This window comes from Ochotona princeps, chromosome 11, assembly GCF_030435755.1.
Source record: "Ochotona princeps isolate mOchPri1 chromosome 11, mOchPri1.hap1, whole genome shotgun sequence".
NCBI classification, from domain to species: domain Eukaryota; kingdom Metazoa; phylum Chordata; class Mammalia; order Lagomorpha; family Ochotonidae; genus Ochotona; species Ochotona princeps.
The window spans coordinates 289,021-433,199 of record NC_080842.1 but is presented as its reverse complement, the minus strand read 5'-3'; the positions used below and the strand labels follow the sequence as shown (position 1 = coordinate 433,199).

The window sequence follows — 144,179 nt, the reverse complement described above, 5'->3', positions numbered from 1 at the left end:
CAGGCCAGGAGAACCCCGATGTAGACTACCTAGCACGCTTATCCCGAGAAGGCAAAGAACAAGTGGGCAGCTTACTCCAGATGTGGCTGAGGAACAAACTGAGAAACTCAGGAAAGTAGATTCTCAAAACATTATGCCCAATGATTCCAATGTACATCCGAAGGGGGGAACCAAATGCCCTGCTACACTGGTGTACTCTCTGAGAGGTGTTGACTCAGAAAAGAAACAGATTTCTAGAGAAAACAAATGACCAGGGGCATGTCTGTTCTGCAAAGAAAGGAGGGATCACAAAGCTCCCGCACACACACACACACACACACGGGTAAAATTACACTGTCAGGACTTACCTCCAGTTTGTCTTGGTTAGCTGCTTGGTTGGAGTCTTGCTCGGAAAATAGGTTTGGACCTACACATTATTAAAAAGAAAGAAAGAGAAAAAGGAAACCATGAACATCGTGGGTCTTAGCATTTTGTTCTTGGGACGTTTCTGGATCGCAAGGGACACTGTGATATCTCCCACATCCAGGTGGGTGCATAAGCCAGCTTGACACCTGCCTCCTTATCCATGGCCACAAGAATACCCTGAGGCCGCTGGAACTCCTGCTATGCCAAATGCTCTAAAGCCAAATGAAGTTGAGGTCTCTGCAGCTGGCACTTAGCAACCCACCTGCTGCAGCAGCACTGAGAAGCTGTCGAGAGAGTAGCACCTCTCTTCTTCCTGCCATTCTGCTCCTGCTCCCTGATTCTTCCTTCAATGAATACTGGCCAACACGAGACCCCACTGGGCAATACGTGTTCCTGGACTCTATGATCGGGAACTGCTCAGCGTCCGAGGACATCCATTCACACATCCCTCCTGGGAATACAACTCTTTGACCCTTCCTTTGCTTTCTCGGCTACTCACTCACACTGCAGCTCACTTGGTGCTCGCACCAAAGTGCTAGTTCTCTGACCTCTCAGCGTCCTCACTTGCTCAATCCTCTCCCGATTCACCAGACTCCACAATCTGTCAGTTCAGCCACTTGCCAACAGCCTTGTCCTAGAAGTCATGTTCATTTTGTACTTGACTGACACCGTGCTAAGCCTACATCAATCTGGGGCTCACACATCCCTTTACCTACACCTGAGCCACTTGGACAGCCAGAAGAGATGGAAAACTAAGAGCCCTCAAACTCCCCGCCCTGGGAAAACACACTCACTCACTCACTCACTCACTCACTCACTCACAACAGCCCACAACGATGACAACTGGAACCTGAACATTTCAACCTGATCATCTCCTTCAACATACTGCCAGCTTCGTAGTGCCTGGCCTTCCATCTGTTGACATGGAAGCAAGGTTCCTCCTCAACAACTGACAACATCCATCCTCCTGAAACGCACCTACACTCGCTGTGTGGCCACTGAATGATGAAGAGTGAGAGATGGCACATTTTGAATGCACAACGTGTCAGATGCTTCATATCCATTAAGCACAGACTTCACCAACATACTAATGGCCACCATGGGGAGCACTGGCTGCTGCTCTGTTTTCTAATCCCGCTTCCTGCTTCCAAACCAGGAAAACCAGCAGAGGCGGGCCCAAGGCCAGAGGACCCTGCAAACACACGGCAAACTCGGAACACACTCCTGGTTCCCACCATCACAACGGCCTCGATTTGGCTGTGGTTTGTGTGGAGTCGGGCAGAGGATGCAAGCTCTCTTGGCACTTCTTTTCTCTGTGTGACTCTGCTACCTCTCCCATAAACAGCAACTACTCTCTAAAACACAAACACACACAAGAATCCAGAAACCCAACACGCAGCCCACACACCCCTGCCGCCTCTTCCCTGTAGCCCTGCTTTTCAGGTAAAGAAAAATAAGCCTTACTGAATCCCCGGTTTCCTAAACAAATATGCCATGGCTTGTCCAACGATACAGTGTGTGAATGTGCCCACTGCGATGCCATCACCTCTTATGCCATGCCATCGCAGCCATGGGCACACTGATCCAAGGGTCCAAGATCACCTCTGACCCTCATGCTCACTCTCATAATGCTTGTCCGTTAAATCATACAACCGACAACAACACAACAGAAACCCAATATGGTCACCGGATCTCCGCATGCTTCCCATGCCAATACACAGCCTTTCCCGAGGGAATCTCTTATCAATGTCTTCCTTGTCTTTCAAAACTTCTTCCTCTTGTCCACTCACCACGGATACCCACATACCTAGATTGACCAACTTCAGACAGTGCCATGAGGCTGTTGAAGGAAATGAGTGACGGGGAAACAGTAGTTTGGCTCGGGACATCTTAGCCAAATGCAAGTAGGACTGGCTGAAAGGTGGGCAAACACTTGGCTGCATCCAAAAGTGTATCTGAAAAAATCCCCCAGCCCCTTCCACAAAACGCATTTTCCTTGGCCTTCCATTTCCAAAGCACGGGCAGAAATGACATCAGACAAGACAGTTCACGGGCCTTGGCCCAGCATTTGTCACATGACCGTTCATTCTCCAGTCACCTGGTTCTTTGTGAATGGTAGGTGAGAAGAGTCAAGCAATCAATTTCCCCCAGCGCCACCCACCCAACCCACAGCTTTCTCTTTGTTTGTTGCTTATCTCAAGTTACCCACAAAAGCCAAAAGAGTCAGGAATAATGAGGCCAAACAGGATCGAAGCAGCCTTACACTCACTAGGTAGTAAATAGACTAGGACTGCACAGCAGCTGCTCACGAAAGACCATTTCACCAAGTCCTTTTGTGGACAAGGGAAATCAGGATCATCTTCAGTAGCAGCCAGCATAACTGGTTTCTATCAACTAATAGAGAGTGAAATAATGCCCGTGTTAGTGTAAGAGGGAAAAAGGAAGCAAGTGGTTTTCTCAAGTATTACAATCTGTATGCAACTGCCCCTCATTCAGGTGATTCACGTTAAGGCTGTCTATGGCTGGCTGGCTCCCTTCCCAATCTGAAAAGTCACGCTTCATTCCCATGGCATTAGAGCCAAAATCTTTGGCTCTTGCTTACCCTCTTGTGACTAGATGAGCCATGGTCAAGTGAGCATCTCCTTCACGTACAAAACTAGTGTTTCAACTTCGCAGCTTTCAAGGAAGAGGGGAAAAGAAGCCCTGACAAACCAAATCACATACCTCCTACACGCGGTGGTAGTGGCCCTATGTTAGGAGCACCCATAGGCAAAACTGTGGAAGCACGGGTGGCTGGCCACGTTCCTGCAGGGGGGCGAGCGTGAGGAGGCCCTACCCTCCGGAATGGATTCGCAGGACAGGTTGGCCCTTGGGGTGGATGAGCCGAAGTTGTTGCTGCTTGGCCAGCACCTGGTTCTTTCCCCTCGCAGGGAACTGCTGAGGCACTTATGGTGCTGCTCTGTAACAAAATCACATAAATCTGACATCACTAACAAGAAAGAAATGCAAAATTCATACACAAATAGTTAGGGACAGAATGCAAAGAAATCCATGATGTACAGAGAAAGTGCTCCAGAGAAACATCAGATGGGTTTTAGCGATCGCAACTGTGTGGTGAAAGAACACAAAGCAGGTTTCGTCAACACAGCAATATTCTGGCTAAGGAGAATGCACAGACACAGGCCAGGAGAACCCCGATGTAGACTACCTAGCACGCTTATCCCGAGAAGGCAAAGAACAAGTGGGCAGCTTACTCCAGATGTGGCTGAGGAACAAACTGAGAAACTCAGGAAAGTAGATTCTCAAAACATTATGCCCAATGATTCCAATGTACATCCGAAGGGGGGAACCAAATGCCCTGCTACACTGGTGTACTCTCTGAGAGGTGTTGACTCAGAAAAGAAACAGATTTCTAGAGAAAACAAATGACCAGGGGCATGTCTGTTCTGCAAAAAAAGGAGGGATCACAAAGCTCCCGCACACACACACACACACACGGGTAAAATTACACTGTCAGGACTTACCTCCAGTTTGTCTTGGTTAGCTGCTTGGTTGGAGTCTTGCTCGGAAAATAGGTTTGGACCTACACATTATTAACAAGAAAGAAAGAGAAAAAGGAAACCATGAACATCGTGGGTCTTAGCATTTTGTTCTTGGGACGTTTCTGAATCGCAAGGGACACTGTGATATCTCCCACATCCAGGTGGGTGCATAAGCCAGCTTGACACCTGCCTCCTTATCCATGGACACAAGAATACCCTGAGGCCGCTGGAACTCCTGCTATGCCAAATGCTCTAAAGCCAAATGAAGTTGAGGTCTCTGCAGCTGGCACTTAGCAACCCACCTGCTGCAGCAGCACTGAGAAGCTGTCGAGAGAGTAGCACCTCTCTTCTTCCTGCCATTCTGCTCCTGCTCCCTGATTCTTCCTTCAATGAATACTGGCCAACACGAGACCCCACTGGGCAATACGTGTTCCTGGACTCTATGATCGGGAACTGCTCAGCGTCCGAGGACATCCATTCACACATCCCTCCTGGGAATACAACTCTTTGACCCTTCCTTTGCTTTCTCGGCTACTCACTCACACTGCAGCTCACTTGGTGCTCGCACCAAAGTGCTAGTTCTCCGACCTCTCAGCGTCCTCACTTGCTCAATCCTCTCCCGATTCACCAGACTCCACAATCTGTCAGTTCAGCCACTTGCCAACAGCCTTGTCCTAGAAGTCATGTTCATTTTGTACTTGACTGACACCGTGCTAAGCCTACATCAATCTGGGGCTCACACATCCCTTTACCTACACCTGAGCCACTTGGACAGCCAGAAGAGATGGAAAACTAAGAGCCCTCAAACTCCCCGCCCTGGGAAAACACACTCACTCACTCACTCACTCACTCACTCACTCACAACAGCCCACAACGATGACAACTGGAACCTGAACATTTCAACCTGATCATCTCCTTCAACATACTGCCAGCTTCGTAGTGCCTGGCCTTCCATCTGTTGACATGGAAGCAAGGTTCCTCCTCAACAACTGACAACATCCATCCTCCTGAAACGCACCTACACTCGCTGTGTGGCCACTGAATGATGAAGAGTGAGAGATGGCACATTTTGAATGCACAACGTGTCAGATGCTTCATATCCATTAAGCACAGACTTCACCAACATACTAATGGCCACCATGGGGAGCACTGGCTGCTGCTCTCTTTTCTAATCCCGCTTCCTGCTTCCAAACCAGAAAAACCAGCATAGGCGGGCCCAAGGCCAGAGGACCCTGCAAACACACGGCAAACTCGGAACACACTTCTGGTTCCCACCATCACAACGACCTCGATTTGGCTGTGGTTTGTGTGGAGTCGGGCAGAGGATGCAAGCTCTCTTGGCACTTCTTTTCTCTGTGTGACTCTGCTACCTCTCCCCTAAACAGCAACTACTCTCTAAAACACAAACAAACACAAGAATCCAGAAACCCAACACGCAGCCCACACACCCCTGCCGCCTCTTCCCTGTAGCCCTGCTTTTCAGGTAAAGAAAAATAAGCCTTACCGAATCCCCGATTTCCTAAACAAATATGCCATGGCTTGTCCAACGATACAGTGTGTGAACGTGCCCACTGCGATGCCATCACCTCTTATGCCATGCCATCACAGCCATGGGCACACTGATCCAAGGGTCCAAGATCACCTCTGACCCTCATGCTCACTCTCATAATGCTTGTCCGTTAAATCATACAACCGACAACAACACAACAGAAACCCAATATGGTCACCGGATCTCCACATGCTTCCCATGCCAATACACAGCCTTTCCTGAGGGAATCTCTTATCAATGTCTTCCTTGTCTTTCAAAACTTCTTCCTCTTGTCCACTCACCACGGATACCCACATACCTAGATTGACCAACTTCAGACAGTGCCATGAGGCTGTTGAAGGAAATGAGTGACGGGGAAACAGTAGTTTGGCTCGGGACATCTTAGCCAAATGCAAGTAGGACTGGCTGAAAGGTGGGCAAACACTTGGCTGCATCCAAAAGTGTATCTGAAAAAATCCCCCAGCCCCTTCCACAAAACGCATTTTCCTTGGCCTTCCTTTTCCAAAGCACGGGCAGAAATGACATCAGACAAGACAGTTCACGGGCCTTGGCCCAGCATTTGTCACACGACCGTTCATTCTCCAGTCACCTGGTTCTTTGTGAATGGTAGGTGAGAAGAGTCAAGCAATCAATTTCCCCCAGCGCCACCCACCCAGCCCACAGCTTTCTCTTTGTTTGTTGCTTATCTCAAGTTACCCACAAAAGCCAAAAGAGTCAGGAATAATGAGGCCAAACAGGATCGAAGCAGCCTTACACTCACTAGGTAGTAAATAGACTAGGACTGTACAGCAGCTGCTCACAAAAGACCATTTCACCAAGTCCTTTTGTGGACAAGAGAAATCAGGATCATCTTCAGTAGCAGCCAGCATAATTGGTTTCTATCAACCAATAGAGAGTGAAATAATGCCCGTGTTAGTGTAAGAGGGAAAAAGGAAGCAAGTGGTTTTCTCAAGTATTACAATCTGTATGCAACTGCCCCTCATTCAGGTGATTCACGTTAAGGCTGTCTATGGCTGGCTGGCTCCCTTTCCAATCTGAAAAGTCACGCTTCATTCCCATGGCATTAGAGCCAAAATCTTTGGCTCTTGCTTACCCTCTTGTGACTAGATGAGCCATGGTCAAGTGAGCATCTCCTTCACGTACAAAACTAGTGTTTCAACTTCGCAGCTTTCAAGGAAGAGGGGGAAAAAAAGCCCTGACAAACCAAATCACATACCTCCTACACGCAGTGGTAGTGGCCCTATGTCAGGAGCACCCATAGGCAAAACTGTGGAAGCACGGGTGGCTGGCCACGTTCCTGCAGGGGGGTGAGCGTGAGGAGGCCTTACCCTCCGGAATGGATTCGCAGGACCAGTTGGCCCTTGGGGTGGATGAGCCGAAGTTGTTGCTGCTTGGCCAGCACCTGGTTCTTTCCCCTCGCAGGGAACTGCTGAGGCACTTATGGTGCTGCTCTGTAACAAAATCACATAAATCTGACATCACTAACAAGAAAGAAATGCAAAATTCATACACAAATAGTTAGGGACAGAATGCAAAGAAATCCATGATGTACAGAGAAAGTGCTCCAGAGAAACATCAGATGGGTTTTAGCGATCGCAACTGTGTGGTGAAAGAACACAAAGCAGGTTTCGTCAACACAGCAATATTCTGGCTAAGGAGAATGCACAGACACAGGCCAGGAGAACCCCGATGTAGACTACCTAGCACGCTTATCCCGAGAAGGCAAAGAACAAGTGGGCAGCTTACTCCAGATGTGGCTGAGGAACAAACTGAGAAACTCAGGAAAGTAGATTCTCAAAACATTACGCCCAATGATTCCAATGTACATCCGAAGGGGGGAACCAAATGCCCTGCTACACTGGTGTACTCTCTGAGAGGTGTTGACTCAGAAAAGAAACAGATTTCTAGAGAAAACAAATGACCAGGGGCATGTCTGTTCTGCAAAAAAAGGAGGGATCACAAAGCTCCCGCACACACACACACACACACACACGGGTAAAATTACACTGTCAGGACTTACCTCCAGTTTGTCTTGGTTAGCTGCTTGGTTGGAGTCTTGCTCGGAAAATAGGTTTGGACCTACACATTATTAAAAAGAAAGAGAAAAAGGAAACCATGAACATCGTGGGTCTTAGCATTTTGTTCTTGGGACGTTTCTGCATCGCAAGGGACACTGTGATATCTCCCACATCCAGGTGGGTGCATAAGCCAGCTTGACACCTGCCTCCTTATCCATGGACACAAGAATACCCTGAGGCCGCTGGAACTCCTGCTATGCCAAATGCTCTAAAGCCAAATGAAGTTGAGGTCTCTGCAGCTGGCACTTAGCAACCCACCTGCTGCAGCAGCACTGAGAAGCTGTCGAGAGAGTAGCACCTCTCTTCTTCCTGCCATTCTGCTCCTGCTCCCTGATTCTTCCTTCAATGAATACTGGCCAACACGAGACCCCACTGGGCAATACGCGTTCCTGGACTCTATGATCGGGAACTGCTCAGCGTCCGAGGACATCCATTCACACATCCCTCCTGGGAATACAACTCTTTGACCCTTCCCTTGCTTTCTCGGCTACTCACTCACACTGCAGCTCACTTGGTGCTCGCACCAAAGTGCTAGTTCTCCGACCTCTCAGCGTCCTCACTTGCTCAATCCTCTCCCGATTCACCAGACTCCACAATCCGTCAGGTCAGCCACTTGCCAACAGCCTTGTCCTAGAAGTCATGTTCATTTTGTACTTGACTGACACCGTGCTAAGCCTACATCAATCTGGGGCTCACACATCACTTTACCTACACCTGGGCCATTTGGACAGCCAGAAGAGATGGAAAACTAAGAGCCCTCAAACTCCCCGCCCTGGGAAAACACACTCACTCACTCACTCACAACAGCCCACAACGATGACAACTGGAACCTGAACATTTCAACCTGATCATCTCCTTCAACATACTGCCAGCTTCGTAGTGCCTGGCCTTCCATCTGTTGACATGGAAGCAAGGTTCCTCCTCAACAACTGACAACATCCATCCTCCTGAAACGCACCTACACTCGCTGTGTGGCCACTGAATGATGAAGAGTGAGAGATGGCACATTTTGAATGCACAACGTGTCAGATGCTTCATATCCATTAAGCACAGACTTCACCAACATACTAATGGCCACCATGGGGAGCACTGGCTGCTGCTCTGTTTTCTAATCCCGCTTCCTGCTTCCAAACCAGGAAAACCAGCAGAGGCGGGCCCAAGGCCAGAGGACCCTGCAAACACACGGCAAACTCGGAACACACTCCTGGTTCCCACCATCACAACGGCCTCGATTTGGCTGTGGTTTGTGTGGAGTCGGGCAGAGGATGCAAGCTCTCTTGGCACTTCTTTTCTCTGTGTGACTCTGCTACCTCTCCCCTAAACAGCAGCTACTCTCTAAAACACAAACAAACACAAGAATCCAGAAACCCAACACGCAGCCCACACACCCCTGCCGCCTCTTCCCTGTAGCCCTGCTTTTCAGGTAAAGAAAAATAAGCCTTACCGAATCCCCGATTTCCTAAACAAATATGCCATGGCTTGTCCAACGATACAGTGTGTGAATGTGCCCACTGCGATGCCATCACCTCTTATGCCATGCCATCGCAGCCATGGGCACACTGATCCAAGGGTCCAAGATCACCTCTGACCCTCATGCTCACTCTCATAATGCTTGTCCGTTAAATCATACAACCGACAACAACACAACAGAAACCCAATATGGTCACCGGATCTCCGCATGCTTCCCATGCCAATACACAGCCTTTCCCGAGGGAATCTCTTATCAATGTCTTCCTTGTCTTTCAAAACTTCTTCCTCTTGTCCACTCACCACGGATACCCACATACCTAGATTGACCAACTTCAGACAGTGCCATGAGGCTGTTGAAGGAAATGAGTGACGGGGAAACAGTAGTTTGGCTCGGGACATCTTAGCCAAATGCAAGTAGGACTGGCTGAAAGGTGGGCAAACACTTGGCTGCATCCAAAAGTGTATCTGAAAAAATCCCCCAGCCCCTTCCACAAAACGCATTTTCCTTGGCCTTCCATTTCCAAAGCACGGGCAGAAATGACATCAGACAAGACAGTTCACGGGCCTTGGCCCAGCATTTGTCACACGACCGTTCATTCTCCAGTCACCTGGTTCTTTGTGAATGGTAGGTGAGAAGAGTCAAGCAATCAATTTCCCCCAGCGCCACCCACCCAACCCACAGCTTTCTCTTTGTTTGTTGCTTATCTCAAGTTACCCACAAAAGCCAAAAGAGTCAGGAATAATGAGGCCAAACAGGATCGAAGCAGCCTTACACTCACTAGGTAGTAAATAGACTAGGACTGCACAGCAGCTGCTCACGAAAGACCATTTCACCAAGTCCTTTTGTGGACAAGGGAAATCAGGATCATCTTCAGTAGCAGCCAGCATAACTGGTTTCTATCAACTAATAGAGAGTGAAATAATGCCCGTGTTAGTGTAAGAGGGAAAAAGGAAGCAAGTGGTTTTCTCAAGTATTACAATCTGTATGCAACTGCCCCTCATTCAGGTGATTCACGTTAAGGCTGTCTATGGCTGGCTGGCTCCCTTCCCAATCTGAAAAGTCACGCTTCATTCCCATGGCATTAGAGCCAAAATCTTTGGCTCTTGCTTACCCTCTTGTGACTAGATGAGCCATGGTCAAGTGAGCATCTCCTTCACGTACAAAACTAGTGTTTCAACTTCGCAGCTTTCAAGGAAGAGGGGAAAAGAAGCCCTGACAAACCAAATCACATACCTCCTACACGCGGTGGTAGTGGCCCTATGTTAGGAGCACCCATAGGCAAAACTGTGGAAGCACGGGTGGCTGGCCACGTTCCTGCAGGGGGGCGAGCGTGAGGAGGCCCTACCCTCCGGAATGGATTCGCAGGACAGGTTGGCCCTTGGGGTGGATGAGCCGAAGTTGTTGCTGCTTGGCCAGCACCTGGTTCTTTCCCCTCGCAGGGAACTGCTGAGGCACTTATGGTGCTGCTCTGTAACAAAATCACATAAATCTGACATCACTAACAAGAAAGAAATGCAAAATTCATACACAAATAGTTAGGGACAGAATGCAAAGAAATCCATGATGTACAGAGAAAGTGCTCCAGAGAAACATCAGATGGGTTTTAGCGATCGCAACTGTGTGGTGAAAGAACACAAAGCAGGTTTCGTCAACACAGCAATATTCTGGCTAAGGAGAATGCACAGACACAGGCCAGGAGAACCCCGATGTAGACTACCTAGCACGCTTATCCCGAGAAGGCAAAGAACAAGTGGGCAGCTTACTCCAGATGTGGCTGAGGAACAAACTGAGAAACTCAGGAAAGTAGATTCTCAAAACATTATGCCCAATGATTCCAATGTACATCCGAAGGGGGGAACCAAATGCCCTGCTACACTGGTGTACTCTCTGAGAGGTGTTGACTCAGAAAAGAAACAGATTTCTAGAGAAAACAAATGACCAGGGGCATGTCTGTTCTGCAAAGAAAGGAGGGATCACAAAGCTCCCGCACACACACACACACACACGGGTAAAATTACACTGTCAGGACTTACCTCCAGTTTGTCTTGGTTAGCTGCTTGGTTGGAGTCTTGCTCGGAAAATAGGTTTGGACCTACACATTATTAACAAGAAAGAAAGAGAAAAAGGAAACCATGAACATCGTGGGTCTTAGCATTTTGTTCTTGGGACGTTTCTGGATCGCAAGGGACACTGTGATATCTCCCACATCCAGGTGGGTGCATAAGCCAGCTTGACACCTGCCTCCTTATCCATGGCCACAAGAATACCCTGAGGCTGCTGGAACTCCTGCTATGCCAAATGCTCTAAAGCCAAATGAAGTTGAGGTCTCTGCAGCTGGCACTTAGCAACCCACCTGCTGCAGCAGCACTGAGAAGCTGTCGAGAGAGTAGCACCTCTCTTCTTCCTGCCATTCTGCTCCTGCTCCCTGATTCTTCCTTCAATGAATACTGGCCAACACGAGACCCCACTGGGCAATACGTGTTCCTGGACTCTATGATCGGGAACTGCTCAGCGTCCGAGGACATCCATTCACACATCCCTCCTGGGAATACAACTCTTTGACCCTTCCTTTGCTTTCTCGGCTACTCACTCACACTGCAGCTCACTTGGTGCTCGCACCAAAGTGCTAGTTCTCCGACCTCTCAGCGTCCTCACTTGCTCAATCCTCTCCCGATTCACCAGACTCCACAATCTGTCAGTTCAGCCACTTGCCAACAGCCTTGTCCTAGAAGTCATGTTCATTTTGTACTTGACTGACACCGTGCTAAGCCTACATCAATCTGGGGCTCACACATCCCTTTACCTACACCTGAGCCACTTGGACAGCCAGAAGAGATGGAAAACTAAGAGCCCTCAAACTCCCCACCCTGGGAAAACACACTCACTCACTCACTCACTCACTCACTCACTCACAACAGCCCACAACGATGACAACTGGAACCTGAACATTTCAACCTGATCATCTCCTTCAACATACTGCCAGCTTCGTAGTGCCTGGCCTTCCATCTGTTGACATGGAAGCAAGGTTCCTCCTCAACAACTGACAACATCCATCCTCCTGAAACGCACCTACACTCGCTGTGTGGCCACTGAATGATGAAGAGTGAGAGATGGCACATTTTGAATGCACAATGTGTCAGATGCTTCATATCCATTAAGCACAGACTTCACCAACATACTAATGGCCACCATGGGGAGCACTGGCTGCTGCTCTCTTTTCTAATCCCGCTTCCTGCTTCCAAACCAGAAAAACCAGCATAGGCGGGCCCAAGGCCAGAGGACCCTGCAAACACACGGCAAACTCGGAACACACTTCTGGTTCCCACCATCACAACGGCCTCGATTTGGCTGTGGTTTGTGTGGAGTCGGGCAGAGGATGCAAGCTCTCTTGGCACTTCTTTTCTCTGTGTGACTCTGCTACCTCTCCCATAAACAGCAACTACTCTCTAAAACACAAACACACACAAGAATCCAGAAACCCAACACGCAGCCCACACACCCCTGCCGCCTCTTCCCTGTAGCCCTGCTTTTCAGGTAAAGAAAAATAAGCCTTACCGAATCCCCGATTTCCTAAACAAATATGCCATGGCTTGTCCAACGATACAGTGTGTGAACGTGCCCACTGCGATGCCATCACCTCTTATGCCATGCCATCACAGCCATGGGCACACTGATCCAAGGGTCCAAGATCACCTCTGACCCTCATGCTCACTCTCATAATGCTTGTCCGTTAAATCATACAACCGACAACAACACAACAGAAACCCAATATGGTCACCGGATCTCCACATGCTTCCCATGCCAATACACAGCCTTTCCTGAGGGAATCTCTTATCAATGTCTTCCTTGTCTTTCAAAACTTCTTCCTCTTGTCCACTCACCACGGATACCCACATACCTAGATTGACCAACTTCAGACAGTGCCATGAGGCTGTTGAAGGAAATGAGTGATGGGGAAACAGTAGTTTGGCTCGGGACATCTTAGCCAAATGCAAGTAGGACTGGCTGAAAGGTGGGCAAACACTTGGCTGCATCCAAAAGTGTATCTGAAAAAATCCCCCAGCCCCTTCCACAAAACGCATTTTCCTTGGCCTTCCTTTTCCAAAGCACGGGCAGAAATGACATCAGACAAGACAGTTCACGGGCCTTGGCCCAGCATTTGTCACACGACTGTTCATTCTCCAGTCACCTGGTTCTTTGTGAATGGTAGGTGAGAAGAGTCAAGCAATCAATTTCCCCCAGCGCCACCCACCCAGCCCACAGCTTTCTCTTTGTTTGTTGCTTATCTCAAGTTACCCACAAAAGCCAAAAGAGTCAGGAATAATGAGGCCAAACAGGATCGAAGCAGCCTTACACTCACTAGGTAGTAAATAGACTAGGACTGTACAGCAGCTGCTCACGAAAGACCATTTCACCAAGTCCTTTTGTGGACAAGAGAAATCAGGATCATCTTCAGTAGCAGCCAGCATAATTGGTTTCTATCAACCAATAGAGAGTGAAATAATGCCCGTGTTAGTGTAAGAGGGAAAAAGGAAGCAAGTGGTTTTCTCAAGTATTACAATCTGTATGCAACTGCCCCTCATTCAGGTGATTCACGTTAAGGCTGTCTATGGCTGGCTGGCTCCCTTTCCAATCTGAAAAGTCACGCTTCATTCCCATGGCATTAGAGCCAAAATCTTTGGCTCTTGCTTACCCTCTTGTGACTAGATGAGCCATGGTCAAGTGAGCATCTCCTTCACGTACAAAACTAGTGTTTCAACTTCGCAGCTTTCAAGGAAGAGGGGGAAAAAAAGCCCTGACAAACCAAATCACATACCTCCTACACGCAGTGGTAGTGGCCCTATGTCAGGAGCACCCATAGGCAAAACTGTGGAAGCACGGGTGGCTGGCCACGTTCCTGCAGGGGGGTGAGCGTGAGGAGGCCCTACCCTCCGGAATGGATTCGCAGGACCAGTTGGCCCTTGGGGTGGATGAGCCGAAGTTGTTGCTGCTTGGCCAGCACCTGGTTCTTTCCCCTCGCAGGGAACTGCTGAGGCACTTATGGTGCTGCTCTGTAACAAAATCACATAAATCTGACATCACTAACAAGAAAGAAATGCAAAATTCATACACAAATAGTTAGGGACAGAATGCAAAGAAATCCATGATGTACAGAGAAAGTGCTCCAGAGAAACATCAGATGGGTTTTAGCGATCGCAACTGTGTGGTGAAAGAACACAAAGCAGGTTTCGTCAACACAGCAATATTCTGGCTAAGGAGAATGCACAGACACAGGCCAGGAGAACCCCGATGTAGACTACCTAGCACGCTTATCCCGAGAAGGCAAAGAACAAGTGGGCAGCTTACTCCAGATGTGGCTGAGGAACAAACTGAGAAACTCAGGAAAGTAGATTCTCAAAACATTACGCCCAATGATTCCAATGTACATCCGAAGGGGGGAACCAAATGCCCTGCTACACTGGTGTACTCTCTGAGAGGTGTTGACTCAGAAAAGAAACAGATTTCTAGAGAAAACAAATGACCAGGGGCATGTCTGTTCTGCAAAAAAAGGAGGGATCACAAAGCTCCCGCACACACACACACACACACGCGGGTAAAATTACACTGTCAGGACTTACCTCCAGTTTGTCTTGGTTAGCTGCTTGGTTGGAGTCTTGCTTGGAAAATAGGTTTGGACCTACACATTATTAAAAAGAAAGAAAGAGAAAAAGGAAACCATGAACATCGTGGGTCTTAGCATTTTGTTCTTGGGACGTTTCTGCATCGCAAGGGACACTGTGATATCTCCCACATCCAGGTGGGTGCATAAGCCAGCTTGACACCTGCCTCCTTATCCATGGACACAAGAATACCCTGAGGCCGCTGGAACTCCTGCTATGCCAAATGCTCTAAAGCCAAATGAAGTTGAGGTCTCTGCAGCTGGCACTTAGCAACCCACCTGCTGCAGCAGCACTGAGAAGCTGTCGAGAGAGTAGCACCTCTCTTCTTCCTGCCATTCTGCTCCTGCTCCCTGATTCTTCCTTCAATGAATACTGGCCAACACGAGACCCCACTGGGCAATACGTGTTCCTGGACTCTATGATCGGGAACTGCTCAGCGTCCGAGGACATCCATTCACACATCCCTCCTGGGAATACAACTCTTTGACCCTTCCCTTGCTTTCTCGGCTACTCACTCACACTGCAGCTCACTTGGTGCTCGCACCAAAGTGCTAGTTCTCCGACCTCTCAGCGTCCTCACTTGCTCAATCCTCTCCCGATTCACCAGACTCCACAATCCGTCAGGTCAGCCACTTGCCAACAGCCTTGTCCTAGAAGTCATGTTCATTTTGTACTTGACTGACACCGTGCTAAGCCTACATCAATCTGGGGCTCACACATCACTTTACCTACACCTGGGCCATTTGGACAGCCAGAAGAGATGGAAAACTAAGAGCCCTCAAACTCCCCGCCCTGGGAAAACACACTCACTCACTCACTCACAACAGCCCACAACGATGACAACTGGAACCTGAACATTTCAACCTGATCATCTCCTTCAACATACTGCCAGCTTCGTAGTGCCTGGCCTTCCATCTGTTGACATGGAAGCAAGGTTCCTCCTCAACAACTGACAACATCCATCCTCCTGAAACGCACCTACACTCGCTATGTGGCCACTGAATGGTGAAGAGTGAGAGATGGCACATTTTGAATGCACAACGTGTCAGATGCTTCATATCCATTAAGTACAGACTTCACCAACATACTAATGGCCACCATGGGGAGCACTGGCTGCTGCTCTCTTTTCTAATCCCGCTTCCTGCTTCCAAACCAGGAAAACCAGCAGAGGCGGGCCCAAGGCCAGAGGACCCTGCAAACACACGGCAAACTCGGAACACACTCCTGGTTCCCACCATCACAACGGCCTCGATTTGGCTGTGGTTTGTGTGGAGTCGGGCAGAGGATGCAAGCTCTCTTGGCACTTCTTTTCTCTGTGTGACTCTGCTACCTCTCCCCTAAACAGCAGCTACTCTCTAAAACACAAACAAACACAAGAATCCAGAAACCCAACACGCAGCCCACACACCCCTGCCGCCTCTTCCCTGTAGCCCTGCTTTTCAGGTAAAGAAAAATAAGCCTTACCGAATCCCCGATTTCCTAAACAAACATGCCATGGCTTGTCCAACGATACAGTGTGTGAACGTGCCCACTGCGATGCCATCACCTCTTATGCCATGCCATCACAGCCATGGGCACACTGATCCAAGGGTCCAAGATCACCTCTGACCCTCATGCTCACTCTCATAATGCTTGTCCGTTAAATCATACAACCGACAACAACACAACAGAAACCCAATATGGTCACCGGATCTCCGCATGCTTCCCATGCCAATACACAGCCTTTCCCGAGGGAATCTCTTATCAATGTCTTCCTTGTCTTTCAAAACTTCTTCCTCTTGTCCACTCACCACGGATACCCACATACCTAGATTGACCAACTTCAGACAGTGCCATGAGGCTGTTGAAGGAAATGAGTGATGGGGAAACAGTAGTTTGGCTCGGGACATCTTAGCCAAATGCAAGTAGGACTGGCTGAAAGGTGGGCAAACACTTGGCTGCATCCAAAAGTGTATCTGAAAAAATCCCCCAGCCCCTTCCACAAAACGCATTTTCCTTGGCCTTCCTTTTCCAAAGCACGGGCAGAAATGACATCAGACAAGACAGTTCACGGGCCTTGGCCCAGCATTTGTCACACGACCGTTCATTCTCCAGTCACCTGGTTCTTTGTGAATGGTAGGTGAGAAGAGTCAAGCAATCAATTTCTCCCAGCGCCACCCACCCAGCCCACAGCTTTCTCTTTGTTTGTTGCTTATCTCAAGTTACCCACAAAAGCCAAAAGAGTCAGGAATAATGAGGCCAAACAGGATCGAAGCAGCCTTACACTCACTAGGTAGTAAATAGACTAGGACTGTACAGCAGCTGCTCACGAAAGACCATTTCACCAAGTCCTTTTGTGGACAAGGGAAATCAGGATCATCTTCAGTAGCAGCCAGCATAATTGGTTTCTATCAACCAATAGAGAGTGAAATAATGCCTGTGTTAGTGTAAGAGGGAAAAAGGAAGCAAGTGGTTTTCTCAAGTATTACAATCTGTATGCAACTGCCCCTCATTCAGGTGATTCACGTTAAGGCTGTCTATGGCTGGCTGGCTCCCTTTCCAATCTGAAAAGTCACGCTTCATTCCCATGGCATTAGAGCCAAAATCTTTGGCTCTTGCTTACCCTCTTGTGACTAGATGAGTCATGGTCAAGTGAGCATCTCCTTCACGTACAAAACTAGTGTTTCAACTTCGCAGCTTTCAAGGAAGAGGGGAAAAGAAGCCCTGACAAACCAAATCACATACCTCCTACATGCGGTGGTTGTGGCCCTATGTCAGGAGCACCCATAGGCAAAACTGTGGAAGCACGGGTGGCTGGCCACGTTCCTGCAGGGGGGTGAGCGTGAGGAGGCCCTACCCTCCGGAATGGATTCGCAGGACAGGTTGGCCCTTGGGGTGGATGAGCCGAAGTTGTTGCTGCTTGGCCAGCACCTGGTTCTTTCCCCTCGCAGGGAAGTGCTGATGCACTTATGGTGCTGCTCTGTAACAAAATCACATAAATCTGACATCACTAACAAGAAAGAAATGCAAAATTCATACACAAATAGTTAGGGACAGAATGCAAAGAAATCCATGATGTACAGAGAAAGTGCTCCAGAGAAACATCAGATGGGTTTTAGCGATCGCAACTGTGTGGTGAAAGAACACAAAGCAGGTTTCGTCAACACAGCAATATTCTGGCTAAGGAGAATGCACAGACACAGGCCAGGAGAACCCCGATGTAGACTACCTAGCACGCTTATCCCGAGAAGGCAAAGAACAAGTGGGCAGCTTACTCCAGATGTGGCTGAGGAACAAACTGAGAAACTCAGGAAAGTAGATTCTCAAAACATTATGCCCAATGATTCCAATGTACATCCGAAGGGGGGAACCAAATGCCCTGCTACACTGGTGTACTCTCTGAGAGGTGTTGACTCAGAAAAGAAACAGATTTCTAGAGAAAACAAATGACCAGGGGCATGTCTGTTCTGCAAAGAAAGGAGGGATCACAAAGCTCCCGCACACACACACACACACACACGGGTAAAATTACACTGTCAGGACTTACCTCCAGTTTGTCTTGGTTAGCTGCTTGGTTGGAGTCTTGCTCGGAAAATAGGTTTGGACCTACACATTATTAAAAAGAAAGAGAAAAAGGAAACCATGAACATCGTGGGTCTTAGCATTTTGTTCTTGGGACGTTTCTGGATCGCAAGGGACACTGTGATATCTCCCACATCCAGGTGGGTGCATAAGCCAGCTTGACACCTGCCTCCTTATCCATGGCCACAAGAATACCCTGAGGCCGCTGGAACTCCTGCTATGCCAAATGCTCTAAAGCCAAATGAAGTTGAGGTCTCTGCAGCTGGCACTTAGCAACCCACCTGCTGCAGCAGCACTGAGAAGCTGTCGAGAGAGTAGCACCTCTCTTCTTCCTGCCATTCTGCTCCTGCTCCCTGATTCTTCCTTCAATGAATACTGGCCAACACGAGACCCCACTGGGCAATACGTGTTCCTGGACTCTATGATCGGGAACTGCTCAGCGTCCGAGGACATCCATTCACACATCCCTCCTGGGAATACAACTCTTTGACCCTTCCTTTGCTTTCTCGGCTACTCACTCACACTGCAGCTCACTTGGTGCTCGCACCAAAGTGCTAGTTCTCTGACCTCTCAGCGTCCTCACTTGCTCAATCCTCTCCCGATTCACCAGACTCCACAATCCGTCAGTTCGGCCACTTGCCAACAGCCTTGTCCTAGAAGTCATGTTCATTTTGTACTTGACTGACACCGTGCTAAGCCTACATCAATCTGGGGCTCACACATCCCTTTACCTACACCTGAGCCACTTGGACAGTCAGAAGAGATGGAAAACTAAGAGCCCTCAAACTCCCCACCCTGGGAAAACACACTCACTCACTCACTCACTCACTCACTCACTCACTCACAACAGCCCACAACGATGACAACTGGAACCTGAACATTTCAACCTGATCATCTCCTTCAACATACTGCCAGCTTCGTAGTGCCTGGCCTTCCATCTGTTGACATGGAAGCAAGGTTCCTCCTCAACAACTGACAACATCCATCCTCCTGAAACGCACCTACACTCGCTGTGTGGCCACTGAATGATGAAGAGTGAGAGATGGCACATTTTGAATGCACAACATGTCAGATGCTTCATATCCATTAAGCACAGACTTCACCAACATACTAATGGCCACCATGGGGAGCACTGGCTGCTGCTCTGTTTTCTAATCCCGCTTCCTGCTTCCAAACCAGGAAAACCAGCAGAGGCGGGCCCAAGGCCAGAGGACCCTGCAAACACACGGCAAACTCGGAACACACTCCTGGTTCCCACCATCACAACGGCCTCGATTTGGCTGTGGTTTGTGTGGAGTCGGGCAGAGGATGCAAGCTCTCTTGGCACTTCTTTTCTCTGTGTGACTCTGCTACCTCTCCCCTAAACAGCAGCTACTCTCTAAAACACAAACAAACACAAGAATCCAGAAACCCAACACGCAGCCCACACACCCCTGCCGCCTCTTCCCTGTAGCCCTGCTTTTCAGGTAAAGAAAAATAAGCCTTACCGAATCCCCGATTTCCTAAACAAATATGCCATGGCTTGTCCAACGATACAGTGTGAGAATGTGCCCACTGCGATGCCATCACCTCTTATGCCATGCCATCGCAGCCATGGGCACACTGATCCAAGGGTCCAAGATCACCTCTGACCCTCATGCTCACTCTCATAATGCTTGTCCGTTAAATCATACAACCGACAACAACACAACAGAAACCCAATATGGTCACCGGATCTCCGCATGCTTCCCATGCCAATACACAGCCTTTCCCGAGGGAATCTCTTATCAATGTCTTCCTTGTCTTTCAAAACTTCTTCCTCTTGTCCACTCACCACGGATACCCACATACCTAGATTGACCAACTTCAGACAGTGCCATGAGGCTGTTGAAGGAAATGAGTGACGGGGAAACAGTAGTTTGGCTCGGGACATCTTAGCCAAATGCAAGTAGGACTGGCTGAAAGGTGGGCAAACACTTGGCTGCATCCAAAAGTGTATCTGAAAAAATCCCCCAGCCCCTTCCACAAAACGCATTTTCCTTGGCCTTCCATTTCCAAAGCACGGGCAGAAATGACATCAGACAAGACAGTTCACGGGCCTTGGCCCAGCATTTGTCACATGACCGTTCATTCTCCAGTCACCTGGTTCTTTGTGAATGGTAGGTGAGAAGAGTCAAGCAATCAATTTCCCCCAGCGCCACCCACCCAACCCACAGCTTTCTCTTTGTTTGTTGCTTATCTCAAGTTACCCACAAAAGCCAAAAGAGTCAGGAATAATGAGGCCAAACAGGATCGAAGCAGCCTTACACTCACTAGGTAGTAAATAGACTAGGACTGCACAGCAGCTGCTCACGAAAGACCATTTCACCAAGTCCTTTTGTGGACAAGGGAAATCAGGATCATCTTCAGTAGCAGCCAGCATAACTGGTTTCTATCAACTAATAGAGAGTGAAATAATGCCCGTGTTAGTGTAAGAGGGAAAAAGGAAGCAAGTGGTTTTCTCAAGTATTACAATCTGTATGCAACTGCCCCTCATTCAGGTGATTCACGTTAAGGCTGTCTATGGCTGGCTGGCTCCCTCCCCAATCTGAAAAGTCACGCTTCATTCCCATGGCATTAGAGCCAAAATCTTTGGCTCTTGCTTACCCTCTTGTGACTAGATGAGCCATGGTCAAGTGAGCATCTCCTTCACGTACAAAACTAGTGTTTCAACTTCGCAGCTTTCAAGGAAGAGGGGAAAAGAAGCCCTGACAAACCAAATCACATACCTCCTACACGCGGTGGTAGTGGCCCTATGTCAGGAGCACCCATAGGCAAAACTGTGGAAGCACGGGTGGCTGGCCACGTTCCTGCAGGGGGGCGAGCGTGAGGAGGCCCTACCCTCCGGAATGGATTCGCAGGACAGGTTGGCCCTTGGGGTGGATGAGCCGAAGTTGTTGCTGCTTGGCCAGCACCTGGTTCTTTCCCCTCGCAGGGAACTGCTGATGCACTTATGGTGCTGCTCTGTAACAAAATCACATAAATCTGACATCACTAACAAGAAAGAAATGCAAAATTCATACACAAATAGTTAGGGACAGAATGCAAAGAAATCCATGATGTACAGAGAAAGTGCTCCAGAGAAACATCAGATGGGTTTTAGCGATCGCAACTGTGTGGTGAAAGAACACAAAGCAGGTTTCGTCAACACAGCAATATTCTGGCTAAGGAGAATGCACAGACACAGGCCAGGAGAACACCGATGTAGACTACCTAGCACGCTTATCCCGAGAAGGCAAAGAACAAGTGGGCAGCTTACTCCAGATGTGGCTGAGGAACAAACTGAGAAACTCAGGAAAGTAGATTCTCAAAACATTATGCCCAATGATTCCAATGTACATCCGAAGGGGGGAACCAAATGCCCTGCTACACTGGTGTACTCTCTGAGAGGTGTTGACTCAGAAAAGAAACAGATTTCTAGAGAAAACAAATGACCAGGGGCATGTCTGTTCTGCAAAGAAAGGAGGGATCACAAAGCTCCCGCACACACACACACACACACGGGTAAAATTACACTGTCAGGACTTACCTCCAGTTTGTCTTGGTTAGCTGCTTGGTTGGAGTCTTGCTCGGAAAATAGGTTTGGACCTACACATTATTAACAAGAAAGAAAGAGAAAAAGGAAACCATGAACATCGTGGGTCTTAGCATTTTGTTCTTGGGACGTTTCTGGATCGCAAGGGACACTGTGATATCTCCCACATCCAGGTGGGTGCATAAGCCAGCTTGACACCTGCCTCCTTATCCATGGCCACAAGAATACCCTGAGGCCGCTGGAACTCCTGCTATGCCAAATGCTCTAAAGCCAAATGAAGTTGAGGTCTCTGCAGCTGGCACTTAGCAACCCACCTGCTGCAGCAGCACTGAGAAGCTGTCGAGAGAGTAGCACCTCTCTTCTTCCTGCCATTCTGCTCCTGCTCCCTGATTCTTCCTTCAATGAATACTGGCCAACACGAGACCCCACTGGGCAATACGTGTTCCTGGACTCTATGATCGGGAACTGCTCAGCGTCCGAGGACATCCATTCACACATCCCTCCTGGGAATACAACTCTTTGACCCTTCCTTTGCTTTCTCGGCTACTCACTCACACTGCAGCTCACTTGGTGCTCGCACCAAAGTGCTAGTTCTCTGACCTCTCAGCGTCCTCACTTGCTCAATCCTCTCCCGATTCACCAGACTCCACAATCTGTCAGTTCAGCCACTTGCCAACAGCCTTGTCCTAGAAGTCATGTTCATTTTGTACTTGACTGACACCGTGCTAAGCCTACATCAATCTGGGGCTCACACATCCCTTTACCTACACCTGAGCCACTTGGACAGCCAGAAGAGATGGAAAACTAAGAGCCCTCAAACTCCCCACCCTGGGAAAACACACTCACTCACTCACTCACTCACTCACTCACTCACAACAGCCCACAACGATGACAACTGGAACCTGAACATTTCAACCTGATCATCTCCTTCAACATACTGCCAGCTTCGTAGTGCCTGGCCTTCCATCTGTTGACATGGAAGCAAGGTTCCTCCTCAACAACTGACAACATCCATCCTCCTGAAACGCACCTACACTCGCTGTGTGGCCACTGAATGATGAAGAGTGAGAGATGGCACATTTTGAATGCACAACGTGTCAGATGCTTCATATCCATTAAGCACAGACTTCACCAACATACTACTGGCCACCATGGGGAGCACTGGCTGCTGCTCTCTTTTCTAATCCCGCTTCCTGCTTCCAAACCAGGAAAACCAGCAGAGGCGGGCCCAAGGCCAGAGGACCCTGCAAACACATGGCAAACTCGGAACACACTCCTGGTTCCCACCATCACAACGGCCTCGATTTGGCTGTGGTTTGTGTGGAGTCGGGCAGAGGATGCAAGCTCTCTTGGCACTTCTTTTCTCTGTGTGACTCTGCTACCTCTCCCCTAAACAGCAGCTACTCTCTAAAACACAAACAAACACAAGAATCCAGAAACCCAACACGCAGCCCACACACCCCTGCCGCCTCTTCCCTGTAGCCCTGCTTTTCAGGTAAAGAAAAATAAGCCTTACCGAATCCCCGATTTCCTAAACAAATATGCCATGGCTTGTCCAACGATACAGTGTGTGAACGTGCCCACTGCGATGCCATCACCTCTTATGCCATGCCATCACAGCCATGGGCACACTGATCCAAGGGTCCAAGATCACCTCTGACCCTCATGCTCACTCTCATAATGCTTGTCCGTTAAATCATACAACCGACAACAACACAACAGAAACCCAATATGGTCACCGGATCTCCGCATGCTTCCCATGCCAATACACAGCCTTTCCCGAGGGAATCTCTTATCAATGTCTTCCTTGTCTTTCAAAAGTTCTTCCTCTTGTCCACTCACCACGGATACCCACATACCTAGATTGACCAACTTCAGACAGTGCCATGAGGCTGTTGAAGGAAATGAGTGATGGGGAAACAGTAGTTTGGCTCGGGACATCTTAGCCAAATGCAAGTAGGACTGGCTGAAAGGTGGGCAAACACTTGGCTGCATCCAAAAGTGTATCTGAAAAAATCCCCCAGCCCCTTCCACAAAACGCATTTTCCTTGGCCTTCCTTTTCCAAAGCACGGGCAGAAATGACATCAGACAAGACAGTTCACGGGCCTTGGCCCAGCATTTGTCACACGACCGTTCATTCTCCAGTCACCTGGTTCTTTGTGAATGGTAGGTGAGAAGAGTCAAGCAATCAATTTCCCCCAGCGCCACCCACCCAACCCACAGCTTTCTCTTTGTTTGTTGCTTATCTCAAGTTACCCACAAAAGCCAAAAGAGTCAGGAATAATGAGGCCAAACAGGATCGAAGCAGCCTTACACTCACTAGGTAGTAAATAGACTAGGACTGTACAGCAGCTGCTCACGAAAGACCATTTCACCAAGTCCTTTTGTGGACAAGGGAAATCAGGATCATCTTCAGTAGCAGCCAGCATAATTGGTTTCTATCAACCAATAGAGAGTGAAATAATGCCCGTGTTAGTGTAAGAGGGAAAAAGGAAGCAAGTGGTTTTCTCAAGTCTTACAATCTGTATGCAACTGCCCCTCATTCAGGTGATTCACGTTAAGGCTGTCTATGGCTGGCTGGCTCCCTTCCCAATCTGAAAAGTCACGCTTCATTCCCATGGCATTAGAGCCAAAATCTTTGGCTCTTGCTTACCCTCTTGTGACTAGATGAGCCATGGTCAAGTGAGCATCTCCTTCACGTACAAAACTCGTGTTTCAACTTCGCAGCTTTCAAGGAAGAGGGGGAAAAGAAGCCCTGACAAACCAAATCACATACCTCCTACACGTGGTGGTTGTGGCCCTATGTCAGGAGCACCCATAGGCAAAACTGTGGAAGCACGGGTGGCTGGCCACGTTCCTGCAGGGGGGTGAGCGTGAGGAGGCCCTACCCTCCGGAATGGATTCGCAGGACCAGTTGGCCCTTGGGATGGATGAGCCGAAGTTGTTGCTGCTTGGCCAGCACCTGGTTCTTTCCCCTCGCAGGGAACTGCTGATGCACTTATGGTGCTGCTCTGTAACAAAATCACATAAATCTGACATCACTAACAAGAAAAAAATGCAAAATTCATACACAAATAGTTAGGGACAGAATGCAAAGAAATCCATGATATACAGAGAAAGTGCTCCAGAGAAACATCAGATGGGTTTTAGCGATCGCAACTGTGTGGTGAAAGAACAGAAAGCAGGTTTCGTCAACACAGCAATATTCTGGCTAAGGAGAATGCACAGACACAGGCCAGGAGAACCCCGATGTAGACTACCTAGCATGCTTATCCCGAGAAGGCAAAGAACAAGTGGGCAGCTTACTCCAGATGTGGCTGAGGAACAAACTGAGAAACTCAGGAAAGTAGATTCTCAAAACATTACACCCAATGATTCCAATGTACATCCGAAGGGGGGAACCAAATGCCCTGCTACACTGGTGTACTCCCTGAGAGGTGTTGACTCAGAAAAGAAACAGATTTCTAGAGAAAACAAATGACCAGGGGCATGTCTGTTCTGCAAAAAAAGGAGGGATCACAAAGCTCCCGCACACACACACACACACACACACGGGTAAAATTACACTGTCAGGACTTACCTCCAGTTTGTCTTGGTTAGCTGCTTGGTTGGAGTCTTGCTTGGAAAATAGGTTTGGACCTACACATTATTAAAAAGAAAGAAAGAGAAAAAGGAAACCATGAACATCGTGGGTCTTAGCATTTTGTTCTTGGGACCTTTCTGGATTGCAAGGGACACTGTGATATCTCCCACATCCAGGTCGGTGCATAAGCCAGCTTGACACCTGCCTCCTTATCCATGGCCACAAGAATACCCTGAGGCCGCTGGAACTCCTGCTATGCCAAATGCTCTAAAGCCAAATGAAGTTGAGGTCTCTGCAGCTGGCACTTAGCAACCCACCTGCTGCAGCAGCACTGAGAAACTGTCGAGAGAGTAGCACCTCTCTTCTTCCTGCCATTCTGCTCCTGCTCCCTGATTCTTCCTTCAATGAATACTGGCCAACACGAGACCCCACTGGGCAATACGTGTTCCTGGACTCTATGATCGGGAACTGCTCAGCGTCCGAGGACATCCATTCACACATCCCTCCTGGGAATACAACTCTTTGACCCTTCCCTTGCTTTCTCGGCTACTCACTCACACTGCAGCTCACTTGGTGCTCGCACCAAAGTGCTAGTTCTCCGACCTCTCAGTGTCCTCACTTGCTCAATCCTCTCCCGATTCACCAGACTCCACAATCCGTCAGGTCAGCCAGTTGCCAACAGCCTTGTCCTAGAAGTCATGTTCATTTTGTACTTGACTGACACCGTGCTAAGCCTACATCAATCTGGGGCTCACACATCACTTTACCTACACCTGAGCCACTTGGACAGCCAGAAGAGATGGAAAACTAAGAGCCCTCAAACTCCCCGCCCTGGGAAAACACACTCACTCACTCACTCACTCACTCACTCACAACAGCCCACAACGATGACAACTGGAACCTGAACATTTCAACCTGATCATCTCCTTCAACATACTGCCAGCTTCGTAGTGCCTGGCCTTCCATCTGTTGACATGGAAGCAAGGTTCCTCCTCAACAACTGACAACATCCATCCTCCTGAAACGCACCTACACTCGCTATGTGGCCACTGAATGGTGAAGAGTGAGAGATGGCACATTTTGAATGCACAACGTGTCAGATGCTTCATATCCATTAAGTACAGACTTCACCAACATACTAATGGCCACCATGGGGAGCACTGGCTGCTGCTCTCTTTTCTAATCCCGCTTCCTGCTTCCAAACCAGGAAAACCAGCAGAGGCGGGCCCAAGGCCAGAGGACCCTGCAAACACACGGCAAACTCGGAACACACTCCTGGTTCCCACCATCACAACGACCTCGATTTGGCTGTGGTTTGTGTGGAGTCGGGCAGAGGATGCAAGCTCTCTTGGCACTTCTTTTCTCTGTGTGACTCTGCTACCTCTCCCCTAAACAGCAACTACTCTCTAAAACACAAACAAACACAAGAATCCAGAAACCCAACACGCAGCCCACACACCCCTGCCGCCTCTTCCCTGTAGCCCTGCTTTTCAGGTAAAGAAAAATAAGCCTTACCGAATCCCCGATTTCCTAAACAAACATGCCATGGCTTGTCCAACGATACAGTGTGTGAACGTGCCCACTGCGATGCCATCACCTCTTATGCCATGCCATCACAGCCATGGGCACACTGATCCAAGGGTCCAAGATCACCTCTGACCCTCATGCTCACTCTCATAATGCTTGTCCGTTAAATCATACAACCGACAACAACACAACAGAAACCCAATATGGTCACCGGATCTCCGCATGCTTCCCATGCCAATACACAGCCTTTCCCGAGGGAATCTCTTATCAATGTCTTCCTTGTCTTTCAAAAGTTCTTCCTCTTGTCCACTCACCACGGATACCCACATACCTAGATTGACCAACTTCAGACAGTGCCATGAGGCTGTTGAAGGAAATGAGTGATGGGGAAACAGTAGTTTGGCTCGGGACATCTTAGCCAAATGCAAGTAGGACTGGCTGAAAGGTGGGCAAACACTTGGCTGCATCCAAAAGTGTATCTGAAAAAATCCCCCAGCCCCTTCCACAAAACGCATTTTCCTTGGCCTTCCTTTTCCAAAGCACGGGCAGAAATGACATCAGACAAGACAGTTCACGGGCCTTGGCCCAGCATTTGTCACACGACCGTTCATTCTCCAGTCACCTGGTTCTTTGTGAATGGTAGGTGAGAAGAGTCAAGCAATCAATTTCCCCCAGCGCCACCCACCCAACCCACAGCTTTCTCTTTGTTTGTTGCTTATCTCAAGTTACCCACAAAAGCCAAAAGAGTCAGGAATAATGAGGCCAAACAGGATCGAAGCAGCCTTACACTCACTAGGTAGTAAATAGACTAGGACTGTACAGCAGCTGCTCACGAAAGACCATTTCACCAAGTCCTTTTGTGGACAAGGGAAATCAGGATCATCTTCAGTAGCAGCCAGCATAATTGGTTTCTATCAACCAATAGAGAGTGAAATAATGCCCGTGTTAGTGTAAGAGGGAAAAAGGAAGCAAGTGGTTTTCTCAAGTCTTACAATCTGTATGCAACTGCCCCTCATTCAGGTGATTCACGTTAAGGCTGTCTATGGCTGGCTGGCTCCCTTCCCAATCTGAAAAGTCACGCTTCATTCCCATGGCATTAGAGCCAAAATCTTTGGCTCTTGCTTACCCTCTTGTGACTAGATGAGCCATGGTCAAGTGAGCATCTCCTTCACGTACAAAACTCGTGTTTCAACTTCGCAGCTTTCAAGGAAGAGGGGGAAAAGAAGCCCTGACAAACCAAATCACATACCTCCTACACGTGGTGGTTGTGGCCCTATGTCAGGAGCACCCATAGGCAAAACTGTGGAAGCACGGGTGGCTGGCCACGTTCCTGCAGGGGGGTGAGCGTGAGGAGGCCCTACCCTCCGGAATGGATTCGCAGGACCAGTTGGCCCTTGGGATGGATGAGCCGAAGTTGTTGCTGCTTGGCCAGCACCTGGTTCTTTCCCCTCGCAGGGAACTGCTGATGCACTTATGGTGCTGCTCTGTAACAAAATCACATAAATCTGACATCACTAACAAGAAAAAAATGCAAAATTCATACACAAATAGTTAGGGACAGAATGCAAAGAAATCCATGATATACAGAGAAAGTGCTCCAGAGAAACATCAGATGGGTTTTAGCGATCGCAACTGTGTGGTGAAAGAACAGAAAGCAGGTTTCGTCAACACAGCAATATTCTGGCTAAGGAGAATGCACAGACACAGGCCAGGAGAACCCCGATGTAGACTACCTAGCATGCTTATCCCGAGAAGGCAAAGAACAAGTGGGCAGCTTACTCCAGATGTGGCTGAGGAACAAACTGAGAAACTCAGGAAAGTAGATTCTCAAAACATTATGCCCAATGATTCCAATGTACATCCGAAGGGGGGAACCAAATGCCCTGCTACACTGGTGTACTCCCTGAGAGGTGTTGACTCAGAAAAGAAACAGATTTCTAGAGAAAACAAATGACCAGGGGCATGTCTGTTCTGCAAAGAAAGGAGGGATCACAAAGCTCCCGCACACACACACACACACACACACACACGGGTAAAATTACACTGTCAGGACTTACCTCCAGTTTGTCTTGGTTAGCTGCTTGGTTGGAGTCTTGCTTGGAAAATAGGTTTGGACCTACACATTATTAAAAAGAAAGAAAGAGAAAAAGGAAACCATGAACATCGTGGGTCTTAGCATTTTGTTCTTGGGACCTTTCTGGATTGCAAGGGACACTGTGATATCTCCCACATCCAGGTCGGTGCATAAGCCAGCTTGACACCTGCCTCCTTATCCATGGCCACAAGAATACCCTGAGGCCGCTGGAACTCCTGCTATGCCAAATGCTCTAAAGCCAAATGAAGTTGAGGTCTCTGCAGCTGGCACTTAGCAACCCACCTGCTGCAGCAGCACTGAGAAGCTGTCGAGAGAGTAGCACCTCTCTTCTTCCTGCCATTCTGCTCCTGCTCCCTGATTCTTCCTTCAATGAATACTGGCCAACACGAGACCCCACTGGGCAATACGTGTTCCTGGACTCTATGATCGGGAACTGCTCAGCGTCCGAGGACATCCATTCACACATCCCTCCTGGGAATACAACTCTTTGACCCTTCCCTTGCTTTCTCGGCTACTCACTCACACTGCAGCTCACTTGGTGCTCGCACCAAAGTGCTAGTTCTCCGACCTCTCAGTGTCCTCACTTGCTCAATCCTCTCCCGATTCACCAGACTCCACAATCCGTCAGGTCAGCCAGTTGCCAACAGCCTTGTCCTAGAAGTCATGTTCATTTTGTACTTGACTGACACCGTGCTAAGCCTACATCAATCTGGGGCTCACACATCACTTTACCTACACCTGAGCCACTTGGACAGCCAGAAGAGATGGAAAACTAAGAGCCCTCAAACTCCCCGCCCTGGGAAAACACACTCACTCACTCACTCACTCACTCACTCACAACAGCCCACAACGATGACAACTGGAACCTGAACATTTCAACCTGATCATCTCCTTCAACATACTGCCAGCTTCGTAGTGCCTGGCCTTCCATCTGTTGACATGGAAGCAAGGTTCCTCCTCAACAACTGACAACATCCATCCTCCTGAAACGCACCTACACTCGCTATGTGGCCACTGAATGGTGAAGAGTGAGAGATGGCACATTTTGAATGCACAACGTGTCAGATGCTTCATATCCATTAAGTACAGACTTCACCAACATACTAATGGCCACCATGGGGAGCACTGGCTGCTGCTCTCTTTTCTAATCCCGCTTCCTGCTTCCAAACCAGGAAAACCAGCAGAGGCGGGCCCAAGGCCAGAGGACCCTGCAAACACACGGCAAACTCGGAACACACTCCTGGTTCCCACCATCACAACGACCTCGATTTGGCTGTGGTTTGTGTGGAGTCGGGCAGAGGATGCAAGCTCTCTTGGCACTTCTTTTCTCTGTGTGACTCTGCTACCTCTCCCCTAAACAGCAACTACTCTCTAAAACACAAACAAACACAAGAATCCAGAAACCCAACACGCAGCCCACACACCCCTGCCGCCTCTTCCCTGTAGCCCTGCTTTTCAGGTAAAGAAAAATAAGCCTTACCGAATCCCCGATTTCCTAAACAAACATGCCATGGCTTGTCCAACGATACAGTGTGTGAACGTGCCCACTGCGATGCCATCACCTCTTATGCCATGCCATCACAGCCATGGGCACACTGATCCAAGGGTCCAAGATCACCTCTGACCCTCATGCTCACTCTCATAATGCTTGTCCGTTAAATCATACAACCGACAACAACACAACAGAAACCCAATATGGTCACCGGATCTCCGCATGCTTCCCATGCCAATACACAGCCTTTCCCGAGGGAATCTCTTATCAATGTCTTCCTTGTCTTTCAAAACTTCTTCCTCTTGTCCACTCACCACGGATACCCACATACCTAGATTGACCAACTTCAGACAGTGCCATGAGGCTGTTGAAGGAAATGAGTGATGGGGAAACAGTAGTTTGGCTCGGGACATCTTAGCCAAATGCAAGTAGGACTGGCTGAAAGGTGGGCAAACACTTGGCTGCATCCAAAAGTGTATCTGAAAAAATCCCCCAGCCCCTTCCACAAAACGCATTTTCCTTGGCCTTCCTTTTCCAAAGCACGGGCAGAAATGACATCAGACAAGACAGTTCACGGGCCTTGGCCCAGCATTTGTCACACGACCGTTCATTCTCCAGTCACCTGGTTCTTTGTGAATGGTAGGTGAGAAGAGTCAAGCAATCAATTTCCCCCAGCGCCACCCACCCAACCCACAGCTTTCTCTTTGTTTGTTGCTTATCTCAAGTTACCCACAAAAGCCAAAAGAGTCAGGAATAATGAGGCCAAACAGGATCGAAGCAGCCTTACACTCACTAGGTAGTAAATAGACTAGGACTGTACAGCAGCTGCTCACGAAAGACCATTTCACCAAGTCCTTTTGTGGACAAGGGAAATCAGGATCATCTTCAGTAGCAGCCAGCATAATTGGTTTCTATCAACCAATAGAGAGTGAAATAATGCCCGTGTTAGTGTAAGAGGGAAAAAGGAAGCAAGTGGTTTTCTCAAGTCTTACAATCTGTATGCAACTGCCCCTCATTCAGGTGATTCACGTTAAGGCTGTCTATGGCTGGCTGGCTCCCTTCCCAATCTGAAAAGTCACGCTTCATTCCCATGGCATTAGAGCCAAAATCTTTGGCTCTTGCTTACCCTCTTGTGACTAGATGAGCCATGGTCAAGTGAGCATCTCCTTCACGTACAAAACTCGTGTTTCAACTTCGCAGCTTTCAAGGAAGAGGGGGAAAAGAAGCCCTGACAAACCAAATCACATACCTCCTACACGTGGTGGTTGTGGCCCTATGTCAGGAGCACCCATAGGCAAAACTGTGGAAGCACGGGTGGCTGGCCACGTTCCTGCAGGGGGGTGAGCGTGAGGAGGCCCTACCCTCCGGAATGGATTCGCAGGACCAGTTGGCCCTTGGGATGGATGAGCCGAAGTTGTTGCTGCTTGGCCAGCACCTGGTTCTTTCCCCTCGCAGGGAACTGCTGATGCACTTATGGTGCTGCTCTGTAACAAAATCACATAAATCTGACATCACTAACAAGAAAAAAATGCAAAATTCATACACAAATAGTTAGGGACAGAATGCAAAGAAATCCATGATATACAGAGAAAGTGCTCCAGAGAAACATCAGATGGGTTTTAGCGATCGCAACTGTGTGGTGAAAGAACAGAAAGCAGGTTTCGTCAACACAGCAATATTCTGGCTAAGGAGAATGCACAGACACAGGCCAGGAGAACCCCGATGTAGACTACCTAGCATGCTTATCCCGAGAAGGCAAAGAACAAGTGGGCAGCTTACTCCAGATGTGGCTGAGGAACAAACTGAGAAACTCAGGAAAGTAGATTCTCAAAACATTACACCCAATGATTCCAATGTACATCCGAAGGGGGGAACCAAATGCCCTGCTACACTGGTGTACTCCCTGAGAGGTGTTGACTCAGAAAAGAAACAGATTTCTAGAGAAAACAAATGACCAGGGGCATGTCTGTTCTGCAAAGAAAGGAGGGATCACAAAGCTCCCGCACACACACACACACACACACGGGTAAAATTACACTGTCAGGACTTACCTCCAGTTTGTCTTGGTTAGCTGCTTGGTTGGAGTCTTGCTTGGAAAATAGGTTTGGACCTACACATTATTAAAAAGAAAGAAAGAGAAAAAGGAAACCATGAACATCGTGGGTCTTAGCATTTTGTTCTTGGGACGTTTCTGGATCGCAAGGGACACTGTGATATCTCCCACATCCAGGTCGGTGCATAAGCCAGCTTGACACCTGCCTCCTTATCCATGGCCACAAGAATACCCTGAGGCCGCTGGAACTCCTGCTATGCCAAATGCTCTAAAGCCAAATGAAGTTGAGGTCTCTGCAGCTGGCACTTAGCAACCCACCTGCTGCAGCAGCACTGAGAAGCTGTCGAGAGAGTAGCACCTCTCTTCTTCCTGCCATTCTGCTCCTGCTCCCTGATTCTTCCTTCAATGAATACTGGCCAACACGAGACCCCACTGGGCAATACGTGTTCCTGGACTCTATGATCGGGAACTGCTCAGCGTCCGAGGACATCCATTCACACATCCCTCCTGGGAATACAACTCTTTGACCCTTCCCTTGCTTTCTCGGCTACTCACTCACACTGCAGCTCACTTGGTGCTCGCACCAAAGTGCTAGTTCTCCGACCTCTCAGTGTCCTCACTTGCTCAATCCTCTCCCGATTCACCAGACTCCACAATCCGTCAGGTCAGCCAGTTGCCAACAGCCTTGTCCTAGAAGTCATGTTCATTTTGTACTTGACTGACACCGTGCTAAGCCTACATCAATCTGGGGCTCACACATCACTTTACCTACACCTGAGCCACTTGGACAGCCAGAAGAGATGGAAAACTAAGAGCCCTCAAACTCCCCGCCCTGGGAAAACACACTCACTCACTCACTCACTCACTCACTCACAACAGCCCACAACGATGACAACTGGAACCTGAACATTTCAACCTGATCATCTCCTTCAACATACTGCCAGCTTCGTAGTGCCTGGCCTTCCATCTGTTGACATGGAAGCAAGGTTCCTCCTCAACAACTGACAACATCCATCCTCCTGAAACGCACCTACACTCGCTATGTGGCCACTGAATGATGAAGAGTGAGAGATGGCACATTTTGAATGCACAACGTGTCAGATGCTTCATATCCATTAAGTACAGACTTCACCAACATACTAATGGCCACCATGGGGAGCACTGGCTGCTGCTCTCTTTTCTAATCCCGCTTCCTGCTTCCAAACCAGGAAAACCAGCAGAGGCGGGCCCAAGGCCAGAGGACCCTGCAAACACACGGCAAACTCGGAACACACTCCTGGTTCCCACCATCACAACAGCCTCGATTTGGCTGTGGTTTGTGTGGAGTCGGGCAGAGGATGCAAGTTCTCTTGGCACTTCTTTTCTCTGTGTGACTCTGCTACCTCTCCCATAAACAGCAACTACTCTCTAAAACACAAACACACACAAGAATCCAGAAACCCAACACGCAGCCCACACACCCCTGCCGCCTCTTCCCTGTAGCCCTGCTTTTCAGGTAAAGAAAAATAAGCCTTACCGAATCCCCGATTTCCTAAACAAATATGCCATGGCTTGTCCAACGATACAGTGTGTGAACGTGCCCACTGCGATGCCATCACCTCTTATGCCATGCCATCGCAGCCATGGGCACACTGATCCAAGGGTCCAAGATCACCTCTGACCCTCATGCTCACTCTCATAATGCTTGTCCGTTAAATCATACAACCGACAACAACACAACAGAAACCCAATATGGTCACCGGATCTCCGCATGCTTCCCATGCCAATACACAGCCTTTCCCAAGGGAATCTCTTATCAATGTCTTCCTTGTCTTTCAAAACTTCTTCCTCTTGTCCACTCACCACGGATACCCACATACCTAGATTGACCAACTTCAGACAGTGCCATGAGGCTGTTGAAGGAAATGAGTGATGGGGAAACAGTAGTTTGGCTCGGGACATCTTAGCCAAATGCAAGTAGGACTGGCTGAAAGGTGGGCAAACACTTGGCTGCATCCAAAAGTGTATCTGAAAAAACCCCCCAGCCCCTTCCACAAAACGCATTTTCCTTGGCCTTCCTTTTCCAAAGCACGGGCAGAAATGACATCAGACAAGACAGTTCACGGGCCGTGGCCCAGCATTTGTCACACGACCGTTCATTCTCCAGTCACCTGGTTCTTTGTGAATGGTAGGTGAGAAGAGTCAAGCAATCAATTTCCCCCAGCGCCACCCACCCAACCCACAGCTTTCTCTTTGTTTGTTGCTTATCTCAAGTTACCCACAAAAGCCAAAAGAGTCAGGAATAATGAGGCCAAACAGGATCGAAGCAGCCTTACACTCACTAGGTAGTAAATAGACTAGGACTGCACAGCAGCTGCTCACGAAAGACCATTTCACCAAGTCCTTTTGTGGACAAGGGAAATCAGGATCATCTTCAGTAGCAGCCAGCATAATTGGTTTCTATCAACCAATAGAGAGTGAAATAATGCCCGTGTTAGTGTAAGAGGGAAAAAGGAAGCAAGTGGTTTTCTCAAGTATTACAATCTGTATGCAACTGCCCCTCATTCAGGTGATTCACGTTAAGGCTGTCTATGGCTGGCTGGCTCCCTTCCCAATCTGAAAAGTCACGCTTCATTCCCATGGCATTAGAGCCAAAATCTTTGGCTCTTGCTTACCCTCTTGTGACTAGATGAGCCATGGTCAAGTGAGCATCTCCTTCACGTACAAAACTCGTGTTTCAACTTCGCAGCTTTCAAGGAAGAGGGGGAAAAGAAGCCCTGACAAACCAAATCACATACCTCCTACACGTGGTGGTTGTGGCCCTATGTCAGGAGCACCCATAGGCAAAACTGTGGAAGCACGGGTGGCTGGCCACGTTCCTGCAGGGGGGTGAGCGTGAGGAGGCCCTACCCTCCGGAATGGATTCGCAGGACCAGTTGGCCCTTGGGATGGATGAGCCGAAGTTGTTGCTGCTTGGCCAGCACCTGGTTCTTTCCCCTCGCAGGGAACTGCTGATGCACTTATGGTGCTGCTCTGTAACAAAATCACATAAATCTGACATCACTAACAAGAAAAAAATGCAAAATTCATACACAAATAGTTAGGGACAGAATGCAAAGAAATCCATGATATACAGAGAAAGTGCTCCAGAGAAACATCAGATGGGTTTTAGCGATCGCAACTGTGTGGTGAAAGAACAGAAAGCAGGTTTCGTCAACACAGCAATATTCTGGCTAAGGAGAATGCACAGACACAGGCCAGGAGAACCCCGATGTAGACTACCTAGCATGCTTATCCCGAGAAGGCAAAGAACAAGTGGGCAGCTTACTCCAGATGTGGCTGAGGAACAAACTGAGAAACTCAGGAAAGTAGATTCTCAAAACATTATGCCCAATGATTCCAATGTACATCCGAAGGGGGGAACCAAATGCCCTGCTACACTGGTGTACTCTCTGAGAGGTGTTGACTCAGAAAAGAAACAGATTTCTAGAGAAAACAAATGACCAGGGGCATGTCTGTTCTGCAAAGAAAGGAGGGATCACAAAGCTCCCGCACACACACACACACACACACACACACACACACGGGTAAAATTACACTGTCAGGACTTACCTCCAGTTTGTCTTGGTTAGCTGCTTGGTTGGAGTCTTGCTTGGAAAATAGGTTTGGACCTACACATTATTAAAAAGAAAGAAAGAGAAAAAGGAAACCATGAACATCGTGGGTCTTAGCATTTTGTTCTTGGGACGTTTCTGGATTGCAAGGGACACTGTGATATCTCCCACATCCAGGTGGGTGCATAAGCCAGCTTGACACCTGCCTCCTTATCCATGGCCACAAGAATACCCTGAGGCCGCTGGAACTCCTGCTATGCCAAATGCTCTAAAGCCAAATGAAGTTGAGGTCTCTGCAGCTGGCACTTAGCAACCCACCTGCTGCAGCAGCACTGAGAAGCTGTCGAGAGAGTAGCACCTCTCTTCTTCCTGCCATTCTGCTCCTGCTCCCTGATTCTTCCTTCAATGAATACTGGCCAACACGAGACCCCACTGGGCAATACGTGTTCCTGGACTCTATGATCGGGAACTGCTCAGCGTCCGAGGACATCCATTCACACATTCCTCCTGGGAATACAACTCTTTGACCCTTCCCTTGCTTTCTCGGCTACTCACTCACACTGCAGCTCACTTGGTGCTCGCACCAAAGTGCTAGTTCTCTGACCTCTCAGTGTCCTCACTTGCTCAATCCTCTCCCGATTCACCAGACTCCACAATCCGTCAGGTCAGCCAGTTGCCAACAGCCTTGTCCTAGAAGTCATGTTCATTTTGTACTTGACTGACACCGTGCTAAGCCTACATCAATCTGGGGCTCACACATCACTTTACCTACACCTGAGCCACTTGGACAGCCAGAAGAGATGGAAAACTAAGAGCCCTCAAACTCCCCGCCCTGGGAAAACACACTCACTCACTCACTCACTCACTCACTCACAACAGCCCACATCAATGACAACTGGAACCTGAACATTTCAACCTGATCATCTCCTTCAACATACTGCCAGCTTCGTAGTGCCTGGCCTTCCATCTGTTGACATGGAAGCAAGGTTCCTCCTCAACAACTGACAACATCCATCCTCCTGAAACGCACCTACACTCGCTATGTGGCCACTGAATGGTGAAGAGTGAGAGATGGCACATTTTGAATGCACAACGTGTCAGATGCTTCATATCCATTAAGTACAGACTTCACCAACATACTAATGGCCACCATGGGGAGCACTGGCTGCTGCTCTCTTTTCTAATCCCGCTTCCTGCTTCCAAACCAGGAAAACCAGCAGAGGCGGGCCCAAGGCCAGAGGACCCTGCAAACACACGGCAAACTCGGAACACACTCCTGGTTCCCACCATCACAACGACCTCGATTTGGCTGTGGTTTGTGTGGAGTCGGGCAGAGGATGCAAGCTCTCTTGGCACTTCTTTTCTCTGTGTGACTCTGCTACCTCTCCCCTAAACAGCAACTACTCTCTAAAACACAAACAAACACAAGAATCCAGAAACCCAACACGCAGCCCACACACCCCTGCCGCCTCTTCCCTGTAGCCCTGCTTTTCAGGTAAAGAAAAATAAGCCTTACCGAATCCCCGATTTCCTAAACAAACATGCCATGGCTTGTCCAACGATACAGTGTGTGAACGTGCCCACTGCGATGCCATCACCTCTTATGCCATGCCATCACAGCCATGGGCACACTGATCCAAGGGTCCAAGATCACCTCTGACCCTCATGCTCACTCTCATAATGCTTGTCCGTTAAATCATACAACCGACAACAACACAACAGAAACCCAATATGGTCACCGGATCTCCGCATGCTTCCCATGCCAATACACAGCCTTTCCCAAGGGAATCTCTTATCAATGTCTTCCTTGTCTTTCAAAACTTCTTCCTCTTGTCCACTCACCACGGATACCCACATACCTAGATTGACCAACTTCAGACAGTGCCATGAGGCTGTTGAAGGAAATGAGTGATGGGGAAACAGTAGTTTGGCTCGGGACATCTTAGCCAAATGCAAGTAGGACTGGCTGAAAGGTGGGCAAACACTTGGCTGCATCCAAAAGTGTATCTGAAAAAATCCCCCAGCCCCTTCCACAAAACGCATTTTCCTTGGCCTTCCTTTTCCAAAGCACGGGCAGAAATGACATCAGACAAGACAGTTCACGGGCCTTGGCCCAGCATTTGTCACACGACCGTTCATTCTCCAGTCACCTGGTTCTTTGTGAATGGTAGGTGAGAAGAGTCAAGCAATCAATTTCCCCCAGCGCCACCCACCCAACCCACAGCTTTCTCTTTGTTTGTTGCTTATCTCAAGTTACCCACAAAAGCCAAAAGAGTCAGGAATAATGAGGCCAAACAGGATCGAAGCAGCCTTACACTCACTAGGTAGTAAATAGACTAGGACTGTACAGCAGCTGCTCACGAAAGACCATTTCACCAAGTCCTTTTGTGGACAAGGGAAATCAGGATCATCTTCAGTAGCAGCCAGCATAATTGGTTTCTATCAACCAATAGAGAGTGAAATAATGCCCGTGTGAGTGTAAGAGGGAAAAAGGAAGCAAGTGGTTTTCTCAAGTATTACAATCTGTATGCAACTGCCCCTCATTCAGGTGATTCACGTTAAGGCTGTCTATGGCTGGCTGGCTCCCTTCCCAATCTGAAAAGTCACGCTTCATTCCCATGGCATTAGAGCCAAAATCTTTGGCTCTTGCTTACCCTCTTGTGACTAGATGAGCCATGGTCAAGTGAGCATCTCCTTCACGTACAAAACTAGTGTTTCAACTTCGCAGCTTTCAAGGAAGAGGGGGAAAAAAAGCCCTGACAAACCAAATCACATACCTCCTACACGCAGTGGTAGTGGCCCTATGTCAGGAGCACCCATAGGCAAAACTGTGGAAGCACGGGTGGCTGGCCACGTTCCTGCAGGGGGGTGAGCGTGAGGAGGCCCTACCCTCCGGAATGGATTCGCAGGACCAGTTGGCCCTTGGGATGGATGAGCCGAAGTTGTTGCTGCTTGGCCAGCACCTGGTTCTTTCCCCTCGCAGGGAACTGCTGATGCACTTATGGTGCTGCTCTGTAACAAAATCACATAAATCTGACATCACTAACAAGAAAAAAATGCAAAATTCATACACAAATAGTTAGGGACAGAATGCAAAGAAATCCATGATGTACAGAGAAAGTGCTCCAGAGAAACATCAGATGGGTTTTAGCGATCGCAACTGTGTGGTGAAAGAACAGAAAGCAGGTTTCGTCAACACAGCAATATTCTGGCTAAGGAGAATGCACAGACACAGGCCAGGAGAACCCCGATGTAGACTACCTAGCATGCTTATCCCGAGAAGGCAAAGAACAAGTGGGCAGCTTACTCCAGATGTGGCTGAGGAACAAACTGAGAAACTCAGGAAAGTAGATTCTCAAAACATTACACCCAATGATTCCAATGTACATCCGAAGGGGGGAACCAAATGCCCTGCTACACTGGTGTACTCTCTGAGAGGTGTTGACTCAGAAAAGAAACAGATTTCTAGAGAAAACAAATGACCAGGGGCATGTCTGTTCTGCAAAAAAAGGAGGGATCACAAAGCTCCCGCACACACACACACACACACACACACGGGTAAAATTACACACTGTCAGGACTTACCTCCAGTTTGTCTTGGTTAGCTGCTTGGTTGGAGTCTTGCTTGGAAAATAGGTTTGGACCTACACATTATTAAAAAGAAAGAAAGAGAAAAAGGAAACCATGAACATCGTGGGTCTTAGCATTTTGTTCTTGGGACGTTTCTGGATTGCAAGGGACACTGTGATATCTCCCACATCCAGGTCGGTGCATAAGCCAGCTTGACACCTGCCTCCTTATCCATGGCCACAAGAATACCCTGAGGCTGCTGGAACTCCTGCTATGCCAAATGCTCTAAAGCCAAATGAAGTTGAGGTCTCTGCAGCTGGCACTTAGCAACCCACCTGCTGCAGCAGCACTGAGAAGCTGTCGAGAGAGTAGCACCTCTCTTCTTCCTGCCATTCTGATCCTGCTCCCTGATTCTTCCTTCAATGAATACTGGCCAACACGAGACCCCACTGGGCAATACGTGTTCCTGGACTCTATGAGTGGGAACTGCTCAGCGTCCGAGGACATCCATTCACACATTCCTCCTGGGAATACAACTCTTTGACCCTTCCCTTGCTTTCTCGGCTACTCACTCACACTGCAGCTCACTTGGTGCTTGCACCAAAGTGCTAGTTCTCCGACCTCTCAGTGTCCTCACTTGCTCAATCCTCTCCCGATTCACCAGACTCCACAATCCGTCAGTTCAGACAGTTGCCAACAGCCTTGTCCTAGAAGTCATGTTCATTTTGTACTTGACTGACACCGTGCTAAGCCTACATCAATCTGGGGCTCACACATCACTTTACCTACACCTGGGCCACTTGGACAGCCAGAAGAGATGGAAAACTAAGAGCCCTCAAACTCCCCACCCTGAGAAAACACACTCACTCACTCACTCACAACAGCCCACAACGATGACAACTGGAACCTGAACATTTCAACCTGATCATCTCCTTCAACATACTGCCAGCTTCGTAGTGCCTGGCCTTCCATCTGTTGACATGGAAGCAAGGTTCCTCCTCAACAACTGACAACATCCATCCTCCTGAAACGCACCTACACTCGCTGTGTGGCCACTGAATGATGAAGAGTGAGAGATGGCACATTTTGAATGCACAACGTGTCAGATGCTTCATATCCATTAAGTACAGACTTCACCAACATACTAATGGCCACCATGGGGAGCACTGGCTGCTGCTCTCTTTTCTAATCCCGCTTCCTGCTTCCAAACCAGGAAAACCAGCAGAGGCGGGCCCAAGGCCAGAGGACCCTGCAAACACACGGCAAACTCGGAACACACTCCTGGTTCCCACCATCACAATGGCCTCGATTTGGCTGTGGTTTGTGTGGAGTCGGGCAGAGGATGCAAGTTCTCTTGGCACTTCTTTTCTCTGTGTGACTCTGCTACCTCTCCCCTAAACAGCAACTACTCTCTAAAACACAAACACACACAAGAATCCAGAAACCCAACACGCAGCCCACACACCCCTGCCGCCTCTTCCCTGTAGCCCTGCTTTTCAGGTAAAGAAAAATAAACCTTACCGAATCACCGATTTCCTAAACAAATATGCCAATGCTTGTCCAACGATACAGATAGTGAAGACGCCCTAGACATGGCAGCATCACTTGTTTTGAAATTTCGTGTTTCATGTGGTGCAACTAACACCGCCTCCCTGTTCAAGAACCTTGGAAATTAGTGGAAATTGGCTCAAGTCCCCAAGCCCTGGACATTCCTGTGGAAAACACCAGATTCTCCTTGCTCCTGGCTTCATCCTTCCACACACCATGGCATCGCAGCCATGAGCGGACTGACCTACGGGATCTAAGATCAATTCTGTCTCTCATGCTCTCTCTAATACTGCCTTTCAGTTAAATCCAAAACCAACAACACATAATACAAAAGAAATATTGCCACTGGATATAACCATGCATCACTCACCAAGATGTTCATTGACTTTTTTATGTTCTACCTGCTGTTGATACCCTGTGAATAAGTACAACCATAGATTGCCTAACTTCAGACAGTGGTAATATGTTTGTTGGAAGAATTGTGTGACATGAAAGCAGTAGGTTTTTTCAGGAAATCTTATTTTAATGCAGTTAGGACTGGGTCAATCATTAGTGGACACTGGGTATATTGTGATTTTTATATTTTAAGTACTGTTATTAATTTAATCAGTTCAACTATTTTCAATTTATCACTTGAGAAAATCCTTCAACCATAAGACTGTATTGCATTTGGAGTGTTTTTTTTCTCCTTATTTTTATCTTCGAATTTGTCTGGTTGTCCAGTAAAGCCTGGTCCTTTCCTTTTTATATGCACCTCTTTGCTAAACTAAGAGATGCTTCTTTCTCCTAACTTCATAGTGGATATGGCTGTTGCTGCTAATTTTAGGGAGAAACAATTTTTTTCTGTTATCTTACCTAGCTTTGTACAAAAGTTATAAATCTTTTCTTCAAAGGTAAAGTAAGAATTAATTACATATGATCACTTTACACCTCATGTCACATCTTTGTTTATGCTTGGTATATAAAAATGAATAAAATACTTTCTTTTTTCATGATACTATCCCTGCTGGTAGTTTGATTAAATAATAAGGTACCTTTGTTGCATATGCATGTGTATATTCATCTGTGAAAATGTATTTAACTCTGAATTACATAAATACATTTGGATAATCAATATATATTCAACACTTACATTCGATGTCTACTCTCACAGGTTGCAAGCAATAAGTGCAAGTTACCGATTAATTCTGTGTCTAACAAGGATAGTAATAATAGCCTAAGTTGAACTTTTTGGTAATACTGTATACCTGGTTGAGCAATCTCCATTCTCTGTTCCTTTTCCAAACAATTTTTTTCTTGCTACATTTTTTTTAAATTACATTGCACTATGTGACACAATTTCAAAGGCTCTGGAATTCCCCCAACACCTCCTCCCTGTACCCTCCCCCCATGGTGGATTCCTCCACCTTGTTGTAGTATTACAGAACAATCCAGTCATGATTCTTTCATTGCAAGCATACACCAAGCATACAGTCCAGCATCTTAATGTCCAGATAAATGCAACAATTTCTTGGGGAGACCATCTCTCGTCTGAAGGTAGAGCTGGCAGAATATCATCCCAACCAATTAAAAGCCACAACATAACATCAACAACAATTTACAACATTACTGAATTAATTGGCAATTAATATGTTAGAAAATGCAAGTTCTTAATCACATCCTGTGACTTCTTCATTGACATTTCTATTTTAGTTTATACACAACCGGCTGCTATACACCTTTAAATGGCTATAGAGTACTATTCAGCTGTCTCGTGTCTATTTTCATTTTAGTATTTAGTAGTTTATAGTGTTGAAGCATAATTTTGCTGAATGTGGCAGATTTTAGGATAGTCTAAACTGGCTTATAATTCTAATAAGGCATATGTCAACAGTTGAGGCACAGAACCATTTTAGGAGGGGTGTGCAGAGAAATCTTCAATACCTTGGTTAGGAGTAACTAATCTTTGTGTCCTACCTAGTAAGGTATATGTGAATCCACGCTGTTTCCTGCCTGGTTCGAAGCTTTCTTTGTTGTTCTTTATCTATTCTAATTTTCTTGTATGTTTGTTTTGGGGGGCTCCAGAGTGAACCTGATGGTCATTGCAAGAGAGGGTTGGGATCCAAAACTGTAATTAAGTAAGGAACAGAGAAAGCTCTTCTCCCTAGTCCCGAAGGAAGTTTACTGTTCTTCTGTTTCTGAGGTCTGCTCAGGGCTCCTGCCTGTTGTTCTGATGACTCTGGATCCTGTGGGGAAGGATCTGGGCATCTTCCATCCCATGTGTGAGAGACAAATGGGGGTGGATGACCTCAGAGTTCTTGGTCTCCAAAGGCACTCTAATTCCCCCTGGTCTCCTTGGCAGTTGCAATGTAGTCCTTGATGAGCGTACTGATAACCCTTAGGTAGGATCCAGGAGTCTCCAGGGTTGGGATACAAGCCTCCTAATGTCTACCTGCTCCACTCTTGGGTCCACCCTGCTCTGTGCATACGACCGCCTGTTAAGAGGTTATCAGGATCGCTGCCGATTCTCCCTATATGTCTTTGTACACAAAAAACCACGAATAGCTAGAAACATCCTGAAGAATAAAAGTTAACAGGGGGAATCACACTTCCGGACCTTTGGACATATTATAGGGTGGTGGTTATCAAAACAGCCTGGCACTAGCACAAAGATAGAGGAGGAACAATGTAGCAGAATACAAGCAACAGAAGGGAACCCACACAGATACAGCCAAATAATCTTTGACAAAAAGACAGACAACAATCCAGGCAAATGGGAAGGTTTCTTCAATAAATGCTGTTGGAACAACTGGTTAATAGTCTGCAGAAACAAGAAAATAGACCCACATCTCTCACCATACACTAAGATCAAATCTAAATGGATAAAAGACCTAAATCTACATTCAGAAACCTTCAAACTTTGGGAAGAAAATGTTGAAAACACCCTACAAGATCTAGGTGTAGGCCCTGACATTCTAAAAAGGACACCAAAAACAATAGCAATCAAGACCAAAACAAACAAATGGGACTTCATCAAATTAAGAAGCTTCTATACAGCAAGGGAAACAATGAACAAAGTAAAAAAGCAACCCACAAAACGGGAGAAGACCTTTGCACACTACATAGGTGATAGGGGGCTAATCTCCAGAATATCGAAAGAACTCCAGAACAACCAAAACACCAAAACAAACAAACTACTCAAGAAATAGGCACGGGAAATGGGCAGACATTTCACAAAGGAACAAACTCAGATGCCAACAATTTAACAGCAGTCAATATCAGAAAATTTTCTGTCAAAATTAGGGGATTTATCATAGTTTGATTCTCCTCTCTCAATTGAAATCATAGGGTCCAAAGTATGATCTCAGTTTCTTGAGCCTTAATAAAGGAAAAGACAATAATAGTATATATATATATATATATATATATATATATATATATATATATATATATTTATATTTATATTTATATTTATATTTATATATATATATAAACGTGTTTTTTTAAAAATTTATGTGGAGAAAAAATATTTATAATTATGGGAATAATTTTGGCATTGTTTTGATGACCACAGAAAATATTGTATTTTAATTTCAATCACATATTCAAAAATAAAAGCAACATGATAAATCTATGCTTGAATAAGATATGAAGATCAATAATATATTTTCATTTAGACAAAATAATGTAGCTTATTTATCTATCAAATTGTATTATCCTGAATATCTTTGTCTCCTAAAATGAAAGCTTACTCTTTAAGAGTAGCTTAAGTTTTTTTTTTTTTTTTTACAATGGAAGCCTGACATTAAAATGTTCATCTATTTTAGTACCTTTTAAGAAATCAAAATTAATTTGACCATTTCTTTATTAACTTCTACAAAACAATGTAAGTGTTCTTTATGTAATTTGTATTAATCTGTTTGAAACAATGTATGGTTCCTATTATAAAGTTAGGTCAATTGACTTGCATGTCAGACCAACTATTCCTCATGGATGTGCTGTATTAAATGGACCACATCATTTTTTATAAGCCATTCATTTTTCTACTTTGCTTATTAGAAGATGAAACCTGAGAAAGTAGAAAATGTGCAGAAATCTGTAGTGAGGCATAGTTCCAAATAACAACAGATTCAAAGGATTTCTCCCTAATGTGTCTACTCAGAGGACTAAAGCTGCAAATCAACTAGCTACTAAGTAAAAATTACAACTTCAAAGATCCTGAAAGATTAAGTTTGTTATTCAGACCAAAAACCTTACACACAAAAGATTCATAGCTCCTTCCAAGCTGATCATTCATTGTGCTCCCAATGTGCAAGAGGACTGTAAAGTGGGAAGAATTAATAGGAGTACACTGAAGATGGAGAAAAATGATAGAAACAGGTAATGGGCAAAAAGATAAAAAATGTACTATAGTATAACCTCTAAGAAAAATGTATATATGTGCAAATATGTGTATATATTTGATGTCATACAGCTCTTTTTCCAAAGGTAACTAACTCACAGTAAGTGTAAGGAATCTGTGTTTTCCAGATGTATATTTTAAATATTATTTTAAGAATGGGATGAAAATACAAAGGAAAGTGTTCCAGCATGATGGCTCAATTGGCTCCAACCTCCCCTTTGAAGTGCTGGGATTCCACAAAAGCACTAGTTCTTTCATAGCTTCATTGAGCTATACTACAAAGTTGGAATCCCATTTCCACAATTACCATTGAGTTATGTTATTGCCATTTTAAAGGTTAAGGTATGTTCTGACCATTAACTAACTTAATTTATGTTGCTACCAGACAGAACTGAATCAAACTTTGTTCAAAAAATAATTATTATACTTAAGTTAACATAGAGGTTAAGCAAAAATGTGCTGGATATGGTTCAGAGTGGTAGGAAGTTTAAGGGGACATGCAGTTTGGTTTTGTTTAGTTTTTAATGGCAGCATGCTTTTATATGTTTCAGTTGACAAAGGTTGCAAGACGGAAGCACATCTGCGCCATTTATGAAGTGCTTCTGATTTGCAAAATAGAAAACACAAAATATACTCTAAGGCAACAGAAACTACTTTTGATTCATCAGTGAATAGTCAATTTATACATACTAATTAAGCAATTTTTCTGTAAACAACCAAAAGGTCTATCATTTTGCAAACTACTCTGAAATAATGGTTATCCTTCCAAAGAAAATTCAATGATAAAAATCAAAAGTAAACACTACAAAAATAACAATTCTTAAGCATGCAATATTTCATTCAGTGTGACTGACATAAGTCCTTTACAACATATTGAAACATTATTTACCCTCCCCAGGACTTATTCATTAGATTCAGATAAAAATTTATTCTATGTGGTTTCCCCTTTTCAATCTTGTTGCTGCTTCAAATTTGTAATAATTTGATATTTTTAAAATACAGAAAAAGACTAATTTTAATGAAGCTTGTCTCCCCAAAATGAATTTTGTAACTTTTTAAGGTTATTAAAATGTGATTCTATATAATTATAAATTTGTTTTCAATGCCACAGAAATTGAGTTAAGCCCCATATTTTAATTACTTACTAAAATAGTTTGAGATCATTAAATATGCTAACTCAACAAAGAATGGATAGAGACATAAAATACATCTTATGATAGCAATATAAAATATATCTTATAATAGTCCTCTCTTGCTTTAATTATTGCAGCCAGACTCAGATTAAGCTTTTCTACCTTTTAAATTAAAAGCCAACTATTTTAATTCTCATGTTTAGGACAATTACTTTATGAAAATTCAAGCATTTAATTCAATATGCATGAAAATTTAATATGCATCTAATATATAAACAATCTAATGCTTTTCCACTTAAGGACTCTTTAATTCATATCCAAAAGCTAGTAATAACTAACATGTCAAGAATTTGGTTTTTAAAGGTCAAAGCACTGATCATTTATCATCCTCCGAAGCCCCACTGAGAAAGGAAAACAGAAATACTTTCCATTAGTGCTATGGAAATAAAACCTCAAACCTTGTAGTTCAAAGGAGAGCTTAGAACAGAGCTTTCATAGTTCCCGAATCTAAAATATTTCTAAATAATCAAATTAGTTTATAGTAACATAAATTAACAATCAGAAATATAAAGATTTAACATGTATTTTATATCAGGGGTTGAACAGATCTTTCATAGTTCCAGAATCTAAAATATTTCTAAACAACCATATTAATTTCTAGTAAGAGAAATTAACTATCAGAATATGTAAAGACTTAACATGTATTTTATAAAGGGGTTATAGTGTGCAGAGAAAAATACTGTACCTCTGTTAAAGGTTTTAGCTGGAATTTTAAGCACATAAGGGTCTTTTTCTAAAGTTTCCAACTCACTTTCAGATAAACTGCAAATAGAAAAAAGCAGCTCTAAGTTACTTTTCCAAGAGAAACCACCCATACTTCAAAAAAATTACCACTGCCATAAATTAGCTACTCTAAATAACACAGTATCTTTTTAAAAGCAGATCTTCTAGGATTATTCTGATCAAAACACTCTTTCATCTCTCCCAGTATTTATCTTGGGAAAACCAATATTTGTTACTGAAGGATAGTGTGTTCTACTGAAGCTTGGAATTGCTTTAATTCCACTTCAAAATAAGACTACCATGAATACTGTGACACAGAGCCAAATTACTGAAATGGAAGAGCTTATCAAAGTCAGCCGATCCCAATCCATCATTTTGCAACTGAGCAAGTTGTTTAAATGAAGTATAAGAAATGACAAGTGCCAGGATTAAAACACAAACTTCATGGGTCTGAGAAACGTAAGCTTTTCATTGCAATGTGACCCATTGGATCACAATGGTAATTTATTTTTTAAATCAGCAATTCTGTAAAATCTTCCTACTACTTTATTACTTAAACATTTTATATTACAAATGTAACTTCTAAAATAATCTTCTTAGTTCTTGATCATCAGAGCTGAAACAAACATTAAAAATTCAATTGCTGAGAGTAGAAAAACAAGCAAGAATGCTGAATATTCAGCACACTATGGTAAGAAATCAATTCTGGTAAAACAAAGACCATTCTCACAGTACACTTATTTTCCCCCTTGTATTGTACATTCACATGTTTATTCTCCCATCCAGCTTAATATTGCAAAACAACGTCAATTTATGCAGAAAAATGAGGACCTGAGATAATACGATTGCTCTTCACAAATTTATCAAAAGATGTTGATATTTGGAGCATAACTGTGTCAGAGCTTCATCCTTTACATTTCATCCTTCTGACTCCAGCATCTCTGGCTTGAAAACCTACTTTTTTTTCTATACATGTCTGTGCTGCATCTCCTGCAAGACAGTGTGAGTTTCTCTTCAACATGGGCTCCAGTGGGGGCTTGGAGGAGAGTGGTATGTGCAACTTCAAGTTCCATGTACAGGGAGGCATCTCTACAAGCAAGTCACTTGACTGACAAGTGAACAGATCTAACCACATCCGTGGGGAAAAACGTGGTTTCCAAATCAATAACCCAACACAAGCTGCTGATTCAGGACCATATCAATATGAAAATGTGAAAAACAAGATTTTATACAGTTATATCACATAAGTCTCCTCCAAGTAATAGTTCAGGAACCTAAGTATTTCATCTGGAAAAACACTAGTAGATACTTCACAATCAAATATGCCAGATTCACTGGAAAACTTGTTACATGTCCTTATGACAGAATTACCTAATTAATAAAATAATGCAATAAACTTTTTAAATGTTAATACTAAAATACTCACATTTGCATATCAGCAATCATTTCTTTCTTTAGGTCACTGATGTTTCTTTTAGCAGTAAAAGCTTCCCACTTAAAGACAACAAAATATTATTAAAATATGTATGCAAAAAATAAGCAAATATCAGAGCAGAAATGTATCAGCCAATGCACATATAATTTTAACCAATTCTAAGTAAAACACATTGTATTTAAGAAATTATTGAAAAAATAAATGAGTTTCAGGTAAGCAAATGACTTGCCAACAAATGGTGCTCTCTTACGTAAGATCAAGAATTGTTTGGCCAAGTAATAAGCTAAGGGCTATGTAAAAGGTTGCAAGCTTCAAGCAAAGGAAAAAGACTTAGAGTCGTAGAGCTTGGAAAGTTTGGTCAGTTACCTCAAGGCAATCATCTCTAGAGAAAACAAACTGCAATTGTGTGAAACCATAAAGGTCTTAAGATACTTTTACAGCTTGCTGGCAAAAAACACACCTTTTAATATAGCTGATATGATCAATGTCTGTTGGACTTCAATGAAGCCCACAGAATTCTATACATCATGTTACATTTGTATTGATAAAAAGCTAAAACTCAAAGTATGTTATTCTTAGAAAACATAGATTACATGCATTTTTGTGGAAGGCAGAAATGTCCAAAAAAACCCAAAGATTTACTAGCTTATTCATATAAATGTAAGTACTGTCACTTGGTCTATAATGTTTTAACCAATTTTAACCTAGTTTATTGGAAAAAATGAGGAAACAGAAATTCCTGCACTTGATAGAGGAGGCAAGTGTCTCAGCAAAGGGGCGACAGTGTGGTCTGCATTCAGACTGCCCTTTTAATGGATGTGAGTAGGAGGCCCTGCTTCTCCCGATTTCCTTGTGTGGGAAAGTGTTGGTGGGGTTGGGGGAGGAGTTTCTGATGTGAAATTCTCCCAAGCAAATCCCTCTGGACAAAACTGTTGGTCTATAATTTTCTACAAGTTAAAAGAACACATAGTATGCAGCTTTTCACAAATAAAAGGAAATATAATATCAAAATATATCAAATTTATATTTGCCTAAAATTTAAGTACATGCTAAAAAGAGCAAAGGCCAAAGAATAGGTCACATAAATATTTACAAAAATGATACCTTACTTCTTTGTAGGCCTTGCTTTCAAAAAATAGTGCATGTGTAAAATCTTTTCCAGTATGTAATGATGTCATCAATTTTTACTAAAAAATTATACCAAAACAGATTAAGAAAATACATAACATATTAAACTGTTAACAATGTGGAAACACATTGTTTCAAAATGCTTTTCTGTACTTTAACACATTTGCTTGTTAAGTAGAAGAAAAAATTGAATCACTGGTAATCTAGTAATATTAAGGCTATATATGAAAAAAATCTATACAAACTAATGGCAAATTCTTGAGACTATTTTATTATGAAAGACAAGGAATCAGATTTTTTTTCCATAAATTTATTCACTCCTCATTTGCCATACAGCCAGAGACAGGCCGGACTAAAGAAGAACCCAGGATTCAATCTGGGTCTCCAACATGGGTGTCAGGGACCAAGTTCTTCAACCATCAGCTGCTCTAGCCTAAGGTGCACATTAGCAGGAAGCTGGATAAGAAGCAGGGGAGCCTGGACTTAAATCAGGCAGCCCAACAGAGGACCAGGTATCCTAAGCAGCATCTTTACTGCCACATGAACTGAACACCTAGTTCTGAGTCTACAGCTTATTCTCAAAGGTTAAGACAAATTTCAGCCAATGACTATGTTATACTTCAAATCACTGTGTTCAAACACTGAGCACTCACATCTACAAAGCCTTCTAAGAGGTTTGCTGACGAAAAAGTGGCATTCGCTCATTCATGGAACTTGAAACTATCTCAGGGTAAAGACACAAAGAATGATCACAGTAAGGGCTGTTGTTGGGCCTTGAAGGCAAGCTGCCACTAAAGACAGCCATGTCCCACATTAGAGTACTTGGGTTCAATTCATGGCTCCATCTCCTTGTTCTGGATTCCTGATCATGCACTCTGAAACAGTGGTAATGGATTAAGCATCTGGATTCCTGGCCATCTACATGAGAGATATGGACTGAGTTCCAAGCTCTCAGCTTCAGCCACAGCCCAGCCACAATCATTGTGGGTTCTCAGGACAAAAGCAGTTATGTGCAGGATTTTTTGTCTCTTCCTCCTTTTTCTTCTCTCCCTGGCAATTCTTACACGAATAACGTTTTTTAAGACTCATTTATCTTTTTAAAAAAGATTTATTTATTTTTATTGTGGAGTTACATATACAAAGAGAAAGAGACAGAGAGGAAGATCTTCCATGCAATGATTCACTCCCTGAGAGACCACAATGGCTGGTGCTGTGCCAGTGTGAAGCCAGGAGCCAGGAACTTTCTCCAGGTTCCCACATGGGTGCAGAAGGCAAGGCTTTGGGTCATCCTAGACTTCCTTCCCAGGCCACAAGCAATGAGCTTCATGGGAAGTAGAACTGCAGGGATTAGAACTGGTGCACATATGGGATCCTGGCACGTTCAAAGCAATGACTTTAGCCACTAGGCCACTGTGCCAGACCCTTTATTGGAAGGAGTGAATGAGTAAACAGAAGAGAGAAAGTTCTTCTGACCACTCATTCGGTCCCCAACTGTCCCCAATTGCCTAAGCTGAGCTCATCCAAAGTCAGGAGCCAGAAGTCTCCTTCAGCTCTCTCACATGGGTGTATAATCCTAAGGGTTTTGGATTTACTGCTTTGTTATCCCTGGCCACAAGCAGGGAGCTAGATAGGAAGTATAACAAGCAGGTCATTAGCTGTCACCGTTATGGAATCCTGGTGCATGCAAGATGAGAATTTACTCAATGTTTATATCCTTGGGCCCTCAAATACTTTACAACATTTTCTTTCTCTCTCTCTCACATACTCACACATACACATACACACACAGACATACACATACACGAATTAAACATCTTTCACAACAAAATGCATGCAAATGCGGAACATTCAGTTTTAATAATCAGTTTCCAAAAGACATGTTTTCACTTTATGGAGTAACTAATCTCGGGGATGAGGTCACAGTGATCCTCTGCAGCAGAAACAATGGAGACAAACTGATAGTAGGGGATGTTAGTTTATTTGAAAGAAGTCACACGCTTATAAAGAGTAGGAAAACGGGCAGGCAGAAAGGTGGTCCTGACAATACTTCCACCCAACCACGATACTGTGACAGGCTGCTAGATATGCCTGTCTCTTTGATCCCTCCAATAAAGTTGAAGGTCAGGAAGCACAGAAAGCTGGCTGTGTCTCAGGGCAAACTCTTTGCCTGCTGAAAAGCAGGATGAATGTAACATTTGACTTCCTAGAGTTGTTTATAAAGGAAGTCCTAGCACAATTCATTAAAGGGGCAGAGAAGAGAGACTGGGATTCAGCTCATCATTCTTGCTGCATGTCCAGTGAACAGGCCAGCTTGAGGTTTCAGCCAAGGATATGGTGTGTCACGTACCTATGGCCTCCAGCATGGCCTTAGCAGGCAGAGATCCAGGGGCAACATCCCACAAATATACATAATAACAAAAATAATAATATATTTTTGAATAAATACTTATTGCCTTTGTCTAAACTCCTCGTGAACAGCAATTTTTCTACTTAACATATATTCAAATATTTATTTAAGGAAAGGGAAATCTTGCACATTTAAAGAAAATGAAAAGATTGAAACAAAAATAAGAAAGGATGAACAATGCAGGAAAGGTAAAGGGGAACTTTATCATGTTCTTAAAACCATATATTTGAAAACTATGAAATATGTAAACTATGTGGAAGATAAAATTTTTAAAACATTTTAAAAAGCTCACAGCACTTCTGCCCACTCATTCAGTCCCCAACTGTCCACAATTGCCTAAGATGAGCTCATCCAATAAATAAAAATAAATAAATCCTTAAAAAAAGGGTACCATCTGATTGAAGGTTAATTGTGTCTATCCCTCCCTCCACCTGTCAATTCAATATATAAACATTACAAAGTTTTCAAAAAGTGCATGTGCATGTATATATGTATGTATGCTCATGTGTTGCTATATGTGTGTATATATGTCTAAGAGTGCTAAAAAAAGTTTATCCAATGACAGTGATATTGAGGATGACTTTATGGCACCTTTCTGCATCATCTGAACACTGGTTGTTATAGTTATTTAGGTGAAGACATTAACAAATGAGCTCAAGACCTTTGCTTTATCTCCAAAATCTAACAACCGGTGTAACTGAGTCAGGACAATGTAAATAAATATATACCACTCTCATGCTATGCTCCACTCAGACTTGCCTAACATCTACAAGTCTTCAGGTAACAACAATGGTAACACGTATGCCTAATCATGTCAAGCACTTGACAAACATCCATATATTTCTTAATTGTCACAATAAGCCAAGAAATGAGTACTATTAGTATCTCTACTTTATAGGTAAGAAAAACAGGGAATTGTCATAAAGAGTGCATACACCCAAGACAGACTGATTTTTGATGCAACACATTTAACTACAGGGCATGATGCCTCTACCTCCCTGTGACAGGCACTCCCCAGTAGACAGCTACTATCAACAGCTCTATCTCTGCTCTTCCTTCTAACTGCTCAGAGTTTACAGCCACTTCACTTCCTCATCATGCAGTTCCTCTGCAGCACAGACAACGAGTTCTCCAGATGATTCTTTTCTTAATTTGTACCAACACTGAGAATCACTTAATAGAACCCTCAGTTCTAGCTCTTTTTCTAATCCCATTTGTTTTACAAATGAATAAAATGATCCACAGAGTTTTCTGGTTCTTCTAGATAACAAGGGGCAATCCAATGTTCCAAAATGTACATGCATAAACAGGAGCATATACACCAAGTTCCTCTAAACCCCTAGCAGAATACAAGTTCTTTCTGAGGTAGGATTGTGCTGAAAGTAGACTGAATGAATAACCATAATGCAACAATGCATTATTTATCAGAGGCACATAATTTTACTACCTTTTTTTTTAACATAGCGCTTTTCCACCAATTGCCATGCCTAGGTTCTTGACAGAAAACCAAAATTTAATAAAACACAGACAAAACATTTAAGGCAGTGTGAAACTTACCCAATTGATTTGTGCTTCTTTGTCATAAGAAAGTATCTAAAAAACAAAAAAATTCAATGTTTTTATAATATAAGAAGTACATTTATCATAAACACTGGAAATACCTGACAAATTGAAAAAAATACCTCAAGCAACTCCAAAGTCACAAACACCTCTAATGTAAACCTCAATGGCCATATTATCTATTGTGCTTCACATGTAAAGGTAATTAACGATTTTAAATGGTACACTTCTACTTTATGTTCTCCTGGAATAATTGTCCAGAAAAACAGATGTCTTTTTCACAGATAACTATCCTGCTTTAATATGAGACCCCACTGATGTTTTAAAATCTTTCCTTTGTTGAGTGCAATGTGTTTAATTTTCCAAGCAGATATAATTCTAAAATTTTTTTTATCTCACATTATTTGAAATCCTGAAAATGTGAAAATATCTCTAAACACAAAAGAAACGCATACAACTGGTCAATGTATTCCATTTCTCTTTCAATCCACATAAACACACTGATATTAAAAAACTATATGAATGAATGAATGCACACACACACACATACATACCAATCTTTGGGAATTACGAATGGTTCTATCCATTTCTTGCTCAAGATCTTCAACTCTTTTTCTATGAACAAAAAGTAATTATTCGACTATTAATATGAAATTACGGGAATATACTATTTCAAAATATTAATTAAAACACCAAGAGAATTGCCTGATAAAATTGACTTCATAAAAGCACACTATAAGAATTAAATGAGAGATCTGATTTTTCTTCTTTCACTAATGTTAATATTGCTATCATTTAGGCAATCCTTTAAAAATAAAAATGAGTTTTAGACATGTTACAGCCACAAAACAAAAGGCATTTAATACCTATAGATCAAGATTTCTTTTTTTGTATAGTTGCAGACTTCATCCACAAGTGACACATCAGCCCTTTGATCTAGCTGGCAGTTTTCCTCGACCATCAGGTACCTTAAAGCAAAAGTGAAAATTCATAATATATTCAAGGCATGTCATAAAAAAAGACTTATATGCTTTTAACTGTACCACAACTGGAGCCTCCCATAAAAATATCCATAATTATCACTGCAAACACAACATGAAAACTAATACGCAAGCATTTCTGATATAGAATTAACATTACAAACTCAAATTTCAAAGCAACACCTCTTAAAATAATCTTGCTATCACGAAAGTCTCCAGAGTTGTGTATGAATTTGGCAGGGTAGTAAGATTTAAAAGATAAAAAAAAAGAAATTACACGTACACATAATATTCATTTAGACTCCTATATAAAGCAGCATTATATTTGTTACACTGGAGTAAGCCACAATAAACTGGGTTCCAGTCATTTTAGATTGGTGGTTAATGATGTGGGAATCCCACATGCAGTGCCTCAGCCAGGCACAGCCCTGGCTGTTGTAGCTATCTGAAGAAATCAACCAGCAGGTGCAAGGTCTCTCTCTCTCTCTCTCTCTTTCTCTCCAATGCTGACTTTCAAATAAGTAAATGAATACATCATTTTCAAACCAGTTTTTAAAATCTTGACGAGGCTTCCAGGTCAGACCAGAAAGCAACAAAACTATATTACACTCAAAGTAAATTTTGCCTTACAAAATTATATTACACCCAAAGTATAATCAGTGCTGCCTATTTCTATTAGTGTGCATACTGCTTGCAATGATAAGTACTTATGGAGCCCTTAGACTGCACCAGAAAATGTCTTAAAGCCTGATCTTAAGGACTGAACAGGGATACAGAGGGTTCTAAAATTCCTGTTGAATAAAAATGCAAATGAAACAGAGAAACGAAGTCAAGCCTTGTGGCACTGAAAAACAAGGACAAATTCTGAAAATATACTTGAACTAGTATACTTATCACGTCACCAGATAACACAAATGTTTGGGACCACCATCACATACACTGTCTGACACAAACAACAGTAAGCAATATGTGACTGTGATTTGATCCAGTTGCAGGGCTCACAGATAGTGGTTCTTTGATACTACACTATCCATCTTGATTGACGTAATATTTGAAATCCCAAACAGATGACTCTGGACCTTTATGACCTTTAGTGAATTAACTATGGAACTCAGGGGCTCAGTAAATGTTTTATATTCCACATACTATATTAAATGCCACTTAGGAAGCATTTCACCATATCAGGTGTTGTGCAAGCATTAAGCGATGGTAGAAGCCACCACATTTGGAAGTACATGAAACTATGATGACCATGGATATGGGAGAGAAGAATGTTTTTAAAGACAGCATAAGGTGCAGACAGTCAAAAATCCTTTGACACCTGTCCCTCTAGAGATGAGGCCTTTGTACACTCTCCTTGGTTTTGAAAGGGCCTACTAAAGTATCAATGCAAAAGAAACCCTAATGATATGACCAATACATGATTGTTTCTTACTTCAAATATTTAAAGCAGCACACCTGACTATTACGTTCTTTCATTTCGTTTTCTCCAGTATTAAATTTGGAAATGTGTTACTAAAGCACCAAACTGGTAATGAGAAATAGACAGCCAGCATATAGAAAATCAATAAAGCTAAAATACACCATATGTTTTCAAGAATTTAAAATTAACATTTTACCTATACTTTCGATTGTATTTGCACACTAAATGATTACTAGCAGCAACATCCATTAAATCCCATTAGGAAACAGTTTATGGGCAGGAATGACACATTAGTATTAGTATCAATTCACAACAATCCAATTTTGGGGGTGTGAAATCACTGAAAGAACACACATAGTCAGGATCACCTTTTTAAAACAACAAAAAGTACCATTTCCTTGAGATTGCATAATACCAGGATTAAACTCAGTAACTTACAAAATGCTTTTGCGCTCTCTTCCAATGATAAATTCAGAAGAATGTAGTGGGGAAACAAGACTGAGGAATGGATTATGGATACATTATCTGAGAGGGAGAATCATTAACCAGGGTGAGGCATACAGACTTGGATCCCAGGAAATAGGAGAGCCCAGACCAATAGTAGAAACACATCTGCAGACTTGTGGACATGGGAAAGCAGAGGAGAGATTGTGGAGCAGTGGTGCAGTGACCAAGTACCCCAGTGGCAGTTAGTGTTCAGCAATCACAGATTCACCAACAGCCTTGTTGGAAGGGAAGTTCACCTCAAGTTCAAGAGTTGAATCCAGGCAGAGAACTGCCCATTCTGCTGATACGCTTGATTTCACCATGAGCAGAAGGTAGTGACAGAGCCCAATCAGTCAGGTGCAGAAAAAGGGTGGATTTGATGGCTCAGACCCCCACCATTGTCACATCACGTGCCTTTTTGTGTACTTGAAGAAAGGATGTGGGACTGTGGTTGAAGATCAATGAGAGCTGTCTATGCACTGAGCCAGGAACAAGCTAATTTGTGGCTCTATGTATTGCGCTGGTTCCATAAAGAAAAGAGTACTGACTAGGCATTCTACATAATCCACCCAATATAGCTCTAGGTAGTCCCAGATCTATCAACTAGAAGGCCCAGACTCCAATGAGTGCCACATGGGTTGCCATTTGGTGTACTGAGGATAAGGCTGAGCAGCTGAAGAAACAACAGTGGCTTGCAGTCACTGAGCCAGAGAAGAATTCACTTCCAGGGCAAGGCATTGTACTAGTTTCACAGGGAAAATAATAACAAAGTGGTATATCATAGGTTCCACCCAAAATAGATCTTGGTGGCCTTCAGATCTAATGGTCAGCAGGTTTCAGCAAGAGCAGTACTGCTGGCAACCCTGTAACTTAGGATAGCTGGTGACTCTTTACTCACAAGCACAGTTCTACCTGAGAGTGGGAAAAAAGGCTATAGAGGCAAAGGTGAAGCCATAGCACAGGATCATAGCGGGCTAGAAAGTGGAGAACTGAGAGCTGGGGCTACAGAGACCATGGTGGAAGTCTAACACAAGAACTTGAGACTGAAATTCACTGGAGGAAGTAGCACAGGTGACTGTGAAGAAAGAATCAGGTACTAAATGCAACAAGGAAAATTGACCTGTAGACCAGTGGGCAAACAGCTTAGAAGTGTCCGCTAAGGAGAGGTATCTGCTTTCCAGATGTGCGATGCTGAAAAGCAAAAGAAGAGACAGAGGCACAATGAATAGTACTGATGTCTCCCCTACAAAGGAACCTCAGAGTTAACTGAGGAAGAAATCCCAAAAATGGTGAAAAAAGAATTTTTAAAAATGGTATAAAGAAAAACAGCAAGAAGCAAAAACAGTATTCAAGAAACTTAAGGAATAAGTCTTACAGGCAATAGCAATGCTGAAACATAATCAAGACAAATAATTTAAAATGAAGGACACAATAGAACAAATTAAAAATTCAGTGGAAAGCTTCAATAATAGAATGAGGCAGAAGAAAAGAATGTCAGAATTGAAAGACATTTTCTTTAACAATGGGGACATAAAATTAAAAAACTGGAAGAAGAGAAGAGTCAAGCTAACAAAAATATTCAAGAATTAAGACACACTATTTTTAAAAGATTTATTCTTATTGCAAAGTCAGACACACAAAGAGGAGGCAAGACAGAGAGGAAGATCTTCTGTCTGATGGTTCACTCCCCAAATGACCGCAATGGCTGGAGCTGAGCCAATCCGAAGCCACAAGCCAGGAGCTCTTCCGGGTCTCCCACGTGGTTTCAGCTCCCAAGGCTTTGGGCCATCCTCAACTGCTCTCCCAGGCCACAAGCAGGAAGCTGGATGGGAAGCAGGACTGCCAGCATTAGAAGTGGTGACCATATGGGATCCTGGCGCATGCAAGGCGAGGACATTAACCACTACACTATTGCACTGGGGCTAAGACACAGTATTAAAAGGCTATATAAGAATTATGGGAACTCAAGAATGTGCAGAGACACTGGATTTAAAAATGTATTCAATGAAATAATAAATGAAAACTTCCCTAATATGGAGAAAGAATTGGAAACAAAATACAGGAGGGGCACAGAACTCTCAGAATCTTTGACCAAAAGTGATCTTGGCCAGGATAAAAAGATAATCAAGTTCTATTCAGTAGAAAACAGAGTAAAGATCCTTTAATATGCAGGTGAAAAAAGAAATTAACATGCAGAGGCAACCCAATCAGCCTCACCACTGACATCTCATAGGAAACTCTACAGGCCAAAAGAGATGAGTGATATATTTCAGATTCTAAAAGGAAAAAAAATGTAAGCCCAAAATGATGTACCCAGCAAAGCTTTCCTTTGTTTTTGAAAATAAAATTCTTCCACAATGAGAAAACCTGAGTTTGTCTCTTCCAGACCTGCCCAAAAACAATACTAAAAGTTGTTCTATTGACAGAGGAAACGAATAGCATCTGCCCAAACCAAAGGCAAACATGGAGCATATCCTAATAAAACAAAAGACTAAATTGAACAATGAACAATGCATTGTTAAAATGACAACACCAAATTACTACCTATTGGTATTAACCCTGAATATAAATGACTTAAATGGATCAAAAGAGTGTCAGTGATTAACAGGCTGGATCAAAAAGCAAAACCCATCTATCTACTGCCTATGGCAGACATATCTCATCAACAAAAATAGATGCAAACTGACATGAATAATATTAAAGGAAATGAAGAAGGATACCACACAATGAGCAAGGAATCCATCCATCAAGAAGAGATCATCTTATTAGTTTATGATATTTGTTTATTTGTCTCTAATTTTCTTTTGTTTACTTTGCTTATCTTGCTACAACACTGTCTTGTTAATCTTCATTAAAAAAAGGTACTTCCCTGTTGCAATTTGTAGTTTCTTAGTTTCAATTCTATTTTTCCTGTGATCTTAATCATTTCTAGCTTCTTGATCACTTCTTATTTTTCTTTCTTTTTAAGATTTATTTATTTTTATTACAAAGTTAGATATACAGAGAGGAGAAGAAATGGAGAGGAAGATCTTCCGTCCGATGATTCACTCCCCAAGTGAGCACAATGGCAGGTGCTATGCCGATCTGAAGCCAGGAGCCAGGAATCTCCTCCAGGTCTCCCACATGGGTGCAGGGTCCCAAAGCACTGGGCCATCCTCCACTGCTTTCCCAGGGCACAAGCAGGGAGCTGGATGGAAAGCAAGCCTGTCAGGATTAGAACCGGCGCCCATATGGGATCCCGGGGCGTTCAAGGCGAGGACTTTAGCCACTAGGCCACTCTGCTGGCCCACTTTTTTATTTTTCAATAAGTCCTTGAAGATACGCTAGGTCATTTATTGAGATATTTCTATTTTTTTGTAAGCCCAGATGTTATAAATTTCACTTTTAATACTCGTTTTGCTGCATCTCATGGGTTTTAATATTTTTATTTTTATTTTCATTTCTTTCAAAAACCTTTTTCTTATTAATTTCTCAGTGACATGTAGGTCATACACTAGCAACATTTTCTTCAAGAAGGTTTTTGATTTTGTTTTCATTTATTCAGTGACATACGGGGCATTCAATACTTTGTGGTGAGTTGCATTGACAGAGGTGAAAAGTTCATTTATTTATTTTATTATTTTATGGCATAGTACCACAGGCTCTGGGATTTCTCTATCCACTCTTCTAATCCCATACCTGTAGAATATTTTTCATTTTAACCTAACAAGAATAGCTCAATGTTTTCTAACACTGCAGGTACACCACAAATCTGCCATTTTATCCACATTATTTTTCATGTCCTGAAAATCCCAAAACTTCCATGATAATTTGCAATTTTTTTAAAGATTTATTTTTATTACAAAGTCAGCTATATCAAAGCTGGAGATGAAATGTTGCAACTATACAATAAATGAGCACTAATGTTTTCCACCACTGTCCAAATATACATGGTAGGCTTGTCATTATTTGCACTGGATTTATTATATAAAGTCAACACAAATCGTGAAATATGGATTGGGCATTGTGGTGTTGCAGGTAAAGATAACATCTGCAATGTTGATACCCACATGGCTCCTGGTCCTTGTCTGATGTTGCCCTTGAGATCCTGCTCCCTTTCAATTTCTGGGAGAAGCTGAAGGTAGTGGTCTTAATTGTTTGTACCCTAGCCATCCACATGGAAAAATCCACTTGAAGCTGCTGGATTCAACTTCTCACTTCCCTATTACATCTATCTGTGGAGCAAACAATTGCATAGACATTTCTGACTTGGGACAGTGCAGTGTGCTTGAAGTTATATGGCACAGGGAAAAGCAGTCTGTAAATCAACCAAATGGAAAAAAAAAAATCTTTGCACAATATACAACAGATAGTGGAATAACATCCAAGATTTACAGAGAGCATCAGATACTCAAGCAACAGCCAAACAAACAACTCCATTAAGAAATGGATGAAGGACAGGAATTTGTCAAAAGGAGAAATTCAAATGGCTGGCCGACATATGAAAAAGCGCTCACGCTCCATAGCCATTAGAGAAAAGCAAATACAAACCATACTGAGGTCCCACCTCACTCCAGTGAGAAAGACCTACACACAGAAATCTACTAATACCACCACTCATAAGATTGAGGGAGAAAGGCACACCTGCTCCATTTTGGTGGGGAGAGTACCTTGTAAAGCTACTATGGAAATCAGTATGGAGAGTGCTTTGGCAAGTGGAAACTGATCTGCCATATGATTGAGGTATCCCACTTCTGAGAATATATCAGAATTGAATTGAAATCGGAATATGAGAAGGTGACCTGCATACCTATATTTACAGCAGCATAATCCATGATAGCAATCATATACTAATAATCTTATATCCATAGGAACTGCGATGGTTACAAAAGTGGTATATTTACTTCATCAAAACATATATACCCATAAAAAATAGTGAAAATCTACCAATAGCAACAATCTACTATTTGTAATTGGAGAGGAGAGCACTATGCTTAGTGAAATAAACAAGTTCCAAAAGGAAAAGAATACAATATGTTCTCTCTGAAATAAGGCAATGTTATGCAACTACACAAAACAAATACATATATTGGTAAACAGATGAGTGTATATATATATGTGTGTGTGTGTGTGTGTGTGTCTTTTCTCGTATATCAACTGCATAATGGAGACTAGAATACTGGGAGTGAATAAATATTCCTGAATGCGTCTCTAATCCTGAATAAAAGACGGACTCCCACATGGGTAAATTCCCATTGTGCCAGGGGAACAAGACAGAATGATGGACTTGTGACTTCTCCTGAAGGACTATAACATTGTGAACCTAGGGGAGAAACGGTTAGGAGGAATGGGGAAAGAGGAATGGGAGAGGATGGGAGACTTCTTAAAGCTGAAAGAAAAATCATCACAGAAAACAAAAAACCACTAAAATAGAGGAATAAGGTTTATAAGAAAACTGCCAATATTCAGCAATAGAATAAATACAGAATTTACAATTTAGATCCTTAAATTCATGCCATTTATATTCCAATAATCAATGACTAACAATAATGAATTGATGGTGGAGATTACATCTATTCATGGCAACTAGGCTGTGCATGAGCCTAATGAGAAATCCCAAGGCACTAACGGGTCACCATGGGGAGGTGCTTCTCAAGAGAGGGCAGGTAGGTTACAGAGGCAGAGTATGCTTCACATCGCTCTCTGCGTCCTTGTCTGCTGTGTAATGAATGGGATCTCCACTGTTCTCCACCCTCACCAGTTCTGGACTCAATTTTGCATAGCCTATCTAGAGCCTGTTGGCCAAAATAAATCTTCCTTCCTAAGCTATTACTAGTCAGTACTTCAAATAGTCATTAAAAGCTTACTAAAACACAATATAAAACCAGAAGTCAAGGATGGCTTGAGCAGTCACTCTGATCAACCAAGCAAATGAACCCTCTTTGATGAGTCAAGGAATACTTGGCAGTGTGAGAGGAGTTAGACTGGGTAGTAGTAAGTTAGAGTATTCTGGGTCCTCAAGCCATTTTTACTCAAATATAAAAGATTATTTCCCCCCACCATTTCTTGGATTCACCAGAACTTGTCTCTTCCAAGGAACAAAGGTGCTTTAGCGTATCAATTCCTCAACCTGAAGTATCAGTCACTATCTGGCCAATGTGTGGGAGGGCCTCAGACTGGTCTCCTTATCATTGAAGGACTGGAGGAAGTAGTACTCATCGCTAGGAATGTCCAATGTCTGACACCTGTCTGGTCTTTTGCCCCAAAGCCAGATACCAGGGGGACCAGGAATTTCCTTTTTTCCTTGGAGAGCCCCTTTGAAGTAAACCATTAAAAGATGCTTTCTCCACCATTAATATGGGTTTCTTTTTCCATTTTTCCTCCTGCCACTATGGCAGAGGACTAGGGTCTCTTTTTTCTCCACTTCTCCTGCTACTCTGGCAGGAGGTAAGGGTCCTTTCTATCTCAGAGCCCCCTCCCGTCACTAGGACGGGAGTTTCCTTTCTCAACTTTTCTAATAAATCTTGCTTTAAAATTAAATTGTATCCACACGAAAATTCTTTCCTATGAGACAAGAAATGAGGTTGCTGCTATACTCAGGGTCAAAAACCCAACAACAGCAGGAGCAATCTACCCAAGAAAGTTGAATCAGTGATGTGTGTGTAATCAGAGATGCATGTAAAGAATAATGCAATCATGCATGTCCTCTTTATTTCCCTGACCTGCCCTGACAGTATCACTATATTTAAAGCAAAAATATACTGAATATTCACATAATAGAAATAACACTACCTTAAAAGTATAAATATTACTTCAACAGTTCCCCCCCCAATAGTTTAGGATCAAATAATATCCCAAGAGATGAATGAACAAATTCAATCAGAAACTGAGAATATCTAGTAATCACAAAAACTGAATGTGCAATATAGGACTAGAATTTCCAAGCTTTATTTCATTCTGTTTATTGGAGCTATCAACACATTTTTTGTTATTTGTGAATTTTTTTTCATTTTCTTTATACCACTTAGAGAATAATGGAAATATCTTTGGAATTTCACTTTCAAAATGCACAAATTTTAATTGCCTTTTCCACTTGGTTTGGATATTTTTGATGTGCTTTCAAAATAATGACAATGAACTAGCTACCTAACTTCGTTCATATACATATCAAAGATGGAAAACTTTAAAATTTTGCAGGAAAGCTTTAATCTTTCAAATAATATTCCAGTGACCCAAGAACTTAACAACAGCCACAAAATGAGTAAATACTTCAAAATGAAATATGCAAGATTCACCATACCCTTTCCTATTTACGCTTACAAAAAAATTAACTATTTCATAAAGCAGAATAAAGTAGCCAAAGTTTTCAAGTGTTATCACTGATATACTTACATTTTCCTTTTATTTTCTTGCTTCAAGTCATTCAGGCTTCTTTCAGCAATACAAGCTGCCAACTTAAAGATATGCAAACTTTAGATTAAAATGAGCAACAGCATCTTAGCGAGAGTGTACAAATATCATAGTCAATGCACATATCATTTTTATTAAAAATCTTATCTAAATAAAACATTTTCATTTTAAGGATTTATTGAAACAGGAAATGAGTTAGAGAATAATGTGAACATAAAACTGAAGCCAATTGTGCACTTGTAAATGAATGTTAAGCTCCCCATGTCAGATGAAGGATGTTTGATTAATCAAGAAATATTCTATGAGCTATGACAATGGAAATAAGAGACCCAAAGTCATTATCAATGGCAGCTTTGCTTATTTGCCTCAAGACAATCATTTTTAGAAAAAACTCCCTATAATTCTGTGAAATCATAAAGGTTTAAAATAGTGTCACAGCCTGTGGCTAAAGGCTATTTTTTTAACAGTTAATATAATCAAAGCATACCACATTTCTGTTAAGTACATACTATTGTGTAAATACTAACCCATTTATTTCACAAAAGATAAAATTTAGTATGTTACTGACAAAAAAAATTACACAACATGGTAAATATCAACCATATTCAATAACCACAAAAAATTAACATGAAAAAGTTAAATGCATTCTGGGGAATATGGAGGTTAGATGCAGTATTTACCTAGAAAATCTGACTAACCAAACTATCAAAATAAAGCAGTTCGTCACATAAAGGTTGGTAAAATCACTTAGTACATACTTTTGTAATATACAACTGAAAATCACACAATTCAAATTTTCACACAAGTAAGGACACACAATAACAAATTTATTATTTAACTTATGATTCATCAAATGGTAGAAAGGAACTTGGCCAAAGAACAAACATTCACAAATTATTTGTAGTACTTTCCATCCAAAAAGATTACATATAAAAATCCTTCCCCAACACAAAATGATGTCATCACTTTTTTTCTGAAAACTATGTCACAATCATCCTGTTATTACAATCACCAAATTTTTGAACTAATAATAATATGGAAACAATGATTTCTGAATGTTTTGTATAATACTGTAAGATAGCTACTTGTTAATTACAAGGCAGAAAACTATATAGGCAATAGACTACTAATATCAAGACATGGTGCCAAAAATAAATACATACAAAGTCACAGCCAATAGTTAAGACTTCTCTTATTCTTTTATCTGAATGGCAATGGAAACTTTTTCCATACACCTGTTTACTCCTCATCTGCCACACAGCCAGGCAGCCCAACAGAGGACCAGGTATCCTAAGCAGCATCTTTACTGCCACATGAACTGAACACCTAGTTCTGAGTCTACAGCTTATTCTCAAAGGTTAAAACAAATTTCAGCCAATGACTATGTTATACTCCAAAACACTGTGTTCAAACACTGAGCACTCACATCCACAAAGCCTTCTAAGAGGTCTGCTGACGAAAAAGTGACATTCACTCATTCATGGAACTTGAAACTATCTCAGGGTAAAGACACAAAGAATGATCACAGCAAGGGCTGTTGCTGGGCCTTGAAGGCAAGCTGCCACTATAGACAGCCATGTCCCACTTTAGAGAACTTGGGTTCAGTTTATGGTTCCATCTACTGGTTCTGGCTTCTTGAACACACAAACACTGGAAAGCAGTGGCAATGGATTAAGCATCTGGATCCCTTGCCACCTGCATGAAAGACATGGACTGAATTCCAAGCTGAGCATCAGTAGTCTCAGAAAATTGCACAAGTAGATTAGCTTTCAGAGATCTAAACAAAATGATGACTTCGCTTTTGCATGCCTATTTCTCTCTCCCTGCCTCTTTCTTTTTCCACTTCTTTCTCCTTGTCTTTCTCCACTGAATTATTTCTCAAGTCTTTAGGCTCATTTCATGCACACATATAATGGAACAGCATTCACACATTAAACTTTGTCTTTCACAAAAATATTATGGAATTGGTGACCATTACGCATACTTGTTATTTCAGTCACCAAGAGACATTTATTCTTTCCCTAATTTTGCATAAAAACATACAGAGTGCAACAAATATATAGATATTTTGTTATTTCACTATCATGTATAGCCGTGGTCAATTCTCCTGAAGAACATTAAGTGTCTAATTATCATAGGCTGCATTATTCAAGTAACAAACGAAAGGTAAAGCTTATGATTGTAAAGAAAATGGGAAGTATATAATTTTTAAAACTAAAGCAAAAATAACAAAGTAGGAAGGAGAGAGGAGACAAGAATAATGTAGAAAGCATATTTTAAAGTCATGCATGTGAAATATATGAAATTTCTTAATTTTGTGTATGTGAATAATACATTTAAAATGACCTCAATAAAGAACACTGTATTCACCACAGCACATGAAAGAGACTACTATGTAAGTTTAAAGCAAATAAAGTTAATCCAACAGGATGGAACAAAGCAGTGGTCAATGAAGAAAGTAACAGTTGAAATTATAAAGGTAAAAAAGTGGAAACAAAGCAAGCTTAATCAAATGTGTAGGTACTTTCAAAGTATCCACACATTATTTAATGTTCTAGGAAAGGCAGATTTACAGAGAGAAATGAACAGAGAACAAAAGATCTTCAATCCAGGGTTTTGCTCCCTAAGAAGTACAATGTCCAGAGCTGAGCTGATCTGAAGCTAGCAGCTAGGAGCTTCCTTACAGTTCCCCATGTAGGTGCAGAGTTCCAAGGCACTGGGACAACCTCCACTGCTTTTCTAGGCCAGAAGTAGGGAACACACTTTCTAAATGTTTTAACATAAAGTCACACGTACTAAATAAATATTAAATGTAAACTAATAGAAACTGTAAAAGACAAGAATCTAAATCATTATACGTCCTTGGGCTGTTTTCTCATCTATAACATCTGTAATTATAAAATCCAATTACAGATATTAAATGGATTTCATAACTATGTATGCAAAATACTTTCAAGTACTTTGCCGAGTATAACAGGAATTTTAAAAATTAGCTTTAAAAATTAACATGTATAAGTATTTAGAAAGTGCTGAAAAATGGTGAAGAAAAATGAATCTATAATGATGCTAGCTCATTCACTAATGAATCTTCACTTGAACTCTGGAAACCAAAACAAACAGAATGTCAGAGAGGGGAGGGACCTGACAGTCAACACACCACTCTCTCATTCTATGCTCCTCTCAGACTTGCAAGTCTTCACTATAATAGCAATGGTAACACCAGTTAACATTGACTTGATGCTTATCAGTGTCAAGCACTTGACGAACATCCCTGAATGCTGTCTCCACCTCCCTGTGACAGGCACTCCCCAGTAGACAGCTACTGTCAACAGCTCTAGCTCTGCTCTTCCTTCTAACTGTTCAAAGTCTACAGCCACTTCACTTCCTCATCATGCAATTCCGCTGCAGGACAACTAGTTCCCCAGATGACCCTTTTCTTAATTTGTACCAACACTCAGAATCACTTAAGAGAACCCTCAATATTACAACTAGAAAGGGCTTTAGCTAGCTCTTTTTCTAATCCCATCTGTTTGACAAATGAGTAAAATGATCGAGACCTTTCAGGCTCTTCTAGATAAAAAGGAGCAATCCAATGTTCCAAAATGTAAATACATAAACATGAGCACATGCCCCAAGTTCCTCTACTTTGGAAGAAGAAAAATACTAAAACAAGACTGTGAAAACAACCAGGATACAACTTAGAATTTAAAGCTCACAGTAAACATAATTCCATTATTGATGCAAATAAAATTGGCCAAATCTTTTACATACTACGTTTCATAAACTTAACTCCCCAATGTTAACTCTCTGAATGAAATACACGATTTGAAGAAGATTAAAAAGGGCATTTGTAACTTACCCAATTATTGTGGGTTTCTTTCTGAACAGAAACAATCTGAAACAATGTGATTGAAACATTAGTTTTCTTTAAAAAAAAAAAAAAAAGCATATCTATTGATAACAAAGGAAGTAACTCACAAGCTAAGAAACAATCCAAGAACACTTTCCGTCAGTAAACACCCTTTTACGGAAATTTCCATCATCTATTGTAAGTACACTTAAACACAGCTAAAATTTATACAATAAATTTTTACTTTATTCTCTCTGGTCACTAATCAGCCACAACAGGAACTATCAATTAACAGATAACTGACCTGGGTGAATGTGACACCTTATCAGTGATTTAAAATATATTTTTATGTCTGCAATGTAATTCCACTTTTCCAAAGAAACAGCAGACATGATGACCCTTAAAATTTCTTATCTCATATTCTGTGAATCACTGAAATATGGAAGTATCTGAAAACCACATGTAACACCTGAAGAAAGATATAAAACTAGTAAAGGAATCACTTTTCCCTTTCTATCCAACATAAATTCACAGGAACAAGTAAATGCATGTGTACACACACACACAGGCACACACCTACCTCTTCCTGGTAATAATGAAATGTTCTTTGAAGTTCTATTTCAAGATCATTGATTCTGTTTCTGTGAAGAACAAAAAATTACTCCAATATTTAAATGTAATCAAAATATTGAGTCTTTATGCCCATTTAAAAAATACTAACATTAATTCTGTTATTTATGCTAGCCTAAAACAAAGCTCAAGATTTATACTAAGTGTAGTATAGTGTATATTTGTATTAACATGAACAATGCTCACAGACTACCCTTATATAGATATCTATAATCTTAATATAATCATAGGATATTAATGAAATCCCCCATAAAGTTCTGGTTACCTTAAAAATACTAGTAAGATAGAGCAGCACCATGAGACCATGGGCTGTACCTACTGCCTGTGTCACAGTAACTCCATACTGGCAACTGTTCTAGTTCAGCTGCTCACATAAATACCAACACCCAGACAATGTTTCTGGGAATGTGGAGGATGAGCCTGATGCTTGGCACCCTTGTACCATGTAGGAAACAAGTGAAAGCTACAGGCTCCAGAATTCAACCTGGCTCAGCCACGACTGGTAAGACCATTGAGAGAGTGAACCAGCAGATGGAAGCTTCACGGTCTGCCTTATTCTCTGTTGTCTTTTACCTTTTCTCACACTCTCTCTAATTCTGCATCTCAAGTAAATACATCATTCCAAGTTTTTTTTTGTAAACATTAACCTTAATCTACCTAAATAAAAAGAAGTACCAAAACTCTCCATATACAGACAATTCTTGCCCTTTGTCTCTAAGCTTTCCACTATCTCCTTAGTCCAACTGAAGAAGGATTCAAGGCAAAAACTAGATTTAATATGAAGAAACTTGAACTGACAGACAAAAGTGTCCCACTTGTTTCTAGATCCTTTAACATTATTTTCTGGAAATGAAATTTAGATATGCTTCATCCACAAGACTAAAGGCATTTAATACCTATACATCAAGATTTCTGTTGCTGTATAGTCCCAATCTTCATCAACAAGTGACACATCAGCCCTTTGATCTAGCTGGCAGTTTTCCTCGACCATCAGGTACCTCAAAGCAAAAGTGAAAATTCATAATATATTCAAGGCATGTCATAAAAAAAGACTTATATGCTTTTAACTGTACCACAACTGGAGCCTCCCATAAAAATATCCATAATTATCACTGCAAACACAAAATGAAAACTAATATGCAAGCATTTCTGATATAGAATTAACATTACAAACTCAAATTTCAAAGCAACACCTCTTAAAATATTCTTACATATAATACATAAAATATTCATCCAGACTCCTATATAAAGCAGCATTATATTTGTTACACTGGAGTAAGCCACAATAAACTGGGTTCCAGTCATTTTAGATTGGTGGTTAATGATGTGGGAATCCCACATGCAGTGCCTCAGCCAGGCACAGCCCTGGCTGTTGTAGCTATCTGAAGAAATCAACCAGCAGGTGCAAGGTCTCTCTCTCTCTCTCTCTCTTTCTCTCCAATGCTGACTTTCAAATAAGTAAATGAATACATCATTTTCAAACCAGTTTTTAAAATCTTGACGAGGCTTCCAGGTCAGACCAGAAAGCAACAAAATTATATTACACCCAAAGTAAATTTTGCCTTACAAAATTATATTACACCCAAAGTATAATCAGTGCTGCCTATTTCTATTAGTGTGCATACTGCTTGCAGTGATAAGTACTTATGGAGCCCTTAGACTGCACCAGAAAATGTCTTCAAGCCTGATCTTAAGGACTGAACAGGGATACAGAGGGTTCTAAAATTCCTGTTGAATAAAAATGCAAATGAAACAGAGAAACGAAGTCAAGCCTTGTGGCACTGAAAAACAAGGACAAATTCTGAAAATATACTTGAACTAGTATACTTATCACGTCACCAGATAACACAAATGTTTGGGACCACCATCACATACACTATCTGACACAAACAACAGTATGCAATATGTGACTGTGATTTGATCCAGTTGCAGGGCTCACAGATAGTGGTTCTTTGATACTACACTATCCATCTTGATTGATGTAATATTTGAAATCCCAAACAGATGACTCTGGACCTTTATGACCTTTAGTGAATTAACTATGGAACTCAGGGGCTCAGTAAATGTTTTATATTCCACATACTATATTAAATGCCACTTAGGAAGCATTTCACCATATCAGGTGTTGTGCAAGCATTAAGCGATGGTAGAAGCCACCACATTTGGAAGTACATGAAACTATGATGACCATGGATATGGGAGAGAAGAATGTTTTTAAAGACAGCATAAGGTGCAGACAGTCAAAAATCCTTTGACACCTGTCCCTCTAGAGATGAGGCCTTTGTACACTCTCCTTGGTTTTGAAAGGGCCTACTAAAGTATCAATGCAAAAGAAACCCTAATGATATGACCAATACATGATTGTTTCTTACTTCAAATATTTAAAGCAGCACACCTGACTATTACGTTCTTTCATTTCGTTTTCTCCAGTATTAAATTTGGAAATGTGTTACTAAAGCACCAAACTGGTAATGAGAAATAGACAGCCAGCATATAGAAAATCAATAAAGCTAAAATACACCATATGTTTTCAAGAATTTAAAATTAACATTTTACCTATACTTTCGATTGTATTTGCACACTAAATGATTACTAGCAGCAACATCCATTAAATCCCATTAGGAAACAGTTTATGGGCAGGAATGACACATTAGTATTAGTATCAATTCACAACAATCCAATTTTGGGGGTGTGAAATCACTGAAAGAACACACATAGTCAGGATCACCTTTTTAAAACAACAAAAAGCACCATTTTCTGTTTAGAATTTTAAATCAACACTGTTTAAAATTCATTAATCAACAACATTCTTTAATGTTTTCATGATAGAGTCAAAAAGTTCCTTCACCTAACTAATTTAACATTCAACTCACTTAATTTTCTCACATGAGCCTAATAAGAAGAACTTACTTTATGTTTTACTATCTGAGTCATGGCAGCCATACGTCAGCTGATGCATTTTGACAAATTTTAATCTTATTTGATATCCTGAAGAATTGCATATGTCCAGAAGTCCATGATGAATAGACATTTAAAAAAATTTTTTTGAATTGAATCCAAAGCTAGAGTTGAGGTGTTATAACAGGTGGCTGAATGAGCCTAAACAACTCCCAACATTTTAAACTCAACAGAGCATTAATGTTCCCTATTGGGTTCTAAATACATTCAATACACTTACTATTTGTGCTGGTTCCATTGTATAAAGTCACCACAAATCATGAAAGAGGGATTCAGCAGTGTTGTGGCCTTTAAGGAGATACCTGCAACACCAGTACCCTCTATAGATGCTGAATCATTTCCCACATGCTTCACTTATGATAACCTCCCTTGAAATACACTGAGATAAGTAAAAGTGATTGTCATATTTGTATGCCTGCCCCCTAGCTGGAAGACCAAAACAAGGCTCCTGCATCTGCAGCAACCTACTAGCAATGCTTGCTGCTGAGTATAAGGAGAAAAAAAATAACCTGCCCTGCTGTTGGTAGAATCAAAGAATAGTATACCTACTATGAAAGTGTGAAGAGTGCTTAGACAATTGAATATTGATCTACCATATGTCCAAGGTGTCCCATTCCTATGAATATATCCAAATGAAGTGATATCTGTACATGGCAAATCAACCTTCCTCCCTATATATAGCACCAGAATCTATGATAGCAAAGACACTGAAACAATACAGACTCCCACTGAAAGAGGGATGAGTAAGAAAACTGCTACATTTACCTCAGGGATACAATATAGCCATTAAGGAAGGGATTCTACCATTTGCAACATTCCATTATTTGCAAAAGTTGATCATCATACCCAGTGAATTAAGCCAGTCCCAAAATGGAAAATAACATGTCTTTTCTCTGATACAAAGCAACTTTCAGGCAAAACACTAAACAGATATACAGGTAAGCCCAGAGTGTGTGTACACACACACACACATATATATATATATATATATATATATATATATATATATATATACATATACATATATATGTGTCTATACATAGAGGAAGAATTATATAATGAAGATTAACATACAGAAGATTAGAAGATAAGTTGCAGTATCTATCAATACAGTCAAACAAAAGGAGAACGTAGTCAATAAATTTATCTTGAAAATAGATACGGATGTCTATGTTAAAAAGCAGAGTGTTGACAAGTAATTGTTCCTGAAGGAAGGACTGTACTACTGTAATAATATGGGGGAAATTGATGGAAGGAAGGTGTTGAGGAAGAAAGCAGAGGTAGAACAGGGAATCTCTCTGTGTCAAAAAAGATCATAAAAATAAAAACACACACACAAAAATGAGTATAAGAAAGCTGCCAAAATTTAATTACAGAATGAATAAAAAGTGCTGTGATTTGGCTCACTGATTTCATCAAAGTATACCTGAAATTTGAAAGTTAATCATCAGAGTCTAGGAAGGTAGCCAAGCGTAGAGGTTAGTGTAGCTAAGCACATGCAGAAATAGAGATAAATATTGGCTGAGTAGAGAATAGGAAGAGCAGAATTGCTGGAAAAGTCATCTGAAACTCCCCGGAGTTGGCATGATTAAGGCAGGGGACGAACAGACATTGAGGACTGAAAAAAAAAAAAAAAAACCTCCCACGACAGCAAATGGCAACTTGAACTGGTGGAAGCAGGCACCATCTAGGGTAAACACTGTTGCAGACAAAGAAAAACATAAAAAGAGGAACTGGTGAGTCACTCTTTGAAGTCTCATGTGGTGGAATCTGAGCCTATCCCCTCCTGAATGCTCTCTTGGATTGGGGCCACTCAGACAGACACCTAAATCCCCCAAACAGAGAATCCTAGGGGATAAAGGTCTCTCTCAGAGACTAAGGCTTCTCTTGGCAACCCAGAAATGGAGGGCAGATTCCAGGGGAAAACAAGACTGGTGATGCAGCAAAGTGAACCGCCCGGCTGGTGGCAGTGGGTGCGTGGGAACAAACACAAAACCTGCCATCACAGACCCATCACAATTGGGAGAAGATGTAGTGCCCTCGGAGTGTAGAAAGGCTAGTTTCTGATCACACACAGTGTGGCATGAGCTGGACCACTCCCACTCAAGGCACCAGTTGGGCAGGCACAGGCCGCAAAAGCACAAGGCGGTGGGGGACCTTTGCCAGCCAGAACACTCTGAATAGCCACTCCACTGTCAGAACTATCTAATCTATACCAGCCCCATATCTGCCCCACAGCAGGAAAGGTGAGTACCCAGGAAAGTGAAAGCACCTGTCACCCACAAGGTGGCATGGCAACAGCCAACAAACATCCTGACTACCTAACCAGCTGACAGAAAAATTAGTGTTGGATGACAGAGAACCATTAGGATGAACCACAAGAGACAGATTACAAGGGAAAAAAGGGGTCAGGCAGTTCGCAGGGGGTACCTGGAGACCCTCTTGACAAGGGGAAATGGCAACAATGCTGGAGCAGTGTTGTAGTGAACGGCAATCCCTACCAGTGGCTGGTGAACAACAATACAGACCCCAGCGACAGCCAAGGATCTAGCGGCAGCCATGGCTCAACTCTTGTGGCAGCCAGGTAATACATCTTAGAAATCTGCACTAAGGAGATGAATCTGCCAACCAGAAATGCAATGCCAAATGGCAAAAGAAGACACAGAGGTACTATGATTGTTACTGAAGACTCTCCAGCAAAGGAGGAAAAGCCTTGACTACCCTCAGAGTTAACTGAGGAAGACCCTGAAAAAAATGGGAGACATAGAAGTCAGAGAACTCATAAACTTTGTAAACAATGCAAAGCACAAGGAATTTAAGGAATACGTTAGAAAGTAAATAACAGCAATGAATCAAATGAAAGCAGATATATCAGAAATTAAGTACACAGTGGAGCAAATTAAAAGTACAGTGGAGACTCTCAAAAAATAGAATGAATGAAGCCGAAGAGAGAATTTCAGAATTGGAAGATATTTCCTGTCAACAGGGGGAAACAATCAAAAAGCTGGAAGCAGAGCAAGGTCAAACTAAAAAAAAAAAACAAAAAAGTATCCACGAATCAAAAGATACAATTAAAAGACCCCTAAGAGTTAATGGAAGTTCCAGAAGGTGCAGAAACAGAAGCTGGTATTAAAGATGTATTCAAAGAAATAATAAATGAAAAGTTCCCAAAGCTGGAAAAGAATCGGGAAACAATATACAGGAGGGTCATAACACTCCCAACAGAGTTGATCAGAAACAAACCTCACCACGACACATGTAATCAAGCTTTCTTCAGTTGGACATAACGAAAGACCCTTAAATGTGCACGTAAAAAAAATTGAATGACCTATAGAGGAACCCCCTCACTCACAGTTGACCTCTCAGAGGAAACACTAAATGCCAGAAGAGAAAGGAGTGACTTATTCCAGATTCAAAAAGGGAAACATTTTCAGCCCAGAGTAACGTATCCTGAAAAACTCTCCTTTGTCTTTGAAAATGAAATAAAATTATTCCACAGCAAAGATAAATGCAAGAAATTGCTTTCTAGACTTGCCTCGCAAATGATATGAAAGATGTTCTTGTGAAAGCAAAAAGGAATAGCAACTACCAAAACCAAAGGCAAATGTGGAGAACATTCCACTAAAAGACTAGCAGAAGACTAAATCAAATAACAACCCATTGCTAAAATGACAGAACCAAACTGCAACCTATCCATATTCACATTGAATGTAAATGGCTTAAACTTATCAATCAAACACTACAGATTAGAGGACTGGATCAAAAAACTCCACCTATCTGTTGCTTGCAGGAGACACATCTCACCAACAAAGATCAGAAGAAACTGAAAGTGAAAGGATGGAAAAGATATTCCAAGCAAATGGTAAAGAAAAACGTGTGGGTGAGGCCATTCTTATATCACATGATATAGATTTGGTGTGAAAAACATCAAAAGAGATGAAGGAGGACACCACCTAATGATCAACTGATCCATTCAGCAAGAAGAGATCAATATAATAAATGCACCTGCACCAAATGCTAAGGCATCTGACTATGTGAAACAAATATTGATGGATTTAAAGGGAGAAACAAACTCCAATACATTCATAGTGGAGGACTTTAATACTTCATTAACATCAATGGACAGTTTGATGGGACTGAAACTCAGAAAAGAAACAACAGAATCATCCAAACTCTAGAACAAACGGGTTTACTTGATATCTACCAGAACTTTCATCCTACAGAGAATGCACTTTTTTTTTCCATCACTACATGGAACCTTCTCCAGAACGGACCATGTCACAGGCCACAAAACAAGCCTCACTGAATTTTTAAAAAATTGAAATCATACCATGAATCTTCTCAGACCATCATGGAGTGGAGCTAGAGACCCAAAGTCAAATCACCCAAGAAGACTTGCAAACACATGGAGACTGACTAATATGTTACTAAATGATTGATGGATTAGAGAGGAAATCAAAGGGAAAATTTAAAAATTTCTTGAAACAAATGAAGGCATCAACACAACAAACCAAAACTTTTGGGACACAAAGTCAGTGTTAAGAGGAAAGTTCATCTCAATCAATGCTTATGTTAAGAAACTGGAAAGGAACCAAATAAATGAGTTAACCTTACAATTGAAGGATACAAAAACAACAGCAAAGTAATCCCTAGATAAGTAGGAAACACGAAATAATCAAAATAAGGAATGAAATTAACTAAACAGAGACCAAAAGAACTATCTATGAGAACAATAAATTAAAGAGCTGGTTTTTTGAGAAAATCAACAAAATAGACTCCCCACTAGCCCAACTAATCAAAAAATGGAGTGAGAAGATGAGCATCTATAGCATCAGAGATGAGAAGAAAAATCTAACAACACATAGCTCAGACACACAAGAAAATATTAGGAACTATTACAAGCAAGTATATGCAAACAAATCAGAAGACACCGAAAAGATGGACAGATTTTTGGACATACACATCCACCAAAACTAAATCAAGAGATAATTAACAGCCTAAATAGACTTATACATTGAACTGAAATTGAATGCAAAATTAAAGCCCTTCTAACCAAGAAAAGTCCTAGACCAGATGGTTTCACTGCTGAGTTCTAAAAAACTATTCAAGAGGAATTTACTCCAATCCTCCACAAGCTTTCCCAAACAATAGAAATGGAGGCAATCCTTATAAGCTCTATGAAGCCAATATCACCTTAATACCAAAGCCAGATAGAAAAGCAACAGAAAAAGTGAACTGTACACCAATATCCTTCATGAACAAAGATGCAAAGATCCTCAAGAAAATACTAGTCAACAGGAACAGACAGTACATCAGGCAGATCATTCACCCGGACCAGGTGGGATTCAGCCCAGGCATGCAGGAAAGGTTCAACATTCGTAAATCAATAAATGTGATACATCACATCAACAAATTGAAAAAAAATATGATCATCTCAATAGATGCAGAGAAAGCATTTGATAAGATCCACTACCACTAAATGATGAAAACCCTAAGCAAGATCAGTATAGAAGGAACATTCTACAACACAATCAAAGCCAATGCCAGCATCACACTAAATGGAGTAAGACTGAAAGCCTTTCCACCAAAATCTGGAACTAGACAGGGATGTCCACTGTCACCATTATTATCCAATATAGTATTGGATGTTCATAACAAAGCTATTAGGCAAGAAAATGGAATCAAAGGAACTCAAATTGGAAATGAGGAACTGAAAGTATTTGCAGATGACATGATCCTCTACATAGGAGAATCAAAAAACTCAGTTAAGACACTACTGGAACTCATAAGAGACTTTGGCAGGATAGCAGGATACAAATTAATGAACACAAATCAATGGCACTAGTGTACAAAAACAATTTCATGACTGAGAAGGAAATTGTAAGTACAGTCCTTAAAGCAGACAGGAATCTTAAATATCTAGGAATTAAGCTAACCAAATATGTGGAAGACCTCTATGATGAAAACTATAAAACATTTTAAAAGGAAATAGAAGAAGACATTGAAAAGTGGAGAATTTTACCATATTCCTGGGTTGGCAGGATCAACATCATCAAAATGTCCATATTACCAAAAGTAATATACAGATTCAATGCAATCCCAATCAAAATCCCAACATCATACTTCTCAGAAATACAAGATACAAAAATTCGTCTGGAAACACAAGAGACCACGAATAGCCAAAGCTATCCTGAAGAAGAAAAATCAAGCAGAGGGAATCACAATTCCAGACTTCAAGACATACTACAGTGCAATGGTCATCAACACAGTCTGGTACCGGTACAGAAACAGAGGAGGATATTAATGAAATAGAACAGAAACATCAGAAGGGAACACACACATGCATTACCAACTACTCTTTCACAAGAAAACTGAAAATAATCCAGGAAAAAAATTCTTGGCCATTCAACAAATGCTGTTCGGACAACTGGATAGCAGCCCGCAGAATCAAGAAACAAGACCTGCACTTGCCACATTATACAAAAAAAATCAGCTCTAAATGGTTCAAGGACCTAAATATACACCGAGAAACCATCAAAGTATTAAATAAAAATAGAGGAAGCTCTCTCCTAGGAATAGGAATGGAACTAGACTTCTTAGGAAAGACCCCAAAATTATAGGTAGTCAAAGATAAAATAAACAAATGGGACTATATCAAACTAAAAATCTTCTATGCAGCAAAGGAAATGATTAACAAAATGAAGAAGCAATTAACAGAATAGGAGAAAATTTTTGCACATTACACAGGTGATAGGGGACTAATATCCAGGATTTACAAAGAGCTTCAGAAACCCAGGGACAGAAAAATCAATCAAGCAAGCAAGCAAGCAACCCTGTGAAAAATGGGCAAAGGAAATGAACAGAGATTTTTTCAAAAGAAGAGATCCAAAGGCTAACAGACATATGAAAAGATACTAAGGCTACCTAGCTGTCAGGAAGATACAAATTAAAACCACTCAGACTGGCCTACATTCAGAACTCAACTAACAACACCTGCTTGCAGGGGAGTGGGAAGAAGACATCCTCCTTCACTGCTGGTGGGAGGACAGGCTAGTACGGCAATTATGGAAATCAGTATGGATAGTGCTTAGAGAATTGCAAATGAACCTGCCACATGAACCAGGTATTCCACTCCTAGGAATATACCCAAAGGAAATGAATACTGCATATATGAGAGGCAGCTGTAATCCTACATTCACAACAACAAAATCTACAATAGAAAATACATGGAAACAATCAGGTTGCCCATCCAAAGAGGAGTGGTTAAATAAAGAGCGGTACCTCTAGTTTATGGAGTATTACTCAGCCAATAAAAAGAAGGAAATCATATCATTTGCAACTAGATGGTCACACCTAGAGACCATCATCTTCAGTGAAACAAGTCAAACCCAAAAGGACAAATACCATATGTTCTAATACAAGAAAATCATTATGAAAATTAGACTCTGTGTTTTCTTTCCATCACCTATGAATTGGTTATTCAATGGCATATTTTTTAACTCTATGGTACTGTATTTTTTGCTTTGCTTTGTCTTTGCTTTAACATCATATCTGTTATCAAACTTATTTCTGGCTTCTCCATTAAGGCAATGTATAGAGATGGAGTAAGAGACTATCTGGCTGAATAATGAATGGCTACTCTACTGTACACGTGCCACAACAGATCTTGAATCCAAAACATCAGACAATTTTTGATGATGTGTCTCCTGTGAGCCAAAATAAAACAACCCTCCTAAGAAACTCCTCTCAAGTGTTATAAAGGACATCATAAAAATCTTACTAATACACATAAAAGAAGAAAAGCATGACTTTAGCAGTCAACTTGACAATAAGACAAACGACATTTTTTTCATGAAGACAAGGAATAACTGGTCAGCAGCAAAATGCATAGGGAAAAGGGAAGTGGAACTATATATATATATGTACACATATATATAATGGTTATATAATATATGTTATATATAAATATATAATACAAATATAAGCATAAAAATATATAAATGTATATGTGAATATATAATATATATATAAATGTCTGTTGCACATAAGGCAAATAAGCATTATATAGGAAATTAAACACTCAGGTAACCTAAGTATTTAAAACAAAGGACAAAACGAGTAAATACTTTACAATGAAAAATGCTGGAATAACTGAAATTTCATTATTTAGCCTATAATATTATCTAATTAAGAAAGTAACAATAAAAGAGCTAAAAGTTGTTAAGTGTTACCATTAAGAAACTTACCTTTTCCTTTTATAAACGTATTCTTTCTTTAAGTCATCGAGTTCTCTCTCGGCAAACCGAGCTGCCCACTGAAAAATAACAAAAGATGGAGAAACATGCAGACAAATGTTAGATGAAAATGAGCATGAACATCCTACAGCATACAAATATCGCTGTCAATGCATGCATCTCCTGAAATGAAATGCAGATAAAACATTTTGAGTTGAAGGATCTTTTGGAAAAGGAAATATTTCAGGTAAGCAGATGACATGGGCCTAAAACTAGAGATGACTTGTGCACTTGCCAATGAATGCTGCTCTCTGATGTGAGATGGAAGACTGTTTGATTAGTCAAGTAATATGCTAAGGGCAATGTGGGAGGATGCAAGCTTCAGGCAATGGCAACAGAGACTCAGAATCATTACACATGGCAGCTTTGTATATTTGCCTCAAGGCGATCATCGCTACAGAAAATTCACTATGATTCTGTGAAACCATGAAGGTCTAAAACAGTTTTGCAGCATGTGGTTAAATGCTATTTTAAAAAATAGATGAAATTATCAATGCATGTTGTACTTCCAGTAAGTTCATGGCACTGTCTAAATCATATCCCATTTTATTCAGTACGAGGTAAAGATAAAATCAAATGTTACAGAGAACAAAGCTTGCACAACCAAGTAAATAAACAGCATGTAATAATCACAACCATTCATGTGGAAGGTTAACCTCATTCTGAGAGATCTCCAGATCATTTGCACAATTATGTGAGACTTTGGACTGGAGAAACTATTACGATCAATTTATTTTAACATTTAAAGATAGATACAGTCACTTAATTTACAATCATGGTAGAGGCATTTAGCTTAATCTGCAATTTCTACAAATAAAATGGAATCCAATAACAAAGTTTTACTTTAAAATTAATTCCAATGTAGAAAGAAACTTGACTCCCCAAATTACAGAAGCACACAAAGCATATCTCATTCATTAGTATCCTTCATATCAGAAAAGGTTACATGTATTAACCAACTCCAATATTTATGATGTCATCAACATTTGGTGAAAAACTATGCCAAAATCATTATTATTGAAATCAACAAATTATTGAATGATTACCAATATGGAATCAAAATTGTTTGATCTTTTGTTTATTTTTATAAAGTTATATTCATTTTTATTTGAAAGTCAGATATACAGAGAGGACTATCTTTCATCCACTGAATCACTCCGCAAGCATCTACAATGGCCCAAGCTGAGCCTATTCAAAGCCAGGGGCCAGGAGCTTCTTTTGGGTCTCCACTGAAGGTGCAGGGTCAAGACTGGGCCATCAACAATATTCCCAGACCACAAGCAGGGAGCTAAATGGGAAGTGGGGTGGCTAGCACATAAACCTGTACCCAACTTGGATCCCTGAAAATGCAATGCCAGGACTTTAGCCTCTAGTGTATTTTACTAGGTCAATTTTTGAATCTTTTGTCAAATTAATAAAACACATCTGTCTTTATCTACTAGGCAGAGAAGCATCAGATAATAAGCAACACTAAAGACATATGGTCAAAAACAAATACATACAAACTCAGTACTAATAGTTAAGACCCCTCTTATTCTTTTATTTGAATAGTAACGAGACATTTTTTCCCAACACCTGTTCACTCCTCATTTGCCACACAGCCAGAGACAGGCCGGACTAAAGAAGAACCCAGGATTCAATCTGGGTCTCTCACACAGGTGTCAGGAACCAAATTCTTCTACCATCAGCTGCTCTAGCCTAAGGTGCACATTAGCAGGAATCTGGGTAAGAAGCAGGGGAGCCTGGATTTAAACCAGGCAGCCCAACAGAGGACCAGGTATCCTAAGCAGCATCTTTACTGCCACATGAACTGAACACCTAGTTCTGAGTCTACAGCTTATTCTCAAAGGTTAAGACAAATTTCAGCCAATGACTATGTTATACTCCAAATCACTGTGTTCAAACACTGAGCACTCACATCCACAAAGCCTTCTAAGAGGTCTGCTGACGAAAAAGTGACATTCGCTCACTAATGTAACTTGAAACTATCTCAGGGTAAAGACACAAAGAATGATCACAGTAAGGGCTGTTGTTGGGCCTTGAAGGCAAGCTGCCACTAAAGACAGCCATGTCCCACATTAGAGTACTTGGGTTCAATTCATGGCTCCATCTCCTTGTTCTGAATTCCTGATTAAACAAATCCTGGGAGACACTGATAACTGTTAAGTATCTGGATCCCTTCTCACTCAAATGGAGATGTAGACTGAGGTCCAAGTTCTCAACTTCAACCATCTGGGCTCTGACTAGTTTACTTTCAGTGGACTGAAACAGCATTCTCACTCTTATTCATATTTATGTTCTTCCTCGCTTTCTCCTTCATTAATATCCTAATTATTTTCTCAAAGAGTTTTTAGAAATATTTTCACTTCCACAGATACAATGTTAATAGTACTCAGTTATATAAAAAAATGAAACCTTGTCTTTCCCAATACATATAGAAATGGAGACCATCACCCTTAAAAAAAAAAGGTCCCACGAATATATGTATGTGCTCAATTATTTGTAGATAATTGACAGCTGAAAAATATACATATATGTATGTATGTTACATATCTATATCTAAAAGATACAGAAAGGGCACGGCGGTGTGGCCTAGCAGCTAAAAGTCCTCGCCTTGAACGCCTCGGGATCCCATATGGGCGCTGGTTCTAATCCCAGCAGTTCCACTTCCCATCCAGCTCCCTGCTTGTGGCCTGGAAAGATAGTCAAGGACGGCCCAATGCATTGGGACCCTGCACCTGTGTGGGAGACCTGGAAGAGGTTCCAGGTTCCTGGCTTCGGATTGGCGAGCACCGGCTGTTGCAGCTCACTTGGGAAGTGATTCATCGGATGGAAGATCTTCCTCTCTGTCTCTCCTCCTCTATGTATATCTGACTTTGTAATAAAATCAATAAATCTTTTAAAAAATATATATATATATATATGCACACACACACATATATACATGATATTTTGAATTTTGGTCATTTTCATGGCCTTTGTACATCTGAGGAACACTACTTTTTCTATTTATTATTTTTGGAGTTTTTTTATTTAGAGGAAGGTACAATTTATTATAAAGTTAAATGGAAGGTAAGTCACTGTAAAAGCTAAAATAGAAAAATAAGAAAGGATGGAGGGAAAAATAATGTGGATAGTACCGTGCTTTTAAAATATGCATTGGAATACAGAAAATTTCTTAATTTTAGGTATATTAATTTAAAACATTTTGTACAAATGACCTCAGTAATTTATCACCAGGCATACAAGACATATTCATCACCAGACATACAAGTAAGTAAGTTCAAAGGAAGAAAGCAATAATTCTAACTGGGCGGAGAAAGAAGTCAAACAAGTAATAAACAGCTGAAATTATAAGGAAAAGAGAGTAGAAACAGAACAAAGTTCATCAAGTGTGAAAGCTGCCTTTTTGTAAAGAAAAATAAATTGTGAAATATTCTTTAGAAATTCTATAATATATTAAGAATTCAGGATGCAAATAATAAGATACAGCACAGCCCCTTTCTTGTTAAATTTTCATAAACTTCGTAGCTCAGCAGGTTCGGCCATCTCTATGTTTACCATCATCCCATATCAGAGTTCTTGATTCAAGTCACATTTACTCTAAGCTTCACAAAGAACTTCCTGCCAATGTGCCTTACAGGGAGGGGAGGATGGATCACTGCCACACACCTAGGAGGTCTGAAGCTACTGGCTCCTGTGTTCTGGAAGGTTCTGCTCCTTGATTTGTGGTCTTCTGAGAGCAGAAAATATATAAATCATTGTTCTCTTTCTCTCTTTCTCATTTCATACCTTTTCCCAGAATTCAAGTAAGTAAATAATCCTTAAAAATGGTTTTCAAAAAGTACACACAAACACAGCACTCACACACAATTTCTGTTTCATCTGAACGATGATCGGTGTAGTCATCTATGTGAGGATAAGATCCACATAATGAGCACTCAACCAATGTTTCACTCTGCATACTTAACAACAGTGAAACTGGCCCAGGGCAAAATATAAGTAAGGAAATTTCAGGAGCTGCAATCAGCAGTTGACCCAAGTTACCCCAGTCTGTGTTGCAGGCATCCTAATTAGCATTCTAAAACACCAGACCAAATGACAGCACTGATTTGATTGTTTCAGTAAATCTATATTACTTTCCTTAAATCTGGAAAATAGCATTTTGATGAAATCTAGATGGCGCACCTTCTATATGTACTAATGTTAAAGTCACACTTACCAAACAAGAATTCTACAAAAACTAATAGAATATGTATAAAGACTGGACTCTAAAAGACTATGATTTCTATCTCTAGCCTTCACTATCTAATTATGTGATCTTGGGCCATTTTCTCATCATAATGCCTGAAATGGTATAATCTTATTTATACTTATTAAATGGGTTTAGTAAGAAACATGTGCAAACTACTTTTAAGTATCTTGCCTAAAATAGCAAGAATTTAATAGATATCATCTTCATCTTTTAAAAATAAGTTATTGCCTTGCATGCATCAGGATTTCATCTGGGTACCAGATCATGTTCCAGTTGCTCCACTTCCCATCCAGCTCCCTATTTGTGGCCTGGGAAAACCAGTAATGTATGGCTCAAAGCCTTGGGACCACCCAATCTCATGGCAGATTCAAAATAAGCTCCTGCCTCTTGGCTTCATAATGGCTCAGCTCCAGCCATTGCAACCACCTGGGAAGTCAACTGGCTGATGGAAGATCTTTCTCTCTGTATCCCTGCTCTCTGTAAATGTCTTTTCATATAAAATGACTAAATGTTGATAATACTATGCATATGTATTTAGAAAGTGCTGAAAAATGGTGAAGAAAAATGAGTCTATAATGATGCTAGCTCATTCACTAATGAATCTTCACTTGAACTCTGGAAACCAAAACAAACAGAATGTCAGAGAGGGGAGGGACCTGACAGTCAACACACCACTCTTTCATTCTATGCTCCTCTCAGACTTGCAAGTCTTCACTATAATATCAATGGTAACACCAGTTAACATTGACTTAATGCTTATCAGTGTCAAGCACTTGACAAACATCCCTGAATGCTGTCTCCACCTCCCTGTGACAGGCACTCCACAGTAGACAGCTACTGTCAACAGCTCTAGCTCTGCTCTTCCTTCTAACTGTTCAAAGTCTACAGCCACTTCACTTCCTCATCATGCAGCACAATTAGTTCCCCAGATGACCCTTTTCTTAATTTGTACCAACACTCAGAATCACTTAAGAGAACCCTCAATATTACAACTAGAAAGGGCTTTAGCTAGCTCTTTTTCTAATCCCATTTGTTTGACAAATGAGTAAAATGATCCAGAGACCTTTCAGGCTCTTCTAGATAACAAGGGGCAATCCAATGTCCCAAAATGTAAATATATAAACATGAGCATATGTACCAAGTTCCTCTAACCCTCTCACCCTCTTCTAGCCTACTTTGGAAGAAGAAAATGCTAAAAGAAGACTGTTGGAATAACCACCATTTGATAATGTATTATTTCTCCAAATGGAATGTAATACCACTACTGATTTTTTAATATACCATCTTTTTTATAAATTTAAATCCCTAGCATTATCTTCCAGAAGGAAAAGCAAAATTCATTCTAAGAAATAGAGAAATCTTTAAGGCAATTTTTAACTTACCCAATTATGGTGGGCTCTTTTCTTACAATGAATAACCTGAAAAATAGAATGCTTGAAAATTAGTTTTCTTAAACAAAAAGAATATCTGTCTTTAACATAGGAAGTAACTCACAAGTTAAGAAATAATCCAAGCACATTTTGTGTCTGTAAACACAATTTTCTCCAAAATTTCATGAACACATCATCTATCATGTGTAAGTACACTAAAGGCAGCTAAAATTTGTAATTCATAAAGCTTTTGGTTTATGTTCCCTTGTCAGTATTCAGCCACAAAAGGAACTTTCAGTTAACAGATAAATAGCCTAGTTGAATAGGAGACCCAACTGGTGATTTAAAATCTATTTTTATTTCTGCAATGTAATTCCTGTTGTCAAAGACAGGAGACATGGTGACTTGAGATTTTTTTTATTACACATTCTTTGAATCACTAAAAAATGGAAATGACTGAACACCACATTTAGCACTTAAAGATATAAAACCAGTAAAGGAATCACTTCTCCCTTTCCATTCTACATAAAGGCACAGGATCTAATACATACACACTCTAAACATGCACAACACACACATTCAACAAACACAAAAACACACTTACCCTTCCTTGGTAATAAACAGTGGTTTTTTCCACTCTTTCTTCAGTATCTTTGGCTTTTTTACTATTTAGAAGACATACATTTTCAATTATTCATATGTAATCACCATAATAAAATAATATACTCTACTTAAAAATATATACATCAAGAACAACCTATTTACTGGAACAAATAACAAAAACTGCACATGCTGAGAAATACCAAATAGAATTCTCATTTTTTTTGATCTAATATAAATTCTACTCATTAAGCTTTCCTAAAACAACAGTACATACAGTATTGTAAGTATATGATGAAGATTCATCCAGATATTTATAATCTTTAAATGACTAAAGGAAATGAATTATTTCCCTCACAAAATTATAGACCTTATCAGACTACACATGTGGGCCTGGTGTTGTGGCACAGAGGGCAACCTACATCACCTGACGCCCATATGGATACCTGTTAAATCCTAGCTACTACTACACATACAATCCAGCACTGTGATAATGTGCCTGAAAAAGTAAAGGATGCTGACCTTTATGCTTATGCCCTTGTATCAACAGGTGAGTTCCAAAGGAAGCTCTTGGCTCCTGGTTTCAGACTGACCTAGCCTTGGGTGTTGTGACAATTTGGAGAGTTAATCAGCAGATGGAAGGGTCAGTCTCTCCCATTCAGTGTGATTGTGTATCTCTTTGTGTGTATCTCTTTGTGTGTGTGTGTGTGTGTAATTCTCTCCCCCTACCTCCAGGTTCTATATTTGTTCTTTCAAGTGAATAAATCAAAAAAGAAGACAAATCAGCTACTTCCTTTGTTAAAATAAGACCGACCCAACACTACTCTTCCTGACACATAATGAAGTATCCCAAGTATGCAAATACAGCTGAATCTTACCCTTTGTGTTTAGGTTTTCCAGTGTCCCCTTTGTGAAGTAAGGAAAGCTTCAAGGTAAAAAGTAAACTTACTCTCTTATAAACCTATACAAATATTAATTATGGCTCATACATTCCTTTATATGTATGAGCCATATGCCAAATCCCTTCATATCCTACACATTCCTCTCCATTCGAACTAGAGAGTAAAAACCTTGAATTAAATGTCTACCCATAAATTCCCTGATGTAATAAGTAAGACTGGTCCATACTCAAACATAAGATTAAAAAAATCACACATGCTGAAAGGATATTGCTTTTCCTTTTAAGGTTTTCTATGAAATTTCATAACAGCAAGGACTTGAAATTAAAAAGTAGCAAAATATACTACTTATATTTGGCTGCTTAAATATTTTTCTGGCTATTCTCCAGGTCACAAAAGAAAAAGCATTAATACCAATATAAGTCAACTTCTCTTGTAGATTTGAAATTTGCATCAACAATCGAGATAGCTTTCTTCTCCGGCTGGGAGTTTTCCTCGATCATCAGGTGCCTCAAAGGAAAAGTGAAAATTTATAATGTATTCAAAGCATGTCATAAAGAATTGTACTGTTTTAACTGTATCAAAACTGGAGTCTCCCATAAAAATATCCATAATTATCACTGCAAACACAACATGAAAAACTAATATGCAAGCATTTCTGATGTAGAAATAACACTACACACTCAAATTTCAAAGCAACAACTCTCAAAATAATCTTGCTATCACAACAGTCTCCAGAGTTTTGTATATGAATCTGGCACAGAAACAAGATTTAAAAGGCAAAATAAATGAATATAACAGATAACTTATAGATAACATACTCAAATCAGCATTAGACATTAGCAAAACCATAAAGGCATACAGGAGGAATCAAGAGTGATCCTGACAACCTTGTAACAGGAGGTCACATGCACAGAGGAGGGGGGGACCCCAGAGTGGAGCAGGTGGACAGGAGGAGGCTTGTATCCCAACCCTGGAGACTCTTGGATCCTCACCAAGGACTATCAGTACAGGCACCAAGGGCTATATCCCAACTGCCAAGGAGACCACGGGGAATTGGACTACCCTTGTAGGCCAAGAACCTTTAAGTCATCCACTCCCTTTTGGATCTCCCACATGGGATGGAAGAAGCCCAAATCCTTCCTCACAGGATCTAATGTCATTGGAACAATAGCTGGGAGTCCTGAGCAGTCCGCAGAAACAGAAGAACAGTAAATTCCCTTCAAAACTCAAGAGGGGAGCTTTCTCTGGTCCTTACTTATTTCCAACTTTGGATCCCCACCCTCTCTTGCAATGACCATCAGGGTCACTATGGAGCCATTCCCCCACAAAATTAGAATAGATAGGCATAGAACAACAAGGAAAACTTAGAACCAGACAGGAAATGGTCAGCTTGGACTCACATATATCTTACTAGGTAGGACACAAAAATTAGTTACTCCTAACTAAGGTATTGAAGATGTCTCTGCACACCCCTCCTAAAACGGTTCTGTGCCTCAACTGTTGACATATGCCTTGTTAGAATTATAAGCAAGTCTCAACTATCCTAAAATCCACCAAGTTCAGTAAAAATTATGCTTCAATACTATAAACTGCTAAATACTAAAATGAAAATAGACACGAGACAGCTGAATAGTACCCTATAACCATTTAAAGGTGCATAGCAGCCGGTTGTGTATAATCTAAAATAGAAATGTCAATGAAGAAGTCACAGGATGTGCTTAAGAACCTGCATTTTCTAACATATTGGGTACTCAATACCATGCCAATTAATTCAGTAATGTTGTAAATTGTTGTTGATGTTATGTGTGGCTTTTAATTGGTCAGGATGATATTTTGCCAGCTCTGCTTTCAGACCAGAGATGGTCTCCCCAAGAAACTGTTGAATTTTTATATTTTTGTTTACATTTTATTACTATTGCTATCATTTTATGATACAGCTCCACATTCCCTTACTCCTCCTAATTCCCTCCTCCCCCACCTAGTTCCTCTATATCATTACTAACATATAGTTCTTCATGCTCAGTCATATGTCCATCATTGTGAGCATGGACAATGGTAAGGAGTCCAGAATCCTATTGTCAACATATAGTAAACAGTTTCATTGTAAGTCCACCTTTGTCTGGAAGCAGAAATGCATACCACACTGCATCCTGACATCTGGATGTTAGTCTCCATTTCACAGCTACTGTACGTCCCCTTAAATGAAAAGTCATGATACAAAATCAACAATAGAAAGAAAATTAGAAATTTACAATGCCATGAAGTTAAATGGCATGTTACCAGATATGACAGTCTCCATTACACAGCTACTATACATCCCCTTAAATGAAAAGACACAAAACAAAATCAACACCCGGGAGAAAAAAGAAATTAACAAAACCAAGAAGTTAAAAAACAAGCTATTAAATCACTAATGTGTAGCTGAAGAATGAAAATCAAGAACCTTCTTGAAGAAAATTATGCTACTGTATGATCTATGAGTCATTAAAGAATTTAATCAGAACAAAGTGTTTTGAAGAGATGAAACCAACAGAAAATAACAAAACCCATGTGATATGGTTTCTGCTGAACTTTGTTGAAGTGTGTCTCCTCCAGACAAGAAACAGATGGGTTTTGTTTTTTCATCCGGTCTACTAATCTACAATGTTTGATTGAACTTAAGCCATTTACATACAGAGCTTAATATACATGGGTTGTACTTTGGCCCTGTCATTTTAGGAATGGGTTGTTCATTGGTTTAGTCTTCTGTTGTCATTTTACAGGATGTTCTTCCTATTTGCCTCTGGTTTTGGTGGGTGCGATTCCTCTTCTCTGTCAAGAGAACATTTTGAAGTATCATTTGTAGGGCAGGTTTGGAAGAGGAAACTCCTTTCAACTTTTCTTTACTGTGGAAGAATTTTATTTCATTTTCACAGGCAAAAGAAAGTTTTGCTAGATATATTATCCTAGGCCAACAGTTTTTTTTTTCTTTTAGAATCACTCCATTCTCTTCTTGCCTGTAGAGTTTCCTGTGAGAGATCTCCTGAGAGCTTAATTGCCATTCCTTTATATGTCAACTGATTTTTTCACGTGCACATTTAAGGATGTTTTCCTTATGTTCAATTGAAGATAGCTTGATTATCATATGTCGTGGTGAAGATCGCTTTTAATCAAGCCTGTTGTGAGTTCTGTGCCCTTCCTGGATCTTGTTTCCCAATTCTTTCTCTAGATTAGGGAAATTTTCCTTTAGTCTTTCATTAAATACATTTGCAAACTCAGCTTGTCTTTCTGCACCTTCTGGGACTCCCATAACTCTTGTATTTGGCCTCTTAATAGTGTCTTTCAATTCTTGAATACTTTTTTGGCCTGATCCAGCTCTGCTTCCAGCTTTTTGTTTGCTTCCCCCATGACTGGAAATATCTTCCAATTCTGAGATTCTTTCTTCTGCTTGCTTCATTCTATTCTGGAGACTCTCCACTGTACTTTAAATTTGCTCTACTGTGTTCTTAATTTCTGATATACCAGCCTGGATTTACTTTGTTGCTTCCTTAAATTCTTTGAACTCTTGCATGAGCTTCTCATTTTTGATCAGAATCTTTAAAATGAGTCTTATGGATTTTGTGTCCCCCATTTTCTCGATGTCTTCCTTAGTGAACTCTGAGGTCGGCATAGCATTTTGCTCCTTTGCAGGGGAGTTTTCAGTAATATTCATTCTGCCTTTGTCCCTTCTTTTGCTCTTGATCATTGCACTTCTGGTTAGCAGAGTCTTCTCCTTAGGGCAGGTTTCTAAGCTGTGTCACGCACAGGTCTACAATGCGATTTTACTTATTGCGGTTGATACACAACTTTTTGCTTGCAGCCACTTGTGCCACAACCTCCAGCGAGTTCCAGGTCTGGGTTCTTATGTTAGATTTCCACCGTGGTCTCCTGGCTCACCACTTTCCTCCTCTTGTGATAGAATGCTGAGGCTACACTGTTGTCTCTGAAACCTTTATCCAACTTTCGGTTGGAGCAGGTACCAGGATTAGCAAGACACCAGGCGTGCTATAGAGTTAGGTTATTGGTGGCACTGATCTTGTCGGAACCTGTTGGACATTAGGTCTGGGTGCCACACAGACCTATTTTGGCCGATACCATGCCACAGTCGGTATTATTTTCCTGTGGGACCAGTGCAATCCACTGAACTCAGCAACTTCTCGCGAGCTCAGCACATGCGCAGTTCACTGTTGTCCCCTGCAGTCCCAAAGCTATTGCCACAGTGTGCAAAATGGCACCTGATGTATCACTACTAGAGTTCTTCATCTGCTGGCTGTCAGATCCAAGGGCTACCCACAACTGCCCTGGGTGGAACCCATAGAATGGCACATCACTGCAGTTCACCGATTCAGAAATGAGTTCACTCCCAGCTCAGAGCATGCTCCATCCTGTCCCCTGCCCTTTCCCCCTTATGCAAAATGGCGCCCATTTCGGATCTAGGAATCTGACCAGGCTGTGAAATCCACCCTGTTCTGACAGTCTGTCTGGGATCTGCTGCTCTGTCTCTGCTTCTGGTCAAAGAGACCAGCAGAACGGACAGGTCTTTGGGTTCACCTCCCGAGCTCCCAGTGAAAGTCCCTTCCCAACTGGTTGCTGGTGGAGTTCTGACTGCTGGTGGAGTTTGGATTGCCATGCTGGAGTATCAATCACTGCAACACCACACTGCTGTACCAAGTGCTTTCCTGTGTCTATCAGTCTCCAGGTACCCCTCTGCTGTTCTGTACTTTCCTATTTCCTGAAATATGTCCTCTCTGCTTCATCCTGATTAAATGTTTTTCCGTCCGTTTAAATGTGTCCATACCCTATTCCACCATTTTGATTCTCAAAACTGTTGAATTTATATGGACAATAAGATGCTGGACTCTACGCATGGTACATGCTTGCAATGAAGGAATCATGACTGGGTTTTTCTATAATACTGCAACAAGGTGGACGAATCCACCATGGGGAGGGTATGGGGAGGGGTTGGGGGAACCCCAAAGTCTTTGAAATTGTGTCATAAAATGAAATGCAATTTAAAAAGGTAAAAGAAATGAAATAACATATACAAATACTATTTTTCCACTCCTATATAAAGCAGCATTATATTTGATACACAGGAGTAAGCCACAATAAACTGGGTTCCAGTTGTTTTAGATTGGTGGTAAATGATGTGGGAATCCCACATGTAGCTCCTCAGCCAGGCACAGTGCTGGCTACTGCAGGTATGTGAAGTATCAACCAGCAGATGCAAGGTTTCTCTCTCTCGCTCGCTCTCTCTCTCATGCTGATTTTCAAATAAGTAAATGAATAAATCATTTTATATCACTTTTAAATCTTGAGTTGGCTTCTGGTTCAAATCAGAAACAAGCAAAATTATACAACACCCAAAGTAAATTCTGCCAGTAGTATAATAAGTGCTGCCTATTTTTATTAGTGTGCATACTATTTGCAATAATAAGTACTTATAGAACCCTTAGATTTTAACATAAGCTGCCCATATGCCTTGCAGACACTCATCTTAATGACTAAAGCAGCTCCTGTAGAAGGGTAGCTGATATCTGAGATGCCTAGTACCCAAATGGGAGATCAGGTTAAAGCTTGTGTGCTCTGCCCCAGCCCTGACTATTTCAGGTATCCTAGGAGGGGAAACAGTAGATAGATCTCTGTTCCGGGAGAAGTTCTGTGGCCTTGCAGACTTTTGCGGAATGAACCAGCAGCAAGTTCACCTTCCTTGCTCTCTTTTGATAAATTTCTTTCTCTTTCTCTCAGTAATTCTGTGTTCCCTGGTATCTAACTTTAGACCATAAAAGGAATTAAGAAAATACTTTATCAGTGATAAAATCCTGAAGTGTTAAATGGTGTATCACTGTCGCGGCTAGCTGAGCTGGCATAGTAGGCACGGCGAATGTCCGAGCGAAAAGCACCAACACACGGAGACCATGATGGTGTTAGAAGTGCTGGGAGCCGTCGAGCCGTCTCTCCACAAGCCTCTTTATTACCATATTATCTCCTCTTTCCCCCAAGCCCATCAACAGGACAATAGGACGCCAATGAGTCTGCAAAGGCTAGGTGCTACTGCCTTAGGCCTGATTCCTGAGTGCTCAGCTTAAGGAATGTAAATCAACTCCTCAGCCCACAACATATCACTACTTCTAAGGATAACAAAAGGCAACATCCACGCTAGATTATAACAAAACACTTTCATCAGTCAACCAATACTTACTATGTTACAGGTTTGCTTTAGTTGTGATTCATTTAATATAGTATTATTGATTTATTAACATTGGGCTCAGAGTCAATAGCCCTGTAATTAATGCCAAAACAAAATTTATCTGACACAAATACATCCTCTTTAAAAAACATAGTATCATTCTTACACTTAGGAACAGTGGAAGACATTTCTGTACTATGCTTGGGGATCACAGTAAGTAGCTAAGTAACTAACAACCACCGAAACGTGGCACAATACATACTGTGTATCAGACACTTGTTTATACAATGAGAACTGAAACTTATTTTGCCTTGCTCAATCTCAGCTGGAAATACATGCTTAATAAATTACTAGTTAGCACTGATGTTATATTACAAATGTTAGCAAGCAGGAAATTTTTTAAAACAGAAACTAAAAATTAGCCTGGAACACCCTTCATTAATTTACTAATTAATTTACTAATGAAGTATCAAATTGTTGTATTTTATTGCCCTTTATGATGAAAACCATGAGCTACAGAAATATTTCCTAATTGAAATCTCTGAGGCTGGCACTGTGGTACAGTATCTTAAGCCTCTGCCTGTGACACCAGCATTCCATATGGGTGCTTGTTTGAGACCTGGCTATTTCCAGGTCTCCAATAAAGCTCCCTGCTAATGCAGCCTGGAAAACAGCACAAGAGTGTTTGGGTAGCTGGGTCCCTGTATCCAACTGGAGCTCTGAAAGAAGCTCTCGGTTTTTGGCTTCAGTCTCACATGTATTCACGCTTGCATAGCTTTAGACACAGACAAAACTGGAGAACACCATTCTCTCATAAAGTTTACCTTAAAAGTGAAAGCACTTTTAACAAACATTCACAGGACAATAAGGATGACAAACAAAAATAATAAGGGCTATGAAAAATATAAAGGATAGAATAGGGAAAGGGGTTTCACATAATGTTTTAATTATGTAGCCAGGGAATGATTCTTTGAAGACAACAATGAAAACAGGAAGATCTCATGAAGCTATTGGAATGACTCAGGTATAAGTGGTAACGGATTACACCAGAATAATAGTAGGCAGCTTGGAGAAAAACAGTCTGTAAATCAACCAAATGGAAAAAAAAAATCTTTGCACAATATACAACAGATAGTGGAATAACATCCAAGATTTACAGAGAGCATCAGATACTCAAACAACAGCCAAACAAACAACTCCATTAAGAAATGGATGAAGGACATGAGCAGGAATTTGTCAAAAGGAGAAATTCAAATGGCTGGCAGACATATGAAAAAGCGCTCAGGCTCCATAGCCATTAGAGAAAAGCAAATACAAACCGTACTGAGGTCCCACCTCACTCTAGTGAGAAAGACCTACACACAGAAATCTACTAATACCACCACTCATAAGAATGAGGGAGAAGGGCACACCTGTTCCATTTTGGTGGGGAGAGTACCTTGTAAAGCTACTATGGAAATCAGTATGGAGAGTGCTTTGACAAGCGGAAACTGACCTGCCATATGATTGAGGTATCCCACTTCTGAGAATATATCCACATGAATTGAAATTGGAATATGAGAAAGTGACCTGCATACCTATATTTACAGCAGCATAATCCATGATAGCAAAGAAATGGAAACAATCCAGATATCCTTTGAAAGTGGAATTGGTTATACAAAACAAAAACAATGTGGTGCATCTACTTTTTGGATGTAGTTTCCCCCAAAATAAATAATATATTGGACAATAAGATGCTGGACTCTATGTTTGGTATACGCATGCAATGGGGGAATCTCAACTGAACTTGAGCTGTGGTTATGCAACAAGGTGGAGGAATCCACCATAGTGGGAGGGTTTGGGGAGGGGTGGGGGAACCCAAGTACCTATGAAACTGTGTCACATAATACAATGTAATTAATGAATTAAAAGTAATAAATAATTTAAAAAACACAAAAAGAATAGAAATATGGGTAAAAAGTATAGACATATATTCCAATAGATGAATTTGAAAATGGAGGATGGCACACCAGTAATGTAAGATATGTTTTGGTTTGCATCTCTACTCCCAACTGAAAGGAGGACTCCAAGTAAGGCTGTCAAGTACACCGTGACAGTCTGATACTAGATTCTATATCATTAGTTATACCTACAACCCCTTGATACACTTCAAAAACAAATGACGCACTCATGGCTGTTGCTAAAGAGTAATACTATTGTATTAATATACTAGAAAATGGTTTGGGGTAGAATGAGGAGAGAGGAAGGAGAGCGGCACTGGGAATCTCCAAATAAACACATAAAAAGAGGGCAGAGACCATAAAAACGGTCAAAACACATTTATAAAATGAGTAAAAATGTTATTATTTGCCTCCCTGAATTCAATCTTCTATTTTCAAAATAGAAAGGCTAATGATTAACAATAGCTCATTGATGGTGGAGGCAGGATCAAATCATATCATCTAGAAGCTAGTTGCACCTAAAGAAAGGTTGTAGGTCCCTGAATGGTTGCCAAGAGAAGGCAGATCTCTAGAGAGAGAAAGTTACAGAAGCAGAGTATGTTTCCAGTCTCTCTCTGATTCCTGACCCACTCCATCATAAATGGTCTCTACACTGTTCTCCACCCTCACCAAGCCAGAACCCATGAGGCCACTCAATTTTGAATAATGTACTTCCATCCCATTAGGCAAAAGAAATCTTCCCTAATAAGAAGTTCCTCTCTAGCATTTAAAATGTCATAAAGAGCTTATTAATATAAAATAGAAAAACCGAAGTCAAGTATAGCTTGAGGAGTCACTCTGACAAACTAGATAAATGAATATTTAACTAAGACACAGAATACCTGAGCAGGAGCAATTAGCACAAAGGAGAGGTGTCAGCTTTATACATATTAGAGATGGATGCGTGCAAAATTAAATGGAACTGAATCCCCTGACCCAGTCAGATAGCATCAATTGTCATCTAATTTAAGGTGATCGGACAGTAAGTATTCACATGAAAATGATTACACAAGCCTTTGTGTAATAGATTAAAATGTCAAATATTACTTTCAATACTTTCTTGAGGAAAGTGTTTAAGATCAAATAATATTTTATAAATGAATCATGAATTGTGAATGTCTAGTAATCACAGAAACAGAATATGAAATATACACTTAGGCTTTGGAGTCTAGTTTTCTTGCCATCCAGTGCAGCTTGTCCTATACTCTTTGTCACTGATGACACTTTGTTTCACTTTCTTTATACATTTATTATTTAAGTTTTTCCTGAAGCTTCCAAATTTTTGCCTTTTTCACTGCAAAGATACTTGTTCAGTCTGGAGATTTAAGCATGTTTCTCACTTAGTAATCCTAGAATAAATGACTAGCTTAGTCCATATTAAATACTGAAAAACATAAAAGTATACATAAAAATCAATGAAGTTTCTTTCAACTTATATGGTCAGGTAATCTAGTTTCTTTCAACTTATATGTCAGGTAATCTAAGCATTTAAAAAATTGTAAATACTTTACAATGAAAAAATGCTGGAATCACTGAAATTTCATTATTTAGCCTATAATATTATCTAATTAAGAAAGTAACAATAAAAGAGCTAAAAGTTGTTAAGTGTTACCATTAAGAAACTTACCTTTTCCTTTTACAAAAATATTCTTTCTTTAAGTCATCGAGTTCTCTCTCGGCAAACCGAGCTGCCCACTGAAAAATAACAAAAGATGGAGAAACATGCAGACAAATGTTAGATGAAAATGAGCATGAACATCCTACAGCATACAAATATCGCTGTCAATGTATGCATCCCCTGAAATGAAATGCAGCTAAAACATTTTGAGTTGAAGGATCTTTTGGAAAAGGAAATATTTCAGGTAAGCAGATGACATGGGCCTAAAACTGGAGATGACTTGTGCACTTGCCAATGAATGCTGCTCTCTGATGTGAGATGGAGGACTGTTTGATTAGTCAAGTAATATGCTAAGGGCAATGTGGGAGGATGCAAGCTTCAGGCAATGGCAACAGAGACTCAGAATCATTACACATGGCAGCTTTGTATATTTGCCTCAAGGCGATCATCGCTACAGAAAATTCACTATGGTTCTGTGAAACCATGAAGGTCTAAAACAGTTTTGCAGCATGTGGTTAAATGCTATTTTAAAAAATAGATGAAATTATCAATGCATGTTGTACTTCCAGTAAGTTCATGGCACTGTCTAAATCATATCCCATTTTATTCAGTACGAGGTAAAGATAAAATCAAATGTTACAGAGAACAAAGCTTGCACAACCAAGTGAATAAACAGCATGTAATAATCACAACCATTCATGTGGAAGGTTAACCTCATTCTGAGAGATCTTCACATCATTTGCACAATCATTTTGTGAAACTTTGGACTGGAAAACCATATGATTCACTAGGCTTGTCACATAAGTATAGTTAAAGTCACTTAATTTATAATTTATTACAAATAAAAAGAAGTTAGTCTGCATTTTTAAAAAATAAAAGTAATTACTCATATTTATTAAAAAGTGAACTGCATAGTAGAAACAGCTTGGACAAATAAACCACATAAATATTTACAAAATGAATCACTTATTTGTAAACCTTGCCATCATATAGAAATATATGTGTAAATATTATTCCTACATGTAATAACAAATTTTTACTAAGAAATTATGCCAAAGATAATTGCTAAAATAAACTACTGAACTATTGATATGTGGAACCAAAATTATTTGAAATTACAAGGGAGGGATTGGCAGAGTGGCCTAGTGGCTAAGGTCCTCATCTTGATCCCATATGGCCGCTGGTTCTAATCCCAGCAGCTCCACTTCCTCTCTATCTCTCCTCCTCTCAGTATATCTGACTTTGTAATAAAAAAAATAAAATAAATCTTTAAAAAAAAATTACAAGGGAAAGAATGAAAAACAAGCAGATTAAACGAATATGACTTTTTAAAATAAATTATGAAATATTTGTTTAAAAAATACCTGTAACACATTAAGAAATAAGGCTACAAAGTTGGGCTCCTTGCCATGGTCCATGCCTACAATGATGGACATATGGCTGTTTATGCATTACGTGTTATAGTAATAATATAGGGGAACTCAGTAGGGGAAGGGAACTTGGGAAAGGGGTAAGGGAAATCTCAGGGCCTATGGAATTGTAGCATAAAATGATATAAAAACGGTTTTAGAAATGCAAAAATACACTTGTAACACATTAAGAAATAAGGCTACAAAGATAGGATATAATGCACTCCACTTTTTGTGAAATGCTCATATGAGCTTTTAGTAATCCTCATGGCACCACAGGACTAGAGACAACATCCATATCAGAGAACTTGGTTCAAGTCACAGCTACTCTGAGTTTCATTCAGAGCTTCCTGCCAATGTGATCTAGAGGCAAGGAATGATGGCTCATTGCAACCACATAGGAGATTGCATGGGGAGTTCCTAGATCCTGGATACAATCAGATCTAGACACATTTTGTGGCCATTTTGGACAGTTAACCAGCCGATGGAAGAATGCTCAGTGTCTTTCTCTGCATCCCCCTCTATCATTCAAATAAGTAAACAAATCTTAGAAATATTTTCAAAATGTGTGTAAATGCATGCTTTGTACATCATCTGAATTTGGGTTGCCATATTTATTTATGTGAGGAGGCAGATCGATGGAATAAACTCCTTATACTCTGCTTCACTTCCCAAATCCAACATGAGCTGGAACTGGGCCAGGGCAAAGATGGAAGTAAGGAAATTGAAGGAACAGTTCGAGTGAAATACCCTGTATGTGATGCAGGCATTCTAACTGGCATCCAAAATGCTAGGTCAAATAACTGCCCTGATCTGAACTTTCAGTAAGTATATGCTATTTGTAGTGGATGTGACAAATACTGCTTCATTGAAATCTAGATGGCACACTTTCTGTATCTTTTAAAGTCAAACTTACTAAATAATAAATTCAATGCAAAGTGACAGAAAATGCACAAGACTTAGGCTCTGAAAGATCAGGATTGCAATCTCTACTTTTCACTTCCTAGTCATGTGACCTTGGGCTGTTGTCTCATCTATAAAATCTGTAATAATAAAATCTACTTCACAGTTATTAAGTGGACTTAATGGATGTTATTTCACACTATTTTCAAGTACAGTGCCTAGAACATTAAAAGGCGCAAAAGTAGCCTCCTCCACCTCTCTGTGTCAGGGACTCCCCGAAAGACACCTCATAACCTCATGCAGTTCCTCTGCAGCACAGACCAGTGTTCACAATCATCCACTTCTTAATATGTAGTAACTCAATAAATATTTAAAGAACTCTGAATTTTAGAACTAGAAGGGGCTTAGTTAACTTAGCGCTTTATCCACCCCATTGTTTACAAACGATTAAAATGATTCAGAGAACTTTGTTTCTTCATAAATAACAAGGGGTAATCCAATGCCCCAAAAATGTGAATCTGTGACCATGATCTTTGTATATGCACATCACATCCTTCTGACCCTTGCGGACAGTATAGGTTCCTTTCGAAATAGCAACGTGCTAAAACTAGACTGTATGGATTGGTCAATGTGTTAATTCTCACAAGAAGGGTAATTCCACTTTTGGTGCAATTAAAATAAAGTGATTCTTTTACATAGTAATTTATTTTCTTCATTTTAGTTGCTCAGTATTATCTTCTAGAAGTAAAATCATAACTTGATTTATAAAAGGTAAAAAGTTTTATGGGAATTTGATACTTACCCAATTGTCATTTGCATTTTTCTTCAAATAAATAATCTGAAAAACAGAATATTTTAAATGTATACTTTTCTTGTATAAAAACATACCTATCATTTGCTTAGGAAATAACTCAAGTCAAAACTATTCCAAATATCACTAACATCAGTAACAACAATATTGATGCAAATTTTCATGTACACATCACGCATTATAGGTATATGTGAAGACAATTAAAATATAATTAGTACACTTCCACTTTAGGTTCTTTGGTCAATAATTTTCATTTGTGAAATCTAATGTACTTTTACAACAAAGCAGGGGACATGATACCTAAGAATTCTTGTGTCAAGCTCTTTGAAATCCTGAAACTGCTGAAATGTCTTAGCCACATGTGACATTCTAAACAAAAGTGTACAACTGATGGAGCAGTTCATTTGTGCTTGCACACACGTACACAATACCTAAACATGATTATAATGAATGACACATGCATGCCTGTGTGTGCACACATACCTGTACTTGGTAATAAAGAATGGTGCATGCATGCACATGTGCACACACACATACACATACTCCTGTACCTGATAGTAAAGAGTGGTACATGCATGCATGTATGCACACATATGTAGACCTGGTAATAATGAATGGTACACAGAAACACACACACACACACCTGCAGCTGGTAATAAAGAATGATACACACATGCACATGTGCACACACACACTGTACCTGTTTATAATGAATGGTACAAAAGAATGGTACACACATCCATGTACGCACACAGCAACACACACCTGTGCCTGGTAATAATGAATGGTACACACATGCACACACACACACACACACACACACACCTGTACCTGGTAATAAAGAATGGTACATACATCCATGTATGCAAACACAGACACACACACCTGTACCTGGTAATAATGAATGGTACACACATGAACACACACACACCTGTACCTGGTAATAATGAATGGGACACACATGTGTATGCACACACACATACCTGTAATTGAAAATAATCAATTGTTCTTTCCAATTCTTGTTCAAGGACTTTGACTCTCCATCTATGAAGAAAAATTATTTTTACATTAATGTATAAGCACAATACCCAGGGCACTCATAAAACATTATTTACATCAAGAGTTTTCTATTCTTAGCAAAAAACTCCCAAAACTATATATATTGAGAAATAAACATGAGGAATTATCACGTTCTCAAAAAAAAACATGATCTGATGTTAATATTCTAGTATTTAGGCACTCCTGAAACAAAGGTCATCCCAAGATTTAGACTGTGTGTATATCTGCTTTAAGTCTGATCAAGGGAGGCTTATTTGGACATCTGAAATCTTCATGTGATCATAGAAAATTAATGTCCTCTATTTGACAAATGTTATTCATTACCTTTGCAAGATTAAAATGATGGGGACAGCACTGTGACAAGGTGATCAAAGGCTGCTATGCTCCTGCATCACCCACATCTCGCATGAGCACTCATTTAAGTTCCACCTGCCCCACATTATCAAGCTCCCTGCCAACGTGCCTGGGAGCGTAGAGAAAGATGGTTTACGTGTTTGGACCCATGTAGGAGACCCTCAGGAAGCTTCTGGCTCCTTGTTTCAGACTGTCCCACCCACAGCTGTGGTCATTGAGAATGAGTCAGCAGGTAAAAGACTCATTCATTCATCCTTTCTCTAATTGTTCCTTGCTCCATGTTTCTCCTCATTTCTGTTCACTGCCTTTCAAATACATGAATCAATTAAAAAAGACTATCAAGCTAAATCTTTCAGATAAAATCCAACTTTGCTTTTTGCGTGATGCACAACTAATCACATACAGCTGAATCTTGCCTTTTGTCTATAGCTTTTACATTAGTTCCTTGGGTCAACTGAAGAAGGATCCAAGGTTAAAGCTGGACTTAAAATCTTGTAAACAAAGCTGACTCCGTGGCATAATGGGATAAGTCTCCCTCTGAGGCACCATAATCTCATAATCTCATATAGGCCACTCATTCAGATTACAGGAGCTCTATTTCTGGTCATGCGGCCAAGCCAATCTAACTTTTATCTGTCTTTCTGTACCTCTAACTTTCAAATAAAATAAATAAATGAAAAGAGACTTTTAAACAGCCTAGTGTGAAGGCTAAATCTTCACCTTGCAAATCATAGGGATCCTATATGGGCAGCAGTTCCTATCTCAGCTGCTCCACTTCCCATCCAGCTCTCTACCTGTGGCCTGGAAAAGAAGGGTGGCTCAAAGTCTTGGGCCCCTACAACCATGTGGAAGACTCAGAAAGCTCCTGGTTTTGGATCAGCTCAGCTCCGGCTATTGTAGCTACTTGAGTGAACCAGCCGATGAAAGATCTTTACTCCTTGTATCTTCTCTCTGTAAATCTGCCTTTCCAAGAAAATTGAATAAATTTTTTAAAATTTCATATACCTATCCAAATAATGTTAACTGTGCATTTTCTCTGATTTTTCTGGTAGTGAGCTTTTAGCTACTCTCCAACTCACAAAAGAAAAAGCATTTAATACCGGTAACTGTTGACTGCTGCTGTCTCACAGTTAAGATTATCAGCCACTTTGAAAATATGATCTTCTTTCTTTAGTTGGCAATTTTCTTCTACCAGCAATTTCCTTAAGCAAAAATATTACACATTTCCCTTAATACGCATCATAAAACAATTTTATTGAATTTTATTGCTTAACTATATCAAAATTGGTGATTCCCAAAAGTATTTCCATTCTTATCATTACAAACACGGCATAAAACTGCTATATAAACATAGCATTTAACATTATAAACTCAAATTTTAATGCAAACCATCTAAAATACCACTGCTATCACAACAGATGCCAAAGTTTTGTGTAGGAATTTCACACAGAAATTAATTTAAAAGGTGCAAAAATGAAATTATGAGAATACATAACATTTATCCAGACTTCCCATATAAAGCAACATTATATTTGTTACACAGGAGTAAGTCACAATAAACCATGTTTAAGTCATTTTAGATTGGTGGTTAATGATGTGGGAATCCCTCATGCAGCTCCTCAGCCAGGCACAGCGCTGGCTGCTGCAGGTATGTGAAGTATCAACCAGCAGATGCAAGGTCCCTCGCCCTCTCTCTAATGCTGATTTTCAAATAAGAAAATGAATCATTTTATATCACTTTTAAATCTTGAGTTGGCTTCTGGGTCTGATCAGAAAGTAACAAAATCATACTGTACCCAAAGTTAATTATGTTAGTAGTATCATCAGTAATATTTTTATTAGTGTGCATACTTCTTGCAATGATAAGTGGCTTTTGAAGCCCTGAGATTGTATCAGAATCTATCCTTAGGCCTTACATGTAATGATCTTGCTTAAAGACTGAAACAGCACTACAAAAATACTACAACCCATTACACAATATATATGAATGCAAGAAACTAAGTCAGGTCTTGTATCATGATAAATGCAGATACATTTTTTTCTTTATATACATTTTATTTTTTATTTTGTTTACACAGTCGATTAGGGTGGGAAGCGTCCTGGATTAGGGGAAAGTAGATGAGATCATCGTTTCAAATTTTTTCTACTTTCTGTGTCTTGGAAAACAGGGAATGGGAGGGGAGCAACACCCAGACTCTCAACCGCTTCAGCACCTGGGGATAGGGAATGGCCCTCCAATGCCATCCTAGGGTCCCCAGTGTGGCACAGGCTACAAGGGTTCTGCTCCCTATTTATTCAGGAAATGCCAATAAAAACCACATTACCATTCCAGCAAATACCAGTGAGAATGGTCTATATTTGTCAATCTATTCACAACATGTGCTGGCATGGATGTGGGAAGAATGGTACCCTGTTTCACCGTTGGTGGGAATGCAACCTGGTGCCACCACTTTGTCAGTCAGTATGCAGAGTACTAGGACAACTGAAAGTGAATCTACCATATTGTCCAGCTAGTCCAATACTGAAAAAAATCCAAATAATGCGAAATCTGCATATGAAAAAGTGACCTGCAACCCTATATTTATAGCAGCATGATCCATACAAGTGAAGGCATGGAAACAACCCAGATGCCTTTCAAAAGATGGATAAAGAAACTGTAGCAGATCTACTACATGGAATAATAGACACCGAAATGAAATCAAATTCTACCATTTGCTGCAAAATGGTCCCAGCTAGAGACCATTATTCTCAGTGAAATAAGTCAATCCCCAAAGGACAAACATCACATATTCACTCTGATATGTCAACCTTCACGCAAAATACCAGATCAATATCTAAGCTAACATATACATACATGTATTTATCATTGAAGATACTTTCCAATATGCACCTCTTCTCCCTAAAAGAACTCACAATGAAACTGTTAAATATACTTCGACAATAGCATATGAGATTTTCTAGCATTGTCTATACCTACAAAGCCAAGATAAACTTAAATAGAAGAATCATAGACTTGTGATTGTTGCTATAGGATACTATTGTTATAATACAGTAGTTCAGAATGAGGTATGAAGCGGGAATCTCTGTGCCTACAGAACAGTGAAAATACACTAAATTGGACATAGGTATCATGTCACCAGGTAATTTAAACTTTAGGGACCACCCACATATATACTGTCTGACCTAAACAACAGTGTGCAATGCATGGCTGTGATTTGATCCACATGCAGGGCTCACAGGTAGTGATTCTTTGATACTACACTTTCCATCTGGATTGAATTTTAGTGACTTAACTATGGAAGAAATCCTGTGGGAGATTCATAAATGTATTACATCCTACACACTATAGCAAATACTGGTTAGAAAGAGATACTATATATGAGGCATCATGCGAGTATAAAAAATGAAATCACCTCATTAGGAAACAACTCATAATGAATATGGATATGGGAGAAAAGAGTGTTTTTGAAGACTCCATAGCCTGCAGATGGTCATTAATTGACACCTGTTCCAATGAGACAACAGATCTATGTACCCTCTTCTTGATTTTGAGAGGGCCTATTAGAGTATCAATGCAAAAGAAACCCTTTTGATATGACCAATACATGGTCGTATCTTACTTCAAATATTTAAAGCAGCACACTTATCTATCAGGTTCTAGCCTTTCAGTCTCTCCAACAATAAATTTGGAAAAGTGCTAGTAATTTACTAGTAATATTTCCAATACAGTAGTAAGAAATATCAATCCACTTAATTTGGACGCTATACCTACAGCATATTAGCCAAAAGTAATTCTTCCTTCCTAAGAAGTTCCTTTCCAGTATTTTAAATAAAGCCATAAAATACCTATCAATACAGGATATAACAAAACAGAAGCCAGCAATGGCTTAGGAAGTCACCCTGATCAATTAGGCAAATTAACTCCTCTTAGTTAATAAGACAAGGAATACTTCCATAGGAACAATTCGCGCAGGGTACAGGAATCAGTTTACCATATATTGGAGTTGTGTATAAGGAATTTAAAATTTAACTGACACTTAAAATTTTCTAAATGAGATACTCCATACATTGGAGATGTGTATAAAGAATACTGAAACCAGACATGCTCAGATTCCTTGACGTAGTCTCAAATATTATCTAATTTAAGGCAATCACATACTGAATAGCCAATTCCTGGAAATTACACAAGGTTTTATGAACTATTTCAAAACTTCCAATAGTACTTTCAACACTTTCTTTCTGTTATCTGCCCCAGTTTCTCTCTTAAAGATACTATCTTAAGGTCAAATAATATTTTTAAAATTTATTATATATATGTGTGTGTGTGTTTTATTTTTATGGTTCCATAGGCACATGCTTTCCACCCTCCCACTACCCAGTCCCCCTCCCCACCATTTTCCCCCATGTTATTACAACAGTATGGCCCTTCAGCAACAATCACACATCCAACATTCTGCAATTTAAATGTATCACACATTGTAGGTATAGACAATGGTAGAAAGTCCAGCATCCTATTATCAAGGTATGTTTAACTGCTTTCATTGAGAGTTCTTTTATTCAGGAGTAGAGACACATTGTGCAGTGGATCTTCACTTCCCACTATGCTACTCTCCATTCCACAGTTCATCAGAGGGAATGTATGTATATACATGTTTACCTATATATCTATTTAACTTCTATGTTGCATGAAAGTTTCTTTATATCAGAGAAAACACATGTTCCCTTTGGTACTGGCTTTTTTTCAGTGAGCATAATGGTAGATGGTTTGGTACCACTTTGTTGCAGATGGTAGAATATCAGCCTTTCCAATGGGTGAACAGTATTCCACCCTAAAAAATGAATGAGCAAATCTAATCATAAATTAAGAATATTCAGTAATCACAGAAATTTGAACATACAATATATGACTCTGCTTTCAAAGGCTATTTTACTTGTCATGCAATGGAGTTGGCAATGATTTTTATTACCTGCATGGCATCATGTCATTTCCTTGATACACTTCAGTCATTATTGGGACTTCCTGCGGATGTGTCCCAATTTCACTTCCAAATTGTGTCTCTTCTGACTTCAAAGGTATTTGTTCAATCAGATGACTTTCAATATGTTCTAAAGAAAATTTTAGGTCATAACAGAAGGAATATTTTAAGTTACACACTAACATCTGAGGGCAAAAGTTACCAAATTAATAAGTTAATGACAAAATTAACAAAATTAAAATGGCTCCAACAATAGACCATCTAATGCTTTTCAATAGTTAAAAGATCTAGATCTACTATTTTAAATATTGTTTCATATTTTCGTATAAAATCCTCAAAAACCCCCATTGAATTTAGCATCTATTATTCAACCTAGAAGCTAAAATGCATTAAAAAAGGCTTTTAAAAGCATTTTTTAATAGTTCCTTAAACTATTTCCATAACAATCAGTAATATCCATTTTATCTAGTAAAGAATTTGCCTCTCAATAGCATTATATTTCCATTCAGCAATAACTTTTAGGCTTAAACATAATATGTGTTATAAATCATACAAGGAATTTAGACCTTTTGGCTAATAAATACTCAGATGTCCTCTAGACTTAAACCAAACTATGCCTGAGAGAAAAGTATAAACTTTAACCTACCTTCAACTGCTAATTCACCTACAGTAATCTATAAAAATGAAAACTAACAATTCTAAATAATCTGAGTGCTTCAAAATCAGTGTGTTATTTGATGATAGAATGAAGGAAAGATATATTTTCCAAAATGTGGCATGAATCACTACCACAAACTAAATCACTACCACAAACTTAATGAAAAGAAAAAATACAAAATCGTATTAATAAGTCAAAAATTTTAGTAATTACATGTATTGAGTATATAACTATCCTAAAATACTCACTACTTATTTAAATGAAAATGCAAGGAATTTTTAAGTAAATATCTTAAAAATAAATGATTGAATACACACAAAACTATGTATATCTGTACTTTTAAAAAACTTTTGCAACCCATTTTAAAAGTTAAGCTACTTAGGGCCCGGTGGCGTGGCCTAGCGGCTAAAGTCCTCGCCTTGAGAGCCCCGGGATCCCATATGGGCACCGGTTCTAGTCCCGGCAGCTCCACTTCCCATCCAGCTCCCTGCTTGTGGCCTGGGAAGGCAGTCGAGGATGGCCCAATGCATTGGGACACTGCACCCGCGTGGGAGACCCGGAAGAGGTTCCAGGTTCTCGGCTTCGGATCGGCGCAGCACCGGCCCGTTGCGGCTCACTTAGGGAGTGAATCATCGGATGGAGGATCTTCCTCTCTGTCTCTCCTCCTCTCTGTATATCTGGCTGTAATAAAATGAATAAATCTTTAAAAAAAAAAAGTTAAGCTACTTATTCCACTGCTAAAAACAATTATTTATTAAATTGATGTTGAGTATTTTCTTTTTTTAAAAAAAGATTTATTTATTTTTATTGCAAAGCCAGATATACAGAGAGGAGGAGAGACAGAGAGGAATATCTTCTGTCCAATGATTTACTCCCCAAGTGACCACAATGGCCAGAGCTGAGCCAATATGAACCCAGAAGCCAGGAACTTCCTCCAGGTCTCCCACGCGGGTGCAGGATCCCAAAGCTTTAGACCAACCTCGGCTGTTTTCCCAGGCCACAAGTTGGGAGCTGGAGGGGAAGTGGAGCTGCCAAGATTAGAACCGGAGCCCATATGGGATGCAGGTGCGTTCAAGGTGAGGACTAGGCCACTGCACCAGGCCCGAGAATTATTTATAAAACAGTGTTTCATTATTAGAGATAATGCTCATTTAGCGTAGAAGTTTGAAAATACAGATTAGATTATAAACTGCCCATGCTTCTCTATTCAAAAACGATCATTATTGACATTCAAATATTTCCTTCAATACTTTACTAATATAAATTCTGTGATTTAAAAATTTTTAAATGAGATGCTTTTTAAAACCCAACTTAAAACTTCAAACTTAAAACTGACTATAAAAGAAATGTTATAAATATCGCTTTATATTTAGTTTTTTTGTTAACCTCTTAATTTGTCTCACCCATAAATTCAGTTTTTTATAAGCTGTATACTTACAGGAAAAAAAGGACATAATAAATGAGATTCAGAACAAGTCAGTTTCAAGCCTAAAATCATGCAATATTCCCCTTCTAAATAAGCCTACTATGAGAAGCAATTTTCTCTTGCCATAATATCGCTGTATCACACACACACACACAGACACACACACACACACACACCATTTTAAGTACACCTTCCACTTCCAGTCCAGTTTCCTATTAATGTACCAGGGAGTCAACAGATCAAAGTTCAAATTCTTGGGTTCTGGCCAACCACTTAGGAGACCTGGATTAATTCCTGGTCTTCCGTCTGGTCCAACCCCAGCTGATATGGGCATTTGGGGACTCAATCAGTAATAAAAGATTTCTCAACACCCATCTCTTGTCTGTCATTGTTCATTTTCAGTAAATGAATAAATACAGAAATCCTTCACAATTTAAAAAATCACATCTTTCTTCATGAATGTATTTATTACTTGAGCTGTAGTTCAGGGGGGAAAAAGCATAACATTTGGAAGAACCATCAAGGAAGGAAACTTGTTGTAAGGAACATGAGATCTGTCTATATTACTTTTAAATTTCCTGTAAATCTCTAACAATTTCAAAATAAAATATTTTCTAAGACGTATTTCTTTGAATGGCCGAGTTATAGAGAGTGAGGGAGAGTAAAGGAGAACCAGAGACAGAGACCAAACTTTCTTCTGCTGCTTCACATCCCTAACACATCAACAGTCAGGGCTGGGACAAACAGCATCCAGGAATGCAGAGCTCTCTCCAGGTCTCCCTTGTGGGCAGCAGGGACACAGGTGCTTTCATCTCCCATTTCCCACTGTCTTTCTAGCTACTTTAGCAGGAAGCTGGAAAGGAAGTATGGCAGGCTGGACTCAAACAAGTATTCATATTGATGCCAGCATTGCAGGTGGCACCTTAAAACACTGTGCCACAATGCCAGCCGCTAGATGTCACTTGAAGAAAAAACCAAAGTCATCAGAACTGGTTTGAAAACACAGTGAATGGCTTCAGCTAACCCAACATTTGGCAGTTCGACTGCAATGGGTAATGGTAAAAACTACTGTGATGATCCAAAGTAGTGTAACGATTTAACTTAATAAAAATCTTGAGCTATGAATTAGTGTTTTATGTAGCACTCATATTTTGAGCATGTCACCTACCCATTTGTTTAGCCTACAATAGGGAGAAAAACAAGCACTGAAATGATTATGGTATTCATTTTTTAAAACTGCTGTAAGGAAGACATGTATCAGCTGTGAGGAGAACAGTAGGGAAGGAGACTACAAGTCTCTCTAAGGAGTTGAAGGGATTGGTTGAAGGTGTTCCAGCTGAAGGTAAATGTAAAGGGAGACAATGACACTGTGTTGCAGACATGCCAAAGCACAGTGTATCAAAAGCAAGGACTGCAGGCGAACAACCAAAGAAATAGCCATCATTTTATCAAAAGATGAATCCTGACTTAATACCTAAGGGAGTACCGTTTTCCGAGTCACTCTTCATGTCTTGTTCCACACTGTCATCATCGGCAATATCTTCTCCAAGGATGGCAGAGCAATTTTCCATCTTTAGAAAGTGTTCAGAGATTTTAAAAAAAAAAGACAGAAGGTAATAACTTACACTAGTGCATTTATTATTTCTTTTCTCTTAAGATTGATTTACTTCTTTATTTCAAAGTCAACAGAGAGGAGAAGACAAGCACTCTTCCATTTACGGGTTTGCTACTCAAATTATCACAACATTCTGAAGCCAGGAGCCAGGACCTCCATCTGGGTCTCCCACATGGGTGGCAGAGGTCCAAGTAATTGGGCCATCTTTCTGTTGCCTTTCCAAGTACACTGCACCAAGGAGCTATGAGATGCTCATGTATGTGGTAGCTTCACCTACAGTACCACAATACCAACCCAAATGTATTTCTTGTGGACGTACAATTACACTTTTTAAATAAATCTACCTAGAGTAGGTATTTGGCACAATAGTTAAGAAGCCCATTGAGATGCCCATATTCTCATCTGAATGCCTGGGTTCCCATCCTCACTACATCTCCTGATTCCAACTTCTTCTTAGTTCTCCTCCATGACCATATTCACCCCTAAACGCCGCACCAACAGGTGGTGCAAGTAGAAGCATCCCTGCCACCTTGATTGGACATTCAGATGGAGTTCTTGGCTGCTGGCTACAACAAGGTCCAGGCAAGGCTGTTGTGGCTATTAAGCTCTATAAGATAAAACCAAAACTAGTGATTCTTAATGAAACATCTTACAATAGTTCATTCTTGCTAAATCCATATTTTAAAATGGCAAAATGTTGTATGAGATGATTATCTGCTACAAATAAAAGTGATCATTAACATAAAGTATATATTTTATATAATGACCAATCTGTGATATAAAGATTACAAATTTTAATGTATTAAAAAGAAAACATAAGTGAGAAGTTCAACTGAGATAAAATACATTCTTAAGAAGTATTCAAATTAGAACATGAGACGTTTCCCAGCATTGGGTTGTTTTTTCTTGGATTGCAGAAAAATTTTCTAGCACTGTAACAAAAATATCACATGACTGTGTCGTATATTTCTCTGGAAAGCCCCACTTAAATCTATTCTGCTCTACAATTTCCATCCTTCAGTTGCCTCACACTTTTAAGAGTTTGAGGCACCAAACGAAAAGGTCTACAGCTTTGCACACAGTGCTAGGATTGTTCTGTTTAACATGTATTTCAAGGTCTGTCAATCTTTGAGCTTAGAGAAAAAGTTAAACAACACATTTCTCACATGGCATCCACAAAAGGAAGGGTTCAAGGACAAGCCTTCTAACTCACAAATGCAAAAATCCACATATGTTCAAGTCTCTTATGCACAATAGTGCATTATTCACAAACAGTCCATAAATACCTACATTTTAACTCAGTTCTATTCTGCTAATGATACTTAGTAACTCTGTTATGGAAACAGTGATAGCATTATATATTTAGAGAATAAGCACAAGAAGAAGAATCTGTCAGACACAATACATTTTTTTTTCAAATAGATCTGATGCACAGTTTGTTGAATCTATAGCTGTGGAAATTGTGGGTGCAGAGGGCAAGCTATATTGTCAAGATTCCAGCCTAGCAATTTAATTCATAATTTGCCATTGCAATGATTTGCTTCAGTTTATTTTGTTTGGAAACAAAGTTTTTAAGTTTCTAAGTTAAGACACAATTCTACCCAACTCAGTCACACACATCAGTAGAGTCACTTACCTCAATTTGATTTTCATTGTCATTGATAGGTTGGTCTGTCAGTATTGTAGTGCAAATAAATGTCATTTTCTCTTTAAGTCCATTCAGCTCTTGTTTCGGTATTTTAGCTTCTCCAACAAGCTGAAATCGCAACAAAAAATGCAATTCATCATACATGTTTGTAAACAGATGCATTTACAAGGCTGGTATGTCAATAACAGACATCAAAAAGACAGGAAAGATGACTCCTATTGCAAAGGATTTTCAAATTGGGGTAGTATAAAATAATAGGCTTAAGTATTCTTTAACTCATTTACATATGTATATAAAATCAAAAGTTTTCTGAGACAAAAACACAGATACTTTTTAAAGTTCATGTAAAATGACTAGGGATAAGTTTGTCACTAAAAATTCTTCAAAATCAATGCAAGTTTTCAATAGTATGAATTTTTTTCTATAAAATGGTTGGAAACACATCTCTCTCCATTTCCCTCTATCCCTCTGCCATTCTGTTACTTTGCCTGTCCTAGAAAGAAAATCCTTTATTTAAAAGTAACATACTTAGGCTGAAAAAAGAGACTATGTAGATAAGTAAAAAAAGGTATAAATTCATGAAAGAAATTTTCCATATACATATGAAAGAAACATCTACTTACACTTCATAACTTTACCATCAAACAATAAATTTTCTTGTTAAACTGGCCCTTTATTGGAGAATATCCTACACAATCACACCTCCAAAAATCCTTTTCTGTAAAATTACAAAAGAATCAGATGATGGCTAACAGGCAAAATAAAATGAATACTGGGGCCCGTGCTGTGGCACAGCCAGTCAGGCCTCCGCTTGAAAGACCTGCATCCTCTGGGGGTATCCAACCAAGTACTGGTGGCTCCACTTCTGATCCAGCTCCCTGCTTATATCCTGGGAAAGCAGTCTGGGATGGCTTAAATTCTTGGGCCCTTGAATCCATACAGGAGACCCAGAAGAAGCTCCAGCTATTGCAGACATTTGGGGAGTCAACCAGAGAGCAGAAGGTCTCTCTTTCTCTATAACACTACATGTCTCTCTTGTAAACATGCCTTTCAAATAAAAGTAAGCCCTAAAAAACTGAAATTAAATGGCATGGTGTGATATCCTAGAAGTTAAAGTCCTTGTTTTGAATGCGCCTGGAACCCATACGGGCGCTGGTTCTAATCCTGGCAGCTCCACTTAATAGGAAATGCATCAAAGATGACTGTAAAAACAAAACGTGGAAAGTGACAGAAAAATAGTAATAAACTCAGTAGACCTCAGAAGCTGACATAAAAATGGGAAGGCCTAAAGGCAGATTAATTTGGTAGCACTCCGCAAAAATTAAATAGTCTGAAGGCAAAAAAAAAAAAAAAAAAGCCAGCAAGAGCATCACAGAAAAAAAAAAAAAGGAAGAAAGAAGGAGAAGGGAGGAGGGAGGAGGAGGGGGTAAGGGGAAGGGGAGAGGAGGGAGGAGGAAGGGGGAGAGAGGAAGGAGGGGGAGGAGGGAGGAGGGGGAGGGGGAGAAGGGAGGAAGGAGGAGGAGGAGAAGAAGAAGAAGAAGGAGAAGAAGAAGAAGAAGAAGAAGAAGAAGAATTGGATTGAGCCTCTCATGTAACAAGGCACGACTTGACATCCATATCCAGTATCTCTGATAATGAAGCGGCTCAAGTCTCAGTCCACCCAGTTTCCTCTTTCCAATAAATACGACCCTGAAGAGTCAGTAGGTGATGGTTTGTGTAGCTGGATCCCTGCTGCCTACATGGCAGACCAAGAGTGAGCTCCCAGTTCTGAGTGTTCTGGCTCAGCCCTAAAATTACAATTATCTGGGGAGTAACCCAGGTGATAAGAACTTTCTCTATCTCCACCTCTCAAATAAAAACATTTTATAAGATTTACATCTCTTGAAAACAGTGTATTGATGAATTATGAATAGGTATATAGGAAACAAAATAATTATGATAAAGAAAATGTTGGGTGAGACAGAAAATGTAATCCTATTACAAGACCCAGATATAGCACTTACAGAACTATAATGCAATTATTGATCATATGTAGTTTCCCACTGAAAAACTATCAAGTTACTGGGAAAAGAAATACATGTGAATGAGTGTATCTTACCTATATAAATGGGGAAGAAAAGGATAAATATAAAGTCCTCATTTTATCTACCTCCAGAATCATGTGTGCCATTAAACCTCAGATAAGATTTGGATGTAACTGCTATCTGCTGTGAGTGCCAAGGTATAAAATATGCTGGTTTACTTTCACTCCAGGAAAGAGTAGCAGAAGAATATACACTCGTGTACCCCTCCCTAAAATATACACTTGCAAGTGGGCAAAGAAAGTGTCCTACTCTGATAATAACAAGAAAAAATATCTACTCTAGGTCTTAATATGTTGTTGGTCACAAGTATGCCCAAAGTGCTTCTAATGACATAGCTGAAAGCTAGAGTCTCTATTGAGTACAAACCTGTTTCAAGCTTTCGTGAAGCTGCAAATTTTCAATCAATACCTTAAATAAATCCAAACGTGTTTGAAAGCTCTCGGTGGTTCTTTTAGCCTAAGTATAAAACATATTAAGTCAGTAACAATTAACATAACACAACAGATCATCTTCATGGACTCCCTAGAATATCCACGTGGACAACAGCTAAAGCATCCTAAAGCATGGAAACAACATGCCAACAAAGGCAGCAACATGCCAACAGAGGCAGCCCAGCATAGCAGGAAGAAAAAACCTAGAATCAGAGTATAGTTCTGCCACCAATTTGCCACGTGACCTTGGACAAATGACATAACCTGTTATCAATGTCCATGTATTGCATAGCAAATTTTGTGAACCATGTATTCTGTATCTCATCCACTAAAAACTAACTTTACGAGAGTTTTTCTGCCTTAATATGTTAAACACCAAGCATCTTCAACAGGTCTCAGTATATAGCAACAGCTTTTCAAATATGTGTGTAGTGTTACAATAAACTTTCATCAAGTGCCTTGTGTGTGTATGTAAACTGAAGATCATCTACCTCTGAAACCCTAACATCAAATAGTATTCCTGAATAATAAAAGCAACAACCAAATTTAGTTTATTTGCAAAAGCAACAGACCTACAAGTGTCAGACAAATTCAACTTACTGCAGCAATTTGTGATTGGAGGAGTTTTCTTTCATCATCCAGGGTCTGGATGCTTTGTTTTGCCTGGAAAGAAAGTATCAGTTAGTAGAGAAGTATTTACTAAACCCCTCCAATTTTCAAGATGCCACATTTCAACTTTGATACTTCACAACACTTAAGGTACATAATGTACATTACACCTTACACACATCATGATTTTAACTGCTCATATTTACAATGTCCTAATCAAAATTTTTAATGAATAAAAACTATACAGTGTGTATGTGATCATTCAACATAAATGATTTATATGGCCTACATCAGTAGTGAATGTAGAAAGTTCTGTAAGAAAATATGCAAAAAAAAAAAAAAAAACCCTACTTCACATATGGCATCTAAGGAAGGGAAAACAGAGGATCTGGAAAATGGTGCTCTCCATTTTTTGACCTCTATATTCCTTACCTTTTTGTATAGTACATGTTATACTTTGGCCAATAACATTACATTTTGAAACCCCATTAGCATATTATAATATTGTCATTAAATACAAAAAGTCTTACCAATGCATTTTGTTCAAAATGTTCAGATTTCTCTTTTTCTAATTGTTTTTCTAAAAAGAAAACGTCATCCTGTTCGTTGAATTTGCAACTCTCCAGCTTTTCATGTGTTTCCTAAAAGAAAAGTCAACTTTGTAAGACTTATGTGGGAATTTGTAGTTAAGGAAATCAGGTGACTACACCCAAACACATGGAGTATAAGTTAAGTCTAATTCACAGATCCTAATGATTGTCAGAACAAAGTGCCAACAAGCAGGTGCCAACAAGCTTCTTCACAGAGAATAAACAGTTCAGGCTTGCAGGACACACAATCTCTATCACAGTTATTCACACATACTATGTTAATGAGAAACAAAGATAATTCTAACTGAATGAGCAGCATTGTGCCGTACAACTTTTTTTTTCTTTAAACAAAAAACAGGTGGGTGAGAGAGAAAATCCTTGAGCCTACGGAACTATATCATGAAAAATCAAACAGAAAAAAGAAACTGGTGGAGAATCCACTGTGTAGAGTTTGCCAACCTTTGCTTTAAAGCATTCTAAAACAAAAAAGGTGAAATAACCTAATTCATTATAATGTAATAACATCAAAATTAAATAAAATCAAGATTTCTTCATGATATTTGATATTGAATTAAAATAATTGTACAATTAAAAATTTTAAATAATTATTCCTACTGAATTTTAAAAAATGTAATAAATATGCCTCTGCCATTTGTGAGCCTTCAACAAAGTTGAAAAAACAAAATCAAAAGTTGAAAAAACAAAATCAAAAGTTTCAAATGTAAAGCAAGCAAAAATAATTTTTTTAAAAAAAGCTCTATTGTGCTGCTGAAAAAAAAGTTATTTTTCCTATCTCTCTAAATTTGACTATTTTTATAGCAATTTTCTGACCTGAATCAGAAATACTCTACCTGCTCTACTGGTTTAATTTTTTTTCTAGATTCAACTAATAAATTTGTGAAAATTCTCACACAGTTTGTATTTAATTATGACTACTACCCCTGAAAATAAATGCTATGTCTTCTTAATTAGTAAAATAAGAAAAAAAATTCCAAAATATCCAATTAGCTAATTTTTCTGATATGTTACATAACTGAAATGCCTTCACAACAGGCTGGCATATTCCATTATTTCAGTTTGTCTACACATATACTCCAGGTTGAGTAAATGTGTTTGCTATTGAGTTTTTCCTGTTCTATTAGCAAGCCAAATGCCTTCTAAAATTCTTCTGTCAAACTATTAGTCAATTACTACTAGGATGGTGTTTTAAAGGGTCAGCAAGTATAAGAGGTTATCAATATGCTTTTGATATTATTAGGTAACACAGGAAGAAAGCATTAATAGATATATCATATTTGCAACACAATTTATGCCATCCTTTGCACTGCACAAGGAAATTAATGACAAACAGATGTTCTGATGATGAAAGACATCAGTGATTGAAACTGCCACATGGAATTGAACTCCTACACCAAATTAAAGTGTCTACCACCTTCTAACTTCACATCGGTGGAAGCAGACCTCTTCTGTACTGCGTTATTACTCCCTGCTTTTCACATCCCGATCTTTAAGTGGTAGTGGCATATTCTAGTCACTTAACTTAATCCATCTTAATTGAACTAAAGTGTAGTATATTTTCCTTACAAGGAGTTGAATCACACCAGGCTCAGGAAAGCTGAATCATGAGAATACTCCTCATTCAGTAACCTCAGGTTGGTAACTTCAGACCAGCCATGGGGGAACATTCTTTTTTCCTCAGAACTCAGCAAATGATTTTTGGACAGCCAGTTCTGAAACACTTAGCAGCATATCAATATTTACAATGCAAATCCCTGATCTGATTCTGAATATTTCCCAGTGTTCTGAGGATTACAGAAAGGTAAATACCATTACACAGTTTAGGTAATTTATTGCTGACAACTATTCCTGAAATTGTTGTAATGAATCCTTCGTCTCCTCGTGGAGTAAACTGGGTCCAAAAAAGGAAAAGTCACTTCAGGAATTTTCCAGGAAGGAAGAATAAACAGCTTCTAGTGAGCTCTACCGTGAACTGAATATGCCTCAGTCAAAACATGCTACCTAGCAATGACCTATTCCTAATATTTAACCATTTTTAAGTTATAAAAGTTAAATTATTCTTTCACACCTCTTTGTAACTTACTTTACTGACAATACATTATCTATAAAGTCTATGTTAGTCATCAGCAACAATATTTGCCCCAGCTTTCAAAAGGAGGCCATTTGGTTTCTTTACCTTCAAAGCTTGTGCTTTATTGGACTCCTCAACGCTGGAATGTTTCAAAGATGGCTCTAAATTCTCATTCTGAAACAAACCAACACCGTGAGCACAAACTATAAATTATTCTAATAAACATTTACTTATTTGTTTGGAAGGCAGAGCTTCACACAGAGTGAACTTATGAAAACACCTGTTTGCAAGAGCCAGATTAGAAAACCATAACTGAAATACACATAATGAAAAAAGGACTCCCTTATAAAATGTATGAAAATTATTAAAAGGAAAATATGAATATGCTTTTTTAAATGTGAAAAAGCAAGTCCATAAAAAGGAAATTCAAGTGGTTCAAAGATATATAAAGAAACTCATTAGGACAACACAGGGTAAAACCAGAATGAGACAATGTCACTCCTAACACAATGGCTAAAATTAGTAAGAACTGTTAAATGTTGAAGTGAAGAACAGCATAATGCTGTATTACACTCCAAATAAACTATTTACACAAAACTATGAACATAATAATTAGTTTTCTGGCTCTTATTTTTTATTTTCAAAATTGTCTTACCTCTTTATCCGCAAAGCTATGTTTGTCAAGTAGTTCACGTTTTTCTTGTATTATTCCAGAAACTTCTACAGCAAGCTTTTTGTTTTTCACTAAAAACATATAGAAAACTGTAAGTTTTCAGATTATATACAAAAATTATGAGATCTAAAATAGAACAATAAAAAAAAGCTTACCTGTAAAACCACAATTCTTAACCTGAAACAAATTTTGAAAAGATGTTAAAGCAAATATACATTTAGGTAAATCCAAGTTAACTTCTGCCAATGTTACAAATAATTTCTGCATGACAAATGCTCTATTTCCAATGAGAAAATCTACATGTGAAAGTCTTCCTTTCAAATTCTTAAATTAAGTAGTAAATAAACAGCTCTGAAATAGTTTTTTGTAAAGATTCCTGTTTCATTTCACTGATTTATTTTCCCGAAACAAATCTGGCACTAAAAGAAATATTTTCAGAAAACTATTATCACATTCCCTAATGCTAACATTCAAAATAAATATGATAAATATCATCAATTGGACACATCTGAACTGATTGTAAAGAAAACAGTAAAGCAAACCTTACTTTTCTTTGATCTTTATCAAATAATAAAGTTAAAAAAATCCATTTTCAACAGCCCCATTAGGGATGAGGAAGGAAATAAAAGAAAACTTAATTCAGCTATAAAATATGGATACAAACAAAATTAAACAAGGAAAAATAGGGTATAATAGAATGCTACAATGGTAAATTAGTGAGTCAAAACATTATTTTGAGAAACTCCCTCAAGCTTAAAGGAAACAAATCAGCCCAACTGCTTACTCCTCTGCCTGCCAGCACTCAGTATCCCATAATGGTGCCAGATCTCATCCTGGATGCTCAACTTCCCATCCAGCTCTATGCTTGTGGCCTGGGAAAGAACTGAAGGATGGTCCAAAGGCTTGGCACCTGTACCCATGTGGGAAACCTAGAAGAAGAGCTTGGATTCTGGCTTCTGATCAACTCCATTCCCACCATGGGTACACTTCGGGGAGTGAACTAGCAGATGGAAGATCACCCTCTTCTCTCCTTGTCTCTGTAAATCTGCCTTTCCAATAAAAATAAATAAATCTTCAAAATTAAAAAAGTAAAAAAAAAACAATACCTGGAAAACATTAGTTCAAAAAGAAAATAATTTTTAAAATGAAGAAAAAATTTCTCCATGTTTACAAAAAGACAATCCTAACTTTGAGTCTGCAGAAGTCTAAAAGATAGAGAAAAGGAATTTTATGGCTAGACGCATTATATTCAAGGCAGAATAACAAGTTAAAAGACCCTTAAAGAGCCCTTATGATGTCATAGTATGTTATGCTATCATCTGTGATAGCAGCATCTCATATGGACACTGGTTGCTCTATTTCAAATCCAGCTCCTTGTGAATGCACCCAGGAAAGCAGTAAGAGGTAGCCCATGTTATTGGGCCCATGCACCCACGTAGGACACTGGAAAAAGCTCCTGGCTCCTGTCATCTTTTGGCCTGGCTCAGCCTCACTGGTTGTAGCCAAAAGTTTGGGAGTGAACCAGAAGATGAAAAAATAACTCCCCTCCCTCAGTCTTCATCTCCCCCTCCAACTATGCCTTTCAAATAAATCTTTCTTTCACCATACCTTTTAAAACAATTTTCTGTAATGTTTATGTAAATGATGAAGACATCACAGACACATTCGGGGATAGATGTGCAGCATGAGGAAAGTGAGAGAAAGAGAAGCTTGTGTTTTTATCTATGTTCATCAGGAGAGAGTGCACTCCTTCCTGCTGCACGGCTCTCTTGACCCAGGAAAGGGAGTGGCTGCATGATGTCACCCTCAAGTTCCACAGGAAAGGAGCATATCTTGGAAACGGGATCAGTTTCACCAAGAGATCAGCAGCTCCATTTACAGTCCAATTCCATTACTGACTTAGGAAGCAGCAAACGGTTGCTCAAGAATTTGAATTCCTGGCACATATGGGGGAAGACACAGATGCAATTTCTGGGCTGCATTCTGACCCAGGCTTTAGTTATTACAGCCACTTGAAGGATGAACCAGTCATTACAAGATTAATTGCTTGTTCCCTCTATTTCTCTTGCTACATTTCAAATAAATGTGTTTTTTTTGTTTGTTTTTGGTAAGTGGAAGAAGTTAATAAACTAAGCTTGAAGAAACTAAGTACATCAATTATCAGTAACCATAATAAACTTCTGAACTTGACCTACTGATGGAAAACAGTCTGGTAAGATGGTCACAATCCAAAGGACAGGGCTTGGGTTCAATCTCCAGCTCTACCTCTTGCCTCCATGGTCCTGCAAATACAAACCAACCACAGGAGGCACCAGCAACAGCTCACGTATTCGGGCCATGCTACTCATGCAGGAGGCTCTGATTGGGTTCTCAACTCACAACCACAGCTGGCCCATCCCTAGCTATTGGAGGCATCTGAGCAGTGAAATAGCAGAGTGGACATTTCTTTTGGTCTGTATGTCTCTCTGTGTTTCTCTATCTCACTGTCTAATAAAGTTTTAAAAATAGAGAAAAAAAGAAATGAAAGAATTTTGGTATTTTAATACTACAGAAAACTTCTACAGGAAATTCTTTCAAAATCTTGTACTTACAAAATTGTTCTGAATGCCTTTGGTTTTTATATTAGACATAGAACATAAGTGATTGTCTTTCCTAAAAGCAATACACATTTCTTATATTAGCTGTTCAGCTAAGCATTGTTTACTTACACATTGAAAAATTCTCCACAAAAACATGAAAATTAGAAAACATGCAACAACAGTTACATAGATCTTCCAGTCCCATGGAAAACCACGAGAATCTTGACTTTGTCCAATAGTATCAGGTAGCGTAATCAAAACCTTAAAGACAAAGGAAATTAAGTTCTTAAAATGCAATTTAGGTAATAAGTACTGATTACAAACACAGTTACAACTCTATATAGTCAATTCCCTCATTTTCTTTTGAGGAAACAAAATCACCACACAGAAGGCACCACAGGATATTTTTCTGCAAACTTCTACCTACTATCACTCTACAACAAAGAAGTGCAATAGAGGGAAAGGCAATGATTTCTTAAACTGGAAGCATACAGATGTGTTCCCATAACTTCGAAAGAAAAGAACAGAGACAAAGAAGGCCAAAAAAGAAGCTGAGTGACCTAAGTTCTCTTACTTTTTAACACCAATGGGGTTTTATATATAAATTATACTGTATTTTACACAAAATATATTCCTACTGGAAAGAAAACATTTATCTGAAGCTTGCAAATAGACGTTGGGGAGTGGATATTTTTGTTTAATGATTAAGATACTCACATTCCACAGAGTTACCTTGTTCAATTCCCAGTTCCAGGTACTGACTCCAGCTTGCTGCTAAGGCAGACTATGGGAGGCAGCAGTGATGGCTCAAGTAACTGAGTTCCTGACCCCACATGGGAAACCTAAGTTGTATACATGACTCCCAGCTTCAGCCCCAGACACAGCAGACACTCAGGGAGTAGAGAAGCAAGTGAAAGCACTCTCATTCTGACTCGATCTCCACAACTCTCAAACAAATATCTCAATTAAAAAGTTTAAAAACCAATGACAAGTTGGGCCCGGCGGTGTGGCCTAGAGGCTAAAGTCCTCGCCTTGAACGCACCGGGATCCCATATGGATGCTGGTTCTAATCCTGGAAGCTCCACTTCCCATCCAGCTCCCTGCTTGTGGCCTGGGAAAGCAGACGACAACGGCCCAATGCATTGGGACCCTGCACCCGCGTGGGAGACCCAGAAGAGGTTCCAGGTTCCCGGCATCAGATCGGCGCACACTGGCCGTTGTGGCTCACTTGGGGAGTGAAACATCGGACGGAGGATCTTCCTCTCTGTCTCTCCTCCTCTCTGTATATCTGACTTTGTAATAAAATAAATAAATCTTTAAAAAAAAAAACAAATGACAAGCTTGGGTTTAAAGTTCTGTTTTAAAGAATTCATTTTATTTACTTCAGAAGTAGAGTGAAACAGAGATAACTCTTCTATCCACTTCCCCCAATCACAAAAGCAGAAGCAGCTAGGAATGACCAAATCAAATGTCTACAACAACATCTGGGTCTCCCACATGGGCCGCAGCAGTCCAAACACATGGGCCAGCTTCTGCTTCTTTCCCATGTACATCAGAGTAAGTACATCAGAAGTGGAACAGCCAGTATTTCAGCATAGAACGGCAATGTCATGATTCTGGTCCCTGTGTTTAGATTCTGAACCCCCACATCCAAACTCTATAGGTTTCTCTGATTATCTATGATGGGAATGAGACATTTGGAACACTCAGGTAATTCAGAGGGTGAACGTTCCCCACTCCCCATTCATGGTAGTCATGCCATAACTGTGACCTTGTAAATCATTTCTTTCCCCTACCCCCACCATAGGTCTTGAGCACAACACAGCTCAAGACTTCCAACATTATTTCTGTGCTTCAACTTTCTCTGGGTCAGCTTATCACCCATCATCACTCAATAAGATTTTTCTGTTGTTTCTTTGCCAAGCCCCAGATGCTACTCTACCAAAAACAAAGGAGGCAGGTAGGAGAAAGAAGGAGAATAAAAACACATTTTAAAGAGTCTTCTGAAGTACAAGGTTAGTTCTTTCCAGGTTTCAATCCAAAATCTCTACAGCAACTGTTCACTTGCTAGGAACTTTCTGCCTAAAAAAATACCCTTTAAGAAGTACTCTCCCCTCCAAAATCATTTTTCTAACTCTAATCCCCACACCCAGGTTGCTGTCTATAGTTCATTAACCTATAGCAAATAAATAAACCTGATAATAGCTTTTTTATGGGGGGGAGACAGAAAAAGAACAATAACAAAAAAAAAAGAAAGAAAAACCAAACTAGTTCTCACCTAGTTTTTCACTCTCCAAATGCCTGCACTTGAATGCCTAGAGTGCCACAGCCAGAAAGCTGGCAGTTATTCCAGATCCTTTTTCTCCCTCATCCCTAATTAAAGCAATATCCATTTTAATTTCCAATGCTTAAATATATCCTCATTCATTGTCCCCTATCACTGCAGCTCTATCTTCAGTTTTGCTTCTCTGACATCTAACCTACATCCTTACGAAGGCCCAGGTCTAACTCCTGAAAAGGCTTCAAACAGCTCCCCAATGCCAGCAAGCATGCCAACATATCAGTTCCTGAGCCCACTCGCCACTAACACAGCTGCTTTTTACCTTAAAGCACTATTGTGCTTCATGCCTGCACTGCTTAAAACATTTCCTCAGCCTACAGACTTCCATATTCAGGAGAATGTCAGCTGCCCAGCCTATAAGTTTCCCTAGCAGGTGTGTGTGCTTCAGTAAGCATTTGATTTTTTAATACTAGTGATCTGTTCTAACTGTTGTCTTCTTCTCCTTGACACCTTGATACTGGTGGCCAAAACTTTGTTACTTCACTCAGAATACACACACACACACACACACACACCCCTCCCTCACGCTACAGTGCAATAAATGAAAGAACAGCATAATTACATCTGCCTCAATGTTTAGTCTTTTAAAAATATTAGTGTTTTTTTTAAACTTGGAAATATGCAACAAAGACAACTATACACTCTGAAAGGGAGGAGGTCTCTGTTACCTAATAATGAACTGAACCAAAAAAAAAAAAAAAAAAAAAGTAACGCTGGGAATTGACAATCACTAAGCTTTAACAATCTCCTTTCTGTTAACAAGACAAAGATGAAACAGGGTGAAGAATCTCACTGAAAAGCACCTCAATCTCACCTCATTGAAGATAATGAGATATAATCCCAAACTTTCAACTGAGCTCAAGTGTCCTTTCAGTACAAGAGGTTTCATCACTAAATTGATTTGGGGAGATTTGTCCTCAAAATTGTCACAGTTGGAAAAATCATGTGTCATGGATCCCTGCCCAAAATTTAAAACAAACATAACAAAAAGGACACTTCATTTGACACTCTGAAACCATTCCCTTACTTTGTGATATCCAATAAACCAATAAACCAATGAAGCTCCCTCTTCATGTTCCTGATACCCAGGTCCTGCTCTACCATAGGAATAAACCACCCAATACACCTGGCCATAGGTGAGCGCTGGCCTCAGACCCTGTGGCAACAGTGGCTCAGATCACAAAACCCACATGGCCCCCAGACTCACGTCGTGTAGCTCATCCAGGAACCACCCCACATATGAATGAGGGGTGGCTCCTGGCGGCTCCATGAAGCAAGGCAGCTTCAGTGGTCACCACCACATCCACGGCCTCGCAGCAAAGAACACTGATTTTTTTTCTGAAATCTAAACCTGGCAACCGGAACGTACCACTGCAGAGCCAGCTATGGGGGACCAGGGAGAGCCAGGGAAAATGGATCCCACAGGCCTGTGGTGTCACACCACACAACTGCTAGGGTGTCATGGCCCCTCTATTAAACTTTCTATTTCAGGATAATGCAGGTCTGAATGCATCCCACTAGAGCCTGTGGCATACCCCCTTCCCACCATCCCACCCCCTCCCATCTATGTAAATGGAATCATCCAACTGCCACTGTGAGGTCAGAGGCACATGCTGGCCCCTCCATCTTGGAGGGAGGCTCTCTTAAATGGGCAGATGCTATTCCTGGATATGCCCCCCCAAATCCAGGAAGATAAAGTATTTGGGTCTGGAGAATCTAATTGGGCCTCAGGTCCTGAGCTGTAGTGTATGCTATACAGCCAGAAAGATTGGGGCTGTGGCTCAGAAACTCAGGCCTTGGGAAGCTGTGGTGGTGGCTGCCAAGCTACTTCCAAGGGTCTCACGGTGCAGCTCCATGGGGTGATTACAGTGTACCTGCCTTGACCCAGCAGCCCAAGCCAGCCCAGACCTGAGCCTCAGCAGCTTGTCAATAATAACAGAGGCACAACACAGGGACAGCCTGTAAATGTCCAAGTGCTATCAGGAAGCTGGTCAATCATGGCACTCAGGGGGTGGGAGGAATCTGTGAGCTCCATTCTACATGTGGCCACTCTGGGAAAGGGGCTGGCAGGGACCCATTAAGAGGCATCTTCTTGCCATCGGAGGACGTGTTGCCACTGTACTTCCAGCTCTGAGCCCTGAGCCAGATCTAGGACCATGCCAGAGCACAGAAATGGGAAGCCTGATTTCTGTTGAAAGTCTCCGGCTCTCTAGTCCTGAGTCCTCAAACACTCACCTGCCCACTTGCCTGACCATGCGCACAGATCAGAACACAGGAGTCTCCCTGCTGATCAAGTAGCTGAGGGGGTGTGGCATGCAACACCTGCTTGCTGGGCTCCCTGCAGAAAAAATGTGGTGAGTTAGAGATGCTTTTGTCCATGGGTGCCCCCCTCTTCTAGATGTTCCCTGAGCCACTTCTTCCAATCAAGCTGGACATTCCACTTGGCATCAGCATGATCACCTGCTCTGGGCATTGCCTGGAGGGGCTTTCTGGCACCAGGGGAGGAAGCAATGCAGGAGAGATGAGGGTATCCAGTGCCCTACAGAACCATAGGGAAGACTCAGGACCCAACCAATGATCACAGATATGGTCCAGCATACCAACAAAAACTTGTGTTGATAACTTTCAATGGATCTCAGGAAGGGATTTGAGATCCACAGCAAGATCATTACCAGTTCAGTATCAGGTCCCCACAGTGATGGGCAAGAGGACAGCCCCTCTCCAAGCCCTCCCCATTTCCTAGGATGAAGAGCTCTCAGCATGAGAACCAGGTGCTCACAAAGTCTTTTTATTTATCAAATCAATTTCCTTTTCCAAAAAAAGGTTTTTTAAATGCTTGAGATAGGTATATCAATTTCCCCATTCAAAAATAACGGGCTGGTTGTAGGCCACAGAGTGAAGAGAATATAAATGTAAAAATGGAAAGCCTTGGAACTGGTATTGTGACACAGCAGGTAGGGCTGCAGCCTGTGGTGCCTGCATCTCATGCAGATGCTGGTTCAAACCTTGGATGCTCCACTTTCAATCTAGCTGGCATGGTGTTTGGGTCCCTGCTCCCAATAAGAGAGACACAGATGCAGCGCTTAGGTCCAGCTTTCGCCTGGCCCAGCCCTGGTCATTACAACAAACTGGGGCATGAATCGGAGCAGACAGAATAATCTCTCTCTGCATCTGTCTTTCTCTAATTTGGACTTTTTAGATAAATTAAACAATAAAGATCAGAAGCCTTTGTTGTGCTGCAGTGTGTTAGGTTGCTGTGTGGGATGCCCTCATCCCATGTTGGAATACATGTGATCTGATCTAGTTCTGTCTCCTCTGCAATGTCGCTCTAACTTAGCTTCCTGCTAATGCACAGGAATAAGAGGAGCATGTGACGGGCCAAACACTGGCTCCTGGAGTCAGCAAGGTCCAGCTGCAGCTGTTGTCATCCATTGGGGAGAGAAGTAGCAGATGGATGGTGTGTGTGTGCACGTGCATGCGCGCAGGTTCACATGCAGCTTTCCCACTAATTTTTAAGGAAGCAAATAAAAATGCAGCTTTTCAGAAATGGGGAGAGTTTAAACTAGTTAAAATACTTGCTGTTTTAAGTGAGCAATACAGAGTGGACAGAGAGCAGATGTGCATGGCCAGTGTAACTCCATTTAACCAGGTCTGTGAGTGGTCGTTTCTATGAGATCTTTTTCCCTCCAGATGGCTCATAGCAGTTAGTTCAGGACACTCCATTTCTAATCACCTTCCAAACTGGATCTCTTGACTCCTTCTGCAATGTCAGGGCTGATTACAGCCACCGGCTGGATTCTGGGAAGCATTAGGGCTTCAGAACGGACTTGCCATTCCATCAGTGTAGTAAGTGCTCATCTCTCTTCCTGCCTCTGACACTGATTGATACACTATTAGGACCAAATGTAAGACAGGTTGAACCTTTGAGTGAACTTGCATCCTCACCAGAGGGAGGCACATTGCTTTTTCCTTTCTATGTAGTGGATGATGATTTCTGGATCCTGTTACTAATTGGCCCTGGTATCCAACTTGGGAAACAGGATCCTTGGTAGTGTAAGTACAATCACCTACTTCGTCCTCCAAAAGGGGAACAACCTTACGAATGTAATGAGTGTGGAAAAACTTTTTGCCATATGTCATCCTTTGTAAGACATTGGCAAACACTCACCAGGGAGAAACCTTATGAATTCCACCACTGGAAAAGCCTTTATCTAGAAATCACAACTTAGAATACATCACGGAACAAACATAGGGGAGAGACCTCATGAATACATGGCTCTGGAAAAGATTTCTGTATAAACCATGTCTTATGGACGTCAGTGAAGTCAGAAAAGGAGGACAGACATGAGAGTAGTGACTTCAAAATGCCTTTTTATGAAAATCTGTTCTCATGAAATAGGAAATTCACCAGGGATAGAAACTTTATGAATGTTCAGAATGGGACAGTCCTTTGCCAAAATCAAATGTCAGGACAGAGTATTCACCAAATCTTATGACTGTAACGCACAGGGAATAGTCTTTTTTTCCAGGTGTAGTACCTCAGTAAATCAGGGAATTAAACAGAGCTGCTGCAAAGGCGGCTGCTGGGAGTGCACACTGCTTCTCTCCTGCACCGACAAGTGCCACTGTACTTTTTGGACAAGGTCTGTGCCAATAGCCAACTCACAGCATGTGCCAGCGGCCAGAGCCCTGCAGGTTGCTGCTTTGCACAAGGAAGACAAAGGGAAAGGGTTTCAAAGAGAATGTGGAGGAACAACTCACTAAAATAAGGTGGGAAATTGATCTTGCCACTGAGACTATCTCATCTTTAGAGTTGGTGACATCTTCATTTGTGGAGAAAGGGCTTCTGCTGGAATTACATCTCAGATGGGAGACTGAAGCTTCCTGGAACTTCCAACAGGCTTCTGGGTGAAATGAGCCTTTAGTGTGGATAGGAGAACTCATGGCTCCTTGCGTGCTCCATGCGTGAGGCCATCACTCTGGGTGGGGGAGGCACAGCCTGGACTTCTGGCTCAGGATACAGTTTCGCTCCCAGCTGCCTCTATCTCAACAAGGATGGGGGAGGAGATTATCCTGCACATATGGATCCCTCTCCCATGAGACACTCCCTGAATACAAAAGCCCCTTTCTCATGAGGCCAACCCTGCACTCACAGGGTCCTTTGCATGTGGTCATTCCTACAAAACCACTATCACACAAGACCATACCTGCAACCATGGGCTTCTGTTGCATGAGGAAATCTCCGCAACCAAAGGCCAAGGTTGAGTCAAACCTTCCTGCAACCACAGTTCTCCATTGCATGAGGCCATCCCTGTACTCAATGGTCCCTGATATCAGAGTCTTTTCTATACCCGCAGGGCCCTCACGCATGAGGCCAATTCAGCATACAAACAACCCTTTCACACAAGGCCACATCTGCCTTCAATGACAAATGTCACATGAGGATACCCCTGTACCAACAGCCAGTTGCACAAGTTCATCCTGTACACAAGGCATCTGTCACATAGGCCATCCCTGCACCCAAATGCACCTGTCACGAGGCTTCCTGTATACTCAAGCCTGTCATATGACTCTATCCTCATCCATTTGGTGAGGACTTCCCTGTATCCAAAGACCAATGTCGTACGAAAACATCCCTGCACACAAAGGACAATGTCACACAAGGCCATCCCTCCACACAAAGTTCCTTTCCACGAAGCCATCCTACACTGAGGGACCCTGAAGCATAATAGTATCTCACTTCAGGCCATCCTACACATGCAGAAACTTCTAGCATGAGGTCATCCCTGCACCTAAGGCCACAGTGACATAGGCCATGACTGACTCTAAGTGCCCTTTTGCACAGAAACTTTCCTGGACCCTCACCATCCTGTTTTCTAGGCAGATCTGGCAAACACAATGAGAGAGGGGTTTGCAAATCCGTCCTTAATCACAAGCCCAATTTGCACAAGGACATTTTGCAAAAACAGGCCTCTGTTGCATGAAACCATCCCTGCTACAATGACCAATGTGGTGCGAGGTTGTCCTGCATCCAATGGTCCCTATCACATGGGGTGATCCCAGGACAGAAAGGCCTCTGGTTCATGAGGCCACCATGCAACCACAGGCCTACGACTCACGGGGTAGTACTTTTTCCACAAATCCTGGTAGCATAAGGCCATTTCTATACGCAAAGTCAAATGTCACATGAAGCTATCCTATGCCTACAGTTCTGCTACATGATGCCAGTGCTGTACCCAAAGGGCCCTGTCACTCATGGAAATTCTGCACCCATGGATTCTTCATGTATGAGGCAATCTCTGCAATATATACAGGCTCTCCCACACAAGGTCACCCTGAACCCAAAGCCCAGTGTCACACAAGGCCGTCCATCCACACAAGCCTCTGCTGAATGAAGTCTTCCCAATGCTAATGGCCAAAGTAACACAAGGTCGTCTGGAACACACATGTCCTGTTGCACAAGTACATCCCTGCACTTAAAGAATCCCACCCATGTGGTCATGTCTGCACTCAAGGGTCCTGTCATGAGACTGTCCATAAACCCACAGACTCTTTTCTTCTTTTTTTTTTTTTTTTTTTTTTTTTTTTTTTTTTAAAGATTTATTCATTTTATTAACAGCCAGATATACAGAGAGGAGGAGAGACAGAGAGGAAGATCTTCCGTCCGATGATTCACTCCCCAAGTGAGCCGCAACGGGCCGATGCGCGCCGATCCGATGCCGGGAACCAGGAACCTCTTCCGGGTCTCCCACGCGGGTGCAGTGTCCCAATGCATTGGGCCGTCCTTGACTGCTTTCCCAGGCCACAAGCAGGGAGCTGGATGGGAAGTGGAGCTGCCGGGATTAGAACCGGCGCCCATATGAGATCCCGGCGCTTTCAAGGCGAGGACTTTAGCCGCTAGGCCACGCCGCCGGGCCCCAGACTCTTTTCTTCTAAACAGTTCAGCAAACAGCGCTGTAAGACCAACCACTCTCACAGGTCGGTGATGCATGAAGCCATCCCTGTAGCAACAGCCAATGTGACACAAGCCTGTCCTACATGCAAACATCCTTGACACATTAAAACCATCCCTGCACACATAGGCCTCTGTCATATGAGGTCATCCCCACACATAAGGAACCCTTTTTGGTTGAGGTCATTCCTGCAAACAAAAATCAATGTCACATGAAGTCATTCTGCACTACAGACCACTATCACCAGAGGCCTTCCCTGTATCTAAATCTCAGGGGTTTCTGACTAGCAGCACCCCATGACCACTAAGGAGATGAGGTGACAGTGTTCCTCAGCAAGAATCACCAGATAGAGTCTGGTTGAGCATGTCTATTTACCATAAAGCAAGTACAACTTACATAGAAAAAGAAAAAGGGAAGGCAGAAGGGCATCCCCCAACAATCCTTTCACCCACCAATGGCATGTAATTGGCGAGACGGCAGCTCTACCTCTCTAGATCCTCCAATCCTGATGCAGGTCACATAAACCACATGTGCCTGGCAGGTAACGTGGGACCACACCAACTTGTCAGTTGCTTATCAAGGAAGACCCAGCACAGCTCATCCAAGGATAGAGAAGGAAGGCTGGGGTGCAGCCCACTGTTCTCGCCTGTATGGCCAGTGATCAGGTCAAGCTGAAGTCTCAGGCTGCCAATATCATTGACCGGGGCTCCCCTGGGGACTCAGTATGCCATGTCCGTATGAACTCCCATATAGGTCAAACAGGAAGAGATCCAGGGGCAATCTCCCATACCCAAAGACCACTGGTGCTGGAGGCCATGCCGTACCCATAGATACCTGCTAGATGAGGGCATCCTGCACAGTCTCTCTCACATGAGGCTATCCCTGCACCCAAAGTCCCTTGTCAGGAGAGACTTTTCCTGCACACAAAGACAAATGTCACATGAGGCCATTCTGCAGCACACACATGCTTCTTTCTCACAAGCCCATCCCTGCAAGAAGAGCTTATGTTACAGGAGTCTGTCCTGCACCAACGAGTCTCTGTCACACAAAGCCATCCTAGCACCTACAGGCTCTTATCTCACCAGCCTATCCTGCAGCCACAGATATGTCTCACATGACGCCATCCCAGAGCAGAAAGGCTACTATCTTGTGAGCCATCCGTGCATCCAGAGGACTTGGACACACGAGGTCATCCTGTACCAACAGATCCCTGTAACATGAGGCGATCCCTGCGCCCACAAGCTCTGGTTACACAAGGTCATCTCCAGAACCAAAGGCCAGTGTTACGTGAAGTCATCTTAGACCCACAGTTCTGTCACACAAGCTCATCAGTGCACTCACAGACCTCACCTGCATCTACAGATCCCACACTCATGAGGTCATCTCTGCATGCAAAGGACCTGTCACATAAGGCAATCACTGTATCCAATGGCCACTCTCATTGTGCAGCCATCCCTGCACACAAAGACCACCATCACGTGAGGCCACATCTGCACACGAGGCAAATGTCACATGAGACCCTCCCTGCACACACAGGCACTGTCACATAAGGTTGTCCTAATCCAACGACCTCTGTCAACTGAGATCATAACTGCACACAAAGGGCCCTGTCACATAAACCCATCCCTGCATTTCATGTAGGACCAAGCCTATACCCAAGGCAACTGTCACTCCAAACTGTACCTGAACGCACATACACTGATAAAACACAAGGGTCAGTTCTTGATGCCATGCAGGATCACAGGACCAAGTCAAAGGAGCCCACCAGGCACACATACACAGCCTCTGTCAAAGAAGGCCATTACTACAACCAATGGCCAACGTAGTAAAAGGCCATGCTGCAACAGGTCTTTGTCACATGACGCCATCATGGCATACAAAAGCAACTGTCACAAGAGGCCATCACTACCTCAAGCCCCTGTCCATACAAGGCCATCCATGCATCTATAGATCATGGATTTACAAGCCTGTCCCAGCATGAACAGGCCCCAGACATGTGAAGCACCCACAGGCCCACTATGCCAGGGTATCCCTAAACCAACAGGACCCTTTTGAGAGAGACCAGCCCTATATCTCCTATAATCCCTGTTATATAAGCCCATCCATGACCTCAGGGACCCTGGGCCTACGAGGCCATCCTTTCACCCACAGGACCTCTCATGCCTTACCATTCCTGCAACCACAGGCCACAGATGTGCAAAAATATCACTACATCCACAGCCCCTTGATGTGTAAGGCCAACCCCACAACAGAGGTCCCAGACATGTGTTGTAACTTCTATACCCAAAGGCCACTGTTACACAAGGCATTCTGGCCATCCAGACACCCTGGATACACACGGTCATCCCCCCCCACACACACACAAACACAAGCACCATTTGCTAGAGGCCATCCCTGATCATAAAAATGATGGGTGAGGCCATCCCTTCTCCTATTTGTCCTGGAGCCATGAGGCCATTCCCATACACAGACCCTGTTCATGTGAGTCCATCCCTGCACCCATAGGCCCCTGTCATGCTTTGCCATCGCTGCAGCCAGTCACAGATGTATGTGAGGTCTTTGCTGCACCCAGAGGCTCTGGACATGAAAGACCATCCCAGAACCAAAGGCCCAAGTCACCTGAGGCCTTCCCTGTCCCCACAGGGCCCAGATGCACAAGGCCATCTATTCACCCACAGACCTTTGTCATTGAGGCAGACCCTGCACCTACACACCCTTGTCATTGAGGCAGACCCTGCACCTACACACCCTTGTCATTGAGGCAGACCCTGCATCCACAGATCCATATTGTGAGAGGCTCTCCTGCACCTAAAGGACCAAGATAGCTTAGGCTGTCATGAACACAGCGGCCCTGGGCATGTAAGCTGTGAACACATGCACAAGCCAAGGTCTCCCCAGACCCACGAGCCTTTGGAAGGCAAGGCTGTCCCTACACCCAAAAGCCCTTTACCTTGTAGTCCACAGGCCTCCATCACGCAAGAGTGGCCTGCACAAACAGGTCACAGACACTGAGGCTGTACTCACACCTAAGAGCCCAACACATGAGGCCTTCCTTGTAGCTACAAGCCTCTGTGGCATGAGATGTCATCCTGTACCCATTGATGCCTTTTGTACAATGCTGCTCCTCCCAGGCCCTTAACACATGAGGCCAGCCTGAACCCAAAGATCCCTGTTGTGTAAGGCCATCTCTACACCCACAGGCCTCTGTCATCCAAGGCCATCTCTGAACCCACAGGAATCAGATGGTGGGGCAGTCCACAACACAGGCCACAATCAAACATGCCCTGCCCCTCATCCATGGGCCCTGGCTTGCAAGGCCAAACCACATCCAAAGGAAATTGACAACAAACTCCACAACACCCCACATGGTGGGATGCCATCCTACACCCATATTCCCTGTCACACAAGACCACCCCTGCATGCATTGATCTCTGTTCTGCAATAGCTTATCTGCACCTACAGGCCCCAGATGGGTGAGGTCGTGACTTTGCCCATGGAATCCTGTCGCATGAGGCCATCTCTGCCCCCACTGACCCTTGTCCAGCAAAGCTATCCCTGAGGTTGTCCCTAAACCCACAGGCCCCTGAGGAGCCAAGGTCGTCACTGCAGAAATCGGCCTCTGTAGCATAAGGCTGTCCTCGCACAGCAATCACCAGCATTCTGCCTCTGGCTTTGTGCTGATGGGGTCATTCATCTGCTCAGCCCACAAAATCACACCCTTGACCTCTGACATCTCCTTGCCCATGTAGTTGTCATGCCATGATGGCAACCTGTCAAACAGGGCCTGGTAAATCAGTCTCAACCACAAAAGAACACCTTTATCCTACTTTGCTCTCAGAGATGTCAGGGCCAAGTCTTCCTCAGGGTAATCTCCAATGTCACCAGGATCCTGGATGGCTATTTCTCACAGCAACTCCACTGTGACTTAAAGTCTGCACTGGACATGGCTCAGCCAGTAACTCCTTGCCAGATGAGAACACGGCAAAGTCCTTCATTTACACAAGTAAAACACCTAACTTTTTCCAGTTTTCAGATGTCTAAACATCATCTGCTGGGCACCAGAGCCAGCACAAAGGAGAACGGGAGAGGTCATGTCAGGTGTTTCAGAAAGTAGCCCACTTCTGCCTGGCACCCATTCTCACGAGCGTAACTCTCGTCACTCATAGTCTCTCTGGTCACTCACAGTTACTTTGCTGCTGTTCATCTAGGGTGAACCTGTGCAGAATGAACTATATACCTCCCAATTCCGATGCCTGCTGAGAATGCAGGGAGACTCACTTCTGTTGACAATCCTCAACTTCTGGGAGCTCTCCAGGACTTCCTGATTGAGGATCTTAGGCAGAAAGTTCCAGATTTGCATCACCTCCACCATCAAGTGCTTGAAGTTCTTCTTTCTGACTGCGAAAACTCTTCCTTCATACTCATGGGCTACAAGGAAAAGCACATCTTCTAATCACTGCCATTGCTCCCACGGGAGGGTGATCCCTTCACTGCCCACCCAAACCCTTGACTCACCATCCAACAAGGATAATTCAGCAGGTGGAAGGAGGCGCAGCTGGCCTGCTTGAGACAGAAGTCCAGGAATCTCAGCATCCTGAAGAGCACCCTCACGAGATGAGGTAACTCAACTTGTGCACAGCTCTGGGCCCAGGACCAAGTGCATGGCCACCAACAAGATGCATAGACTCTCACAGCTGAGCCCTCACCATGGACCCGAGTTCTGCGCCTGTGCCCAATCCATCACGGCTTCCTACTGCAGGTCTCCCAGATGCACACAGCACAACTGCTTGTCTCCATTGTCTCAACCACAAGGGCCATGGATATCGCTGATCCTGGAGATCCACGCTGGTGCCTCTCAGAACAGGAGCTTGTCCACCCCACCAGCACCTCAGCTCTGGGATTCATCCCTGCATTAGAGACCTGTGCTTTGCCTTGCTGCTAACCCGCACATCTCTGCCAACAATGACCCACGCGTTTCTCCTGCTGATGGAGGCACTCACACTTCATGCTGCCTCCCTGCCCAGCTCTACAAGCACCCAGACAGACCCTGTCTCTGCCCTGCTGAGCTAGAATACACCCGCACTTCTCCCCAAACTTTGCCTCTATCTCAGAAGCTTCACTGTTGCCTCGTAGGAACCCTCCACCTAAGGAGCAGATCTGGGCTTCCTGCAGCAGCCTTCTGGGTGACCCGAGTTCACCACCTTGGACACAGGACCAGCCACCACCACCACCCCTGCTCAGGGGTCTCCACCAACCCCAACAGGCCCACTTCACCTCAGCCTTGCGGGCTCTACTGTGGGCAGACCCCATCTCACACCCCAGCTTCCTGCATGGCTCCATGCAGACCACCCCTCACACCCCAGCTTCCCGCCTGCCTCCATGCAGACCACCCCTCACACCCCAGCTTCCCGCCTGCCTCCATGCAGATCACCCCTCACACCCCAGCTTCCCGCCTGCCTCCATGCAGATCACCCCTCACACCCCAGCTTCCCGCCTGCCTCCATGCAGATCACCCCTCACACCCCAGCTTCCTGCCTGCCTCCATGCAGACCACCCCTCACATCCCAGCTTCCCGCCTGGCTCCATGCAGATCACTCCTCACACCCCAGCTTCCCGCATGGCTCCATGCAGATCACCTCTCACACCCCAGCTTCCTGCCTGCCTCCATGCAGACCACCCCTCACACCCCAGCTTCCTGCCTGCCTCCATGCAGACCATCCCTCACACCCCAGCTTCCCGCCCCGCTCCAGACTCCCCTTAGACCCCAGCTTCCTTCCCCCTGCTCCACGCAGACCCGTCTTAGACCCCAGCTTCCCCCGCTGCACACAGACCCCCCCTCTCACCCCAGCTTCCAGTCCTGCTCCAGGCAGCCCTGCACTGCCCTGCTGACCCGATACAGACCATGCTTCCCTCACAGACCCCAACAAGGCCTGGACGTCCGTGCCCACAGTGCCCACTGACCCGCTGCTGTCTCCCACGCAGACCTGCGCTTCCTCACCGCCCTCCAGCTGACCTGTGCTTCACCAGCACCAAGCACCAAACCCGAGCTCCACCACCAGGCCGCCCTGTCCCTGTCAGACTCCACTTCCCGCCAACCACACACCCACGTGTCCCGGCCAGTATTCAAGGCCCACACACCCTCCTCCACTTCCCGCTTCCCCTTGGCGGCCCTCACAGAGCTCAGCGCCTCAGCTCAGTTTCCTGGGGAGTCTCCGCAGGCCGCCTGCACGCGGGGGCTCAGCACCAACCCCATCACCCCGGCTCCTGCACGGACCTCGCTGCTCCGTCCCGGCACCGCCTGAGGAAGTTTCCTCCTGGTGAAGAACAGTTCTTCAGGCCTCAACCTGGGTCTCTCTCCGTGGCTGCAGAAAAGTGCTTTCCCATACATCACGCGGCCCAGAGCTACAGGCACCCACCGCCACGCGCCCCACGCTGACCCCACGCAGACACACGCACCCTGCACTGACCCCACGCAGACGCACGCAGTGCCGCCCTCACGCAGACGCACGCAGCCCCGCCCTCATGCAGACCCACGTGGCCGTGCCCTCACACACGCCATGCCCCGCCCTCACGCAGACGCACGCAGTCCCGCCCTGCACCGACCCCACGCAGCCCCACCCTCACGCAAACCCACGCTGCCCCTCCCTCACGCAGACATGCGCGGCCCCGCCCTCCTTCACGATGCCACGCTCTCACGCAGACCCACACGGCCCCTCCCTCACGCAGACACACGCGCCATGCCCCGCCCTCACACATACCCACACAGCCCCGCCCTCACGCAGCCCCACGCAGCCCCACCCTCACGCAAACCCACGCTGCCCCACCCTCATGCAGACACACGAGGCCCCACCCTCACGCAGAACCACGCAGTCCCACCCCACCCTCACGCACACAAGCAGCCCCGCCCTCGTTCCGAGGCCCCGCCCACTCACACACCTGCACCACCCAGCCAACTTCACCTCTGTGGCCTGCACACTGGCCTCCAGTGCAGCTGCGGGCGGTGTAGCAGTTGGCAGTCCGTGCAGGGGTGACTGCCCTCATCTGCAAAGTCCCCAGCAAAACCCGGGAGATGCGTTGGGCCCCTGCAGCTGTAGTGGGTGTGGAAAGTTCAACCTGACTCCCCACTCATGCTCTCCCTAGACCTGCTGTCCTTTTGGGGTCTCTTGCAGGCAGAGCCCTGGGAGTGGGTCTCCCAGGAAGAGGTGCTTTCACCCTAGTCCTAGAGGCAGTCATGTAGACCAGCGTCCTCCAGTCTCCCCAGCCACTGGTCGGGGACGCTGGGGGTGCTGGGCCTGTGGTCACAGCTTGGCGGCCTCCTCCACTGAGGCTGTTGATGGGCACATGGGGGTGCTGGGCCTGGGCGGCAGCCTCCAGAAAGACTGCGGGGTCAGGCACACTGGGGTGCTGGACCTGTGGTGACTGCTGGGCGGTCGCCTCTTACCAAGACTGCGTGGACATGCGTGAGGTGGGTGTTGGGCGTGAGGTGGGTGAAGTTGTGGGGACGGGCATGAGGAGGGTGCTGGGCCTGTGGCACCCAACTCCCTCCCTTCCATGCCTGCATTTTCGTTGGACAACCCAGGAGCTCTGTGCCACAGCATGCAGCTGTGGAGTCCCTCATGGGGTCATGGTGGGCTTCCCTGGCACAGAGGGACCTGCAGGACACCCCTACCCAGGGAAGAGGGACGCAGATCCTCAGGGGAGCGCTGTTCTGCACACAGGGGGCATAGCCTTCACCTTTCCTATGTGTGGATCCGGAGCCCAGTGGGATGGGAAGGGCGGCAAACAGCCAGGCCAGTTGGACTCCTGCACCCATGTGGGAGACCCGGAAGTGCTTGGCTCTGGATCAGCTGGCTCTGACCTTTGCAGCCACTTGGGGAATGAACCAGCTGACAGAAGATCTTTCTCTCCGTGTCTCCTTCTTCCTATAAATCTACCTATGCAATAAAGAATAAATATCTTTTAAGATGTCCTGAGAATGTATCTAGTCTCCTTATTTATATTAAAAGAGAAACTGAAAGAAATACACTTACAATGACTACTATCATCGTTTCTAAAATCACAGAAATCTCATTAACATTTTAAGACAGATCTTTCCTTTTCCATCTTCTCACCCTGATGGTTTACCAAATCATTTTCAGTCTACCACGATTTTGCTATTTTATTACAGATCTATTTTATTTTAAACTGAAAACTAATAGCTGCATATGGTCCCTGGTCCTACAGGGAGCACAGCCCCCAGTGACTACTGTGTGGCCCTGTCCCCGGCCCTGCAGGGAACATAGTCCCCAGTCCTACAGGGAGCACATCCCCCAGTAACTACTGCGTGCCCCTGTCCCCGGCCCTGCAGGGAGCATGGTCCCTAGTCCAACAGGGAGCACATCCCACAGTAATTACTGCATGCCCCTGTCCCCGGCCCTGCAGGGAGCATGGTCTCTAGTCCTACAGGGAGCACATCCCCCAGTAACTACTGCGTGGCCCTGTCTCTGGCCCTGCAGGGAACATAGTCCCCAGTCCTACAGGGAGCACAGCCCCCAGTGACTACTTCTTGTCCCGGTCTCAGGCCCTGCAAGAAGGGTGACTGCATCAGGCCACTGACTTTGCACAGCTCCCATAGCCCTCCTCCTTCCACCTCATGCCTGTGCCCACCCCTAGTCCTGAGGGTTCTAGGGCAGGGATGTTTTCACACCCCTTGCGGATCCAGCTCCCCTTATCTGTTACTCCCCCAGATTCAAGGCCCTCCATTGACCTTCCCAGCCAGCAGCAAGCTGATCTCAGGCTGGGATTCTGCTGGGTTTTCATTGGCATCCAACACATCAGCCTCCAAAGCTGGGCTGACCTTTTGCTGTGTTCTCCTTTGTTACTGGAGAATAACACCAGAAGCTGTGGCTGTGGTGTCGGAGAATTGGGGAGGGGTGCTGGCATGTGCATAAGGCTATGTGTGCACCAAGCGGTGTGTGTGTCTTTAGACATTCCAACAGCTATGCATCCAGCTGCCTCTGAAGACCCCATCTCTCTCAGAGGATACCTAGGCAGCACAGAGGTACCTTCAGGGTCTCTGAAGCCCCTAGGCAACAAAACTGAGAGGAGAGGAGCTCAGGCTCACCCTGTGCTCCCACGTGACCCCTGCCCTCTCTGGAGTACTGGTACTCCTGTAATAACCTCAACATGGGTGAGGTTGCACCATTACCCTGACTGCATCCCACTCACAGTCCCAGGCCCACCCTATCAGGGTCCATCCTGGGTTCTGGCGCATTGAAGGTTCAGGCTGGTTTCAAGGGCTTTCAAGGGCTGGGAGGCCCCTGCCTCTCTGGCTTACCCCTCATTCCCAATACACAAAGAGCTACAGGTCCTCCCTGCCCTGCCTGAGTCCTGTTTACAAGCTGTGCAGCTGCCCCAGGGCTTGGCACTTCTCTTTCCTGGGAGTATGGGGCCCTCCACATGCTCGGTAAGCAGAAAACCCCTTTTCCTGTCAAGGACCATGTCTCAAAGGAGGCCCCTTCTCATTACAGCTGAATCCTCTCCCAACTGTGACTTCCTTTGCCTTAGGCCTCTCTATCCTGGTATTTCCTGTAATAACAAGGAAGTGTGATTCCAACAGTCCATATGTAGCAACCCCCCCACACACACACACCTGGTTAAGATCCTGTTCTGGAGTTGGTTCCTTGGTGGTGGTGTCCAGGATGTTAGTGTCAGGAAGGGACCACAGTTTTGCACCCCAGCCCCCTGGGTTCAGATCCCCCAGACCTCTAAGCAGGACTAGAACCAGATCAAGGCTCTGCTACAGCCACTGCTGCTGTTGGCTGCGTTGGGATCCTCTGCCCGCTCTAGGAAGTGGGCTGTTCACAGATGTTTATCTCCTTTAATGTCACTGTTGACGAAACAAAAAATAACAGCAAACATGAATAATACCGTAAGCGTGGAGATGTAGAAAACTACAAGCAAAAGAGCAGAGTAAGAAAGAAAAAAAGCATTTTTTTCCATGCAGTTCTGTGAAGGAACTGTGTGTGTGTCTCACTTTGGGCCGCCTGGGTCATCACTGACCACCCCACACCATCAGTGCTTCCCAGCAACTCCTCTGAGTTGGCCTGGGGGGTCTGGGAAGTCCCCTGGGCAGGAGGTGGGACAAGAAAGCTACAGGATTTCCCACCAGGCCTGAAGAGCAGATTCCCCCAAGGCTGCCAGATACAACCTGAGTCCACGCTGTGGTCACAGACAGTCCTGGCTGCTGGCTTCAGCATGCCAGTCTGACTGTGTGCCGGGGCAGGGTCCGGGTGTTAGCCCAGATCCACAGCCCCAGGTTCTCACATAGCCTCCCTCACCCTCGGTGTCTGTAAATATTCTGACATCCTTTGTCTCCATACACATTTTTAAAATGACTTACTTACCTTTATATGGCTGTGTGTGAACCTAGGAAACTGCAAGCTTGGCCTTAACAGTCTTCACTTATATTGCTTTTGTTGCTGTGATTTAATCCTTTCCTTTCTGTGAAAGGCATATTTAGGTATCTGTTTCAGAACGTATTAAAACAATGGCAATCAATTTGTATTGTTTTGTTTTTAATGTAAAATATAAAGGTATATGCCATGGGTACATCCAGACACATGTAGGATTATCCACACATACAGTTTTATATTCCATATTTTATTATGACCCAGAGATGTGAAACAATTCAAGGACCTACTGACAGATGATTAGGTAACTACACAAGCATGTATCGTTACAGTGGAATATTCTCCAGCAGTAAACAGAACAGAGGAGGATGAGGAGGAAAGGAGGAAGGGAAGAGGAGGAAAGAAAGAGAAAGAAGAAAATAGGAGGAAAACGCAATGAGAACAATTTCTACATACTTCTTTGGAGATATTATCAGTGCGTGTAGTGTGTGTGTGACACTGTGGTGCCAGTGTGTGTGTGTGTGTGGCACTGTGGTGTCAGGTTGTGTGTGGGGACGGGCAGGCATTTTGTGTGCCAGGGTGTTTGTGTGTGTCAGTGTAGCAGGCATTGTTGAAGCAGGGTGTGTATGTGTGTGTGTGTTCAAGGCATTCTGGTGCCATGGTGTGTGTGCGTGTGTGTGTGTGAGGTTTTGTGTTACCAGTGTGGGGGGGCATCATTGTGGTGTTGGGGTGTGTGTGCTTGGGCAGAGGTAGGCAGAGTGATGCCAATGTGTGTGGAGGTGCAGTCAGTGTGTGTGTGTGTGTGTGTGTGCGTGTGTGTGTGTGTGAGGCATTGTGGTACTAGGATGTGTGGGGCGGCAGACATTGTGGTGCCTTGGTGTGTGAGTCTATAGCAGGAATTTTGGTGTCACGGTGTGTATGTTTGTGGCATTGTGGTGCCTGGATGTAAAGGGAGAGGCATTGCATTGCCAGGGTGTGTGTCGGGGGCAATCATTGTGATGCAAGGATGTGTGTTCCTAAGTGTTTATGTGGCACTGTGGTGCCAGGGTGTGTGTATGTGTCTGTGTGTATGTGCAACTGGCATTGTCATGCCAGTGTGTTTGTGTGTGTCTATGTTTGCATGTCCATGTGTATGTGTGTAGAATGCATTGTGGTACCAGTGTGTGTGTTTCAGGCATTGTGGTGCCAGGGTGTTTGTGAGTGTGTCAGGCTTTGTGGTACACGTGGTGTGCGAGTGTGTGTACTTGTATGCGTGTAGAACACATTATGATACCAGGGTGTGTGTGTGTGTCTGTGTGCAGCAGGCATTGTCAAACCAGGGTGTATGCATGTGCGTGTGGCACTGTGGTTCCAGGTTGTGTGTGTGAGTGCTCGAGGCACTGTGGTGCCAGTGTGTGTTGGGAGGCAGGCATTGTGGTCCTAGGATGTTTGTTGTGAGGAGCAAGCATATTTGTGCCAAGGTATGTGTGTGTCTGTGTGTAGCAGGCATGTCAAACCAGGGTGTGTATGTGAGTATCCATCTGGGGGGAGCACTGTGGCACCAGGGTGTGTGTGTGTGAGAGAGAGAGAGAGTGAGTTTGGGGCACTGTTGTTCCAGAGTGTGTGTGTGTATGTGTGATATTGTGCTGCCAGGGTGTATATATGTGTGTGGCATTGTGGTTCCAGGGTGTGTGGGGAGGAGCAGGCATTGTGGTTCCAGGGTGTTTGTGTGAGTCTGTGTGTAGCAGGCTTTGTCAAACCAGGGTGTGTATGTGTGTGTATGCATGTGTGGTGGGGGCATTGTGGTGCCAGGGTGTGTGTGTGCGTGTGTGTGTGTTGTGTGTGTGTTCAAGGCATTGTGGTGCCACACTGTTTGTGTGAGGCTTTGTGGTTCCAGGGTGTGTGAGGGGTGCAAGCACTGTGGTGCCAGGGTTTGTGTGTGTCTCTTTGTTTCTGTGTTTTCAAGGCTTTGTGCTGCCAGAGTGTGTGTTGTGTGTGTAGCAGACTGTGGTGACAGGGTGTGTGAGTGTGTTTATAGGCATTGTGGTGGCATGGTGTGTGTGAGTGAGTGTGTGTGTGTCCTTGTGCTGCCAGTGTGTGTGTGTTCAAGACATTGTGGTCCAAGGGTGTGTGTTAGGATGAGCAGGCATTTTTGTGCCAGGGTGTGTATGTGTGTCTGTGTGTAGCAGGCAGTGACAAACCAAGGTGTGTATGTGTGTGTGGGATGTTGTGGTACCAGGGTGTGTTTTTGTGTGTGTACGTGTGTGAGAGAGAGTCTGGGGCATTGTTGTGCCCGAGTATGTGTGTGTTTCACTGTGTGTTTGTGTATGTGTGTTTGAGGCATTCTGGTGCCAGGGTATGTGTGTTTGTAGCAGGCATTGTGGGGTCAGGTTGTGTGTGTGTGTGTGTGTGTGTGTGTGTGTGTGTGAAAGAGAGAGAGAGAGAGAGAGAGAGAGAGAGAGAGAGAGAGAGAGAGAGAGAGAGAGGGTTAGGGACGCTGTTGTGGCGCCAGGGCATGTGTATGTCTCTCTGTGTATTTGTGTATGCGTGTTCAAGGCATTGTGGTGCCAGGGAGTGTGTTCACGTCTGTGTGTCTTACTGTGTGTGTGTGTGAGGCATTGTGGTGCCACGGTGTGTATGTGTGTGTGTGTGGCATTGTGGTTCCAGGGTGTTTGTGTGAGTCTGTGTGTAGTAGGCATTGTCGAACTAGGGTGTGTATGTGTGTATGTATGTGTGGTGGGGGCATTGTGGTGCCAGGGTGTGTGTGTGTGTGTGTGTCCAAGGCATTGTGATTCCAGGAGGTGTATTTGTGAGGCTTTGTGATGCCAGGGTGTATGTGTATGTGTGTATGGCTGGCATTGCGGGGCCAGTGTGTGTGTATGTGTGTGTGTGTGTCATTGTGTTGCCATTGTGTGGGGGGGCACAGGTATCTTGGTGCCAGGGTGTGTGGGTGGCAGGCATTATGTTGTCAGGATGTGTGTGTTTGCAACAGCCTTGTGGTGCCAGGGTTTGTGTATGGCATTGTGTTGTCAGTGTGTGTGTGGCATTGTGGTGCCAGGAGTTTCTTGTATGTGTGTCGGTGTGTGAATGTGACAGACATTGTGGTGCCTGTGAGTGTGTGTGTGTGAGTGGGAGTTTGCCAGGAATTGTGGTGCCAGGACTAAGCCACCGACTGTGATCCCCACATCCCATGCTGGCATGCCTGGGATGCAGCCCCAGCTCTACCTCTGAACCTGCTTTTTGCTATTGCACACAGTGGGAGGTAGCAGGTGGCAGGTGATGGCTAGGTCCTGTGGTCCCTGCCACCCACATGGGGCACCAGAATGGAGTTCCAGTCTCCTGGCTCTGGCCTGGTCCAGACCTGACTTTTCATGTGAGGAATGAAAAGGCTGTATATGCTTCTCTTGCTTTGTCTTTCAAATAAATAAACAAAAACAAATTTTAAAAAAGCAAGCTTCCAAAGAAAAACATATACTACATCTTAGACTTTGAATGTTTGTGTGCCTTCTGAAATTGATGTTGAAACTTAATAGTTAATGTGATAGAGCATG

The 144,179-nt window shown here is 42.2% G+C and overlaps 1 protein-coding gene and 1 long non-coding RNA gene across 2 annotated transcripts; both read right to left on the bottom strand.

Annotated features, from left to right (window-relative positions):
- Window positions 1-52,029: 52,029 nt before the first annotated feature.
- Window positions 52,030-120,724, bottom strand: LOC131481463 (melanoma inhibitory activity protein 2-like). The gene is made up of 20 exons (XM_058670450.1): window positions 120,686-120,724; window positions 118,541-118,562; window positions 118,368-118,456; window positions 117,818-117,886; window positions 115,564-115,674; window positions 114,360-114,449; window positions 111,898-112,017; window positions 110,133-110,217; window positions 106,554-106,692; window positions 101,157-101,217; window positions 100,165-100,200; window positions 80,071-80,138; window positions 69,763-69,864; window positions 68,817-68,877; window positions 68,246-68,281; window positions 64,369-64,430; window positions 54,975-55,076; window positions 54,663-54,723; window positions 54,106-54,141; window positions 52,030-52,071 (listed from the first exon to the last, which is right to left on the bottom strand). The coding sequence occupies exons 1-20, from the start codon at window positions 120,722-120,724 to the stop codon at window positions 52,030-52,032; spliced, it is 1,431 nt and encodes a 476-aa protein (XP_058526433.1).
- A 364-nt stretch (window positions 120,725-121,088) lies between these two features.
- LOC131481483 (uncharacterized) lies at window positions 121,089-128,334 on the bottom strand. Its single transcript, XR_009246352.1, has 3 exons — window positions 128,067-128,334; window positions 125,541-125,643; window positions 121,089-121,225 (listed from the first exon to the last, which is right to left on the bottom strand). It is a non-coding gene; the product is annotated as an uncharacterized LOC131481483 (long non-coding RNA).
- Window positions 128,335-144,179: the final 15,845 nt, after the last annotated feature.

Excerpts from the sequence above, each read along its gene's own strand:
- LOC131481463 (XM_058670450.1), bottom strand. The coding sequence starts at position 120,724 with ATGGCCCGAATACGTGAGCTGTTGCTGGTGCCTCCTGTG. Across the intron at positions 68,282-68,816 it reads TTCATTATTACCAGGAAGAG|ATTGTTTCTGTTCAGAAAGA; the intron begins GTAGGTGTGTGC and ends ACATTGTTTCAG. Across the intron at positions 55,077-64,368 it reads CAAGAAAATAAAAGGAAAAT|GTACCTGATGGTCGAGGAAA; the intron begins GTAAGTATATCA and ends TTTTGCTTTAAG.